This window comes from Mesocricetus auratus, unplaced genomic scaffold (genome assembly GCF_017639785.1).
Source record: "Mesocricetus auratus isolate SY011 unplaced genomic scaffold, BCM_Maur_2.0 Super-Scaffold_100004, whole genome shotgun sequence".
Taxonomy (NCBI): domain Eukaryota; kingdom Metazoa; phylum Chordata; class Mammalia; order Rodentia; family Cricetidae; genus Mesocricetus; species Mesocricetus auratus.
This window is the reverse complement of record NW_024429189.1, coordinates 27,577,226-27,719,519: the sequence shown is the minus strand read 5'-3', so window position 1 is coordinate 27,719,519 and position 142,294 is coordinate 27,577,226. Positions and strand designations below refer to the sequence as shown.

The 142,294-nt window shown below is 42.9% G+C and overlaps 1 protein-coding gene across 2 annotated transcripts; it reads right to left on the bottom strand.

Moving 5' to 3' along the window:
• Positions 1-24,559: 24,559 nt before the first annotated feature.
• On the bottom strand, positions 24,560-139,460 carry Upp2 (uridine phosphorylase 2). 2 transcript variants are annotated; one of them, XM_040745375.1, is made up of 10 exons: positions 139,035-139,460; positions 133,102-133,167; positions 117,902-117,987; positions 60,308-60,372; positions 53,098-53,215; positions 44,983-45,141; positions 42,320-42,434; positions 38,418-38,627; positions 35,877-36,023; positions 24,560-25,767 (listed from the first exon to the last, which is right to left on the bottom strand). In XM_040745375.1, exons 4-10 carry the CDS (start codon positions 60,367-60,369, stop codon positions 25,616-25,618), a joined length of 963 nt encoding a protein of 320 aa, XP_040601309.1. In that variant the 5' UTR covers positions 60,370-60,372; positions 117,902-117,987; positions 133,102-133,167; positions 139,035-139,460; the 3' UTR covers positions 24,560-25,615. The 2 variants fall into 2 exon arrangements, with proteins under 2 accessions (XP_040601309.1, XP_040601310.1); XM_040745376.1 differs by lacking the exon at positions 60,308-60,372 and having other exon boundaries at positions 139,035-139,459.
• Positions 139,461-142,294: the final 2,834 nt, after the last annotated feature.

Below are 142,294 nucleotides of genomic sequence, written 5' to 3'. Positions count from 1 at the left end.
CTCTCCTTCCCTCTCTACCTCACTCCCTTCCTTTTGTGTTGCCTGTGATATTTGTGTCACATATAAGAAACTATTACCAAAGTCAATGCCACAATGGTGTCTCCCTATTTTCTTGTAATGGTTCTATGGTTTCAGCACATTTATATCTTTAGTTTAGAGTTGGTTTTTCATGTATATAGTAAGATAAGAGAGCATTATTTTACAGGTGCTGTCTAGTTTTCCCAGTGTTGAGAACACTGTACTTATTCCATTGATTTGTCTCAGCTCCCTTGTCAAAATTCATCTGTGCTTATATGTGAGGATAATTTTATTCTAGGCTAATTACATATTCTTTTTTCACTTGTTTCATGGACCTATCTGTATACAGGCATCATATTGTTGGATTATTCTCTCTTTGTGCTGTTTTGGCATCAGGAAATGTGAGACTTCCAACGTTGTTCATTTTTAAGGTTGTTTTGACTATTAGTGGTGAGTTTTTCACATATAGCATTTATTATATTATAAAAGTTTCCTTATAATATTACTTTGTTGATTTTTTCTTTTTATTTAAATTAGAAACAAGCTTGCTTCACATGTCAATCCCAGTTCCCTCTCCCTCCCCTTCTCCCCTCCATGGGGGATCTCCAGAGTCTGTTATTTCATCCAGGGCAGGGCCTAGGCCCTCCCTCATGTGTCCAGGCTGAGATAGCATCCCTTGATATGGAATGGGCTCCCAAAGTCCATTTGAATGCCACGGATAAATAATGATCTACTAACCAAAGCCCCATAGATTGCCGAGGCCTCCTGGCTGACACCCAAATTTAGGGGGTCTAGATCAGTCCTGTGCTGGCCTCTCAGCCCTCAGTCTAGGGTCTAAGAGCTCCCATTGTTCAAGAAAGATGTCTCTGTGGATTTCATCAACTTGCTGTTGACCACTTTGCTCATCAGTTCTCCCTGTCTGTAACTGGGTTCCAGAAGTTCAGTTCAGGGTTTAGTTGTGGGTGTCTGCCTCTGCTCCCAATCAGCTACTGGATGAAGGCTCTAGGATGGCATATAAGGTAGTAATCAAACTCCTTATCAGGGAAGGGCATTTAAGGTTGCTGCTCCACTATTGCTTAGTTTGCCAGTTGGTGTCATCCTTGTAGATCTCTGGAAATCTCACTAGTGCCAGGCCTCTCTTCAAACCTATAATGACTCTGTCTATTCTGGTATCTCTCATCCTGTTCTCTTCTATTCTTCCCCCAACTCAACATTCCTGCTCCTCCATGTCCTCCTCTCCCCTCCGCTTCTCCCCCTCTCTTTTTCCCAACACCCTGTTCCCTCTTTCCATGCTCCCAATCCCCTCATGAGATCCTGTCCCATTCCCCTTCTGTGGGGTACCATGCATATCTCTTAGGGTCCTCCCTGTTTCCCAGACTCTCTGGCAGTGGGATTGTACATTGGCAATTCAAGTCTAAAATTCATATATGAGTGAGTACATATCATGTTTGTCTTTTTGTGACTGGGTTACCTCACTCAGGATGGTTTCTTCTAGTGCCATCCATTTGCCTGCAAATTTCAAGATTCCATTGATTTTTCCCCACTGAGTAATACTCCATTGTGTAAATGTATCACATTTTCTCAATCTTCAGTTGAGGGGAACTCTTCAGTTGAGGGGTATCTAGGTTGCTTTCAGGTTCTGGCTATTACACGTAATGCTGCTATGGACATAGTGGAATAGATATCCTTGTTGTATGAATGCGATTTTTGGGGGGTATATGCCTAAGAGTGGAATTGCTGGATCTTGTGGTAGACTGATACCCATTTTCCTGAGGAATCTCTATACTTATTTTCAAAGTGGCTGTATGAGTTTGCACTCCCACCATCAGTGGATGAGTGTTCCCCTTTCTCCACATCCTCTCCAGCATAAACTGTCATTGGTGTTTTTGATTTTGGACATTCTGACAGTAGTAAGACAGTATCTCAGAGTTGTTTTGATTTGCAATTCCCTGATGGTTAGGGATGTTAAGTAATTTCTCAAGTGCCTCTCAGCCATTTTAGACTCCTCTATTGAGAATTCTCTATTAGTTTTGTACCCCCACTTTTTTTTTCTTTTTTTTTAATTTTTCAGTTTAAATTTAGATAAGAAACAAGGTTGCTTCACAAGTCAGTTCCAGGACCCTCTCCCTTTCCCTCCCCTCCTCCTGTGCCCTCCCCCCCAAGCCCCCCACTATCCCCTCATTTCCCCAGGGAGGGTGAGGCCCTCTGTGGGGGTGTCCATTGTTTGTCATTTCATATAGGGCAGGGCCTAGACCCTTCCCCAAGAGTTCAGGGTGAGATTGCACCTCACATTGTTGGATGGGAGTTCAAAGTCCGTGTGTATACTCAGGATGGGTACTGATCTGCTGCCCAAGGCTCAATAGATTACCTAGGCCTCCTCACTGACACCCACATTCAGGGGGTCTTGATCAGTCCCATGCTGGATTCCCAGGCTGATGCCTGGGATTCAAGAGTTAACCTTTGTCAGGTAGACTGTTTCTGGGGGTTAAGTACCCCACTTTTTAATTGGATCCTTTGGTGTTTTGGAGACTTGCTTCTTGAGTTCTTGTCACGTCTGCTGCGCGGCCTGTGTCCGAGAACGTGCGGAGGGTGTCGGGTATTGAAAACACAGAGATTCGTTCAATGATATAAAGAGAACTTTAAACAGGCTCCAAAAAGGTTCAAGAAAAACTTCCTAAGAAAGGCTCCCACCAGAGAAGCTTCTGCTCTCTCCTCTACCCTGGCTGGTTCTGCTCTGACACCAGAGGTGGATATGTGTGGGTTTTTGAAGGTGCAGTTAGTCTCTGGACAAGGTCGAGGTCAGGGCGGTTTCCGTGGGAAGGCCTTTCCCAGGAACTTATTGTATCATTTTTAGTAAACATATTTTTACTAAACATTGTCTTACAGCTGCCTACTCCCAGGCAGAAGGGGAAGTGGGTCTCTGCTCAAGGTCTGGTGTTCCCACAAGTTCTTTGTAAATTTTGGAGATCAGCCCTTTGTCAGATGCGAGGTTGGTGAATATCTTTTCCCTTTTTGTGGGCTGCTGTTTTGTCTTGTTGACTGTGTCCTTTGCCTTACAGAAGCTTCGCAGTTTCAGGAGGTCCCACTTATTAATTGTGGATCTCAGTGTCTGTGCTACTGGTGTTATGTTCAAGAAGCGATATCCTTAATCCCAGCACTCGGGAGGCAGAGGCAGGCGGATCTCTGTGAGTTTGAGGCCAGGCTGGACTGACAGCCTCCAAAACAATACAAAGAAACCCTGTCTCATAAAACAAACAAACAAACAAACAAAAAACAAAAAAAAAAAGAAGCGATATCCTGTACCAATTTCTTCAAGGGTACCTCCCACTTTCTATTCTAAGAGGTTCAGTGTGGCTGGATTTATGTTGAGGTCTTTGATCCATTTGTACTTAAATTTTGTGCGTGGTGATAGACATGTATCGATCCACATTCTTCTACATGCCAGCATCCAGTTATGCCAGCACCATTTGCTGAAGATGCTTTCTTTTTCCCACTGTGTAATTTTAGCTTCTTTGTCAAAAATCCGGTGTTGGTACATTTGTGGGTTTCTATCAGGGTGTTCAATTCGATTCATTGGTCTACCTGCCTATTTTTGTGCCAGAGCTTGAAGTCAGGGAGGGTGATGCTTCTGGACTTTCCTTTTTTGGATAGGGTTGTTTTGACTATCATGGATCTTTTATTTTTCCATGTAAAGTTGACTATTGTTGTTTCAAGGTCTGTCAAGAATTGTGCTGGGATTTTGATTGGGATTGCATTGAGCCTGTAGATTGCTTTTGGCAATATTGCCATTTTTATGACATTAATCCTACCTGTCCTACCTACCTTTCCATTTTCTGGTATCTTCTTTAAAGATTCAAAGTTCTTGCTATACAGGTCTTTCACTTGTTTGGTTAGCATTACCCCGAGGTATTTTATGTTGTTTGTGGCAATTGTAAAGGGTGATGGTTCTCTGATTTCTTTCTCAGCCCTTTTATCGTCTGAATATAGTATGGCTACTGATTTTTTTTTAGTTTATCTTGTATCCTGCCATTTTGTTGAAGGTGTTTATCAACTGTAGGAGTTCCCTGGTAGAGTTTTTCCAGTCACTTATGTAAACTATCACATCATCTGCAAATAGTGAAAGTTTGACCTCTTCCTTTACAATTTCTATCCCCTTGATCTCCTTTTTTGTTTTATTGCTCTAGATAGAACTTCAAGTTCAATATTGAAGAGGTATGGAGAGAGTGGACAGCCTTGTCTTTTTCCTGATTTTAGAGGTATCGTGTTGAGTTTCTCTCCATTTAGTTTGATGTTGGTTGTTGGTTTGCTGTATATAGCTTTTATTATGTTTAGGTATGTTCCTGTTATGCCAGATCTCTCCAAGACCTTTATCATAAAGGGGTGTTGGATCTTGTCAAAGGCTTTTTCAGCATCTAGTGAGATGATCACATGATTTTAATTTCTCAGTATGTTTATGTGGTGGATTACATTGATGGATTTTCATAGGATCAAGTAGGATGAAGCCTACTTGAACATGGTAGATGATTTTTCTGATGTGTTCTTGGATTCAATTTGCCAGTAGTTTATTCAGTATTTTTGCATCAATGATCATAAGGGATATTGGTCTGAAGTTCTGTTTCTTATTTGTGTCTTTGTGTGGCTTGGATATCAAGTTCATTGAAGCCTCGTAAAAAGAGTTTGGCAATGACCCTTCTGCTTCTATTGCATGACATACTTTGAGAACTGGGCTTTGCTGTTCTTTGAATTTCTGGTAGAATTCTGCACTAAGCCCATCTGGCCCTGGGCTCTTTTTTGGGTTGGGAGAGTTTTGATGATTTCTTTTACTTCCTTAGGGGTTATAGGTCTATTTAAATTGCTTATCTGTTCTTGATTTAATTTTGGAAAGTTATATCTATCCAGAAAATTGTCCATTTATTTTGCATTTTCAAATTTTGTGGAGTTCAAAGTATGACCTGATAATTCTCTGGATTTCCTCATTATCCATTGTTATGCCCCCCTTTTCATTCCTGATTTTGTTAATTTGCCTGTTCACACTCGTTTGGTAAGTATGGATAAAGGTTTGTCCATCTTGTTGATTTTCTCAAAGAACCAACTGTTTGTTACATTGATTCTTTATATTGTTTTCCTAGTTTCTGCTTTATTGATTTCCGCCCTCAATTTGATTATTTCCTAGCGTCTACTCCTCCGGGGTGAGTTTGCTTCTTTGTGTTCTAGAGCTTTCTGCTGTGTTAATTCTCTAGTGTGACTGTTCTCCAGTTTCTTTGTGTGGGCACTTACTGCTATGAACTTTCCTCTTAGCACTGCTTTCAAAGTGTCCCATAAATTTGGGTATGTTGTGTCTTCATATTCATTGAATTCTATGATTGTTTTTTTTATTTCTTCTTTGACCCAGGAATGGTGCAGTTGCCCATTATTCAATTTCCATGAGTTTGTAGGGTTTCTGCAGTTTGTGCAATTGTTGAATTCTAACTTTAAAGCATGGTGGTCTGATAAGATACATGGCGTTATTCCAATTTTTTGTACATGTTGATATTTGCTATGTTGTCAAGTATGGTCAATTTTTGAGAAGGTTCCATGTGTCACTGAGAAGAATGGATATTCTTTTGTGTTTGGATGGGATGTTCTATAGATGTCTGTTAAACACAATTGGGCATAACTCCTATTAGTTTCTTTGTTAAATTTCTGTCTGGTAGTCCTGTCTAGTGGTGACAGTGGAGTGTTGAAATCTCCCACTATAAGTGTATGAGGTCTTATTTGTTACTTGAGTTTTAGTAACTTTTCTTTTATGAACGTGGATGCCTTTGTATTTGGGGCATAGATGTTCAGAATTGAGACTTCATCATGGTGAATTTCATGAGTATTAAATGATCTCCTTCATTTCTTGTGACTGATATTATTTTAAAGTCTAACTTGTTAGATAATAGGATTGCTGCCCCTACTTGTTTCTTGAGTCCATTTGATTGGAAAATGTTTTCCCAACCCTTAACTCTGTGATAACGTTTATCTTTGAAGTTGAGATGTGTTTCTTGTATGCAGCAGAAAGATGGGTTCTGTTTTCAAATTCATTATGTTAGCCTGTGTCTTTTTTATGGGTGAATTAAGACCAGTAATATTGAGGGGTATTAATGACCATTGATTGCTCATTCTTGTTTGTTTTGGAATGGTTGTTGTTGGTGAAGCTGTATGTGGATTTCCACCACTTTTTCTTTTGGCTGTTGGGAAAGTGGGATTATTTATTGCCTATGCTTTTCTGGTTGTAGTTAACTACCTTGGATTAGAGTTTTCCTTCCAGAACTTTCTGTAGGGCTGGATTAGTGAATATGTATTGTTTAAACCTGGTTTTGTCATGGAATATCTTGTTTTCTCTATCTATAGTGATTGAAAGCTTTGCTGGGTATAGTCTTCTGGACTGGCATCCGTGGTCACTTAGTGGGTAGAATATCTATCCAGGACCTTCTGACTTTTAGATTTTCCATGGAGAAGTTAGGTGTAATTCTGATAGATTTGCCTTTATATGTTACTGGACCTTTTTCCTTTGCTGCTCTTAATATTCTTTCTTTATTCTGTATGTTTGGTGTCTATGTGATGATGGGACCCTTTTTTGTGTTCTGTAAGCTTCTTGTACCTTCATTGGCATGTCTTTCTTTAGCTTGGGAAAGTTTTCTTCTATGATTTTGTTGAGTATGTTTTCTGTCCCTTTGAGACGGGTTTCTTCACCTTCTTCTATCCCTATTATTCTTAGGTTTGACCTTTTCACAGTGTCCCATATTTCTTGGATATTTTGTGTTATGGATTTGTTGAACTTAAGAGTTTCTTTGGTCAATGAATCTATTTCTCCTCATGTATCTTCAACACCTGAGAGTCTCTCTTCCATCTCTTCTATTCTGTTGGTTATGTTTGCATCTGCAGTACCTGACCATTTGCCCAGGTTTTCTATTTCCAGCCTTCCCTAAGACTGTGGGTTTTTTGTCTCCATTTAACATTTCAACCCTTGCACTGTTTGAATTGTTTCTTGCAATTTTTGGTTTGTCTTTTCCTCCAATTCTTGCATTTTTTGTTTGTTTTTTCTTCCATTTCTTTAAGGGATTTTCTCATATCTTGTTTGAGGGCCTCTATCATTTTCATGAAGTTGTTTTTAAGGTCATTTTCTTCTGCTTCATCTGCATTGGGATGTTCAGGTCTTGCTGGTGGAATGTCTACAGACTCTGGTAACGTCCTATTGATTTTTCTGTTGCTGAGTGTGTTTTTATATTGTCTCCTTCCCATCCCTTCTCCCAGTGGGTACAGAAGGAGTCTCTTTCCTGGTGAGTACAAGACCAGGGTTCCCTTCCAGTGGGTGCAAGCAGGTTCAATACTCTGGTGGCTCTTCTCTTCCCATGGATGGAGGCAGTCCTAATACCAGGGCCTTGGCAGTCTCAGGGTGGACTGGGCCCTGTTGGGATGGGATCTGCATTGCACAGTCCCCATGCCTCAGCTTGTTATGCACAGGGCACAAGAAAGTGGGCTGGAAACAGGCCCGACTTCCTAGTCCCATGGTAAGAGAAAGAAACTAGGATGCTGGCAGCCTCTGGGTAGGTTGGCTCCCACCAGAATGGGAACCACAGTGTCAGTCCCTAGGCCTTCGCTGGTTACCACTTTGGTGATTTTTTAAAATTAATAAACAATGCTGACCTTGTCAGATGCCATTTATGCATCAATTTAGTTATGTATTTTCTCCTTTGTTCTAAAATATGATATATTACATTGATTGTTTTTCATATCCATAAAAATCCTACTTTTTATGCCTTACAATACTTTTGATATATTAATGAATTCAGTTTGCTGTTTTTTTTAAACAAGAAATATCAGTTTTAAAATGTCCTTTTGGTTGTGGGTGGGATCTTCAATTTTTTTTTGAAATTTTTAATTTCTGCCCTACCACTATTACCTAGACACTCTGCCAGAACCTTGTCTCTGGTCCAGCTTCCCTCCTTCCTGAAGACAGTCTCAGCTCTCCCTTCTAGTCCACCCCATTCCTTTGTGTTAGCCCCATATCTAGAAATTCCACCTACCTGGGATCCCCACTGGCCATACTGGCTGGGGTTTTCACTCAGGTAGGTGACTTTCTCTCTTATTCCTGTCCTCCATCACTATCTCACCTGTCTTCCCCTAAGCCCTGTAGCTACTGTTTGCAGGTGGCTTCCCCCGACTCTACGTCCTTTCATGGGGATTCTGCCAGAACTTATTATTTGTTGCATTTCTTTTTCATTTAGCTGTTACTTCTTGCTTAGTCTTCTTTTCAGAAATCTATCCCTTTGTTTATAATAGCCCCCAGGTTATTTCACTAATTTCTTAATTCTGATTAATGTGCACTCATATCAACTGTAATTTTGCTTAATACTTTTAAAACTATAGCTATTTGGGGATTTTTGTTTCTGTTATCATTTTAATTCTTGTAATATCTTTCTGGTGCACACTCATATTAAAGTCAGTATTCTGCATCTGGATTTGTTTCCTAGTATTAACGTTAAGATTTGATCCTTTCCTTGCCTTGCCTGTCTTGGAGTTGACTTTCTTTATTTTCTTGATGTAGTTATGGCTTAATATAGTTCTAATGGCACTGCTCCCGAACTCTCTATTTGGGTAAAACCTTCGGCAGGTTTTGAATGTGTGCATGGATGTGTGCTCCCTACTTTCACTCAGCTCATCTTTCCTGTCTTTTTCCTGTCTTGCCCAGTTGGCAGTTTTCTCAGTTCTCCTTGTTTGGGACTTTGTTCTTGAGAAGTTCCAAGGGTTTAGTTTTGGCTCATAGGAACCAGATGTCTACAGTTCCTCTAGGCTTTACTGCAAGGGCAAGGCAGAGACTGTGGAACTCCTCTTACCTGCATAAGTGTCCAGTTCCTTTGGCTAGTTATGGTTCTCCAATCCCTCTAATGAGCTTTGTGTCTTCCTCTGGAGTCACAGAGGTATTGACACAGCTAAAGGTGCCAATGGTTTCTTCACCTCATTCATATTCTGTTATCAGTGATAAGTCAAGGTCACTTAATTTTCAAGATCACTCTCACAGGACTGACATTTTTTGCCTTCTTTTCTTTGTTCTAGTGTTGAGTATTTTTTTATCATTTTTTATTTTAATTTTAAATATCTTGTTTTACATGTCAATCCCAGTTCCTTCTCCCTCCCCTCCTCCCGCACTGCCCTTTCCCCCACCCTCCCACCCTATTGCCAAATCCTTCCACATAGGGGATATCTAGAGTCTGTCATTTTACTCTGGGTAGGGTCCAGGCACTCCCCTAAGAGTCCAGGCTGAGAGAGCATCCCTCTTTGTGCTATAGGCACATGAAGACTGTTTGTATTCCAGGGATAGACACTGATCCACAGCTCAGGGCCCCATAGGTTGCCCAGGCCTTCTCGCTGACACTCACATTTGGGGGGTCCAGATCAGTCCCATGCTGGCCTCCCCACTGTCGCTCTGGGGTCCAAGAGCTCTCCCCTGTTCAGATCAGCTGTCTCTGCTGGTTTTGCCAGCCCATTCTTTGCCAATTTGCTCATCACTCCTCTCTCTCTGTCACTGGGTTCCTTGGGTTCAGTTCAGTGATTAATTGTGTGTTTGCCTCTGCTTTCATCAGTCACAGGATGAAGGCTCCCGGATGGTTATAGACATCAAGTTCATTATCAGGAATGGGCATTCGAGGTGTTCTCTCCAATATTGCTTAGCTTGCCAATTGGTGTTATCCCTTTAGATCACTCGAGGTCACTCTGGTGCCTGATCTGTCTTCTATCCTATGATTCCCTCTTCCCCCTATTCTACCCCCACCCACTCAATTTCCTGTTCCCCCATGACCAACTCTCTTCCTCTTCACCCCCTCTCTTCTTCCCAGCTCCCACTTCCCCCCCACCCCTCGCCGTGTTCCCCATCCATTCAGAGGATCTTGTCTCAATCCTCTTCTCTTGGGTACTATGCATATATGCATATCTTTTAGGTTCTTTCCTGTTTCCCAGACTCTCTGTCAGTGGAAGTGCAGACTAGCACTATCCTGATCCATGTCTAACATCCATATATGAGTGAGTACATACCATGTTTGTCTTTTTGCAACTGGGTTACCTCACTCAGGATGGTTTCTTCCAGTGCTATGCATTTCCCTGCGAATTTCAAGATTCCATTGTTTTTTTCTGCTGAGTAATACTCCATTGTGTAAATGTACCACATTTTCTCTATCCACTCTTCAGTTGAGGGACATCTAGGTTGCTTCCAGGTTCTGGCTATTACAAATAATGCTGCTATGAACATAGTGGAGCAGATGCCCTTGTTGTATGAATTTGCCTCATTTGGATATATGCATAAGAGTGGAATTGCTGGGTCTAGTGGAAGATTAATTCCCATTTTCCTGAGGAATCTCCATACTGATTACCAAAGAGGCTGTATGAGTCGGCACTCCCACCAGCAGTGGAGGAGTGTTCCCCTCTCTCCACATCCTCTCCAGCATAAATTGTCTTCGGTGTTTTTGATTTTAGCCATTCTGACAGGAATAAGATGGTATCTCAGAGTTGTTTTGATTTGCATTTCCCTGATGGCTAAGGATGTTGAGCACTTTATTAAGTGTCTCTTGGCCAGTTTAGCCTCCTCTATTGAGAATTCACTATTTAGTTCTGTACCCCACCTTTTAATTGGGTCCTTTGGTGTTTTGGAGACTTGTTTCTTGAGTTCTTTGTAAATTTTGGAGATTAGCCCTCTGTCAGATGTAGGGTTAGTGAATATCTTTTCCCATTCTGTGGGCTGCCTTTTTGTCTTTTTGACTGTGTCCTTTGCCTTACAGAGCTTTTTAGTTTCAGAAGGTCCCATTTATTAATTGTCGATCTCAGTGCCTGTGCCCCTGGTGTTATGTTTAGGAAGTGGTCTCCTGTACCAACTCGTTGAAGAGTATCTCCCACTTTCTCTTCTAAAAGTTTCAGTGTGGCTGGATTTATGTTGAGATCTTTGATCCATTTGGACTTAAGTTTTGTACAAGGCGATAAACATGGATCTATCTGCAGTCTTCTGCATACCAGTGCCCAGTTATGCCAGCACCATTTGTTGAAGATGCTTTCTTTTTTCCATTGTACAGTTTTAGCTTCTTTGTCAAAAATCAAGTGTTCATAGGTGTGTGGGTTAAAATTAGGGCTTTTGATTCGGTTCCATTGGTCTACCTGCCTATTTTTGTGCCAATACCAAGCTGTTTTCAGGACTATAGCTCTATAATAGAGCTTGAAGTCAGGTATGGTGATGCCTCCTGAAGTTCCTTTATTGTATAGGGTTGTTTTGGCTATCCTGGGCCTTTTGTTTTTCCATATAAAGTTGATTAATGTTATTTCCAGGTCCTTGAAGAATTGTGATGGAATTTTGATAGGGATTGCATTGAATCTGTAGACTGCTTTTGGCAAGATTGCCATTTTTATTATGTTGATCCTACCAATCCAAGAGCATGGGAGATCTTTCCATTTTCTGGTATCTTCTTTGATTTCTTTCTTTAAAGACACAAAGTTCTTGATATACAGGTCTGTCACTTCCTTGGCTAACATTATCCCCAGATATTTGATGCTGTTTTTGGCTATTGTAAAGGGTGATGTTTCTCTGATTTCTTTCTCAGTCACTTCATCATCTGTATATAATAGGGCCACTGAATTTTTGAGTTTACCTTGTATCCTGCCACATTGCTGAAGGTGTTTATCAGCTCTAGGAGTAACCTTGCGGAGTTTTTTGGGTCACTTATGTAAACTATCATATCATCTGCAAATAGTGAAAGTTTGACTTCTTCTTTTCCTATTTGTATCCCCTTTATCTCCTTTTGTTGTCTTATTGCTGTAGCTAGAACTTCAAGTACAATATTGAAGAGACATGGAGAGAGTGAACAGCCTTGTCTTGTTCCTGATTTTAGAGGAATTGCTTTGAGTTTCTCTCCATTTAGTTTGATGTTAGCTGTTGGTTTACTGTATATTGCTTTTATTATATTCAGGTACGTTCCTGTTATCCCTAATCTCTCTAGGACCTTTATCATGAAGGGATGCTGGATTTTGTCACAGGCTTTTTCAGCATCTAGTGAGATGATCATGTGGTTTTTCTTTCGCAGTTTGTTAATTTGGTGGATTACAATGATAGATTTTCTAATGTTGAACCACCCCTGCATTCCTGGGATGAAGCCCACTTGATCATGGTGGATGATTTTTCTGATGTGTTCTTGAATCCGGTTTGCGAGTATTTTATTGAGTATTTTTGCATCGATGTTCATGAGGGAAATTGGTCTATAGTTCTCTTTCTTAGTTGTGTCTTTGTGTGGCCAAGACCCCAACCCCAGCGAGTCCAGCTTCAGGTGAGATTGGGTCTCTGGCAGGGACCGCCAGCCCAACACCCATCCCCTTGATCTTCCGGGCCGCTCCTGGCATCCAGAAGACCCGCCCACACAGGAAAGACTTCAGCCCTTCCAATACCCAACCCCAGGCGAGTCCAGCTTCAGGTGAGATTGGGTCTCCAGCGTTGAGTATTTTTTAAAATCCTCTTTTGCTGCCATCTTCCTATAATCTGCTCAAAGCTAACTCTTAGATAAAAATGGCTTTCTTACACAAAAGCTTCTTCATCTCAGTGACAGCACCATTGTCTGCTGCATTATGTTAACCTGAAATCTAGTAGTCTACCGTATTGCCTCCTCTCTCTCACAGCATGGCATGCAGGCCATCAGAACTTTCTAGGGCCCACATGGGAATCATAACCCTAAGAGATGGTATTTGTCTGCCTAGCCAAACCATTCTCACATTCAATAACTATCTCACATCACACATCCATGTGTCAGGATGAGAGGCTCAGTTTCCACAGCAGCTTCTGACTTAGTGTCTGATTTTCAGAAACACTAATTGGGACTTCATAAAAAGACCTACTTGACAAAGTAAGGGTGTCCCTTTGATAGGCTTAGAGATGGAGGCCTTCAGCTTTGGAGGGTAGTAATTCTCCTGTCTATGCTACCCAATACTCAGATCAGTGTGTGTGTGCAAAGGTTCATAGGGCTAACAGGGGAACAGTGGGGGTCTTCACTGATGCGGTACCCTGATGCAGGCTGAGCATCTTTCTTGGTGGGAAAGCCCTAAACACTGACTCTGTGACCTCCACAGAAATTCTAGAAACTTTCACACCTTTAAAGATTGCCTTCCTCCTCACCGGAGCTCAAGTGGGTTTCACTGTTTCCTGCCATTGGTGCAATGAGCTTAGTGTCTTTTTCCAGCTTTTCTAATGTATCAACCACAGCCTGTGACCTCATAGATAATCCTTCCATCTTGATAGCTCATCTACTCAATTGCCAATCCCACTCTCTGTATAAAACAGAAGAAGGGAACATTCCAGTTTTTCTGAGCATCACCAGAGCTGCTAAATACTGATATTCATAGCAGTAATTTCTACTGCAAGAAGAACTAACTATAGGATTTCTTTTACTCTCTACTAAATGTGGGGAGCCGCCCCCACATTTTCCGTTACAAGATGGCGCTGACACCCGTTGTCAGTTGGAGTAAACAACCTTGGTGCGCATGTGCCTGCTACTTTTCTATCCCTTACTCTCTGCCTCTCCTGTGGCATCATATGGGCTGACGAGCAGGAGCCAGTCAGGAGATGACACGGAGGCGGGGACTGCTGAGCTATATAAGGGTTGGGCTTTTCGCTCCCCGGGTCTCCACTCTGTAAGCTTATGCTCTCCCTCTCAAGACGCATTAAAGCTGTTCTGCAGAAGGATCCTAAGTGTGCCGCGTCGTTCTTGCTGGCGAGACGGTAGCTCGGGACATCTGGTGCCGAAACCCCGGGAACTCAGACCTCATCATAGTCAGCACCATCGGAGACCCCTTGGATTCAAGGAGGATTCAGAACTGCAGGTAACTACTCTCGGAGAGGTATGCTATTCTGGGACTTTGGATTGGAGCCTGTGTTACAATCGTTACATCGTTACTTTTGTTTCATTCGAGCCGCAGGTGTTTATTTTTATCATGGCTCCTCTCAATCCCTCTAGCATGTCAGAAACCAAGCGTAGTGTAGTGAGAGGTTAGGTGCACGTAAAAAGAAACCGGTTGTAACTAAGAAAGATAACCCCCCCGGTAAATTTAAGGATAAGGGGGAGCCCTTACAGTCCTCAAGAGGGACATTAGAAGATAAACAAAAATGGGAGAAAGATTATACCCTTTTCAGGAACTGGAAGCTTGCACAAATGCAAGTCACACATACTACAGGCCTGCCCTACAATCCTCAGGGACAAGGCATCGTGGAGCGAGCACATCGCACACTTAAGTCTTACCTAATAAAACAAAAAGGGGGAATTATGAAGGAGTTGCCCCCAACACCAAGAGTGGCTATTGCCATGGCATTGTTTACTATGAATTTTTAAAAATCTGGATGATAAGGGTCAAAATGCAGCAACAAGGCATTGCTCGGATCCACAAAGACCCAAAGAATTTGTAAAATGGAAAGATGTGCTAACTAATGAATGGAAAGGCCCGGATCCTATTCTAATAAGATCCAGGGGAGCTGTTTGTGTTTTTCCACAGAATGAAGAAAATCCCTTTTGGGTCCCAGAACGACTCACCAGAACCATTATGGAGCAAAAGGATGGCGAGACATATTCCCGTGACAAAGAGGAACAACTTGACATTGATGGCACTAATTGCAATGAATTGGACCTATGAATTTGAGCAGATGCTTCGCGAATTGAGGGTCGCCATTGTTCAGATTAATTCTACCCGCCTTGACCTGTCCTTCATGGAGGGATTGTCTTCGTGGATTTCTTCAGCTGTTTAATATTTCAAAGAATGGGTGGGGGTGGGATTGTTTGGAGCAGTCCTATGCTGCGGAATAGTGTTTATTCTCTGGCTGGTCTGCAAGCTCAGAACCCAAAACAAAAGAGATAAGGTGGTCATAGCACAAGCACTGGCTGCGCTCGAGCAAGGGGCGTCAACCGATATCTGGTTGACTATGCTTAAGCAATAGGCTGCCGACTGAACAGCTCCTGCACACCCGGAACTTAGGTTCATTGCACAGGGTAGAGTGTTTAGTCTGGCCTCCCAAGAGGGGTGTTGAGCAAAGGCATCGCACAGAGAGTCATTTTCCTCTGAGAGACATGTTGTCCTGCATAAGGGTTACCTGCTGTATTTTTTCCCTTTTCCCAGAAAAAGGCAGAGGACAGGTCGGAAGCATCCCGGATTTTGATGAATCTAGGGATAGGTTTCGTACACGTCTCACTAATTTTGTTCTTTGGGAAGTTCAACCACTGTCTCTACCCTCTAATGTCCTGGGAGAGCCTGTTTGCTATTAAAACAAAAAGGGGGAGATGTGGGGAGCCGCCCCCACATTTTCCGTTACAAGATGGCGCTGACACCCGTTGTCAGTTGGAGTAAACAACCTTGGTGCGCATGTGCCTGCTACTTTTCTATCCCTTACTCTCTGCCTCTCCCGTGGCGTCATATGGGCTGACGAGCAGGAGCCAGTCAGGAGATGACACGTCCGAGGCGGGGACTGCTGAGCTATATAAGGGTTGGGCTTTTCGCTCCCCGGGTCTCCACTCTGTAAGCTTATGCTCTTCCTCTCAAGACGCATTAAAGCTGTTCTGCAGAAGGATCCTAAGTGTGCCGCGTCGTTCTTGCTGGCGAGACGGTAGCGCGGGACAACTAAAGAGCACAGCTCCCTTTCCAGCATCAAAAGTTCTATTATTGTCATATAGTCCTGATGTGCTGAAAATCATAGAACCAGTGCAACTTCTTTCTAGTGTGTACTTGGATAGCTCTCTCTCCTGGGTTCATACTTCCTTGGGTTTTATGTCAGTCTCTCTAAAACAGCTCTGTCATATCTTTTACTCGCAAGCAAAACATAAAAAACAATGAAAATAAAGAAACTTTTAAGGAAATTTCAGAAAAGCTAGAAAAAATTTTGCCAAGTAAGTGATGGAAGAAATTTCAGGAAACAGACATTTGGGAAAAACCCAAGTCAAACTCTAGAAATAATAATATTTGATCAACCAAGAGCAAAGACATGGAATTCTGGTGTTTCTGACCTCTGGTGTGTTGTGTGGAAGATGACTGCCAAGTTGTGGGTGCATTTAAGGAAGAACACTGAATGGATGACTGCCAAACACTGCAGAGGTCCCCAGGGAGCAATTCACAGGGACCACGACCGTAGGTGCTGAGTGATTAGCCCACTTTGAACTCAACTCAGGATGACTGTGTATCCACATGCTGCAGGACTCTGTCGACTCAAGGGCATCCTTCCGTCCTTAGGGGAAACAGAACATCAGTACTACTGCTGTTACATGTTTTTTAGTCTCCAGGAAGATGATTTGAGACTTTCACATCAATTCTTCCAGAACTAATAAATACCCACGTTTACCTTCAACAGTATTTATGACCGAGCTGATTCATAACTCCATTTAAATGTTTCTATTTTAACCATTTTGTTTATAGTTTGTTGAAGGTAGGCACTATTTATTTCTGTTTAAATTTTAATGCATTTTTTCAGATATTTGTCACTATCTGGTTTTGTTGATTATAAGTTCTGATTTTATGTTACTTTGTGGGCATTATTTCTTGCTGAATCCTTGAACATTTGCTACTGTCAGTTGTGCGCATGTGTCAAGGGCATGCCAGTTGGCGCTTGTGGCCTCTTGTAACCCCCAGAGCTCATGCTGGGGTTGAGTCTGTCAAGGGTCTAATGTCCAACAGCGCTACCTGTACTTCATGTTTCTCTTCTCTGAGTACCAGGACCTCTGGCCATTCCTACCTTTGCAGCCTGTGTGCTTGGCAATTTCTCTTACCCTTACATGCTCCCCAGATTGTACCTTCTAGACTGTGTAGTGTCGTATCTGTGAGTCCTCCCAATTGTATTGTGACTGCGGAAAGCAACCAGAGCACTGCCATCTATCTCCACGGAAGAGGGCTGGGTGTGCACCAACGGAGTAACTTTTACCAGCGTACTCTAGTTCCTGGAACAAACCATCTGTCACCTGCACTTCTTGGGCTTGTTAGCATCCGTGGACCTGCCCACTCTTCACAACTGTCTTCTAGGACTTCTCTTGCAGCCTGGAGCTTTGGAAAATTAAATCCAGGATTACAGTTTTGTGATTGCGCCCTGTTCTTAGGTTCCCAGGGTAGTTCAGTTTCAAACAACAACTTGTCTTTCAAGGTGGCACCCAGCCTCTGCATATCAAGTCAGAGAGCTACAGAAGGGGATTGCTCTCTGCTGCTGTTGGACAAGGCTGCTGCAGGAAGTGCTGTTCTGGCAAGACCTGCCAGTCGACTTTAAGGCTGCAGAGGCTGGTGGCTTGTCCTGCGGGTAGGACTACCGGTCTCTTGGTACAGTCTCCTGGCTTACTTTCTTGGGGGAATCTTTGTTTTCCTTCCCCAGTGGAGTGCTACACGGTGGGAACTGCGTTCACCTTAGCTTCCTGAGCATGCTTTTCCGGTCTGTTGCTCCCCAGTTTTCTGTTAGCATCACCATTGTAAATTTCTGAAACTCCTCCTCTCACCTTGATTTTGTGAAAGAGTCCGTTTCATCTTGTTATGTCTCTCCAGTTCTACCGCATCACACAGAGACAGCCGCTAGGCTGTCAGCTTCCAGAAAGTCCCCCAATGCGGTTTTTCTTGAAGATTAGATTTCTCAGGGAATTCTTTTTTCAGTAGCCATTTTTCCCTATATGCAGTAGTTTGGCTGTATGTCTGTGAATCTGTGTGTGTGTGCTGTACTGTGTGTACATGTTCATGTGTGTGTGCAGGTATGTATGGGCAAGTGTGCATTTGTTTGTGGAGGCCAGAGGTTAGTGTCAGGTGTCTTCCACAATCACTCTTAGTTTTTGAGACAGGATCTCTCACTGAATCTGGGCTTGGGGATTTGACTAGCCAGTATAACCGGTGACTCTGACTCCCAAGAATTGGGATTAAGTGCATGTCACTATGGCTGGGGACAGGGGACCTGAACTCACTTCCTTAGGCTTACACAACGAGCACTTCACCCACTGAGCCATATCCCAGTCCCCTGTTATTTTTATAATGACCAATATTGTAGTTCTCTGTGGCCACCATCATGTGATGTTCAAATTAGGGTAAGGATTGCTATGTCCTCAGGCACAATCAACTTGGTCATGAAAACATTAAAAGTGCTTTTTTCTTTCTTGTGTCTTTATAATACACAGTCCACAGTCATGGTCTCAAGTCACCCCACTGTGATAAATGCATGTTTCTAATGATGCCATCGTCCTTGCTAATTTTATCAAATATCTTTTTTCGCAGAGAATTTATGATTTTTATGCAATAAAGTTTAGTTGTCTTATTCCCCTTCTATTTTACACATTTCCTCTGATATGCCAATATTGCTTAGCACCACATATGCTTAAAATTCTTAATATTTATAAACAATTTCAGAGACAATTTGCATTCACTTCTTTGACATTTTATAAATACTGTGTTCATCTGAAATGCTAACCTTCACAGCACATTTAAAGCAAAGCATTGCCCAGACTGCCTTGTTATTGAACTATTCCACACTTAGTTTGGAAAGACAATTTTAAAGTCACTCTCCTTTTGTGGCTTACTAAAATGGAATAACACTTTAGTGAAAATGAATGGCTGTCATAGAGACACCCAGCCGCATCTGAACCTCCTCTCTGTTTCAGGAGCTGCTGACCCTTGTAGTTCCATCCTGGTTCTCACGACTTGCTTTCGCCATGTTCACTTCTCTCTGTACCTCAGATTTTTCCAGCCCTCTTATAACCTTAACCAATTCTTGTTTTGGTTGTGCCTAGTCTGGTTTTTTAATTTACTTGCCAACTAGTCTTTAAGATTGCATTTTTTTTAAATAATTTTGATATTTCATTTAGAAGTGAAGTTTGGCCCTTGGATTGGTGTAATACTTCAGACCCTCTATGACAGGTTAAAAACAAACAAACAAAAACCCACCCTGTGTCAGTGACAATTCTGTGAGTGGAGGTTAAGTTTCCTGACCTCTCTGGTCCGGTTTCTTCATCTACGCGTGGCAATACTGTCTCGTGTACACAAGGAAATCACGTGCTTGTGAGGATTAGATGTGTGTCCTCCGTTCAGTGTGTGAGGAAGGCTCTCCAGCCGGTGCTGGGCTGTGGGGACCCGCACGGTCGTGGGTGACAGCCCTGAGCTTCCCCACCTCCCATTCGGCGCTTCTGTTGCTTTAGCCATATGAAAGCTTTTCTCTGCCAGTCACTTTCTGGGTCCCATTTTAGAAGCCCAGGCCTGCTGTCTCTCCTTCAGTGTGACCTCTGCTATTGTGGGAATCCCCTTACACTCCAGTGTGCCTGCTCCCCGACACGCGTTTGCGTTCATCGTGCCAGGAAAGCAAGCCATGGCCTCTTCCGCCTTAGAACTGCGTTTCCGGTCTATATTTTACAGTGGAATCCCCTGAAGGAATGAAAATGAATGTATTTGTTCATCAAGAATTCCCCCTTCCTCTTTTCCCTAGGCCCTGCCTCCCTTTTCTCTGAATTTGATTGCTCTAGAAATTTCATGTTATCAGTGGGATCAAAACGTTTTCATCCTTTTGTGGCTGGCTTATTTCATTTAGCACAATGTTCTAGAGATGCAGCCATGTTACAGTACACGTCAGAATTTCACTGAGATTCCACTTTCTAATGAGCACACGCATCTTTTGGAGATCTAATTCTGTGTGAGCCAAACCACCCTCAGACTTTTCACCACATCGGTGCTGATGTCATCCCTGGCATCTCTCAATCGACCATTAGCCCTTTCAAGCCATTTCCCCTCCCCCACAACTGCCGTCAGCTCTGTCACCTACGAACCCTCCTGAGCCTTTCACCAAAGAAGACTTGGGGAATGAATAATCTTCAAGTGAAAAAGAAATTTTTGTTCTGATATATAGAACCTGATTAGGTTTTTTAAGACTTTAAAAAATATATTTATTATGAATATAGTGGTCTGCCTGCATATCTGCTTGCATGTCAGAAGAGGGCACTAGACCTCATTACAGATGGTTGTTGAGCCACCATGGGATTGCTGGGAATTGAACTCAGGACTTCTGTAAGAGCTGCCAGCTCTCTTAATCGCTGAGCCGTCTCTCCAGCCCCAGAAACTGACTGATAAAGTGAAAATTTGACTTATAAAGTGAAAACTTGAAAGCATTTGCTCTCTCTCTCTCTCTCTCTCTCTCTGTGTGTGTGTGTGTGTGTGTGTGTGTGTGTGCATGTGTGTAATGCAATAACAGCAACACTAATGAATTTGGAGGTCTCATCTATTCTTTTCTCCCTTTGGGTGGCCCAGTGTTAGTCCCCTGAACTCGGGCATATTTTCTTGCTGCAGGTTCCTATCTTACTTTCATTCTCCTTCCTCCTACCTACTCTCAACAGACATCTGACTGCTCCGACGATACATGTCAGTGACCTCCCTACCCTCGACAGACATCTGACTGCTCTGATGATACATGTCAGTGACCTCCCTTTGCCTATGCAGTAAGTCCAATCTCCTTATCTTGGATTATAGAGCATATAACACAAATTACCTTCCAGATCCAGTCAGGAAGGACTCTTTGTTACATTAGGCAAAGACTTTTTCCTGTTTCATGCTTGACATCTGTTCACAGCATCTTGCATAGAGCTGTCACCAAAATGCAGCCTTAAGTAAACCTCAGATGCCCACTTTACCCAAGAAGCCCCCTCAAATCTCCTATTGTACATGGTGACCCCTTTTGTTGACTCCTCAAAACATGTTTGTTTCTATTTCTCCTTTGGAGTCTATGGTATTTCCCTCTGAACTGCAGTGGCTCATATGTCTGTCTTGGTACTTCAAGTATACAAGGCTGTGAATTGCTTAAGGAAGAGATTGTCTTGTCTCATGACACCTAACCTTGTGACTTACATGAAGTTGGCTCTTTATAAATGTGTTTGCTTGTTCTGCCCTTTTGCTTGCTTGCAGTCCATGCCCTTGAAACCTTAGAACAATCATAGAAACCATTCTCTTTGCCATGAGCTGTCTGGGATCTCAAGGAAAGAAAGAAGGCAAGTAGCTAGCACTAGCGCAGACCCATCTGTGAGATGTAGGGAACAGGGCTGGGCAGGTGGGCGGGGCTCACTGCTGACCATTTACTGGAAGTGAGACCTGCCTAACAGTCTTCTTCCTTTTATTTTTATCATTGTTTTGTGGGAGTGTGGTAGGGGTGAACTACAACTCCAAAGAGGCTTTTCTCTTGGGTGAAAAGTAATTTTTGAAATACAAAGTGTAACATATATACATATACATATTGGTTTTTTGAGACAGGGCTTTCTTTGGAGGCTGTCCTGGAACTAGCTCTTGTAGACCAGGCTGGCCTCGAACTCACAGAGATCTGCCTGCCTCTGCCTCCGGAGTGCTAGGATTAAAGGTGTGTGCCACTACCGCCCTGCCTGTAACTTATATTTTATTTATTTATTTATTTATTTATTTATCTTGGTTTTTCAAGACAGGGTTTCTCTGTATTGTTTTGGAGGCTGTCCTGGAACTTGCTCTGTAGACCAGGCTGGCCTTGAACTCATAGAGATCCACCTTCCTCTGCCTCCCGGGTACTGGTATTAAAGGCGTACGCCACCAATGCCCAGCTGTAACTTATATTTTTAAAGATCTGTTCTTTATGGTCTAATGGGAGATAGGGCAAAATTGGAGGACTTAAATAATTTTTATAACTCTGAAATAGCCACAGTGCTTCAACTGTTGACAATTAGGCTCCTATAGAAGACAACATGCTTTCCTGGATAATTTAAATTCTGGAAAAAAAAAACCAGGCAAAACCCTAAATTACTACCTTTTGGCAGTGTAATTCTAGGCCAATTCTCCACAAAATATATGATCGTGGTTTCAAGGTTGTTCATCTAATGAGTTTTAAAGCTACTTTATGCTACAAGGTATTATTAATACCACATTTAATGTTTCAGAAGGAAAAGCAGTTAAATGGTGGGTTTTGTTCTCAAGGGAAAATTGCTATGCTCGGTTTGTAGAAAAATAAATGTTAAATTGATTCTGTATTGAATGACACCTATTGGGAGGAGTATATCAGGAATGAGGAAAGCACTAGGGAGTGAATAATGAAGCAGATTGCAAATTATTAATTTTTCCAAATATTCATTTTTAAGAGACATTTTGATGAGAACCCTGTTATTATTTTAGAATTCTTAAAAGATGGAGAAAGTTCTAAAGGACTGAAGGGTGTGTGTGTGTGTGTGTGTGTGTGTGTGTGTGTGCGTGCGTGTACATACATATGTATATATAATTTTTAAAGGGAACCTGGTCAGCAAGATTAATTTGTTTAGCTCTAAATCTGATGTACAGATTACAAACCAGATATTCACACTACTTACGGTATGTCCAGAGGCATTCTGGATCCTGCAGAGGAACAGTGTGGCTCTTTGGAACTCAGTATGTGTTGAACAATTTTAATCTCCTTCCATGACAAAAGACATGGCCTATGGCTTGGAAGCAAGCAATACATTTCATTTATTTTTCACTCAAGTTTTTATTTCTACCGACATGCCATGCCTGTTAGCAAATTAAGTTCAGCACCATGTTTCTAAAGCTGCAGTCCTTGTAGAGATCATGAGACTTATTAAATGTAGGCATACATTCTTATAAAAAGGGCTATGTCTTCAGGTAGCGGAGTTATTTAAAACCATTAACTTAAACTTGTGTATAATTTTTATATTATGAGTATATGATGCATAGACAACAGCACACATATATGCTTAATCCATCCAGCCTTCCTGTGCACCCATCAATGGCTAGAATAGAGAATGATTAAGATACTACTCATGGCATTGGGGAGTTGCTCTTCTGGCAACTACTCCAGTGGAGAATGGTTGAAGGGTGTAAATAATTCCTTTGGAGGGGCCCCTGCAGGACACATTCTTCTAAATCAGTAGAAGTCTTCTCAGGCTGCACTTTACCATAGACCTGCCTAGTCCTGCTCTCAATGAGTCCTGTTGAGCTGCTCTGAAGTGAGGCCTCAGGCAGTGCTTTTGAAGGATTTTCCTGGAAACACTAGTATGCCCCAGTGTTGAGAACCACAATACAGTGTCCTGGAGCAAATCAACTGATGCCCATACCCTGCTCAGTACAGTGGGAGTTTTTAAAGGTAGTGCTCTGGCGCAAAAACGGTCCTCATTTGACAAACATGCATTCGTGCACCCAGCATTGGAGACAGACAGAACAGAAGTAAATAGAGTAGATGTGGATAGACTTTGCTCTCAAGAGTCTTACTGTCTAGACATGAGGTATTCAATAAAGTAACCCAAATCACAACAAAATTTCAAGCTATAATGAGTACTTGGTAGTGGAAGAGGGGTGCTGTGGGAAGCAATGCTGCATGGATTTGTCTGGAGGCTCGGGAGGAAGGGACCATTGAATTCTGATTTAAACCAGGAGCAGGAGTTGAAGTAGGGCCTATCTGCTGTAAGAACTCAGCTGAACTTCCAGGATAGAGGTGTGGCAGAGGTCTACAAGGCAGAAAGTGGTATCCGGACTTGAGGTAAAGCAGGAAGAGCTGGAGGGGGGTGGAGGGCAGATTGAGGAATGGTGCAAGAGAGTCCATCCATCTGACTCCTTGACTGTTTGAACAGCAGAATAAGGAAGGGAGACTCCTCAGTGTAGTTTTGCAGGTTTCTGGCCACACACTATTTGCTGACATAGGGAGTACTGGAGAGGAGAGCATGTGCACACTCTGTGGTCAGGAAGTGACAGGAAGATTAGGTGGTAACTATTGCATTCATCTCTTTCTCAGAACCTCCCCTTCTTGCATCAAGGCAGAAAGCAAACAAGATTTTCAAGGGCAGCCAGATAAAAATTCAAACTAAGAGCTCATTGAACTGCCTTGAAGTGGTTTCCACTTAACGAAATGGAAGTAAAGAGTAAAGAAAAATGTGGCCAGCGAGTAGATGCTCTCCTGCCTCGCCTTCCCTTTCATAGTTCAGATATTTGTGTTTGATGATCAATTATTGGGATGCCTGGAAAGTTGTACTCCCAGCATTTCTGCTTCCAAAAGAAGTTCACAACCAAAGCTCCTTTGAGGAGGCCCTTTACTGCTGCAGAAAAGAGAAATTCATTCTCGTCACAGGTCAGTTCAGACTCGGCTAGTCTGGAGCCTGCTGATTCTAGCAGAGTATCCTTCCTTGTGTGGTCCAGGATCCAAATACTCTGCAGCATGATGGGAGTTTGATGGGAAAGTCCTGTGTATATGTCAATAAAGCACTGTTGGCCAACAGGGAAGCAAAATAGGTGGGACTAGGAGTTGAGGAGGATTCTGGGAAAGAGAAACACGGCAGAGACAATGTAGACTCCCAGAGAACTAAGATGTCCGGACCCTTTTCTCCGGTAAGAGAAATACTTAGATTAATAATTATGGAGTAAGTACTTAAGTCAGAGATAGCCAGTAAGAAACAAGCGAACGGCCAACAGCTTTATAACTAATATAGCCTCCTGTGTGTTATTTGGGGACTGCAACTGTGGCAGAGCCCAAGCGGCTGGCAGGAAAAAACCAAAGCAGCTGGTGGAGGAAAACTACATGTTACAGGAGTTAAATTTTATTTGTTCCACAACCATATAAATATATACACACAACGTTACATACTATACACATTTTCAAGGCATCCTCCACTGTTAGCCCATCCGGCTTCTCCAGTTCCTAAATGTTCAGAGGAACCTTGAGGTGGGATCAATTCATGGAGTCTTTGTTGCATGCTGTCTCTCAGGGTCAACCAGGAGTGGCGTATGTGTAGACTTGGAACAAAACCTTCCTCAAAGTTACACAGAGGGATTTGTTCGCCATCTTGATTTCAAGTTTAAATTTGGTCAACTAGTTCTTCAGTTATCCAGTTCTTATTGAAGCAACAACAACAATAAATATAGCTTTCTCATGACATATTTCCTTATAGGGAAAAAATTGCTAGAAGGCAATTTAGTCACTTCTTATTTCTTAAGAGAAAAAGTCTTTGCATTACCAAGGGTTTCATTTGAAAAAAAAGTGTGATCTCAAACCATTACATTCTGTGAAAATCACAAATGGATACATTTGAAAATGTCTAATTTCATTCTGTGTGCACTGATAGTGTGTAGGGATAGAAAAAAAGCATGGCCATATTTCCCTGAGGATAATTTTTCCATACAGACCAATATTACAATGACACATTTTTGTAAATATTTTGAATGTGCCTGATCGGTTTTTGTCACTTATCCAACACCTAGAAGTGCTGACAACGTCTTAACACACACTTCTAGATCTGCTTCAGCAAGCAACTGGTAACCATCTACAAATGGCTCCTCTATTTTGATGTATGCTTAATTAATGCTACATATGACACTTCAAATGTCACAATTCATGAGTTTAAAATATTAATTCTTAGACAGCTTTGGTTAACCGGTTCTAAAGTGGAATTTGAACTTAATTTCACATGGGTATTAGATTCTCCTACAATAAGTTCAACTTTAAGATAAAGGATTTCATAAAATCTTTTATGATTTTAGCCCAAGGGTGAAAATTACATAAGAATGTTATAGACATTACATGGCTTCTCAGCATTTCAACTCTACCTACAAACCCACAGGAGACAGGTAGGATTCTGAGTTATGACATCTGGCCACAAAGTCCAAGCTGCTTTTTGATGAAATTGGAGATTAGGAGCTGTGGTCGTTGCTGGTACTCCACCAGGACATCATGTGACAAATTGATTTGGTCACTCTCAAGTCTGTCAAGAAGTGTCACACAGACAACGGCAGCTAGGAAAGCAAGTCATATGGTTAGTGACGCAAACAGGCTTATCTGTTCTACAGGTCATTAGCCTAAAGTGCTAACATTCACCACATGTGCATTTTAAATTGTTCCCCATAACACAGATGTAATCTCCTGAATCCTCCAGTTTTCCCTATCCTTCCTAGCTCCCTCCCTCCTTCCCTCCCTCCCTCCCTCTCTCCTTCCTTCCTTCCTTCCTTCCTTCCTTCCTTCCTTCCTTCCTTCCTTCCTTCCAAAAGTCATCTAAAATAGTCAATTGAAAATATTAAAATCCTTCCTTCCTCTGGAGTGTACTTGACTAAGGAAAGCATTGGGCTCAGAACAAGAAAAAGAAAAAAACCCCTTTGTATCCAAGGCACAGGAACCTCTGGACTTTCAATCGCTCTGCCGGTGCCAGGAGGAGGCTTCCCCCTCTGGAATGACATTTGAGTGCTGGGTGCAGTATATGAATGTGCTTGAGGCAAGCTCAGTGAGCTAACTAGGAGATGCTGGCCAGAAAATACCCATGGAGGTGAACACAGATTTTGATGAAATTTAAGACCTCAAGTCAAATGCTTGAACATTAGACTTAAGAGCATGAAAGAGCAAACATATTAGCATTTAATTTCCAAAGCATTAGGGAGATCATGTGTTGGAAAACAAAATAGCAACTATGTCTGGGAAAAATGCAATAAGTTTTAGAAAGCAAAATGTGCATTTTTTGACCCAAGGGAAGTATCTTTGATTTGTCCTGTTAGGAAAATCCAAACAGAAAAAAAATGGATACTTTATTATCAGTTTCATATTAAGTCTCTGATTCCAAGGAATGTGATGACTTATATTGGAATCACTGTTGAGCATTTAGAATTGACAACAGGGCACTAAGTCTCTGTCAGCATCTAAAAGTGCATAACTGCAAAGGGGGTCAACTCCTCGGACATTGACAACCTGTGGAGCACAAAAATAGAGTTGGATAATATATGTTTATTGAATCCCTACTTCAGGCTTCATTGGGAGATATGGATTTAGGAAGAAGTATTCTATAGTCACAAGAATTTGAGCTATCTTTTAAATATTTACTTTTCATTGATAAATGATAATTAGATATATTTAGGGGCACAGTAAATATCTCAATAGGTATATGCATTATAAAAACAGTCTAACATATGCACCTTCTCACACACTCATAATAACAATCAAAATTGACTACTTTGGATATTTAGACATACACATTATTATCAACAATACTCATTAGGACATTAAAATTTATTCCTCATCTAACTACAACCTTGTGCCCTTTGGCCAACATGTCTGCACCTCCCATCCCACCAACCCTCCATTCCCCAGCCTCTTATAGCCATGACTATAATCTCTATTCCTATGACTTTTTTTAGATTCCATACATGAATGGGATTGTACAGGATCTCTTTCCACGCCTGGCTTATTTCACTTAGCATGATGTCTGCGGTGTTTATCTGTGCTGTCACAACTCCCCAACTCTCCTTTATAAGACAAAAGTGTTCCATTTTATGTGCACTTATGTGTGTTTTGTTCATCCAGTCATGCATCCAGTCATCACTGGTGACCACTTTGGTTGCTTTTATGATGGTGGCTGTTGTGAGTGATGCTGTAATGAATACCAGTGATGGCATCTCTTCCACATACTGGTTTCAGTTCTTTAATTTATATATTCAGAGGTGAGATTTTCAGACACCATGGTAGTTCTGTTTTCAGTCTGAGACACCTTTATCCAGTTTCCCAGGATGGCGGTGCTAATTCATATTTCCATCGCTAGCATACTAGGTTTCCTTTATTTCTTTTAACCTCCTCACTAGCACTTGTAACTGTTTGCCTTTTCTAGTCATTGGAATGGGTGATCAATGATTACTGGGCTACTTGTTTCCCTGCTACTAAATTATATGAATTTCTCATGCATTTTTGGTATAAACATCTTATTATTCAACTTGCAAATATTTTCCAATTCACGTATCTTTTTCTTTGGTTCAGTTCTTGTTGCATGCCAGGCATTATGATGTCGTAATTCAGGTAATATTTTGTTGCCTTAGACAGATGATGAAATGAAGGCTTAGAAAGGATAAACAAATGGCTCACTATGATGTAGCTGCTAAGTAAGTAACCAGTTAATCCCCCACTTCCTAAACAGCTGCATCCACTCCTAACCTGGTACATGATGAATTGTTCCGACTTGCCTTGGCCTGGCCATCAAAATGAGGCTTACAATCAAGTAAAAAGCAATGACAATATTCAACTGGGGAAGAGTTGAATGTTTCATCACGTAGGACCTTATTTACTCAAAAGTCACTTACTTTGGTTGTAAAGCAACTTGCCCGAGCAGATAAACAAAGTGAGAGAGCTAAAGACTGCCCAGGCTTTGCAAGTTAATGAGCAGCAGGTCTGTGAGGTGCGATGTAGCTGGCAGAAGCAGGGAGCCTTGCAAGCCTAGCTCCCATCCCCTCACTTGGCAGGATAAAAGGGAACTGGTGCTCTCTGCTCTTCACAGAGCAGGCACCGAGCAGACTGTTTCCCTTGGATTTCAAGGGTAAGGTTAAATCCAGAGAGAACAAGTAACAGCAATTTTGGCTTTGCTTTCTCCACCCTGGAGAGCTCTAACAAGCATCATCTAATGATCTTGTCACCTAACTATTTCCATGAACAAATGAAAGGAACTAATTACCCAGAACAACCTGTCAAAATGAAGCCTGTAGCTTTGCTGCTGTAATTCTCAGATTAGGCATGAAGGGGAGTTCCTGGGGCCAGAGGGACACTTAGTGACCTACCTGTCACCAAGAACATTGCCAGATATCTGACCCAGGCAGAATGTAACAGGAACACACAGGTCTTACTGTGTTCAGAGCCTTGTCATAAGGCCTAGCAATTCTCAGCCCTTTGGCATCATTTATGCTGATGAAAGTCACCACTGTGTCTTTTTGCATAAAAAAGATGTGTATTTCTATGCACACAAAATATCTTTGGATAATTTTAGGGAGCTAGGGCCTCTAGAGTTCATACACCAAATCCTTTAGATCCCACATGGCTCTCTGGTCTGCTGTGTTCACAGCCTGTCTCTGATTCAGATCAAACCTCCAGCAAGATTTTTGCATTAATGGGGGAGGGGGCGTAAAGCTAACGGAGCTGGGAACCAACATCCATGTACACAGAAGAAACCAAATGAGCCTGAGCTGGCTGTTGGGAAACAGCAAAGGTTTTGTTGCAGCTCCCTGCCTGGCTTATCTGTCTGGTCCTCTTATCCATCCCGCCTTCCCCACTGCCTACTTCTGCCACTTGGATCTTCTGTTATTCTCAATGTTTAAGTTTATAAAAGCCAACACTCTTTTGTCCTGGCCTGCCTGCTGTGGAAGGCTCTGGAATCATGTCACAGTCAGCCTAAGCCTTTCACTTCCTGTGTCTTCTTTGAGACCTTGACCTCGGGTCTCAGTGGCCTATCACAAAGCAAGTGGGGAAACTCACACTCAGAGGGGCCAGCAGGACTGGAGACATACAAATCACCAATTCCTGTAGGCTCATGCTTCTCAAAACTTGGTCTGCTGGCCACCTGTATCTAGACACCAATAGTTCAGATTCTCATGCTACATCCCGGATCCCCCGGGTACCAGAGTTGAGGGGGCCGAGAAGACACAGTAAATACTTGTAGAAAGCAGATCTTTTGCATTGAACTCTCTGAAAAGTACTTTAAAGACTTTCAACTCCATTCCAGAATCAAACCAAGTTACCGTGAACACGCATACCTGGACCCTACTTTAGGTCAATAAAAGCATGCTGGATTAACTGGACGACAGCTTTCACATTACATCTTCTGAATGTCCGGTGCCTCTTATAAAAAGTGTTACTAAAGATGCTTCCTGTTGCAGCAGAGCTGACGATTTCACTTATTTAGTATTTGGATAAAGTTTAGCATTTGAATGAAGTTTTGCCAAAACAAACCAAAAAAAGAAAACACCTCAGAATGCTTTCATTATATAATGAGAGTAGACTTGTTTTCATTTTCACCCAAGAAGCCCAGAGCTCAGTCCAGGTGTTTGCATTTCCTGAGTTGTGTCTTTGAAACTGAGGCCCCTAGGAATATGTCCACTCACTTACATAAGCACCTCTTATTCTTTTCCTCTTGTTTTAAATACTATTTAAGCATCCCCCACCCCACCCCCACCTCCATTGAAAGCTGTTACTAGTGTTTTCTCCAATACTGGTGTGCACACATCATTTTGCAGCGGTAATTGCACTTCGTGACCCCATATGAAGAAAGCAACAGCCAGGAGGCAGTGGTGTCTGCTCTATTCCACCATTGTTCTTGCTTAGCTGTGCTGCCTTGAGCTGCTCAGCTATTCCCTCTAGACCTGGCTTCATGCTCCCAGAAAAGGATGTCTTTCAGGGCCTCCCAGGCCTTCTAGTTTCCACCTCTGGCCTCACATCATCTTGTCAGTAGGAAGACCATGTTGCCATCCCTGAGGAGGCCTAGCAGCTGGGGCTTTCATCTGCTGGTTGCTGGGCCACAAAACAAGATGACTTGGAAAGACAGACAATGGAGTTAGTCCTGGTCCCTGGTCCTGAGGTCATAGCAGAGAGAGGCCAGTATAGGCTGTGTCGGCCACACTTAGGGTGTGTTGGCCGTGGCAAGAGAAGGTTAGGATTAGAATTAAATTCAGTCAACCAAAAGTATACTGGCTTAAATTCAAAGATGAAGTGTTTCAAAGTGAGTTAATTTTTCTTAATCTTGTCTTTGTCAAATTTACAAGACCAACAATAGCTAAATGTTAGAATTTTAAATGTTTCATCTCAAAGAAAAGAAAAATGTTTGAGATGATGGATCTACTAATTAGCCCAAGTTGATCATTATACAGACTATACACATATTGAAACTTGCACAGCTATTATTCAGCAAAAAAAAGCATGTTGTGGTGACGTACATCTGTAACCACAGAATTCTGGAGGTTGAGGCAAGTGACCAAGACCAATCATATGACAACACCTCACCAACACTCCAAGCAAGTAAAGTAATAAGTTAACTACTTATATACACCCACATTTTCAGATTTGAACGCTGAATTGTCATGGTAAAATTAAGGTGATGTACTACTACTCAGTGTCTGCTTAACTTTTTATTTGACCCCAGCACTAACTCTTGGGACCACCTGTTCCTTATGGTTTGTTGCCTGAGGAAAGACAATTATATGCTCATAGTCTTTACGGCACAAAGCTGGCCCCTGATTTTGAATAGTGCACATTTGGCTGCTTTGGTCCAGAGCCTCCTGGCCTTGTGTCTCCATGGAAAGGCTGCTGGCAGAAACAACCATGTTCCTAGAGCAAATCCTGAGGTGAGGTTCCAGAGACGGTGGGAAAGCCACTATTTCTCTTGTGAAGGTATGGAGAGCTGTAAGTGGTTGCCAGATATCCTTATGGAACAATTTTTCAAAAACCTGATTTACTTCCATTCAGGGATTAAGAAATACTCCAGCTACAAACCTAAAATAACCATTTATTTTGTGGTAACATCTTTTGTGCCTTATCGATGGTCACCATGCAGGTCCCAGACACCCAACGAAGAATTAAAAATATTGAATGAAGTACAGTTTCTGTTTCCTTTTATTGGACAGTTTCAAAATAATTCTCCAAAGAATGAATGCCTCCCTAAGTTACAAGTAGCTGTCAAAAGAAATAACATGAAATTATTTCTTTACTTTTAAGAAAAGCCACTGTGAGTTGCAGACAACTAAAGGCATTGAGAAGAACTTGAGCTGGGCCTAATCTTAGACAAATATTGGGCTTTATATATTGCTCTTCAAGTTTGTGTCAAAGGCAGCTTTGTCTTAAAAAAAACTAGATGCAGGCTGAATATATTTATAGCAAGTTCACAGCTCAAGAGGGCTATCGTCTTTAATCAGAAGTAAATTTTACTTTAAGACAGGGACAGATATGTCACAGATGCATTTATTCAGCATTTTGTGACTTTCCTGTTGTCCCATTTTGCATTATTCTGAAGGTACAGTTTGCTAATAATAGGTGACTTGATGTTTACTATCTCCATCCCTGAATCTTGGTTAAGGTGGCACTGGATCCCTATTATGTTTCTCTAGGACAATGAGCAAAAGAGCAGCAGTGGCAGATGGGTGTTGGTGGCCTCATTCCAGGCAGTTTGTCCACCTACAAATAACAGCAGACTCTGGGACTGCAGGTTTGCATAAATCTAACAGCAAAGGGAAGTCTTGGCTCCCATCCTTCAAACAACTCTACACCACTAATGTGACCCGAGAATGGAGGATCTGGTTTTCTATGACCATTTTCCAGGGTCAAGTAGAGTCTCCTTGTCATTTTTTATATTCATTCACTCAACAAATGTTTATTTAGTTTCCATATGGCAGACATTATTCTAGGTGTTGGGCATGGAGCAATGACAAAGTCCCTGTTCTTTTGGTGCTACATCACGATAGAGAGAGAATGAATGTCAGCTTTATGCACTGCGCTGGTTTGTTTTAGAGTCAGCTGGGAAGAGGGACCCTCTGTTACGTCGTCTCCATCACACAGGCCTGTGGTATGCTTGTGGGACCTTGACTGACTGTTGATGCGGGAGGATCCAGCTCACTGTGAACAGCACCATCCATAAGCAGGTGGACCCGGGTTGTCTAAGAAAGTAGGCTGAGCAAGTCATGAGGAGCCAGCCAGTAAGCATCACAGGGCCTGACTTCCCTCAGTGATGAACTGTGGTGTGGAAGGGTAAAACAAGTAAACCTTTCCCTCCCCAAGTTGCTTTTCATCAGAGTGTGCATCACAGCAACAGAAAGAGCGTGCATTCATCTAAAGCAACGCCTAAGTTAATACAGAAGCAAACAGGAAACATAGCTAATAGTGTTGAATATGCAGCAGAGAGGCAGAGTGAGCGATATAAATATGAGTGATTGGGCTTGGGCACTCATACAATGGTCCCCTGAGAGGTCAAGTCTCACATTAATCGTGAAGATAAGTGGCGAGCTACATGGACGCAAGCCCTCCCTGGGTCTGACAGATGCAGAAATGATCTGTTTCTGCCAGGGTTCCAACTCTGCGAGAGTCCTCTGAGTTCGAACTGTGCTTCCTAAAAGAGCCGCGTTAATGCACAGTGTTGTCCGAAGGCAGAAACTCTCTCATCCGTTCCCACGTGGCTGTGAATTCATGTTGGTTCTCCAGCTGTCTTGTTGTATAAAAAGACAGAAAGGGCCGTATAAAAAGACAGAGAAGGCAGCAAGGAGAGTAGGGTGGGATGGGCTGGTGGTAACTGTGGAGTCAGTGTCTTGAGAACAGAAAGGTCAAGGGTCCTGAGCTCTGGGGTCAGCTGAGACTCCTCCACACTGCTTGCCATTCATGTTCTTTGTGATTTTTTTGCTAGAACAACATGTGAGTGCACCTTCCCCAAGGCTTTCCTGGCTCACAGAGTAGGTTGGTAAATGGGCTGGAGTCAAAAAGGGCTGTGCGGCCATATTCAAGCTTTACCACTGGGAAGGGGTGAGGGAGAAATTGGTATGAGGTGACAATGAAACATGGGGGCATGACAGCAACCTGTGCATGGGTCTTTTGTCTGGCCCTTGGTAGCTGATCTTCCAAATCCAACACACAAGAAATCTACCTTTAAAAACAATGATGTCTTGGGGGAGAGAAACAGCCCCTGGGACTGTGACGAAATTTGGATAAACTACAGAGTTGAAAAGCTGCAGAGCTGTGGACGGAGTGTGTTGGCAGCCGAAAGAGGTCTGCATGATGGAAAGGAGACTGCAGCAGCAGCTAGGAAGAGGGAGACTTGCGGGGATGCTGAAAGCAGAAGCCAGAAGCTGCAGCAGCAGCAGCAGCAGAGAATGGAATGACGCAGGCAGATGGAGGAAGGCAAGTGATGAAGGAGGGATATCCACAGGCGGAGGTGAGAACGGGGTCATGAATCTCCTGCAAGGACAAAGAGCTCTCCTAAAAAAGCTTCCCTAGGTCTCTGTAGGCTTCTCAAAAGACAAAGACGGATACCCAGGATTCACAAGACTACAGTGTTCCCTGAGGGCCAATAGATGCCTTTTGCAAAATGAACTCATGGTCTTCACCACACTTTACACCTGGCAGCCTGTTAGCTCAGCGTTTCACACTCAACTGTATTCATGACCCAAATCTGCTCATTTGTGTTTGCAGAGATATGCGTTTAGTAGTCACTTGTTTCCATAATAAAGAAAGCCAGAAGGTCTTTCCTGGAGCAGAGATATTCTGCAACGCTGCTCAAGTGAGGTCAAGCTGCCCCACGCTCGCTGACTTGCTTAGGGGGAAGCAGCGTCTGTGGTTTCTCTGAAAGTGAGCATTCAAGATAAGCTTGTATATGGAGTGGGGTCGAGTCTGGGAAGATGGCTCCAGTTAAAACGCTTGATGTGCAAACCTAACTAAATGTCTGGTAAATGTGGAGATCTGCCTGTAATTGTAGCCTCAGAAAGCAGAGAAAATGCTTTTCCTGGAGCGGTCTGTCAACAGAACTAGCCATGTCAATGACCTCAGGGTTTGACTGAAGTAGAGTGGCAACTGAGGATGATTCCTGATCTCCGGCTTCCACATGACATGCACACTCCTACACATGTGCCCACACATATGCTAACATGCGTACATACATGCACACCACACACATACATATGAAAGGGGATCAATTAAACAGCACGAGGAAGAACTTGTAGTTGTTCACCTGTGTAGTACAGGGATTGTCGTGTACGTGTACCTTGAGTAAGAATAGTTAAGGAGAATGTCTTTCAATTAATCTCCTTATAGAATCTCTTTATTCCAAAGTCCATTCTCAGCAATGTCCCCACATATGCAGTGTTTATAACATACTAAAATCTATTGGCTATAAGGACAAATGTTAGAATTTAAGGTTCTTTTGTGGAGTCCCGTCTCGTTCCCACCCCCCCCCCCACCCCAGCCCGGGCATTGGAGAATACTCTCCTGGTGTTCTGCCAACATTACTGATCACACCTCTTTGGAGTCTTCCCTAGCTTTTAACTTTGGTCTCATCCTGTCTATGTCTCTGCTCATCACACGTCATTTACTGTATTCCCTTTCAATGCCATCTTTACACCATCAACTTATAAGGTAACTCTTACAATCCAGACCCTCCATCTGAGTCAAAAGTCCACCTGCTTACTGACCTCCATTTGCATGTCACTGCCACCACCGAATCCTCACCTGAACATATGCTGTCCTTGTTGTGACAAGCTCACTCTTCCCGGTACCCTTAGTGCCCGCCTCTCTCCTAAAACTCACACTGAATTGCCAGCACTTCTTGCTGGGTTTCTCTTTTGACCACATCTACCCTCTGCTATCACCTTGGCCCTTCACGCTTTGCTAGAAGCTGTCCTGGCCTTTTTTTTTTTAAATTCCTCTTCTTGCTTCTGCTCTGACCCCATTAGCTTCTTCACAACTCAGAATCCAGAGAAAGTCCATTGAAACTTCTCTGTTCAGGGCCCCCTGGTGCCTCCGTGTTTCCAGACAGAAAGCCAAAGTGTTAGCAGCGCTGCACACCACCTGCCCCCCTCCCTGACACCTCACGCCTCTCACTGCTCCTCCCAGCTCTCGCCTCCACCTGCTTCTCAGCACACCTGCGTGCTCCTGGTATATTTAGCTTTACATTTACACTTTCCGGAACGTGCTTCCCAGGTTCCCATGTGGCCTTTCCCAAACGGCACCTTCTCCTCCTACCTTTTCCTGACCACGCTAATTAAAATTATGACTGATTGACTATTTTAGGAGTCTCTCATTTGCATCCTGTCTCAACAAATGCAATTGTGGTAGAAACAGCAGCCACTACCAAGATAGAGAACAATGAACTTGTAGTTGAGTCCTAGCTGCGTCATCAACCAGCGCGTACCCTTGGATTTTTGATCCTTGAGCTGTTTCCTCATATCCATGATGGGAGGGAACAATGTCCTACCTGCTCACAAAACACTATAGATAATGTATACCATGGATACTTTTAAGTCACGCATTCAACACAAAGCAAATTTTATCTGGGCCCCCTTTCCTTCTCCCGGAGAACGAGCTTAAGATGCCTCTGTGAAAGAGGGGCGACCCTTGGCAATCACAAGAAGTTTACCTCTCAGGCCACACAGTCCACACATGGCAGCGAACACCGTGGACTCCATCTCGATGTTCCTGACTCCAGCTTTGTATGCTCTCTTCAAGTAGTCTAGCTTTTTTTCTCTCGAAAAGGAACATAAGGCTCCATCTAGGCGGCCCTGACCTGAAAGAAGATGGAGTGATTTAGTGGCTGGTGTCTCACCTCAGCGGCCTCATCAGAAGACTGTCCAGTGGTGCGCTGCTGAGCACATCCCTACCTCTTAAGTGAACCTCCTCTGGGTTAATTCCCCAGACTGCTGAATCTTTCTTCCAAAGGACGGTAGAGCATGGCTGCCCCTGGCTCAAATCTCATATAAAGAGTAGATAGAATGTCTGTATGGGAAGGTGTGCCCTAGTTCTAAAGGGCAGTAGGGAATTCAGGAATAGGGTGAGGCGGTCACAGATACAGTTGTCCTTTGAGGAGAAACTCAGATTGCCACAGTAATAGGCGGGACAGACCAGGTGGAGACAGGGGGTGGGGAAGGGCTTCATATTTCAGTGATGCTCCTGAGGCAAATGGTTTGGACACTGCCACTCTCCAGAGGACCACCACGGCCAGACATAGGCAACCTCTCAGATTTCATGTTAACCTTCCATTCAAGTTTTCCCTTCCAGATTGTTCCTATTATTTCCGGTCTATTTTATTTCACCGGGTTGACCGGTGGTGACAGGAGGTGGAGCACAGTCTGAGGTTACCTCCTCATCCCCCCACCCCTGCCCTGCCTGCATCCCAACTTTTCCCACTCAGCAGTCCCCGGATGGAAGCCAGTTACCATCTATTACTTGCACTTACTTCCTGAAGTCTTTCCCCTCCTGGGCCCTGTTGTCTGTGGCTTCTGTCCCGGCAGTCAGCCTTTCCCTGTTCCTTCTCTCCTCCTTGCTGCTGCCCGCCAACACTTCTACCGGCGTTATTTAGGCTGAGTCAAACCCACAAGACCCAGTGGGTACCGTGAGTGTGAGGGTCAGCCCAGGCAGGTCTCTGTTGCCTCCCTTCACCTACCATAAGTAGCCCCAGATGTGGGCCAGGGCTTTCCAGGGCTGTTGCGAATATAGCGTTTTTTCTTTTTTCCTTTTTTTCCTTTGACTTGTGAGTTTAAGGGTTTTATTATCAAAGTCCTCTCCCTCCAGGTGTGGGCAGAGGTCTGGTGGTAGCTGGTGAGGCGGCCCTAATGGTTCAAATTTTTACTTTTTAACCCTACTTTATGTCATGTCAAGAAGCCAGAAATCTGAATTCTCATATGAAAAGCTCCAGAAATTATAAATGTTGGCAAAATAATTCACAGTTGAAACAGTATCTCAGGGGTCAATGGAAATGCGGGCTCTGTCAGGCTTCTGTTTTTTGAGCTGCGACTCGAAGGCATGGGTGGGTAGCCCTCTAAATGAAGGGCCCGAGAGTCCACATCCTAGAGCGGTCTCCTTGTGTCCGCCTACCACCTGCCTATTGCATCAACACCTCAGACACCTTTTCTAACCTGAACACACGCAAACAGAATGCAACCTATCTCAGTGTGTCTTTTAGCTTCTTAAAGCAATACATAGACTTTGACCAAGAGAAAAGTAAAAGAAATTGTGCCCATTCCACATGGAGGGATGCTCTCTCAGCCTTGACACATCGGGAGGTCCTAGGCCCTGTCCCGGATGATATGACAGACTTTGGAGATCCCCCATGGAGGGCCTCACCCTCCCAGGGGAGCAGAGTGGTGATTGGGTGGAGGGTTTGGGGGGTTGGTGTAGGTGGGGGAGGAGGGGAGGGAGAGGGAGCGGGGATTGACAAGTGAAGCAAGCTTATTTCTAATTTAAATAAAAGAAAGAAATTGCTAGTGAAATCTTAAGATTAACTATGATTATTCTATGTACACAACTACAGAGCAAGGCTTGCTGGAAGCCAGGAGTACTATGATACCAGGGCAGTGTAGATTCTTCGGTAATGAACAGAGTCTGTCCTTGGGACTTGTTTCATCTTGTTTTTCTTTTGCCTTTGCCCCTCATCCCTTGGAACAAGAGCTGCTGCGTGGCAATGACCTTCAGCTTAACTCTGCACTAGGTGTGGAGATTCTATACTCTTGGCTGTGGGATAAAGGCTCCACCCAGAGACTGTCACCTCCCCACAGGATCTGTTTAATTGAACTCTTCTCCCCATTTCCTGGTCTTACTTCCTGCCTGGGGTTCGGGTGAATGACAGAAACACAGAACCAGCATATTCCTCTGTCTTAGAGTCAGCAATCTAAGTAAAAGTCACTAGCAGAGAGTAGACGCTGTCAATGCCACTAACTGCATTTTAGTATTCAAACTGATAGAGGATTAAACCCATTCTTGATATCAACTCATTCTGTGTGTTTCTCAGCTGCTTATTAAGCCCTCATGTTGCTACGCTTTAATAAGCAAAAAGGCTATTTGCTTCCCCCTGAAAATCTGCGCTATTAATTTGCTGGTGTGCAGTTTTAATATAAATTGTGGGTTTGTATCACAAACTTCTGGTGTTTTTCTACTGCCTTTGTGGTGTATAAAGGATTCTCACCTTCATAAAAATCATAGGTACACATCGTGTGTCCAATGAGCGTTGGGAAGCCAGGGGTTTCTCTGCTGCAGTTGAGCAAATCAGTAGCCAGTTCCTTGTCAAGTTCAGTGCTTCGGGTGACTACGTTGTCCAAAATGATCTGCTCAAACCGAGGCTTGAAGAAGGAGTCTACAGCTGTATCTGTTATTACAACAGACCCTGGGGCAATTCCTGCAATATGCAATAAATAATTGAGCCAGAAGATTGCTCAGAGTTGACTTCTGTAACATGTAGCATGCAACCTATTCTGTCAACATTAATTAATGCTGTTTGATGTTAATGTTTCCCCTGCTCTCATCTTTAAGAAGATTTTTTTTTCTGAGTGTAATCAAATAACCTTTAGAGCAGGCATTTTCATTGGCTGTCTGTCCAGATTCCCATTTACAATGTGGTGGGGTTTAGATTTCAAGACAAACAAGACTCTTGGACATGCAAATTAGTGCCAGCCTTCAGGCTCAAATTTGAATAAATTAGGTCAGTAATAAACTAAATGAGCCTGCCAGCAAGCGGCTTTCATAAAGTGATGTGACTACTTGATATTTAATCTTCCTGCAGACTCCTCGATTACTACAATTTCTTGGCAGCTCTCTCCACTCTTCCTTCAGACTCTCATCACATGCCCTCCTTTTTCTCCCTGACTCCATGCAAATTAGGTCTCTTGGCTGACCTTCCATTGCTACAAAGTCTGCTTTGCTCAAGGGGCCTGGGCCCGCTGAGATGCCATTTTCTGTCAACTCCTCCTCTCCCTGCCTGGATGTGTTCTTGTTCTCCCGGTTCCCTTTCATTACACGGATGCCAGCAGTCCTCAGCTGTCATCTGGAGTCACTCCCTTCCGAAAGTCTAAGCGATAGAGGGAGAACCAATGAAACCAGCATAACCAAGTAAAAGGTAATAGAGAGCTTCCTGGAGTGTTCCAGGACCCACCTTTTGATTTGCCCTCATTGCTGCTGAAAACCAGAGAAAGGAGGTGTGTCTAGATGGTACCCTGGGCAGCCTGTCTCTGAACACTCATCACATGTTTCACAGTCATTTGTTTGTCTCTAATGGAATACTAGCTGTATCAGGCTAAGAGCAGTGTCAGTTCATCGCTCTCTCTCCAGGTCTGGTGCTGTACCCATCACATCATGAGGATTCAGTAGATGTGTGGTCAATGAGTACATTGAATACATGGTTCTGTAAAGATGCTGCACAACACAGGCCTGCAAACTCTGGTCCACAAGCCAGCTGTCTGAGCAAATGAAGCTTTGTTGCAATGTGGTCACACGTTCATTCACATACTGTCCTTGCTGTATCTAAGCTATGATGTGGCATTAAGAAATAGCAACAGAAAGTGCACAGTTTGCAAAGCCCAGAACTTTTATTATCTGGAACTTTACAGAAAATGTTTTAATAGCCCTGGACTCATCCTGTTTAGTATAAATTCCAATATGCCAAACTAGAGTTAGCTACAGAACACTTTAAATTTTTAGCTAGAGACCCCAGGTGGCTGTTCTAGTTTAATTTCTGTTGTTGCAATAAAACACAGGCAGAAGCAGGGAGACCAGGTTTTTGGGGTTTACAATAGCAGGTTATAATACATCATTATGGGGAAGTTAAGGCAGGAAGTAGAAGCAGCCAGTCTCATCCACAGTGGAGAAGAGAGAAAAAAATGAATGTACATGTACTTAATTGCTTGCTTGTGCTCAACTCCATCTCCCTACTCTTGCACAATTCAGGACCCCCTGCCTATGGTCACACCACACCAATGAATTTAATCAAGATATTCTCCAAACAGATACACCCACAGGCCAACCCAACACAGGTAACCCCTCTCTGAGACTATCGTCCAAGGATGCCAGACTGTGTCAAGTTGACAATTGAAGCTAAACATCACAGTAGCCTCTGAAGATACTGCTCTGGTTGGTCAGAGGCATCTTAAGGAAACCAAACAAGGGACTTATCTTGTTCAGAGTGTCCCGAGACACTGAGAAGGAAGTTGAAAATGTGTTTTCCTTGCACTGTCTTAACATGTGGATACATCCAAGAAGAATTTATAGAATGTTTGTCCAAAAATGCTTCTTAACTGTGTATCTTTCCCTTACCAAGGTGTTTTCTCAGTTAAGGAATGATCATGTCAGCAAAAGAACAAGGAATATCTGCATTTCCCATCTTCAAATACAGTGTTGCTTCAAACGAAGCAAATGAACCTGTCTTAGGTACAGCATTAGTAACAAAGTTGCACCTCTGAAATGAAGCTGTTTGCATCAACACAGTGGTTAATTTGCCTCTTTTTATAGGCCTCCATCATGCTGTTGGTACTATCTTGTTGTTGTCCTCACCATGTTATCATGAAACACAAGACCATGATCATTTGGATGGTCACCAGAGCGACTTGCAAGAGACTGGTTTCTTATCAAGTGACAATTGCAGCAGTCAGAAGGACAGAATATGTAGCTGTGAGCTCAGAAGGCAAATCACTGTATCCCACAAACCAAGGATTACAAGCAGCCTTAATTACGGTATCTATATCTTTCCCAGGCATGCTGTTCCCTGAAACTGATTATTTGGAATGCCGTTAGATAAACCACAGTCTAGAAGGATGTCTGATCAACACTGATTGTATATATTCTCCATTTCCATTTGGAAGAACATTCACATTTTTTTTGTCCACATGTGAAGGGCTATGACTGACTTTGTTCTTGGATTATAGCTCTAGAGAGCCTGAGGTCCTTTTTAACTTGCTTGATCTTAGTGAGAGCCATCTGTGACACAGGCCACCTCCCCTAGTCCTTTGAGGATTTTTGAGATCTCCTCTCACTCCAAAATGATGTCAAGGGATTGTCTTTTAAAAGTTCACTCCCTATTATGTAACCATGTAGTCCTGCCACTCTGCCAAACTTCCCCTTAGAATGGTGTGTCTGCGTTTACCTTTACTGTCACGGTAAAAAGACGCTCTGACAAGATCTGATCCTTGAGGAATGATAGAAGTGGGCAGGAGTCTTTTGGATGAACTTAGGTAGCCCCAGACCTTCCCTAAAAGCCCGCAGTCCTTTTTGCTACACAGTTGAGTAAAGACACAAAGAAGAAAAGGGCGGTGGAAACCACTAAGAAGAGTCACAGGCAACATTTTGCTAGTTGCTATAAGGTTTGATACTTAGTAGATAAGACAGAAAAAATTCTTTTAATTTTCTTTTCTTGAGCACACTCATTCCTGTCACATAAAATTTCTCAGGCTCAAAACCTGCTCTTACCATGTGCTGGTAAGTTTTTGTCAACTTGATTCAAAGTAAAGTCACCTGGGAAGAGGGATCCTCAACTGAGGAACGGCCTCCATGAGAATGGCCTATTATCATTCTGCCTTGACCTTGGCTTCAGTTCTTGCCTCCAGGTTCCTGCTTGAGTTTTTGACTTGGATTTTCTCAGTGATGAGCTGTGAACTGTAAGCCATGCATAAGCCCTCTCCTGCCCATATTGATTTTGGTCAGTCTTTTATCAAAACAACAAAGAAACAAGCTAGAACATACCATAAAACCATACTTTCTAATAATTCTTCTTTATGTGAACAAAAATAGAGACACACACACACACACACACACACACACACACACGAGAGAGAGAGAGAGAGAGAGAGAGAGAGAGAGAGAGGGAGAGAGAGAGGGAGAGAGAGAGAGAGAGAGAGAGAGAGAGAGAGAGAGAGAGAGAGAGAGAAGGAGGGAGGGAGGGAGGGAGGGAGAGAGAGGAGTTAAATCCTTAAGTCCCACCTCCCAGTACTCTGTGGCCCATCTGAATTCTGTTGGGCTCTATATATGTTGGTGTGCTGTGGATTAACACTGGGATGTGTAAATAATCACTCAGCTTTAATGGTAGAAAACAATCCATCTCACCAATTCCCCCTGACGTTCCGATTCTGATGATGGTAACGTCACAGCAGCGTGCATGGTGGAGTAATTTGATGAGTTCGTGGAGCATAATTGAAATGGAAGGGATGCCCATCCCATGCTGTTGAGAGAGGAGAGAGTCATTACACATCTCGCACATGCATAAGTGAGCACGACGCATTTTTTCTTCTTTACAAGTTAACAGCCCTTGTATGAATTTACATAATCATTAAGACTGTGCCCATGCTTGGGAAAACGTAAGTCATCTCTAAGTGATGCTTGCATTGCATGCTGATGGATGCGTCCATCTGTGAGGACTAGAGAGAGGCACCCTACCGCCAGTTAAGCTGAGCCCCTCACTGGCAAGAACAGAGGGTTGGCAGAGCACAGGTGTGGCACCAGCTCTCGTCTCCCTGTGAGGCTCTTTTCAATGAGCTTATGTGAGGAGGCTGCCCCCCTATACACAACTGACATACAACTGAAGAAACATAATTTTGGCTGCCATTTCATTAGTATTATTCACCCTAGTGAGTGAAATAGAGACAAGCTTTGTTGTTCAAATGTAGCCTCAATTGTTTGCTGCTACTACCATGTGATTTAAGAAGAACTCTAAGGGAGAAATGTGGCTTCAATTCCCACTCAAGAGTTTAAAACGTATGCTGAATATGTGAATTGCCATAGACCATGAACACAGACTGGTTTAATTCAGCATTCATGCCAAAACAGTCACAGTCACCAGACCAAGGGTCAATCAACACAGGTCAGAGGATGTAGCCATTTCTGGTGTTTCTGTTAAGCCTATCACAGCTTCAAAAAGATCTTCCATGCTGTAACTTGTAGGAACCGGAGCTGAGTTTTAGCCGTAGCTACTTCACTTCTAACATGTGGGAGAGTATTGATTCACGATCACAGAGACATTGGAAAACCACTAGAGCTTTGGTCACGATGTCAACCTGAGCTCCCTCTCCTTCCCACTATCAAGAATATTAACTGGGGAAACTGAGGGCCTCTGGGCTCACCATTTCCCCCCATTCAATAAGCCCTGGTTTCTGAAAGCTTTGTAAACCTCCTGGATCCAGGGATCAAATCTGTATTGATTTGTGTGTTCAAGATTAACAAGTTTGGGGACTTGGCGCTGGCTCTGCAATGAATTAATAAACTAGTATTTGCTTCAGTTGTAAATTAGAGGATGAGCTATTATTTCATCTCTTAGGTTCCTTCTAAATGGGTATTTGTTAACTTTAGTATGAAGATAAAATTATAAATAGACTCTTGTTTCTCTTAAAATTCTCTCTGTCTCTGTCTGTCTGTCTCTCTGTCTCCCTTTGTCTCTCTGTGTCAATCTCTATCTCTATCTGTCTCTGTCTCTCTGTCTCTATCTCTCTCTGTCTCTCTGTCTCTGTCTCTGTCTCTCTGTCTCTCTCTCTCTCTCTCTCTCCAGTACCTACTGGAGATTTGCAAAGTGATCTCTACTAGGAACCCCATGCGTATCCAGTACTGTAAGTGGCTAGCCTTAACCATTTGGGCCATGTTCCCTGATAGGACACCAGGTTACTCCTGGCTCTGCCTTATGATGAAGCTTTTCTAACCATTTAAAGTAGTTTCATTTTTTAAATAAATTTTACTATTTTCATTCTCCATTTACTGTGCAAAATGGAGCAAATAATTATAGTTCAAAGGATTTTAACTGAAAAATTAATAGGACAACATCAGGGAATATTTAGCTTCTTCTAAGGCAGATAGTCTATAATTTTTTATTGAATGAACAAATTAATAAATGAATGGATTCTGCCATTAGAAGCCAAAGCAGGTTTCAGGTACTCTTGGCCTAGAGGGAAGATCAACTTCACCACCACAGTGGTATTATATATGTTTTATCTTGTTACCCAACGTTCCCAGATCACATTACATTCCACCACTGAGCAATCTGAGTAATCTGAGGGATCAATGAGTCAAGACTGTCCCCTGAGATAGAGGACATTTACAGCTGAGGTCTTCGGAATTGCCTCATCTATGCAGGTCTTACTGTCCCCAGCGGAGTACCATATCCCTTAAGCCGACTACCATAGCCAAACACACGGCAGACTCGGAGTTTTGCTTCAGGACACAGCCGTGTGTGGAGGGCTGAGCCGGGCAGAGTGGGTGACTGTGGACAGACACCTTCTGATTCCTTGGCACTGGTGGGAGCTGCTTAGAGAAGCGTTCTGCTTTCAATTAGTCTTTTAAACAGACTGTGTCCAGAGCATCTATTGGGCTCTAAAGAGACGCTAGCATGTCACAAGAGCTCAATCGAAAGACACTTGAAGCTTTAAGCAAACTTACTCATGTTAAATTCTAACGATACCAAGAATTGGCCTTTACGAAAAGCTTAATGTTACTAAAGCTGGCTAGAGGACAGAGAAAGACAATGGCTGGAAAGGGAAGCATGTTAATCAGTTAAGAACAGAAAGAAAGTGTTGTCCTTCTTCAAATAGGTAAGTGTAAGTGTAAAGGTGGGTGGTGAATGCTCTGTCCTGCCCTGAAAACCTGCTCCAGTTGTGTCAACCTCTTCACTTGCATGCCTTGTGTAAGAAAGTAAGGCAGAGGTGGGGGGGAAACTGTGTTCAGATGGTCTGGGTTTGGGGTCCAGCCTGCAAAAGGTAACTGGCCTGCAGCTTTCCCATACTTACGCTGATGGAGAGCACAGGGCCTGTTTTGAACATGCAATATCTGTCTGTCCCAGCACAGATGTCTTCAATGTCTTCTCCATCTCCCTCCAACTGGAGTTCCTTGTGCATGAACTGTGCAAAGGCTTTCATTCTGTTGGGGCTTCCACCGACACAGACAAACTGTCAGTAAGAAGAAAGAGGTGCCTCACTATTATAAGAGCAAGGGTCAGCATTCAAATTCTATTGCCGTTATTTTTGTTGTACAGTTAATTTACTTCTGAGCATGTGTAGATGTCCTGGCTGGGGTCAGAATGTGGTTCATTTATATCATTAATCTTAAACAATGCAACTAAGTACAACGAGTTATGTACTAACCTAGTGAAGAAAATCCTAAGTGTTGACATTGTTCAAGGAGGTATTTCCTGGTGATTTTGCTTACTGGTAGCATCAGCCAGCATCATCATCGACATAATCCCCCTAGTGGTGGGCACTCATAGGACAGATGTTTAGTGTCAAGTCCAGAGGATGTGGAATGGAAGCGAGGAGAAAGCAAAGGGACAGCTATCAGTCTTACTGTGTTTTCTGTTTATCCACCCTAACAATAAGTTTTTACTTTAACTGTGCTGGGATAACTTCAAGCTTGACAGGATTCATCTCAAGACTTTTCTTCTCTTTACTGAGAAAAACTCATCATGGAGCAGGGCTTCTTATTGTAAGTTCAGGACTTGAATGTAGTTTCTCAGTTTGTTTTTGTATTTATCATATTATCTGACTTTAAGGTAGGTATTTCTGTAAAAGGTTGTCATAGCTAATAAAATATGGTGGTCTTGGCAGTTAGGCATGGTAATACATGCCTACAACCAGCATTCTGAGGTTAGAGAATGGTGAGTTTGAGAACATCCTTGACTGCATAGTGCATTTGGACTGCACCACACAGTAAGAACCTGTCTTAAAAGAAAATTATAATTGCTGATGTCACAACTTGTTAGGGATACATCAACCCCAAAGATAAGAGAATGTGCCAGAGAGAGGGGAACAGAGTGGCCTGTTGCTGGCCTACATGGGTGAGTATCAGGCAGGGGTCAGAAACAGAGGACAAGCAACACGTTTGAAGCCAAGAGCATGGAGAAGGTGGTTGGGCAGACAGCTTCTCAGAAACAAAAGCCACATTGTGTGGGGCAAGTGTGCTGCAATGTAGTATAAGAGATGTGGTATGTGTGGTGTGGTGTATGTAGTGTGGTGTATGTGGTATGGTGTATGTGGTGTGGTGTATGGAGTGAAGCCCAGAAAGGAAATGCCAAGGAATACTGGAAAGCCTCCATTTGAATGTAGTAGGCAAACCTGGCTCATCACTGATTAAGTTACTTGTTCAGTGATACATGAAACCTGCATATTCCCCAGACCATCATCTTCAGAGCTCTCAGGTTTAATCAGGATGAAGTGAGATTGAATATGAAAAAGGAGCATGCATGGATGCAGGCACCTTCTCAGTGATCACAAATGCAGACTTTTCACATCAGGTAACACTGTCTGGCCTGCCTTTTGAGCTCACATCTCTCTGTTGCAGAATTCAGTGGAAATGAAGCTGAATCAAGTTTCCTATTTAGTGGTGCCTGGCCAATGTGGACAGCACTGGGCAGAGGATCCAAAGAAGGCTAGCAAGGACCTTCACAGGGATGTCTGAAGAGTTTCTGAGGCTGTAGAGTGGGTCCCCCCGGTGCAAAAGATAACAGAAGTGGTGGGTGGTCTGATCGCATGATGTATCCTGTTTCCACTTAACAATAATTCCAGGGTAGCAGACAGTCATTCTCAATCACAAGGCATAATTATTCCTTTTGTCTGGGCACCCTGGGTATCATCTACCCTCACTGTTGTCTTTTCTGGAATATCCTAGGAATTTTTCTGACAGGGCTTTAAGGTAGTAATGAACCATGGGAGTCAACCACCGAGACTAGGGCCAAGAGAGCCAGGCTAGGACCATTGTTTAAGGCAAACTTAGGTTACTATTGATTATTCATGGACTTTCCTCCTTGGTTGCTATGAGTAGTTAAGTACTTTCTTGCTATGATTAAGTCAAATCTAAGTACAAAGCAGACCCCTTTTAAGTACAAAATACAGTAGTTTGAAAATAACTTCAGTGTGTGGTGCCAGTACATCAAACTACAACAATTTGGATTGACCATAAAACCAAAACAGATGTGAGAATAGTTTGTGGTCTATGCTCTGCTTGGAACTGTAGATATTGCCATAATCAACAGGAACTTCTGCATATTTCTGGAGGCATGAAGATGATGGACGTGGACAGAGCAGGCTGGTTTCTGAAACTTACTCCTAAATCAGACTCACCAAGTATCACCTGCAGACACAATTGCCAGTCTGGCTGCTTTAATGAGAGTAACATCCTGCTGAAGACCACCAGCCAACGCCGGCCTCCAGTGCCACTGACTGTGATTTACGTTCCAAACAAAATGATCTTTGTTCAGGATTTATCAAAGGAGGTAGAAATCCATTGGGCAGGAAGAAGAAGCATTATGAAAGTATGTTCAGGACTTTGCCTGATGATTTCCAGAACAAACTCATTTTCCAATGTCTCCAGTAGCTTAAATGATTTTGCTATGTTTCATTAATTTATAGCATAAATGCAGTTTATGTGTATTGTGCATTAATAAGGACTATAGACATTTTGAATGCATACTATGAAGTCAGATGAAGCAATGTTTTTCCACGTAACTTAAAATGTATGGTCCGAAGACACCATACATTTCAGAAGCATGGCCCAGAGTCTCCTGAGCTGGGACTGATCTGCATGGCCCCTACCTGAAGATGAGCTTTCATGGTACCAGAAGACACCATGCAAACTTCTAAAGGAGGGGGCAGCTCACAGTCCTAACTAGCTATGATGCCTGTCAATCACAGCAATGACCGCTATGGCATGGTGACCGTAAGGATGCAGTAGTGACACACACGCCTTGGCGGTGACCAATAGCTCCTTAATTGGACTTAAGACCCACTCAACAAAACTGAAAACATTTGTACTGGAAACCTAGGTAACTACTCAGAGCTAGGACAGTCATGGTTATTGGAGGAGAATCTACAACCACTAATTTACTAAACCAGCATAATCTCTGACAACAATCTGCAAACATTTGTTCTTATAGCCACAGATAAATGTAGATTTTACTCATCTTCAAAAAAATTCTCTTTGCCCCCAGTGGTGGCAGCACATGCCTTTAATCCCAGCACTCGGGAGGCAGAGGCAGGCAGATCTCTGTGAGTTCAAGACCAGCTGGGCTACAAAAGCTAGTTCCAGGACAGACTCCAAAGCCACAGAGAAACCCTGTCTCGAAAAACCAAAAGAAAATTCTCTTTGCAACATATGGGGGGCATTACAGAAAAATACAACCAGTCAAAATGCAGCTATGGGGCCCAGTCCCAGTGGATACATCTAAAAACGTCCTACTCCTAAGGGAAGATTGTGGAATTGATGGAAACATGCAAGAGCCGATGGACAAAGGGAGTTTGCTGGGAGAGTGTGTCTCCTAGCAACATCAGAAGCTGTACTCATAAAGTCTCACTGACGTGACTATCCAAACGTGAAGAGGACAAGGTCAACACCAAAGGGCATGGAAAAGTCGATGGAGAAAAGCCCACGAGGCCTCAATCCAATACAAAGAACAACAGGCAGCAGAGGGAAGCTGGGAGCCAGAGTGGTGTTTTTCCCCAGGGAAGATTACCAAATGATTTGCCAGTGCCTAATAGTCAACCCTGAAAATATACAGACAAGCCACATTCTAAGAACTGAACGGGATAGTGTTTAGGAATGTATATGTATTTGCATACGCATATATGAATGCAATATCAATTAATGAAAAAAGGGGGGACATTGATTTGAAGGGGCATGGGGATGGTATATGGAAGGGTTTGGAGTGAGGAAAAGAAAGGGGGAAATAGGATTACACTATAATCTCAAAACTAAAAATAAATTTAAAAGGCTTGGATAAATTAGAGGATACCAGTTAGTGATTTTATAAAAGATAACTTTTGAAGACATGATAAGTATATATTTGGAGACTGAATTTGAAAAGCATCTTTCTGGCACCTCTACCATATTTTTCAGTTGTTTCTACTTCCAATGACTGTGGCAGAGACTGATGAGTTGCAGGCCAGGACTCTTGCCTCTTTCTGGGTTCATAGTCAATGTTGATTTCCCAGGTGGAAGGGCCATATGCCTGAGTCCCAGCCACTAGACTATGAGGGGAAGTGAAGAGCTCAACTTCAAGCGTAGTGCACAGGTGCACTCCACCCCCATCGGCAAGGAGGACGGATATTTTGTACCTAACTTCTGCTGTCTGCTGGATGGAGGTCGACACCCAGTGATCAGGTCTTGGGACCTCCACTCCACCTGACCAGTCATCAGCCAAGTGCACCTGCTTTATGCTTGTTATGAATTAAAGATCAACTTACATTGTATTAGGCCTCTGAGACTATGTAGTACCAGGTAGGAAAATCCTTCAAAATATAGGAAAGATACAAAGGAATAAGGGTGACTGTCAGAGTTGTTTAGATTTTTTTTCTGCCCATTTATTGGTTTGTTTAAGACAAGATCCTATTTAATCCAGGTTGGTTTTGGACTCACTGTGTAGGCAAGGCTAGGCTTGAATTCTTGATCCTCATGCCTACATCTCCCATGGGCTTTGATTGAGAGTATGCACCACCACACCAAGCTCCTTCATATTTAAATGGTATGCCCTACTATCTTCTCTCCCTTTGAAGTTAGTATTGATAATAATTATCACCATCTTTTGTGGAGTAAGGTTGAATTTTTAGGTATTGGTGAGTTATGTCCTTGCTTTGTAATCAGAATTGCTGACCTGAGACTTAAGGGAGTCAAGAAAATCAAACTTACAATGTTCTCACTCTGGGACAAGAGAGTGCTGGATGAAGGTACATTTCTGAGGACCGAATCTATAACAAGACAGGGAATTTTATCTTTTGCTCCCAAAATTCTGGTTCCGTTCTGATCCTAAATCTAAACACACTTTTGCCTCCTATCCATCAAAATGGGGTTGTGACTGGGGCTGCTCTCTAAGAGACAAAACTATTCTAATGGAACATGACTGTTACCCAACTGACTGTATTGGTGGGTGGGGGCAGCTAAGCGGTTCTGAGAAAGAGTGCCGGTGGCAAAAGCGTTGATGGAATCCAGTCAGGTGGAGAAGTAGAAACACGACGTTCCAATTTCAGGTGATGAGACCAACAGAGAGGAGACCATATGCATTCATGTGTTTATGAACATATCATATGTGATTCTCATCTCTAAAACAAAGCCATTGATCCCATGATTTGCCAATAGCTAGGGGAGTAACAAACGTAGTATTAAACATGTTTTGGAAGAACCAGAAACTGTTTCATCAGGGAAACCTGGGTTTCACTTCAGGTTTTTCACTTGCTGGCTGTGTTGTGCCTCCCACAAAAAGATAAATACAACTGGTGGTTCTTTATTTTTATTTATTTGTTTGTTTGTTTGTTTATTGTTGCTTGTTGTCTGAACTTGATCTGTAGACCAGGCTGGTCTCGAATGCACAGAGATAACAGATGTGTTTTAACACTTTATATTCATTGGGCCATAGTGTCCTCATTTGTATACAGAAGATATCTAGTTTCTAATGTAATCAGAGCCAGACTTCAACTCCTGACCCTTCTGCCCACACATCTTATGTGCTTTACAGGCATGTAGGTAGAAGAAAGGAAGGAAGGATCTCTGTTGTGAGGACTGGGTAGGATCACAAAGAATGCAGTCCATGGACAGTATGGGAGACACACACACACGCACACACACACACATACACACACACATAAATATAGTCATTGTGTATCAAAACATCTCCTATCTTTTTAATGTACTAAATACAGTACACCTTCATTTGTTAGTATGGCAATCCTCTGTTCCAAACAGCCATCCTTAAATAAAGTTCTTGGGAGAAATCATTGTGAGGCATGAACCTCATATCTAACATTTGAACTCAGTACAATCCAGTTAATGAGCACCAAAGTTGGCTTGTTCAAAGATTCCTAGAGCCTCAGTATCAGACTCAGAAGAAGTGACCGGGTTACATAAAAAAAGATAAAGCAGAAAAAGTAGCTGGTGTGCAAGGGCAGGGAGCTGCAGTCTGGAGAGCAGTGGGGACACAGGCTGTGCCGCTGCCCGGAAACCGGCCCACACTCATGTGCTCCTTCAGAGACGGAGGGAGGAGGCTGCAGAGCACAGACACGGGCATCCCAGATGCACTCGCTTCCGTCCTTCTTCTTCCACCTAACCCCATCCTCTTTAGCCTCTTTTTCACGTCCCTCCCCATTTAATTTTGGGGGACTTCTGATTTCCTGCAACTCAGAATCCACCCAGTACAAAGAATAAAATCCCTGGGAACCCGGGAACTGGGCTTTGAAGAACCTGGTCTGGTACCAGCGCTGCCACACAGGAGTGACTTTTACTCCTTCTAACTACTGTGAGTTCATTCCCTTCCATCGTGTCTGTGAATCAGGCTAAACTAACACATCTACATGTGAAAAATCCTTACAAGAAATGCTATCCACTTGGGTCCTGTTTCTAATGGGAAACATTTACTATAAAAGTTAGAAATAGTACATATAATTTATGAAATTATTGACCCCATAAACAATGGATTTCAAATGAAATGGAATAAATGGGAAAATAGTAGCAGCATAATGTTAAACAAAAGGATATAGGATGGCAAGTTATACATAAAAACTTTTTTTTAAGGTGGCTTATCCCACGCTGACGCTGAACTTGCTATGTAAGTAAAGATGACCTTGAGTGTAAAATTCTGATCTTCCTGCCTCAACCTCCAAAATTCTGGGAATACAGGCTTTCCCCACTACACCAGGCTATGCCCTCAGTCTCATAAACATTTTAATATTTTTTTCATTAAAAAGGAATGGAAGAGTCAGTGTAAAGTTGATATGCTCAAAGCACATTATGTGTTTGTAAGAAAGTATCCTTATTGTACATGTCTTTTCCATGTAGAATAAAAATATGCCAATAGAAAAAAGCAAAGGAACGAATAAATGAAATGGAAGAAAAGAAAGTGGGCAGATGGTGTCCGGGTCTAAGAAGTAGGACTATAAGGTATATTTATAAAAGCAGAGTGTTCTTTTTTATGTTTTCCTGGTTTTAAGTAAGGAGTAAGAATTGCTTTTACAATTTATGCACAAGATAAAATAAGTAACAAAGTAACACGATTCTCCCATTATTATTCTATAAACAATTTTCTCATGAAATATTTCTTATAAGATAATAAAAATCTTAACAATACAAAGTATGGACAATGGACATTTTTTAAAAGAGAATAATAGAGCTCTGTTAGTCTTGAATTCTTTCACTATTTAATAAGATAAGAACTAGTGAAGTTCAGCAGTAAATGTGGATGTTAAGTTGTGACCCGAATATGTTAAGACATAATGAATTCTGAATACCCAACGGCTTTGTCAATACAATTATATTTATCTCTAGGGAACACAGTGGCCAACTAATCATGTTTGCCTTGGATTTAGTTAGGAAATCTCTCTGTCTTGTTGGGGAGAAAAATGATTGTTTATGATGCTCTGATGGGGAAGTCCTTCTGTGTACATGTTGTCTTATTGGTTTATTAAATAAAGCACTGTTGGCCAATAGGGAAGCAAGATAGGTGGAACTAGGAGTCGAGGAGGATTCTGGGAAGCAGAGGCATAGTCAGTCACGATGAAGGACGCATGGAGAAGAGGTCCAGACCCTTTTCTCTGGTAAGAGACGACCACGTGGAAATACTCAGATTAGCAGTTATGGGATAATAATTAAGTCAGAGCTAGTTGATAAGAAACCAAGCAAACAGCTAACAGCTTTATAATTAATATAGTGTTTTGTGTGTTATTTGGGGACTGAGACAGCTCGGGATCCAGGCAGCAGGCAGAAAGACTACATATTACAATGCACCCATTCTAAATTAGACTGGCTTCCCATGCTCTTGGGACCTCTGACATGTCTCTAAGCAAGGTTGTGAAGTTTGTTTTGGGGAAAATGAGAAGGAAAAAATAGCAAAGGAAATACAGTCATTTTCCTGACATTCAAAGTATTTTTACCTTTACATCCCCAAACATTGCTGGAAGGTTGTGCGTTTTGGTTCCTAAATCCAAGTGGTAGAGAATGTCTTCATCCATAGCATCCAGGTAAGGATTTTTAACATACACAGACCTTTTTCTGGGGAAAAAACACATACATACACAAAGAGGATGTCAAGACATTTGGAGAGAAAGCACACCTGAGACATGATAACAGGCTACACCTATGATCATCAGTAACACAAGGGTCTACGGCCATACCACCCTGAAGGCGCCCGATCTCATCTGATCTCGATCTCGTCTGATAAATAACACAAGTACTACACAGGAATCTCTCAATTAAATATGGTATACTATGACTAATATTTGTTTCACAGTTACTCTGTATCACACCAAGAACTAAGCCTAAAAACTATACTATACCACAATACTGATGAAATAAATACATTAACTCACTTAATCCTATAACCACCCCCATTAGATATGTTGTGGAATAATCTTTTTGTTCACTGTGAAGATTTGTCACTATGAATGGTTTAATAAAAAGCTGAGTGGCCAATAGATAGGCAGGATTTTTCAGACACACAGGACACTGGGAAGAAGAAAGAGAGTCGCCAGACAAGAAAGAGAGGGAGCAAGACCTGCAGGAGGACAGGTAAATGCCACAAGTCACAATGCAACACACAGAGAATAGAAAGGGGCTGACTTAAGTTATAAGAGCTAGTTTAAAAAAAGTCTAAGCTGTCAGCTGAGTTTTCATAATTTATAATAAGAAGTCTCTGTGTCATGATTTGGGAGCTGGCTGGCAGGACAGAAAAATCTACTTACAAGATGAGTAACATTAATAACCCAACTTACAAATGAAGATACTGAGGCTCTTAGAAGTTGAGCACTCCCATGTAACCAGAAGATATACCGGCATCTCTACTCAGTTCTCTATGTCCCTAATCGTCATCCTCTTGACTATGAGGCTGCCCTTCCCTCACTGTGTCCTGTACTGGCAGCAAGGTATGCTTCCATAGGAGTTTCCCACGTGTTCCAATGAGGAGACATCTCTCAGCATCGCATCTCCATCTCTGCTCACTTGTTAGCTTCCTTCTCAACTTTTCTGGTGTGTATGTGTGTGTTTGGATGTACTTAGGTGAACAACTTAGGAATCCTGTGGTCTCTTTCATATGCCACCATTTCATGCAAGCAACCACAAAGAATTGCCTGGATGAATCTTCTTTCAAAACTCCAGGTTTAGTTCTCTTTCTCTCCTCTCCCTCCCACCCCTATCTCTCCCCGTGTATGCACACATTTTTTATGACACTGGTCTATGAGAACACTTTGAGTATCTTTGCTTTTGAGAACCCCATCAGCCATGCTCAGCATATATGACTTCCTTTCTACCTAAGGCCACTGACCCAGCCCCCATCACTAGTTGGGGTAACAGTCCTTCCTTTCTCATTCAGTAAATTGATGTAACACAAGGTAGTGAGCTGCCCCTGCAGGTGGGAGATTAATTCAGTCTAACCCTATACTTACAAAGCACACTCCTTGCGGCCTTCATTTACTTTATCATAATATACCCCTTCGGTGATAACAAAGGGCCACAGTGGATCAAGTCGTCTTACCAAGAATCCTCCCACTTTAAACCATCTCTATAAGCCTCGTGACCTCACACATCTCCAGAGACTCTTTTTCCAATCCGAACTGGGCTTTAAAAACCACCAAGGGGGAAACACTGGTGACTTGGACTGAAATTAATTGGATGCTCAGAAAGTGTTTCTTTTTTAATTTTGCCAACTAATGCGCTGCCAATGGTGAGAGCTCCTACTGGAAGCCTTTGCTCAGGAACTGCTCTTTCTCCTTTCTGTTCAGTTATCAAATTTCTATTCATTCCTTCAGGCCAGCTGGAACGCATCTTCCAGGAGAGTTTTCTAAGCAGTTTTTATCCCTAATCGATGCCTTTCCCCTCGCTGTGTTCCTAACACATCTATTTTGTGTTAATGCTGTTAAAATGGAGTTAATTTGCTTTCTCCTCAGAAAGATCATAAATTCCTTGATGCAAACTGTCTAGTGCAACTTTCTTTAATTTCTAAGACTTAACAAATCCTATGTGTTAAACTGAATTTAAATATTCAGAAAGTGGAACAAAATACTATTGTTTTTTTTTCTCCTTAAAGACATTAGAAGTCATAGTTCTCCATTAGTTTGTGAGTCATACCTCATTTGGAAAAGAGAGAGAGAGAGAGAGAGAACTTTCTCCATGGTGTTGCTGTAATGTCACTTCAGAACAAGCTCCTGCATCAGAAGCAGGGCAGATAGATAACCTGGCTACAGCCAGGAGGAGCAAGTCTGCCTCCCTTCTCCACTCCCCCTGCCCCACGCAGAGTGTGGGGGTGGGCATCACAGCCTGGCTCAGAAAGCTGGTTAGAAAGGCAAACCATTGACTCAAAGCCTGCATTTTAATAACCCCTAGTAATTCATATGCACACTAGAGTTCGAAAAACACTGCCGCTTACTTTCTCTTCCAAATTCAATTTTACTTTTTCTTTCATCCTGCCAAAGCTGATTTCATGACCATGAAATTTTCCTTTGGATTTCCTACCATGTCAACAAACCATAGCACTAAGAAACATTCTCATTCATCTCCAGCGACTCTTTAAGTGCTTATCAGAAACCGCTGGGGGAATTTAAAGCCTCCTGGAGTCTAATATTGGCAGATTCTTGTCTCCTGGGCCATGGAAAAGAACTTGGAAGACAACCAAAGAAGGTGTTTTGGTCATTTGAATCTTTTCTGGTTCCGTGCAAATTTTAGGGTTGTTCTATTTCTCTGAAGAAGGCTTTAGAACCTTGATTGGAATTAGATTGAACCTGTAGAGCACTTTGTGTTAGCATGGACATTTCACCAGTATCAAGTCTCCCTGTCCACAAACATGAGATACCCATTTACATCTTCTATGTTGTCTTGAATTTCTTTCACCTATGTTTTATGGTTTTTAGTATACAGATCTTTCCAGTATACAGTATTTTATTCTGTTTAGTTGGGATTATTTTATTAAGCTCATTTCCAGGTAGTTTCTTGTTAGTATATAGAAACAATATTAATCTTCAATTGCTGGGTTTATAACATACAAGTTCACCAAATTTATCAGTTCTAGTAGGTGTTTGGGTTTTTAGCGGTGATGGTGGTGTGTGTGTATGTGTGTGTGTGTGTGTGTGTGTGCATCTTAATGTCTTTAAAATAACAAAGCTAGAAATATCACAGTCCTTGAGACAGATTTTAAAGAGTACTGATACCTTGGTCCCTTCTCAGCATTTCTGATTCAAGTGGTAAAGGACACCTGACCTTGGAGCTTCTAAAACTACTTTTCTGTGTTTAAGAAGAAAACCTCAAACAAGCATAGTCATAAATTGCATTCTCTTGTATGATATTTGTTATAATAATCCCTTTACCAGTGGTTCTCAACTTATGGGTCACAACCCCCATGGGTTGCATATCAAATATTTACATTATGATTCATAACAGTGACAAAATTATAGTTCTGAAGTAGCAATAAAATGATTTTATGATTGGGGGTCACCACAACATGAGGAACTGTATTAAAGGGTCACAGCATTAGGAAGGCTGAGGACCACTGCCGTTAACACACTTTGTAGATACCCTTCAATTTCTTTGATGTCTGATTGCTCATTAGAGAAGCTGAGATGGAATGATTCTAAGTTAAAGGCCAGTTTAGGCTATACAGAAGGTTTCAAGCCAGCAAGTGCCAAACAGGGGACAAATGTCTAAAAATAAAGATGCAAACTAAAACCCAGAAGTGATCGCAATCAAAACAGTGTGACACTGACACATCAATGAAGGAAATAAAATGGTAGATCCAGAAATAGACCCGTTATTAATGGACAGTTGGTGTTTGACAAAGCTGCCAAGCACACACAATGAAGAAAAGAATAGGTTCTCAATAAATGGTGTTGAAAAAACTTGATCTCCACCTATAAAAGAATGAAATTGAACCTGCTCTTGCATCATGTCCAAACATCAACCCTGCAGCAGTGTCAAGAGAAAACCACAGGGGGAAAGTTCACTGCATTTGTTTGGAAAGTGGCTACAATTAAAAGCAAGCAAACACACAAATGGGATTGTACCTAACTAGAAAACCTCCTGCATAGCAGAGGAAACAGCCATAGAGTGAAGAGACACCCACGGGCTTGGAGAAAGTATTTGCAAAGTATACCTCTGACAGGAGCCTATAATCCAAGGTTAATGACTCAATAGCAAAGATGTAATAGCATAACCTGAAGATTTGGACAGACATTCTCTGTTGTGAAATATTATTTTAAGGTGTGTTACATTTTTATGCTGTGGAATATTTGTTTAATGCTGAAAAGATACATTGCATTCCTTTAACTCTGTAAAGTTATGTTTCTTTGCCTGTCTGAAACACCTGATTGGTCTAATAAAAAGCCGAATGGCCAATAGGTAGACAGAGGAAAGGATAGGCAGGGATGGCATACAGAAAGAATAAATAGAAAGAGAAAATTGGGAAGAAAAACATCAATGATCAAGAAAAGCAGGGGCCAGCCACACAGTCAGACACAGAATAAGAAGGAAAGAAAAGGTATACAGAAATAGAGAAGACAAAAGCCCAGAGGCAAAAGATAGAAGAGATAATTTAAGAAAAGCTGGCTAGAAACATACATAGCTAAAGCTGGGCATTTATAAGTAAGAATAAGCCTCTGTGTGTGTGATTTATTAATTTGAGCTGGGTAGTGGACACCCTTCATCCCCCCCCACGCCCCCAACACCCCTACACTCCCACACACCCCTGCCAAAAGAGCAAAGAGCCAAACAAGTAAAGAGTAAAAGGCAGCCAACAATAATTCTCAAAGGATTCAAATGGCCGACAAGTATATTTAAATTTTTTCCTAATTATTAAGGTAATGAAAATAAAAAACAATTCAGTATCTCTTCACACCCATTAGAATTATTATCAAAGCCCACTAATAACAGATGCTGACAAGGTCTAGAGGCAAGAGAAACTTTGTATTCTACTGGTGAACGTGTAAATTAATATGGCTTGTCTAGGAAAATATTATGGGGGGGCAAAAAACTAAAATAGAATTATCACATAATACAGAATTTTTACTTTTTGTTATGTATGCAAAATAACTGAGATTGGTGTGTCAGAATGATATCTGTAACTCCCATGTTTATTAAAGCACTATTTCTAATAGTGACATATATAGTTACTTAAATATATATATATATATACATATATATACTATGAATATATTATAAATGTATTTGTATTTGTATAAATATATTCAATATTGAATACTGTTTAAACTTTATTGCAATTATTTATTTGTGGGTATGAGTGTGATTGTGCACACACAATAGAGTATGTATGCAGGAAATCCAAGGACAACTTGTGGAGTCGTTTCTCTCTTCCCATGATGTGGGACCTTGGTACACAACTCAGGTCATCAGGCTTGGTGTCAAGTGCTTATTTACTCACTGAGCTATCTCACTGACCTCCCAGCTTTTATACAGAAGAGCATCCTGTCATTTGTGGCATGGCTAGAACTGGAAGCATGCTAAACATAGCACCAGCCCAGAAAGACAAACACTTTGCCACCTTTCTCTTATGTGGACTCTAAAACTGTTAATCTCACTAAAACAGAGAGAAGAGTGGTGGATATCAAAGACTAGGGACTAGGGAGGTATGGAAAGAGATGGTAACGGGGAACACAGAACATTCTTACTACCAAACAATGGGAAATTGGTGAGGCGATGGATATATTAGCTAGATCAATAGAATTTTCTACAGCACATGCATAGGTCAAATCCTCTCTCTGGGCTGAGGATATAGGACAGTGACAGAGTACTTATTTAGTAGGCATAAGGCCTTGAGGGTCAGCCCCCAACACTGCAAGCCAACTGAACAAACAAACACACACACAAACAAAGGCCCACCAACACACTGTACCCATAAATATATCAATTATCACTTTCAACTAAAAACAGATAAATGAATGTCTTTAAAAGAATTGAGGAAAAGCTTGCCTGACACTTCACACCAAATTGAAATCCATATGAAGCTGGCTCTTCCAATACTTTGCTCTTTCTAAAAACTGTAACTAATACCAAATAGACTCCCACGTAATGTTTCCTCCTCAAATCTTATTTTAAAAACCTAACTTCACTCTTTATTCCTAACTCATGCTCTAAATATTGGTCACCAAATAAAAGTGCTAACTGGGAGGCTCTCTGTTTTCCTTTGTGCTCATTTTCATGTTTATCTCTCTTTGGATTTCCTGAAGGAATGAAGATGGCAAGAGACGTCTCTTTGAGCCTGGAAATGGTGTGTTGTCTGTACGCTGACATAACGACAAGGCATTTCCCACTATTCTCGGCAAATCAGAGGGAGCTTGCAAAAATTCCTTAAGCGTCATGAGGACTAATGCTCTATTGTGTCCTGTTAACCTGAGGCAGAAATTAGAGTTTAATTTGCAGGCAGCTTGAGAAGATTTATGCCTACCTATGAGATGAATAGCATCCATGGTATTTCAGAAGTCGATTCTATGTTGTCTGTCTATCACAAAGCATATGAAATTATCCGATGACACAGTCAACACAGTTAAAAATGCCATAGGCACTACAGGGCCCTTTCATTATTTCTCAGGTGTAGCCTTTGGTCCTGGAAGTAAATTCTAAATTCAGGGTACAGTAAATTCCAAGCTGTACTTTGAATTTGTCTGCTCCTGTGGGTTAGTTAAACTTCTCATGGTTTTTGTATGTTCTTTTGACCTACCTACTTTCTTTTCTATATGTGTATTACTTATGTGTTTTTAATAAAATTATGTGGCTATGGACATGCTAGGAGGCACATGAGGCGGTCAGAGGACAAGTTTGTGGAGCCGTTTCTCTTCTTCCACTATTTTTCGGGTTCTGGGGGTGAACTCAGGTAGCCAGGCTTACTGAACAGACACCTTTATCCACTAAGCCGACCCACCAGCCTCTACTCTATGTCCTCATGAGCCAACTTGCCAACTCCACAAGAATCAAAGAAGAAAAATTTGCAGTGCTTTTATGTGGATTTGTATTGTGGACAGTATTCCAATTATTTAATGTCCAGTGTGAAAGAAATATAAAACTCTGAGGGTATATCCTATACGCACTGAAAATAAAACCCAAGGGACACTCACCTGACCGAAACAAGAAAAAATCAAAATTACTCACCCCTCATATGTATTCTTGTCCGGTCTCATGGATCTATTAGAAGCAGGTAAAATGGAAGCCATACTCTGCAGTGCACAGATATCAGGGAAAAGCACTATTAGGGCCTGCTGTTAAATTACCGATCCAATCACAGCCACACAGCTCCAAGCTAGACTAGCACCTTCAAACTTAGGTTTCCTTCTGAAGTTTTCTTCTAAAATCTTCTCTTTGCATTCTAAGCCACTCTATCAATTTCGAAACACTATCCCAGGAAGGTCTTTTATATGACAGTCAAGCTCTGGAAGCATCATTCCCCCAAGAAGATAGGTTCCTTTGGAAGGTGTGGCATCCTTTCTCTTTGACCAGGTTGGTTAGCTTGTCAGATTTGATCACTGCACCTTTCCCTGGCATCTAACCTCGGTTCCAATGTAGGGCTGGCTTGACACACCTACTTATTTGCTCTGAATCAGCTGTATATGAACACAAGCCTGCTTTTGGCTTCCATGCCAACCTCATCAAAAATGTGTCCAGTACATGTGAGAACTTTCAGTTCTCAAATACTTCGTTTTCCAATCCTTTCCCACTACTTGCCAACTTGTTTTTGTTCTGTGTGATTACTAGTTAGGAAAACATCCAAAGTCAGGACCTTAGAAATTCTCTTTGTTGGAACTTTGCCCTCTCAGTTCATGCAGAAGGTCTGGTGATTAAACAAAGTTGTTTTCCTGGGGTCTCTTCATTTAACTAAACACTAAGTAAGTTGACTCTACTGTCCACTAAACTATGTCTCTGGGTGTCAATGCAGGTAGAATGAAGAATTATAGCTTAAAATTTTCAGAAAAGAGAGCGAGTTTGTTTAAAGGAATTTATTAATTGGTAGCCTGCTGTGATTGTGAAGACCTGTAACCCCAGCATTTAGGAGTCAGGACAGGACAATTGCTGGATGCCTGAGGGCAGCCTGGTCTACAAAGTTCCACAACATATATGGGTATAAAGCAATCCCTGCTTCAGAAAGAAAGAAGGGATGAGGAGAAGGGAGAGAGGGAAGGAAAAAGAGAAGGAGAGAGAGAGAGAAGGAGAGAAGGAAGAAATGGGAGAAATAGGAATACGCTGTTTGCTGGTGCATTTCATTCAGGAGTGAGGAAATCTGCTTCGTCATGACTCTTTCTCTCATGGTTCTGACGGGATTCTGTATGGAGCACAGGTTCAAGAACATTAGTGCCATAGGTTTTAAACAAATCAGAACTTAAAATATTTGCAAATGTGGAGCTCGGAGTGGAGGTTGAGTGGGGGACTGGAGGGGCCTAGTGGGGAGGAAGGGGGAGAAGGGGAGGGAGAGGGAGCTGGGATTGACATGTGAAACAAGCTTGCTTCTAACTTAAATTTTAAAAAAAGTAAGAGAAAAATTTTTTGCAAATGCCAAATAGAAGATATGTGGCATTTCCTGATGTGTGTGAATTTCTCTTTAAGAATGTACATTATAGATAAGAAACAAGTACCATGGATCTTAATTTAAGGTGTAAGTCACCCCACTTACTGATGAAGACCATTTTTTTCAAGACTCAAAGTTTTTCTTTTTTTCTCCTTTCTTCCTTCTTTCCTTTCTTTCTGTCTTTCTTCCTTCCTTTCTTTCCTTCTTTCTTTGGCTTCTTTTGGTTTATGGTAGACCCCCAGCAAAGTTTTCAGAATGAGAAGGCAAATGCATGTTGGGGAATAACAAAGGTAACCTGAGCTCTGGCATGGCCACTGCCCACCAGGCAGTTATAATTTTACCCAAATTATCTAAGAACCGTTATGAAACTTATCTTAGAAAAGGCAATGATAACTATGAGACAGAATAACCCTGTTGGGTGTTGCCTTGGAACTTGGGACCTTGGCTCCTTCCTGTAGCTCATAATTATTTGTTCTTCTCAAACCTCTTGCCACTGCCAGCTGCTCTTTCTCAACAGTCACTGACAACATCGAGATTCTAATGCCCATGACTGTCACCTTGCTCTTCATTTGGCTTTACATATGCCACATCTGTCCATTTATCTTCAGGGGATAATGAGGAAGACCACCAAATTATGTATGGCATTAACCACTGCTTCTGACAGGTGAAAGTGTTAGCTAATTAGGCGTTATGTAATTAATTACCTCTGTGAACAAATTAGGCAAATTAACATGGCTGTCTCCAGTGTAGACTCTGCCAAACAGTGACCCTGGTCACTAATAATGTCAGATAAAGCAAGCTAAAACATATGCACTCCGTTGTAATAACTCTCCCCTGCCCCTGGTCATCGAGATCAGTAGTCGTGAATCACGTAAGGGAAGTTTAGAATAGGCTTGGAGAGTCTATGAGCGGACAGTGCCAACTGGTGTCTTTTGACAAATCTGAAGTTATTCTCTCCAGATTTCTGCCTTCTATAGACCAATTCATACATTTATAGTGGGCTGTCACCTAAAAGTCTGTCAGTCTAACAGGAACGGGGTGGGGGGTAGTTATTTTTTTGGAAAACATGCCACAGGTCAACTCGGGCTGTGTTCCAGCAAAGCCCTGTGACTCCCTGTGACTCCTTACAGCATGGATCAGGAAGGTCCTGCATTAGTGCCACCAGAGTCCCGCTCTGTGGTGCCGGAGCTGCCATGAACACTTCTTTCCACCTTCCTCCACAGTGCCATTCCTCCGCTGGACACCCTCCGTCCCACGCTGTTTGCTCGCAGGCTCAGTTCGGCCTCCCAAACCCTGATATTCATCTGGCTGACTGTAGGTCTCTCCTCAGGGGCTGCAGCTTCTACTGAGTCCAGGAGATTTACACATGTGGAGTTGAAATCCTGCCTACCCTTCTCCTAAGGCAGTGTTCTGTCACTCTGGAGAGGAGTTTGCTTTTCAAACTCTGGTAACACAAGTAGTGCTTTTATGCCTCAGTATTTGCAACCGAACAGTTCTAGTGGCCCTTTTAGTGTGTGTGGGGGGGAGAGTTCTGGTATTTTAAAAATCAAATGCCAAAACAAAGTTTCACTATAATACACTTTCAATATCCACACCTAATAATCGTGGCCTTAACCCCTTTACTACTAGGTTTTTGTTGTTGTTGTTGTTTAAATTCTTTTTTAAATTTACTTTTTATTTTATGCACATTGGTATTTTGCCATGGGTGTTGGGTCCCCTGGAACCCTGAATAGGAACAGGAATTATAGACAGTTGTGAGCTGTCATGGGGGCACTGGGAATTGAACCAGGATCCTCTGGAAGAGCAGTCAGTGCTCTTATCCACTGAGCCATCTCTCCAGCCCCTTACTAATGGGTTTTAACTGCTCTGTGAGTTACTACTGTCAGGTTGCTTCTCCTCAAGGTGCCCAGCCTGGTTATGCAGGTAGGTAGTAGGCTTAGCCAGTTGCCCCCGTCCTAGAGACAGCATCCCTGATAGGTACCCATGACCTTGCATGCTTGCCTTCATAGTGGCAATGTGCATGCCCCAATCCTGCTCTCCTTTTAGGACAAATGATTAAGGGCAGGCATGGAACGACAATGGGAAATTGCCATTTCAAACCAGACTCCCCTCCTGTCCTCTGAGGGGTTAAAGGAGGTTTAAAAATGTCTTAGTCTATCCACTCAGGTGCTGCACAGTCTTCTTATATCTCCCCCCCTTCATTCAGCAGTATTAACTGAGCACATACTGTGCCTAAGATGTCCAGGAAATGCTTCAGGTATAGGCAAGAGTAAGGCAGTTCTTTTTTATTTAAATTAAAACAATTTCATTTTACATACCAATCCCAGTTCCCTCTCTCTCCCATCCTCCCACTCCCCCAACATCTCCTCATCCCACCTCCCATCCACTCCTCACGGAAGGTGAGGCCTTCCATGGGGGATCGTCAAAGTCTGTCACATCATTTGTGGAAGGACCAGGGCCTTCCCCCAGGGTCCTCCCCACCCCTGTATCCAGGTTGAGAGACTATCCCTCCATAGGGAATGGGCTCCAAAAAGCCAATTCAAGCACTAGGGATAAATACTGGTTCCACTGTCAGCAGCCCCATAGACTGCCCAAACCCCCAACTGACACCATATTTAGGGGGCCTGGTTAGGTCTTATGCTGGTTCCCCAGCTGTCAGTCTGGAGTCTGTGAGATCCCACTTGCTCAGATTATCTGTCTCTGTGGGTTTGCCCAGCACAGTCTTAACCCCTTTGCTCATCACTCCTCCCTCTCTACTGTTCTCCAGGAGTTTGGCTCAGTGCTTAACTGTGGATCTCTGTTTCTTTTTCCACCAGCTACTGGATGAAGGCTCTAGGATGGCATTTAAGGTAGTCATCAATCTCATTATAGGGGAAGGACATTTAAGGTAGCCTCTCCACTATTGCTTAGATTCTTAGTTGGGGTCATTCTTGTAGGCTGCACACTCATATCACAAGGACATCTGTTCAATCATTTTCATAGCAGCATTATTTGTAATAGCCAGAACCTGGAAACAACCTAAATACCCTTCAACTGAAGAATGGATAAAGACAGTGTGGTACATCTATACAATGGAGTACTACTCAACGGTAAAAAACAGTGACAACTTGAAATTCTCAGGCAAAAGGATGGAGCTAGAAGAAACTAACCTGAGTGAGGTAACCCAGACACAGAAAGACAAACATGGTATGTGCTCACTCATAAGTGGATACTAGACATAGAGCAAAGGATTCTACAATCTACACCTCTTGAGAAACTAGGACAAGATCTCCTGAGTAAATAAGGAGCATGGGGGAAGGGGGAGGGAGGCAGGAGGAAGAGGAGAGGAGAAGAAGAAGAGGGAGGAGAACATGAGAGATCAGAAAGGTTGAGTTGTGGGAAGGACAGAGAAGGAGAGCAAGGAAAGAGATATCTTGATAGAGGGAGCAGTTATGGGTTTAATGAGAAAATTGGGACTAGGGAAATTCCCAGGAGTCCACAGTAAGGCAGTTCTTACTCCTCTGTTTTTGAAAATAAGATTGCAATCTACAAACTGAGAAGAAAGGTGTTTCTGCCCTTCTTGGGCTGGTCTTCTAGATGTCAAAACATTGATGGTGACAGTGTCTGCAGCAGCTCCTCTGTCAAGCAGTAACACTTTCTTAAGCTTTTCATCTTCCTTTCTCTCCTGTATATTGTAGATGAATTGCAGCTGAATGTTATGTTTTTAAAATTCCAGAAACCCCATTAGTAGTGCTACGTGGTTTTCGTGCCCAAGTATTTGCAACAGAACAGCATTGGTGACCTTTTTTTTTAACTCAAATTTCAAAACTTAAATGCCAAAACAAGATTTCACTGATTATGATACACTTGCAATTGTCACACTTAATGAGCAGACACCTTAACTCCTTTAATAATGCATTTTATTAGTGCTACCTGCAAAGCCTCCCAAAGATCCTTATCTTCTATTACCCATTTAGTCTTTCTCGCTCTTTCCCATCCTCCTGGGAGTAGAGCAGTGGTTTCCAGCTTCCTGCTCTCTTCCTTTAAGAGAAATATTTGTCTTCCTTCCTTCCTTCTTTCCTTCTGACACTACTCCATTATTAATACCACTTCAAGGTGACAATAATTAAGAGATGTGGGTATGAAGGAGTGTATATGTGAGCCCACAACGCTGTCCATGCCCAAATGGGCAGAGACAGGTAGATGAGCTCACCCCTACAATATTAGAAGCACATGTGAACCATGTGGATCCAAAATTGGACTGCCTTCTGGTTATTTTACCATCTAGAGAATACCCCTCAGGAATTTTAATGCAGAGGGAAGACATCATACTAGGATGGGTATTTCTGTCACATAAACAGAATAAAAAACTAAAAATGTATATAGAAAAGATCTCTGATTTGATATTAAAGGGTAAGTTAAGGCTTCGTCAACTAACTGGGAAGGACCCAGCAGAGATTGTTGTACCCTTGACGAATGAGGAAATTTCCTCCTTATGGAAGGATAATAAATATTGGCAAAGGGCTTGCAGTGACTTTTTGGGGACAATCAGTAACAATTATCCCAAAACAGAGAGAATCAAATTCATAAAGAAAACAATTTGGATTCTTCCATGTACTGTAAGAAAACTGCCTATTTCTGGAGTTCTTACATTCTACACTGATGCAAACAAATCAGGTAAGGCAGGTTATAAATCAGGAAATATAAGTACAGTAGTTCAAAGCCCTTACAACCCTGTACAAAAGGCAGAGTTGTATGCTATTCTCATGGTACTTAAAGACTTTACAGAGCCTCACAATATAGTTATGGATTCTCAGTATGCAGAAAGAGTCGTTTTATACATTGAGACTGCATATTTGGTCCTGATGATACAGAATTAACCTCATTCATTGTTTTTACAATTACAGGAAACCATCAGAAATAGAACTCATCATATATATATATATGTATATATATATATATATATATATATATATATATATCTCACACATCAGATCCCATACAGGTCTGCCAGGTCCTGTAGCACAACACAATGATGAGATTGATTGTTTACTAATAGGAAATGTGCTGGAAGTTTCAGAATTTCATAAGAAACACCATGCCAACAGCAAAGGTTTAAAGAAGAATGTTTCTATCACTTGGCAACAAGGCAAGGAAATAGTAAGAAACTGCCCCACCTGTTCATTCTATAATCAGACTCCCAAAGGTATTCACAGAAATGAAATTTGGCAGATGGACGTTTTTCCATTTTCCAGAAATTTGGCAGTTTGAAATATGTACACTATACCATAGACACATCCTCAGGCTTCCAATGGGCTACTGCCCTCCACTCTGAAAAGACTGATTCTGTTATCACAAACCTCTTAGAGGTGATGGCTGTTATGGGTTTACCTGCACAAATAAAACTGGTGATGCTCCAGCATATGTCTCCAGCAAATTAGAACAGTTTTTCAAATATTATAATATAAAGCATGTAACTGGTATACCTCACAATCCTACAGGACAAGCAGTGGTTGAGAGATCTAACCACACCTTAAAAGAAATGCTTCATAAGCAGCCAGGGGGAACAAAGACCCCCAAACACAGATTACATAATGCTTTACTAACATTGAATTTTCTTAATGCTAATGAAAAAGGATAAACAGCTGCAAAAAGACACTGGACTACAGAGAAAACTTCTGAGCTGAACCAACCAGTATATTTCAAGGATAATATGACCTCAGTCTGGAAACCAGGGTATGTGTTACCCTGGGGAAGGGGTTTTGCCTTTGTTTCCACAGGAGAAGAAAAACTTTGGATTGCATCAAAATTAATCAAGATTCGATCTGAACAGAAGAAACCTCATGAGGAGGAAAGATGACAGCTCATCTACAAGGTCATACACTATTATGTGTAAGGAGACCTCAGAAAAGGAAAGAGAAGTGTTTTGGTTTTGTCTTCATAGGAAAACTCAGCTCCAAACAGCAAAAAAATACTGGACATATGGGTACCTGAAGAAGAAAGGATAGCTACCCAGAGGACCATCAAACATACAATAATACAATGTGTAGTATCAATGACTGAATCTCTCTATGTTGTTATTATAATATCCATTACTCTTTGCTTTTTAATATGCTTTAGTCCCAATTCATTTAACTGAAGCTGGCTTTGGAGTTGGATTGGCTCTCCTACTTCAAATCCAAGTGTATTGTTAAAATAAAATTCAGAATTTCGGTATTATATCAAAGAGCTATTGATATAAGACAGAAAAAAAACAAACTTAGGGACTGTTATCTATGTATATTCAGTTACTTTTCTGAAAGTCTAATCTCCTTCATGTTTACTATCTTCCTGATTGTTGCCTTTCTCAGTATACATATAAAAGTTGAAAATTTCTTGGTTAACGTTAATGTTTGAATTTTCCAGAGAACAAGAAGTTTCCTGACAGCAATCTTCAAACACTTCAGAAAGAAAATGGGGCCCCACTTCATCGACTCCACCTGATTCGACTCTATGCATCTGAACTGCCCCACATTATCGACTCCACCTGACAAGTACCGATTTCGAACTACATCACTCGACACAACTCCAAAACAAGGAACTGATACAGTGAACCTTCTACAATCTGACCAGAGCTTCAGACGAGAGCTTCAGTCAGCATTAGAACTTCAGTCAAGAACTTCAATCAAGCATCTCCTGCCAAACAGAGACTAATTAACCTACTTAAGACTCTTGTTACACCAACATTTTCTTCCCACAGGTCCCCATGAGATAGTCATTGTCCCATTTCAGCAGGAAGTATTTTTGAGAATTCCACGCCCCTTCTCCATACTGTTAATATTACAGAATAGTTTACACCTGTTAATGTTAGTTTTCAATTATTTTAAGGCTGGGATTGGAAGGAGGTGTTCAGACTTGGGCACCCCTTTCAGATAGGTTTAGGATTCAGATGGGATAGATATGTTTATCTTAGGATACAAGTAGATCATAACTTTCGTATCACCTTCTATGTATATATGTTTGAGTTTAAATCTTCTATTTAGACTAAAAGGGGAATTGCAGGGGTGAGCCCCCTCCTTCAGGCTTCCCCAGCTGAAGTATGCCTGCCTAGATGTGTAGTTGTTCCCTATCCCTTGATGTTCATGCCCTAGAGTGAGCTTCTCCTGTTTGCTCCCTCTCAAGCTAGAAAGTGAATTCTCAAGCCTTTAATCCCAGCACTTGAGAGGCAAAGGCAGGCAGATCTCTGTGAGTTCGAGTCCAGCCTGGTCTACAGAGTGAGTTCCAGGACAGTCTCCAAAACAATGCAGAGAAGCCCTGTCTCAAAAAACCAAAAAAAAAGTGAATTCTCCCTTGACCCCTTTTTTCCTGTCTGTGTGAGTCTCCACTGTCATATGTTGAATTCTCTCTTGTTTCTAGTTAGTAATCTCCAGTTTCAAGTCCACCAGACATAGGTTCTTATGTGCTGATAAAGCATAACGGTGCCTCAAACCCTTGCTTTCTCTTACAGCACCCCACTAGAGGCTCAAAAGTCCCACTCAAAGAATCCCAGTTCTCTCCCGTAACTCCCATAGATGGAAATACTGACAGGAAAGGGAGCATTACTATGGTTTGAGCAGAAAATGCCTTCTCTAAGAGCTTTATGTTTTTGGTGCATGTTTTGGGAGGGTCTGAACACAGGGAGATGGGCTTCACGGGTGGAAGTGAACCAAACTCAAACTCTGATTTTTGCCTCAACCTCTAGATTTGCTGGGACATAAACAGGTCTCTACTACAAATTATGGATGCTCACAATGTCTTCCAGGAACATGGACTCAAACTCTCTGAAACTCTAAGTCAAAATGAATCACTCCTCCTCTACACTGTTTCTATGCTATTATAGTCACAACCACATAAAGTAATTAATACAGCCATGCACACAGAAAGAAAAACAAAATCTTAGTAATGTTTCAAGTTAATGACATACATCATAGTTACTGTTAGACAAAGAATTACACACCAGATAAACAAAAGCACCTTGTGATCATGCCTCAAGGTGCTCCTCTCTACTGTTTTGCGACTTCCTTGCAGGGCCTTGCAGGGTGGTGGTAGCTGAAGCTTTTACCATGAGAAAGTTACTGTGAGGGTGGTCCTGTGGAGGCTGACTCATGTGAGGCCATGGGGGAAATGCCAGCACCCCTCATGCCTCACACAAGATTTCAACCTTCTGTTCTCAGGTCAATGATACCAGACTCGTGGTTGTGTTGAAACGTTGTTCATGATTCTGTATGTGATTAAGAAATATAAAGCAATGATGGGGCTGGATGGTGGTGGCACATACCCTTAATCCCAGCACTTGAGAGTCAGAGACAGGTGGATCTCTGTGAGTTCAAGGCCAGCCTGATCTACAGAACTTGTTCCAGGACAGCCAGGGCTACACAGAGAAACCCTGTCTCTGAAAAACAAGCTAACAAACCAAAACAGCAATAAATTTTTCCCCCAGGACTCATAGAACACTGACATTTGGAATCGTTATGAAGTTATAAAGTGCAGATTTCTTTTAGGACATAACTATTCTTGATTTATAAAATTTCATTTTTCTAGAATTATATTATATATAATATATGATATATAACATATATGTATGTATATACATATGATCTTCCTTAGGACAATGGTTTAAACTAGTAAATAATTGAACAAAAGGCTGGAGAGATGGCTCAGTGATTGAGATCACTGGCAGCTCTTGCAGAGGACCCAAGTTCAGTTCCCAATGTCTACATGGTAGCTCACAATCATTTGTAACTCCAGTTTCAGGAGATCCAATGTCCTTGTCTGACCTTTTAGGCACAAGCCAAACATGGTGCACATACATACATATGCACAGGCAAACAGTCACACATAAACAAATCTAAAGCATTTTTTTAAAGTAACAAGTTTCAAGTCATGTGAACACTGATTTATAAGAATGTTTTGACTGCTGTTAACCATTCCGCAGAAGTTATTTCTAGGTACATGGAGACTCCACATGCAAGGTGTCATACCTGTCACCTGGCAGAAGCACCTGTGTGTGTGTTATGACATAAAAAATATCATCTACAAGTTCATGTTCTAACTCGGTTCCCAGCTAGTGGCACTATTTTGGGAAGAGTACTGAACATTTAGGAGGTGTATTCTCACTGATACAAGGAAGCCTTTAGAGGGGTGATTTGCTGGATCCTGCTCTGTAATGATGGGAAAAGCTTTCCAGAACTCTCTTCCACTACCATGAACTAAGTTGGTGTTCCATACTTTTCCTGCCATGATACACTGGAACTCTTTGAAACCACGAACCTACTAAAATCTTTGTCCCTTTAGTTATTTCAGTCTGGCATTGTGATCACAGTGACACAAAAGAGACAAATATAGAAATTTGGGACCAAAGAAGTGGTTGTTATTGTTGTGAGTAAGCTTGACTATGTGATTCTTAGACCTTTAGAACTAATTTATGAGAATTTGAAGTTTGGAGATGCAAACCAGGGAACCCTTCGAATGCTATAAGCAAAGATTAATGAGCAGTTATTGGAGCTCAGACTACCAGAATGCTGACCAAGAGACGTGGGTAGTGAGGGCCAGGTTCAAGAGACTTCAGGTGCAAAGCACTCTATTGAGAACTTGACTAGTGGACATTTGCATTCCATTCTGGGAACTGTTTATCTATATTGTGTTCATGTTCTAATATTTTAAGTGAGGCTGAACACAAAAGTAAATATTTTGGTGAAGGTAATCTCAACGCAGCACAGAGTTTGGTCTATGACCTGGGTGTTTGTGACTGCTTTTAAGTAAATTTCCAGTGAAACTTAGGAACAAAATGTGGAGGAAAAATATTTTTTAAAAATTTGAGATGTTGGATTAACATCATTAAGTAATCCAGATGATTTGTACTGAAACAGTAGCAAACATTCTTTCATAACATTTAAGGAAAAGAAAAGGCTATACTCTTTGGGGACTCCAGGCCGCATAAAACTCTGTTGGTCATTTCAAATATTTTTCTTTAAAGAGAATGTTCCCAGGGCACCCTGATGGCAAAACCTGCCTATGACCAAGTGTCCCTAGATTCAGCCACCTAGACATTCAGTGACCCACTATTGCTGCTATTGTTCTGGCTGGTAGTGATTTACTGTTGGCCACATGAGACTGTTTTCTTTTTATTGTTGTTGTTGTTTTTATTTGACATTTAAAATTGAGAATTTCTTGGTCAGGGAGGCTTGCACCAAGACCTTTAAGGAAAGTCTAATCCAGACAATGCACATAGGCTCAGAGTCCCCCCAACCAAGAGTCTGGGAGGCTGCTTCTGCCCAAGGATGTGAGGCTGAGGGTCAGGTTGCAATGGAGACACCAGGAAGTTGGAGGTGCCAGGAGGGTAAAACATCTACTAAAGAACACTCCATAAACTGAGTGGTGTCAGCCCACCAGACAGGCCGTGTAGACTACAAGCAGCTGGGCCACAAGTCCATGAGCCTATAGAAGCTCTCATCTAATGGCATATTCCCAGGATAATAGTCAGGAAGTTGCAAGGATGTAATGTGTGCTCTTTCAGATTTTGGTCTTGTGTTGGTTGGTCCAACTTTTCCTTGCTATTTTCCTGTTCCTTCATTTTAGGATAGGAATGTTTACTCCATGCCATTGTATACTGGAAAAATGTGTCTTACCTCTTTCTAGTTTACACAGGATCACAGGTACAGAGTTTGCCTTGAGACCCAGAATAAAATTTGAACTTTGACATTTAAACAGTGTTGAAACTTAAAATCGTGGAGACTCTTAAAGCTCCATTTAAGTGCTTTTTAAAAACTGTAGTTATTATTAGATTTATTCATTTAGTTTACATTCCAACTGCAGTTTCCCATTGCCCCTCTCCTATCATTCCCTCCCCCATCCCTCCTTTGCCCTCCCCCAATCCACTCTTCCTCTGTCTCCATTCAGAAAGGGGTAGGCCTCCCAATGGGTGTCAACAAAGATGGCATATCAAGTTGACGTAGGACTAAGCTCCTCCCCCTGTACTAAGGGGTTGGACAAGTCAATCCAGCATGAGGAATAGGTTCCCAGAAGCCAGCCAAAGCATTAGGGACAGGCCCTGCCTCCACTACAAGTGGATTAAGCTAGACAACTGTCACACATATATAGAGGGCCTAGGCCATTCCCATGCAGGCTCCCCAGCTGTCAGTCTAGAATCTGTGAGCTTCTATGAGCCCAGGTTGTTTCTGAGGATTCCCTTGTGATGACCTTGATGTCCTCTCACTTGTATAACCCTTCCTCCCTCTCTTCAACAGGATTCCTGAACTTGACCCAGTGCTTGGATCTGTTTCCATTCCTTACTAGATGAAGGCCCTCTGATGACAATTGGGTAGCTACCATCTGATTACAGGAGATGGCCAGTTCAGATTATGTATCCACTATTGCTAGGAGTTTTAGCGGGGGTCATCCCTTTTACTATGGGAATCTTTGAGACTAGAAAAGGGATATTTTGGTTTGAACCTAAAATATTCTTTATAGGCCAATGTTTATTAATTAATTAATTATGCATGAATGCTCTGTCTGCAAGTACACCTGCATACCAAAAGAGGGCATCAGATTCCATTATAGATGGTGTGAGCCACCATGTATTTGCTGGGAATTGAACTCAGGACCTTTGGAAAAGCAATCAGTGCTCTTAACCATGGAGCCATCTCACCAGCCCTCACCCCATTCATGTTTTTTGTTGTTGTTGTTTATATTCATTTAAAAAATATATTCATTTTATATACCAACCACAGTTCCCCCTCCCTCCCCTTTTCCCACTCTCTCCCAACCTCCCCCAACCCACCCTCCATCCACTCCTCAGAAAGGATAAGGCCTCCCATGGGGAGTCAACTAAGCCTGACACATTAAGTTGAGGTAGGACCAACCAACACTGCCCCCCTTGCATCAAGGCTAAACAAGGCATCCCACACAGGGAATAGGTTCCAAAAAGCCAGCTCATGCACTAGGTATGGATCCTGGTCCTACTCCTAGGGGCCCTTCAAACAGACTAAGATACAAAGCTGTTGTCCCCATGCAGAGTGCCTAGTTAGGTCCTATGCAGGCTCCCCAGCTGTCGGTCTGGAGTCTGTGAACTTCCATGACCTCGGGTCAGCTGTTTCTGTGGGTGTCCTATCATGATCTTGAGCCTCCCCCTTGTTCGTGTAATCCCTCCTCCCTCTCTTCAGTTGGATTCCTGGAGCTCAGCCTGGTGCTTGGCTGTGGATCTCTGCATCTGCTTCCATTAATTACTGGATGGATGAAGGTTCTATGATGACAGGGTAGTCACCAAACTGAATACAAGGGAAGGTCAGTTCAGATATCCTCTCCACTATTTATAGAAGTCTTAACTGGGGTCATCCTTGTGGATTCCTGGGAATTTCTCTATCACCAGTTTTCTCCCTAATGCAATAATGGCTCTCTCTATCAAGATGTCTCTTTCATTGCTCTCCCCCTTTGTCCCTCTCCTGATTCCATCTTCTTGATCCTTCATGTTCCCATCCCCTATTTCCTCCCCTCTATACCCCACCTCCGGTTTATTTAGGAGATCTCATCTATATCCCCTTCCCAGGGCAATCCAAGCATTTCTCTTAGGGTCCTCCTTGTTACCTAGCTTTTCTGGAGCTTTGGGTTGTAGTCTAGTTATCCTTTGCTTTATAACTAGTATCCACTTATGAGTGAGTACATACTGTTTTGTCTTTCTAGGTCTGGGTTATCTCAATCAGGATGATTCAACATAAATCCAGTTACACTGAACCTGATAGAAGAGAAAGTGGGAAATAGCCTTGACTGCACTGCACTTCCCAAATATAGCACAGACACTGAGAGCAACAATTAATAAATGGGAACTCCTGAAGATGAAAAGCCTCTGTAAGGCAAAGAACAAGATAAATAAGACAAAAATGGCATCCTACAGAATGAGAAAAGATCTTCACGAACCCTACATCTGACAGAGGGCTGATTTCCAAAATATAAAGAACTCAAGAAACTAGACAACAAAATACTAAATAATCCAATACAAAATGGGGTACAGATCTAAACAGAGAATTCTTAACAAAAGAATCTCAAATAGTGGAAAGACACTTAAGGAAATTCTCAACATCCTTAGTCATCAGAGAAATGCAAATCAAAACAACTCTGTCACAATGGCTAAGATCAAAAACATTGATGACAGCTTATGCTGGAGAGGATGTGGAATAAGGGGAACACTCCTCGACGCTGGTGGGAGTGCAAACTTGTACAGCCACTTTGGAAATCAGAATGGTGATTTCTCAGAAAACTGGGAATCAATCTACCTCAAGACCCAGCTATACCAATCGTGGGCATGTAGCCAAAGGATGCTTAATCATACCACTAGGATACTTGTTCAGGTATGTTCATAGTAGCATTATTAGTAATAGCCAGAACCTGGAAATAACCAAAATTTCCCTAAATCAAAGAATGGATAAAAGAAATGTGGTGCATTTATACAATGGAGTATTACTCATCTGTAAAAACCAAAGATATCAGGAAATTGTCAGGAAAACGGAAGGAACTAGAAAAAAATAAGGCTCATGTTCTAAATGCTTGATCTCCAACTGCTGCTGCCTTTTTTTGTGTGGGGTGGAGTATGGAACTTTGAGTTGGGGAGGCCTAACTGGTAGAAGGAGATGACTCAGGATGGACCTTTAAAGGTAACATATCCTGGATCCCAGTTCGAGCTTTGCTTTCTACCTCATGGAACCTGGGCAATATGCTTTCATCATCATTAATAGAGCTGATGTCATTGCTTTTCCTACAATGATTCACAGGCACTATGAGCAAAATAAACACTTCCTTTCTTAAGTTGTTTATCGGGTACTGTGGTCAGAGCGATGAAACTACAGTGATGATGCTTAGAGCCTAGAAGGGAGAGGAAAAGCTCGTTCTCCTGGCAGCATCCAAATGAACACAGTGTGATTCACCACTACCCTGGCTCCTCTGGTGGCTTTCCTTACTAGAAATATGAGTACAAAATGTGGTCAAACTAGAAACACCCTGTGCTCAGGGTTGGAGAGATAGCTTAGCAGTTAAGAGCACTTGTTATGTTTGAAGAAGACCCAAATCCAGTTCCCAGCATCCACATGGTAGCTCCGAACCATCTGTAATTCTGGTTCCAGAAGACCTGATGCATTCAGGCAAACACTCATGCATAGAATATAAAAGATATTTTTTTAAATCCCTGTGCTCTAAAGGATCACATTAATGCAAACACAGAAGCACAGAAAGTCAGCAGACACCTCAAAAGTTGTCTAGCATGGTCAACAGAGTGATATTGAAAGACTGAAAATGCTGGCCTTCAGCGTATTCTGGGCTTTCCCACTTAGAATTGTTCTGTTCTCACATTCTGAGGAAGGAAATATGAGGCACCAGGCATGAAAGATTTTAAAAAAATTAATCTGCCTGAAACAAGCATGGTATTTGAAATCAATAGCAGTAGGGAATCAAATTTTAAAGCTCTTTACTAAGCTCAAAATAACCACTTTCAAAAATAATAACGCATTCAATCTAGAACAGGAATCTGAAGGATGGGGGAGCATGCCTGCATCAGATCCCCCTGGGCTGGGCTGGCTGGACTGGACTGGGCTGGGCTGGGGTCTGGGCAGTTTCCATGTGGCATCTCATTTAATCCTCATAACGAGCCTATGAAATGACCATTATTATTTCTTCAACACAGAGGTGCTGAATGAGGTGATGGGCACTAACACAGGCTAACAGAAGGCCCGGCCACTTAACCAGAAACACCGTACAATCTGCAAATGACAGGAATTTGTTTACTCATGGTCTTCAAGGTGAAGTAAGATCGGAATGTTGGGTTAATCGCTGCAACATTTTACCCTGGGAGTCACAAGACCTTATTCAAATCATTTACAGAAAAAGAAGCCATGGATGGGCCACGGTGGGTATGTGTATTCCCGGGCACTGACCAAGCAAAACGGTCCCATTAAAGGGAGGGCCTTGTGGGAAAGCTGACTTCACAATCAGCTTATTGCCGGATTTCAAATCAACCTTCGATTTAAAATGCAGGCACCTGGTGTTTAACTCGCGTCAGGAGAGACATCTCCCTAAGATTTTATGTCAAAAGCAGGGCCCGGTTCAATACACCACCCACAGCTTGTTCTGTTCTCCGTGGGACAAAGGTGAGTTACAGACACACAGCCAAAGGCTGTTTCTGTGACCTTCTCGCCAGTTTGCTGGCTGTCCTCACCTTTCCAGTGACCTGAGCCCGTGTTTGCTTTCAGCGGTGCAAGCAGGAACATTCGGTGTCCTGGGCAGTCAGCCTTGGCTGGGAAGGAACCTGGGAGTCCAGATGGCTGGTAACTGAACTCAGCAAGGAGAGGAGGCGAATCTTCTTCGGGTTGGTAGTAACCACAAACATACAACTCAGATTTGTGCTGCTACTGCCCAGTGCAGCTAACACTGTGGGGTTATGGCATTCCAAAGTCAATGGATTCTAATTGGTGTTTTATGGCATTCCCTCACCACTAGTGAGGGCAACATGTTGGCTAAACATTAATTCTTTTCTAAAGTGGGAGAGTCCTTCGTTGCACAATCATGGCGGCTCTCCCATTTCTCCTGGGAATCTGCCTAAGTAATGTCACAACCTTTCACAGCTGACGTTTTTAGCACTTCACCAGGGTTTACCTTTTACTTTCTGTTCTTCCAATAGTTATCAGTGCTCCTATTGTAGCTTCCCACATTGAAAATGAAACGTCCAGCTATGACAAATTTAAAATACAAAGAAATATATATGGTTGTCTGTATAGTTAACACACAAAGTATATCTTACCATTCTGCCATATGTAATGAAAGATGTATTTTTTTTAAAGATTCTGTTGCAGCTCTCACCACATTCCCTACTTAAGATGAACTTTACACATTCCCTGAGAAGATGCCTGTTCTGTAGGGGGGAAGTTGGTAGTTTCTGTAAGAGAGGAGACTGGAAATTACCTGCCAGTATTTACTTACAGTTTTAGGAAGAGGTTGAAGATATATGTGTACATGCTACATATTAACTATAACATCCAAACAGCATTACAGATGCTAGTATATACTATATATTGTATGTAACATTTATATCAAACTATAGAATGAGTACCTTTTATCCCAAGGTCTAGAAAGCAGAAATGCTTCAGAACTTGAACTTCTTTCATATTTTAATGTCTTTATATATGAATAATGAGGTATCTTGTGTATAGGACCCAAATACAAATACAAATTTGACTGATACTTCAGATACACCTAGTCAGAATACACCTTTAGGCAACATTGTCAGTAATTTACCCATGAAACAGACCATTGAGCCATCAGAGGTCAGCTATTCAACTCAGCATCTGGGGACTGACATGTTAACAGGCAAAAGGTTATAGACTTTGGAACATTTCAGACTTAGTGTGTTTGAGCTAGAGATGCATATATGTGTGTGTACATATGTGAGTATATGTGGGTGTGAATGTGTATATACATGTATTCTACTATTTGCTCTTTTTTGCTGCATTAACTTTTCTTCCAAACATCTGTATTTATACATAAGTGCATGAATAAATATATATACATATATATCATTGCATACACATGAGTTTCTCTATTACATATGATAATAGATTGATACTTAATCAGTTAGAATTATATATTATGACACTACCCTACATTACATTTGTACCAATCATGCATGATTTTCTACTTTCCAATATGCTTGCCACTAAATCTGGTGTTATTTGCCACATAATTTGCCTTGCCAATGTGGCTGTTGTAAATGTTTTCTATTTCCTTGACTATTACTGAGGTTAAACATTTTTATAAATTTCTAGTATATAGTTGAGTTCCTTCGGTGATTTACATATTCACCTGTTTATATTTTGGATTTTCATCTTTGGCATAATCATTTGTAATTCTTGGTGTAAGCTGGATACTAATTATTTGTAAGGTGTATATTTTGTTCTTTACATTCAATTCTTTCCTATCACTATGTCTTAGGAACTTATGCAATGAGCAATATAGAAGTTGACTTTCAAAATACTACATTTGTGCTAGGTGTGGTGACACACACCCTTAATCCTAACACTAGGGAGGCAGAAGGAAGTGAATCTATGAGTTTGAGGCTACCTTGATCCCCAAAGTGAATTCCAGGATAGCAAGGGCTAGGCTACATAGTAAGGCCCTATCACATAAAGACAAAAATTCTTTTTAATCTGCATTTAATAAATTAAAAAATAATATGATGCACAAGCCATCACAAATTCAAGACCAGCCTTTGACATCAATATGTCTGTCTATCTACCCATCTATCTATCTATCTATCTATCTATCTATCTATCTATCTCGCATATGAATATCATATATATTGATAGAGAGAGGGGGGAGGGAAGAAGGCAGGGAGAGAGAGAGACTTAGGGTATGGAAATAGTAAATACATGATATACAGAAACGAGTCAAGGAAGGGGGATTTTAAAAATTAAAAAATATGACTAAGTAGAAGGAGAAAGAAGAAGGAGAGTGAAGAATAGTCTTTGAAGGGGAAGAAAAAAGAGAAAGACTTTTTTAAAGAGGAAAATTTTCACAGTAGTGAAAAAGTTCAAGAATAAAATTAGTAAATTCTACCAGGGAACTCATACAACTGATAAACACCTTCAGCAAAGTGGCAGACTACAAGATTAACTAAAAAAAATCAATAGGCCTACTATAGTACAGATGATAAATGGGCTGAGAAAGAAATCAGAGAAACATCACCCTTTACAATTGCCACAAACAACATAAAATATCTTGGGGTAACACTAACTAAATAAGTGAAAGACCAGTATTGCAAGAACTTTGAGTCTTTAAAGAAAGAAGTTAAAGAAGGTTCCAGAAAATGGAAAAAATCTCCCATGCTCTTGGAGATAAACCTTGAAAGAACAATTCTCAACTTTATATGGAAAAGCAAAAAACCCAGGATAGCCAAAGCAATCTGTACAATAAAGGAACTTCCGGAAGCATCACCATCCTCGACTTCAAGTTCTAATATAATCCTGAAAAACAGCTTGGTATTGGCACAAAAATAGACAGGTAGACCAATGGACTCGAACTGAAAAACCTGATGTTAACCCACACACCTACGAACACCTGAATTTTGACAGAGAAGCTAAAATTATACAATGGAAAAAAGAAAGCATCTTCAACAAATGGTGCTGGCATAACTGGATGCTGGTAGAAGACTGCAGATAGATCCATGTCTATCACTACGCACGAAACTTAAGTCCAAATGAATCAATGACCTCAACATAAATCCAGACAGAAACACTGAACCTCTTAGAAGAGAAAGTGGGAGGCACCCTTGAATGAACTGGTACAGGAGACTGCTTCCTGAACATATCACCAGTAGCACAGACACTGAGATCGACAATTAATAAATGGGACCTCCTGAAACTAAGAAGCTTCTGTAAGGCAAAGGACACAGTCAACAAGACAAAATGGCAGCCCACAGAACGGGAAAACATCTTCACCAACCCCACATCTAGTAGAGGTTTGATTTCCAAAATATACAAATAACTCAAGAAGCTAGTCACCAAAACTCCAAATCCAATTAAAAATGGAGTACAGAACTAAATAAAGAATTCTCAATAGAGAAATCTAAAATGGCTAAAAGACACATAAGAAAGTACTCAGCATCCTTAGCCATCAGGGAAATGCAAATCAAAACAACTCTTAGATACCATCTCACTCCTGTCAGAATGGCTAAAATCAAAACATCAATGACAGTTATGCTGGAGAGGACATAGAGAAAGGGGAACACTCCTCCACTACTGGTGGGAGTGCCAACTTGTACAGTCACTTTGGAAATCAGTATGGTGGTTCCTCAGGAAAATGGGAATCAGTCTAACTCAAGATCCAGCAATTCCACTGTTAGGCATATACCCAAAAGATGCATATTCATACAACAAGATGTCTGTTCCACTATGTTCTTATGAGCATTATTTGTAATAACCGCAACCTGGAAGCAACTTAGATGCCCCTCAATGGATGAATGGATAAAGAAAATGTGGTACAGTTATACAGTGGAAAAAAAACAACGGAATCTTGAAATTGGCAGGCAAATGGATGGAACTAGAAGAAACCATTCTGAGTCAAGTAATTCAGTCACAAAAAGACAAATATGGTGTGTACTCACTCATATATAGATTTTAGACTTACTGCAGAGGATTACCAGCCTACAACCCACACCTCCAGAGAAGTTAGGAAACAAGAAGGACCCTGAGATAGACATACATGGTCCCCCGGAGAAGGAGAAAGTGACAAGATCACCTGAGCAAATTGGGAGCATGGGGGGAGGGGAGAGGGAGTTAGCAGAAAGAGAAGGGGAAAAAAGGAGGGGGGAGGAAGACATGAGGGACTAGGAAGATTGAGTCAGGGGAAGAATAGAGGAGAGCAAGAAAAGACATACCTTAATAGAGGGAGCCACTATAGGTTTAAAGAGAAAACTGGCACTAGGGAAATGTCCAGAGATCTACAAGGATGACCCCAATGAAGATTCTAAGCAATAGTAAAGAGGCTATCCTAAATGCCCTTACCATATAATGAGATTGATGACTACCTTATATGTCAACCTAGAGCCTTCATTCAGTAGCTGATGGAAGCAAAAGCATACACACACAGCTAACCACTGAGCTGAACTCCTGGAATTCAGTTGCAGAGAGGGAGGAATGATGAGCAAAGGGGTCAAGAACAGGGTGACCTGAACAAGGGGAAGCTCATGGACCCCAAACTGACAACTCAGAAACCAGCATAGGATAGAACCAGGCTTCCTGAATGTGGGTGTCAACTAGGACACCTAGGCAGTCTATGGGGCCTCTGGTAGTGAAAGAGTGTTTATCTCTAGTGTATGAATGAACTTTGGTGGCCCAATCCACATAGAGGGATACTCTCTCAACCTAGATACATGGGGGAGGGCCTAGACCCTGCCCCAAATGATGTGACACACTCTGATGATCCCCCATGGTAGGCCTCACTCTTTCTATGAAGCAGAAGAGGGATAGGATAGAGGTTGATGGGGGGCATGGGAGGATGGGAGAGAGAGGGAACTGGGATTGACATATAAGATAAGATTGTTTCTAATTTAAATTAAAAAATCAAAAATATAAATAGGGTAGGACAATTTACAAAAGCTCTTCCATGCTTTGTGACCATGTCAGCTGAAATAAATCTATTTTCTTCATTAAAAAAAAGAACAAAATTAGCAAATGTCAGGAGTAAAATGAAAATGCGAATTTTTTTAAAACCAATAAGATCAGATCAAAATATTACTAAATTTATAGGAGGCAAAAAGAAAACATATGGACAAAAAGAAAAAAGAAACGAATGAAAAGACAACACATTGCCTAAAACATATAAGGAAATGTATAAACAGATTCAATGAACATATGACGGTGAACTACAAAATCATAAAAATTGCAAAAATCAACTCAGTACAAACCTAGCTAAATATTTAGGGGGAAAAAAGCTGAAATGGCAGAGCAGCTTCTTTCTTTGTGCTCTAGAACTGGAGGCCAGCAGCTATGTGCGTGGAATTAAGGGCCAGCAGCTATGTGCATGGAGTTGAGGGCCAGCTGAACTTGAGGACCGGTCTCTCCTGTGGTTTTTGTTGTTGATGAGTCTGTGTCTGCCACTGCTGTCTTCACAGCTGCACTTTTCCCTCTTTGTGTATCCAGGCGTCTTCTGGCCACACACAGCTTTGCCATCTGCAGCTGGACAGATTCTCTTACGTTCCCGACACTGTCCATTCTCCTGGCTGATGTTTAGCTGAGGGATGTCTCCCAGTGTGATGGGAATGGGGGGATGTGAGGAGCCGCCCTCGCTATCGCTATTGCCGTTAGAAGATGGCGCTGACATCCACTGTCAGTTGGAGTTAACTGTCGCTGTCAGTTGGGGTTAACTGTCGCTGTCAGTTGGAGTTAACTGTCGCTGTCAGTTGGAGTTAACTGTCGCTGTCAGTTGGAGTTAACTGTCGCTGTCAGTTGGAGTTAACTGTCGCTGTCAGTTAGAGTTAACTGTCGCTGTCAGTTGGAGTTAACCGTTTAAACTGTGCCTCTCCCGTGACGTCATCTGGGGTGATGTGCAAACCACCAATCCCGGCTCTACACATCTCACTCGGAGCTCCTAGGCTTATATAAGGGGCTGGGTTTCTTAGCTTGGGGTCTCCCTCTAAGAAGCTGATCATCTATCTCTCAAGATGCATTAAAGCTTTACTGCAGAAGGATCCGAGTGTTCTGCGTCGTTCTTGCTGGCGAGACGGTAGCGCGGGACAGGGGGAGCAAGAGTAGCACTAAGAGTAGTAATGCTGGAGGACCTGCCTTCATACTCTCTAGACCTCATGGGTGTTAGTCACTGGCCTGAGGTGGTGACAATGTGGGTATCTCTTCGGAATTCTTGAGCTTAACCGTAGTGAAGGCCAGATAGACTGGAGAAATGATGTGCCTCCTGAGGCCAGGCTCAGAGCTATCAAACTCCAGGTTTGTTCTCAATTTATGAGAGCTATTCCCAGACACCAAGAGCAGGGATAGCACTCCTTATGCACTTCTCAGCCTGACTTGCCAGCTCCTCAATAATCGCATGGAGACTTTTTATTCATTATGAAAGCTTGGCCTTAGCTTAGGCTTGTTCATGACTAGCTCTTAAAACTTAAATTGACCCATTTATATTAACCTATGTTCTGCCACGTGACTCATTACCTCTACTTAATACTGTACATCTGAATTCCTCCACATTTGGCTGGTGAATCTCCCCTGCCTCTGCTTCTTTCCCAGATTTCCTATCTCTCCCCAGAAGTCCCGCCTATCCTCTCCTGCCTAGCTATTGGTGCTCATCTCTTTATTAAGCCAATCAGAAGGTGCCTAAAGCAGGAGACGATGGACAAAGACATCTTCACACAGTGTATAAAAGATTATTCCAACTTCACTTTGAGCTTATCAATATGCAGCCCTCTTTGCTCTCTACATTGCCTCTCCAAGCCTTCACTCACAGCAGGACAGACTGAGGCTCTCAGACTTACGGATGCTCCACGACACCCAGTCCTGGAGTTCCTAGGTTTTTAACAATGGGTTCTTGCTTACTATAGTGCCCAGAAAGGGCTCGCCATGTCATCTTCTGTGACAGAATGAGTTTCTCTCTGCTGCTCACCTGTTTTCCAAGAACTTTGCTCTACCACCCAAACCCACAACTGGATTTAGGGCCAAAAGAGGGCCTGTGGGCTTGTCCAGAGGGTAGGACTGCCTGCCTTTCATCTGCCTTACCTTCTGGAATTAGCTTCCAAATCCCCTTCCCCTATCAAAGAACTGAGGAACTGCAGCTGTGCCCCCAAGACCTCGTTTCTGCTGCTATCCAGTATTGCCTGGCTTCCTTTGTGGATTTCCTTCTAATTTTGTGTTTGGGCTAAAGTCTATATTTTCTCATTCTGACTCTGTCTTCCTTCAGCTGACACAGCAGCAGCCTCTAGTCTGCCCTGTTTCTGGAGGTCTCCTGTCATTTGTAGTAGATGTCTACATGGTCACTTCAGCCTGTCCTTTTAGTGTCATATCTGTTGTGCATTCTATTTGTCTCTTTGATACAAGCTAAGGAAATGCCCCAGATCCTTCATCTTCATTCCATGGTTGTGATTAACCATGTCTCTAACCCAGCTGTACCAAACTGGAGACATGTTCTCAGTGATACGACTCTTCTGTTCATCCACACTTTATTCCAGCTAATTATGCAATGTCCTACAGAGCCTTCTTATAAACGGGTGTCCTGCCCTGACTCTATTGATCATGCCACCAATTTCATAAAAAAAAAATGGGGGAAAATCGGCACTGCCAGGTGTTCCTGCCCTTGCGCTTTGAATTAGGTAGCACCCCATGGCAGTGACAAAACACGTATGATAAGCAGCTTAAAAGAAAATATTTATTTTGGCTCGCAGCTTTGGAGGTTTTAGCGCACAGTCATGTGGCTGTGTTGCTTTGGACCTGTAGGAGGAAGAAATGGTGGGGCTTTACCTTGTGGTAGCTGGGAAGGAAAGAGGGGGGAAGGTTTGTGTCTCCAAGCATTCTGCAAGAGTACTCCCCACTGTTATGGAATAGAATTTGTGTTTGTTTAACTATGTAAAGATGTGTTCCATTTGTTCACAATGCATTTGCTTAGCTATGTAAAGATATGTTGCTTTTGTTTAGGCTGCACCTGTTTAACTATGTAAAGATGGGTTGCTCTTCTTGCCTGTCAAAGGCACCTGATTGGTCTAATAAAAAGCTGGCCAGCCAATAGCCAGGCAAGGGAGAGATAGGCAGGGCTGACAGGCATAGAGAAAAGGGGAGCCAGGCAGTTGGAGCCAGCCAGTGAGACACAGAAGAAGCAGGAAAGCCAGATGGACAGTACATAAATGAGGTAAACAAACCTCAGACAGCACGTAGATTAGTAGAAATGGGTAACTTCAAGTTAGAAAAGAAGGCTAGCTAGAAACAAGCCTTCACTAAGGCTCAGTAGTCATAATCAATAGTAAGTTTCTGTGTCATGTCTTGGGAGCGGGTGGTCCAAGAAAGCCAACTACACCCCACTCTAGCCTACCTGTTGTTGCCACTATCTCCCAATAGAGCCACAGGATAGTGGGGGGGTGGAACTAAAAAAGGAAAAACCTTTAATCTGTAAGAATCTAAAGGATACTCCAGATCAAAAGTACAGTTTGACTTCAGTTTGACTTCAGTTTGTTGTGGCTTGGTTTTGAAGTAGGGCCTTGTTATGTATCCCCAGCTGGAATGCACTATGTAGATCAGGTAGATTATACTCAAGAACAATGCATCCCTGGAATGTACTATGTAGACCAGTTTGGCTGGAATTTACTATGTGGATGGGACTGGCTTAGCTCTCACAACTTTGCCTTTCACTGATGGTTCCCACCGTGTTTGACAGTTCTGTTGCCCTGATTTTGTAGATTTCCTAGCAGGAGTCTTTTATTCCAGTTTGACTGGTGGGGGTGGGAGGAACGCCCCACTGTGGTGGAGGCAGCAACTGGTGGTGTTTATAATCGCAGCAGCAGGTCCAGTCTGATGATGGAGAAAGTCAGTGGGTCCGATGGCAGAAGAGACTTGTTGGGGTGTTGACCAGGTCCATTCATGGATTAGAGAAGAAGCAGATGGAGTGACAAAATATACCTGTTCCCTTTAGTTCTCTGACTGTTACCACCTCACATTGATATGGCTTCTAGCCCACCATTTTACTGGAAGTCCCTGCTTGTAATTTAAGCATAAATATTTTCTAAGTTTTCACAGACTGTTTAATTACCTTGCTCTCAGTTGTGCTTGTTTCTTCTCCACCCCGCCTCTACCCCCTCCACCTCACCCCACCCCCAGGGTTTGCTTCCTGGTTTTAGTTCTAATTCTTGTGTGAGTCTCATCTGGATCTGGTACACACTGGTACACACTGGCTTGTGGAGTGTTCCTAGACACTAGCTTTGCGTTTGCTTTTGCCAAAGGCTGAGAAACTCTCTCCCTTGCAACACCTGTTTTACATTAATGTCATTGTCTGAAAACCTTAGCACCATGCAATACCATCAATTGTCAGATAACCACACAGGGCAACTTATTCCAGGGCCAACCTGCAAACCATTTTTCTACCAATATCTGCTAACAAATTTTCTTTGCACTTCAAGACTTGCTATTGGGATGTTTAAGCCATTCTAGCTAAAATGCCCATAATGTCCAAGAGCCTAGCTTGATAAGGGTTTTCATGATCCATCACCACTTCCTGCTGGTGTGCACATCCTACAACCCCCAGAAACGTGGCATGAAGACTTGACTCAAGTCTACTCAGCTCCCCTGAGTTACAGTAACATCAGCTCATATGACTAATTGGTCTTCATGTCAGATAACATCAGGTGATGTTTTGCATCCCTGCAAGCAGACTCCCATGAGCCTCTCCTCAGTGGCACTCCTTGCACGAGTTAAGACACTTGCCGGAGTGACTCACTTGTGCCATGCATTCTTTGATAAGAAAAAAACAGTACTGCAAAAGAATAGTAAAGTTTTAAACTGCTTTGGTGCCCAGGAAACAAGATTGCTATCCAGAATAAAGAATGTCATTGGGGGTACAAGATTTTCTTCAAAATAGCCTTGACTCTTGTCAAGCATTAACTTGTTCTATCATGTTGGTCACTCAAGAATTGATGTGAGGAGGCTTTGGCATGTGTTAGCATCATATTCCAAAACCAAGCATCTGGCATGTTTCTGCTGTGCTGAAGGATACAGAATTTAACTTAATTTACAGAGTGAACCATTTCTAACTGCCCCGGTCACTCTTGAACCTTCTCTGTAGCTCACGAGGAGGGTGACAGCAATGTAAACAACCTTCCCAACAGGACACAGGCACAGCACTTCATATTTTTTCTTACAAATTTTACTTGACAATGCTTTAAAGTAAATGTCTTTAAGACATTATTTTGAAATGCTACAAATATGTTTATAGCAAATTGGGGAAAACAATTTTAATTCTTTGAGCATCTCTTCCAGAGCCTTCTGTGCTGAGAAGAGGGCCAGGCACACAAAGACTAGAGGTGCTTCTTCTAACCACCTACTTGTTTGCCTCTGTCCCTTCTTCATTCCCACCCAGTCTGACAGATAAAACACAAGACAGCTAGCATTATGGTGAAAGTCATAATTCTGTCTTAAGGCAGAAAAATCATTGCCAAGCTTTAGTCAGCCCAGATTTGAGCTGAGTCAGCTAGGAAAGAGAAGTATAGATTCAATAAACTCAAAGAGAGGAGAGCATCAAGACATAACATTGGGCTGACAATGTAGCAAATGATGCATTGTTCTTGAGTACAATCTGCATGTGAACGAATGGGAGGCAATTGTATTCAGAAGCCTGGGAAACAGCAAGCACAACCCTAACACAAATCTGAATGCTGTGTCATTTCACAATGATAGACAAACCGCAGGTAAAGGAGCAGTGTGGTCAACTGAAAAGACAATGCCTTTTAAGCCAAATGGACCCATGTGTTATTGGGCAATCTCATCACTGCTCCACGCTTTCCTCTAAAGTGAAAATAATAGCAATTGCTACACAATAGAAAATGTAGCCGGGCGTTGGTGGCATATGCCTTTAATCCCAGCACTCGGGAGGCAGAGGAAGGCGGATCTCTGTGAGTTCGAGACCAGCCTGATCTACAAGAGCTAGTTCCAGGACAGCCTCCAAAGTCACCGAGAAACCTTGCCTTGAAAAACAAACAAACAAACAAAAGAACAATTTGCCGGGTGTTGGTGGCACATACCTTTAATCCCAACACTCAGGAGGCAGAGGCAGGCGGATCTCTGTGGGTTCAGGGCCAGCCTGGTCTACAGAGCGAGTGCCAGGACAGACTCCAAAGCTACACAGAGAAACCCTGTCTCAAACAAAACAAACAATACACACACACACACACACACACACACACACACACACACACACACATATATATATATATATATACATATATATATATATATATAGTACCTGGGTTTATAAGAACAAAATAAAGTATATCAGCTTTTACCTCAGTGTCATTTACTATCTTTTATTAAGATTTATTTTTAATTGTATGTGTGTGTACATGCACACGGGTGAGTGCAGATGCCCATGGAGTCTAGAAGATGGAGAAGCATCCCCTGGAGCTCGATTTACAGGTGGTTGTGAGCCTTCTGTTGTGGGTATTGGAAAGTGAACTCAGTCCCTTTGGGAGAGCAGGAAGAGCTCTTAGCCACTACGTCACCAGTCCTTCCCCCATCATTTAGTATCTCAACACAGGTTTTTATTTTAAATGACAGAACATGCAAAAGAAGAAATGTGAGCCTCTCTGTGCTTCTTTGAACCCAAATCTGTTCAATAAGACTTCCTTGCAAGAGGGACTCCCAGACTGTTGAGGGGCTAAGGGGATGTTTGTATGGTTGTGTGGATCTCAGGCCTAAAATCAGACTTCAGTCACAGAAGATGATTGCACAGGACGGCCTGTGAGTCTTTGTGTCAGTGATGCTCTGAAGATACAGAACTCCAGATACAGCTAACTTTCTGTTATCCACAGACCATGCAAAGGAACGTTGAAGGTGGTAGCATGAGGCCCATCTTCTCCAGACTCCTTCAAACACATTTCACACTATGCTGCAAGACACAAACATCAACAGGTCAGGGAGAAACACTAGGAAAGGATTTAAATCCTTCTTTCTTAAAATGAATGCGGAGAAATGTGTGAGAAAACTAACTAAATGACAAGGGATGGGCTTATCGTGGGTCTTCTTCTGCTTTTGAGGAAGGATCCTGGTAGGAGTCCTAAAGTGACCTCAAACTGGACATCTTTTTGCCTCTGTCTCCCAGGTTCTGGGATTGCAGCTGTGTGCTTTCCTGTCCACATGATTTGCTATGATTTAATGATCGTTTTCCTTTACCTTGTTTCCCCATAAGTCTAGTAATAATGACAGGAGCATCATGTAAGTAATACTCCATCCCCTTAATAAATAACCCTATAATGTAGATATTTTAGATTTACAACAATGTCCACTTACCCTCTTGGTCAGGTGGATGGTACATAGTCCATGTCATGACTCTCTGAGCTTGAAGTCCATGATTGCCCAACCTCTGTCCCTCCTAGCCAAGAAGCATACCTGAGACCTAACATGAGTATCTAATGGGGCCCTATGCAAATAACTACTAAAATAATCTTTTCTGAATCAATTCAATGTAGCAGCAAGGAGTGATCATTGAATTAGAGTCAGAATACCAGGCTTCTGGTCCCAGCTCCATAGTTACCTAGCACATAATTAACTTGATCCTCAATTATGAGGGAATCATATACTTCTTTCATGTCCCCAGATGTCTCCTCTATTGAATGAAGGAAGATAATTGATACTTCATTCAAGCCAAGCGGCCTGAACATATATTTTAAATCCTGTCTGATTTCCACGTGGGCACAGGGAGAGGTGTGTTGTTTGACTGGGCATGAAGTCTCTAGATAAATGATATCAATGTAAGTAGTTGCGGCTGCTGGCAGCTCTGGATGGTTCTGTTTGAGTCCTCATGAGCCAGTCATGAACAAGGAGTTTACTGCCCAGACTCAACTGCAAGGAGAGACTGGAGTACCGAGAATTTGGCTAGTGGGAAGTATGGAGCACCCACATGGAAGAAGTAGATTTCTCAGGCCTAGCCCGGGCTTAGAGAGTGCATCTGAAACACGTCTCCTTCCACCTGACCCTGAGATCCAGACTACAGGGGACTGGGTCATAAGGATGGAGCCCTCATGATCAAGATTAATACCCTTGTCAAGCAAGCTCAGAGAGCTTTCTTAGTATGTCTGCCTTTTGAGGGTACAAGAAGTCGGCAGTGTTCCCCCTGGCATTGTGTGAGTCCACTGGAAACCATGTATGCTGGTATACTGATCCCAGGCTTCCAGACCTAAGAGCTTTAAGAAATAAATTACTGTTAATTATAACCCACCCATTCTGTGGCACTTTAGTATAACACCCTGAACTGATGGAGCCATTGCTGAAGGATGCAACTGTGATTAACAAAGTGACAGTGAAGTCATCAGCGACTCACCAGTAGGACTTGCTGGGACGTTCTAGCTTGTCAAGGGAACTATTCAAAGGGAGATATCTCAATAGAGAGATTTTTTTTCCCCAGGAGGTCCTGGGAAAGTACCCAGTCTTGGTGCACTTCAGGAGCTGGGCATAGGAGCCAAATACACTGCAGAAGGGTGTCTTCCTCAAAAGTGACCAATGCTAAGGGAGCATTAGTGAGAAGCCCTGTACCATAGGAGACAAGTGCTGCAAAAGCTGCTTGTGGTGCAGGAGCAATGGGTGTAATCCTTTAATCCCCAGCAAAAAAAAAAAGTAAGTGTGGGCGGGAAAAAGGCAAGAAAGCCCTTCTCTTACAATATCTCTAGCACCCTCTACTGGCAAACTCAGCATGCCAACAAAAACCAAAGGACCCAGCTTCATATTGCAAAGAGTACCAAAAAAGGGGGGGGGGGGGCAATTTGGAATTAAGAGGCATTTAACCAATAACATGTGTAGAAGGACCTTAAGAGCTGTCCCCTAAAAGGAAAGATCTAAGTTCTTAGACTGCATCTATCATTCATCCCAGAGGCAACCACCCAAAAACCTGCTGAACAGCTATGTAAATTGGAATATGATTGGCTTAAGGGAAGCCATGCATGTCCGGTTCACCACAGTCAACAGTAGGCAAGCTTCTCCCACATAGATGTCCGGTCCTTGTAAAGTAAGCTTCCGAGGCTCTGGTCCCTCCATTACTCATCCTAATATTTTAGAAATGACATGCTTAAACTGGCCAATTCTGTCCCTACACCACCTCTGCTAGTCAAATAAAACACAAGGCAGAGGTAACAGTGTTGTCTTTTCTGCTGATTTCTCTCAAATTTTGCTTTTGGATTTGGACTTCTTGTATTGTAGAGGCTCTGCTCGTTTGAATAAAATCAGGAGTTTATTGGAAGAAATATCTTCAGGTAATCCTCCATGACAAGAAACTAACTCAGAGCTTATCAAGTCTCGTTGTCCTCGGGTTAACTACCGTGATGTTTAGTGTGCCCTAAATTAAAATCCCATTCAAAATCTCTTCAACACAACTAGCAGCTCACCATCTGTAATTACTACTGCAAAACCATTTACTTGATTCGGCTTCTCTCCCTCCGTATCTTCAGGGCCATTACTTTCCACGCGACGAGGTTGTAGAGATTTCTATCACTTCCCCAGAATAGGAAATCTATGCTACTGCCATTAAGTAACTGAATGTTAGCCCATTTCCAATTCTTAAATAATTTCATAAAGAAGAGAATTGGATCTCAAAGGCTTTGCAGCATCGCTGATAGTGCTGATAGTAACAATCGATGCTTTGGCAAGGTTAATGGTGGGCATTGACGTGTAGTGCTTCACTTAAAATAAACATTCTGGCATTTTACTCACTATTGCCTCTTTATTTCGAAGAAGGAAGCCAGATTTAAGACACACTGCCATTCAAAGAGGCCACGGTAAAACGTATTTTGAAAACATTGCAATTAATTACAAACATAACTTGATCCCAAGTATTTATTTAAAAACTGAAGAATACAAAATTATAAAAGGCAGAGTAAAAGGAAGGGGGGGTTGTTAGTTTAAGTAGGTAATACAAGCTGATGACAGTGGTATGTGGCTCCACCCAACTGCTTAGGGGGGCTGAATTAGGAAGATGGCTTGGTCTTGGAGTTCAAGAACTTCCGGGACAAAACAGGAAGACGGTAGGGAGCAGAGGAAGTCCTGAATGAGTAAAGCGCAGTCGAGTGTGTATTGTTGACACAGGCGTATAACGATATTTGATACTATATAGGGAAAACAATATATTTATTTACCAAAGAGAGAGAGAGAGAGAGTCGCACAGACCAGGAGTTAGAAGCGTGACTGGCTTCCAGGAGAAAAAGGAAGCCCCTTTACCTTTCACTTCCTTTTATCTCTACCTTGACCACGCCCTGTTGGGTGGATAGCTTTGTGAGGTTCACTCCTACACAGGAGCACCATAGTAAGCGCTCCAAGGCCTCAGCACAGTGATGGCAAGACTTACCTGGGTGAGGGATGGTATAGCTCTCCTAGGAGTCTCTATGAGTGTGTATGAACGATCAGTGTGTGAGAAGAATAGAAACTACAGCTTCTTCCACCTCCTGGATGTTAACAGCCCGAGACTGCTTACCTACAGAAACTAGCTGAACCATCCCCATCCCCCACCTCCCAGCATCCCCAACCAGGCACTACCTAGAAAACACACTGGGGTTTTCGGGTAGCCCCTGTAATCAAGGTTAGGGAATCCCACCAGATCCAGCGTTATTGTGTGCTTCTGTATGTCCGTCCTTTCTTCTTTCCCGCAATGTCCACAGCCAGGGTTCCAGGAGCCAAGTCACACAGACTCAGCAAGAATTTGTCTTTAAAGAACACCCTGGAGTTTAGGGGTCACAGCCCAAGGGCCTGCCATTCACTTCTTACAATTTGGGTTTTTCCATCCATGTTCCTGGCAGGAGGCCCTGTTATTTCATTATCCATCGGGGGGAAACGAGGAGGAGTTCTCCACCTCCTTCTCTCTCTACCCACCTCCCTCTCTTCCGACATCCCTCCCTCCAGGCCCCTAAAGTTGTTTTGCAGATCAAGCTGGCCTCGAGTTCTCAGTCTTCCTGCTTCAGCTTCCTGAGTGCGGGCATAACCCTCAATGAAGAAGACTAGGTAGGTTTTCAAACAACGAAGTTACACTGCAAGGTGTAACCTGGTTCTCTCATCCATTCCAAAACAGCTGAGTACCTGTTTTCTGTCTGGCGTGCAGTGACAAGAGCAGGGAGTCAAGAGAGGAGACGGGACATTAACTGATGAAGTCATCATCGAGTGTGGCTTATGGGAAACATGTCGAGACAGATGGAGCAGCGAAGAGGATATAATGCAGGTGTGGGAGGGTGGGTGATGCTAGTCTACGGGAGGCGATCAGGAAAATGTTCCACCAAACGCGGTTGTAGGGAGAAGATGCAAGTTACTCAAGAGAAAGCTGTACTTCCTTCGCGAGTACTCTGACCTGGGACCTGGGACCTCTGAAAGCAGATTCAAACGCAGGACTGTCAAGCAAGGCTGGTCGACTTGTGGGTGGAGGGGGAGAAAGAGAAGGCACATGGGGGAGGGGCGCTTTCATGCAATGGATTGAGCACCTGAAACATGTCCAGCGCCCGACAAATGTGTGTTGAATCAGAGCATAGTCAAGCTTTTAACCACATATAAATCGAGTTAATGCAGCAATTCTATCAAGAATAGCATTTGAGAATGCCAGTATGATGGACCTCCTTAGAGTTAAGCTGCTTTCTATCTCCGTGTTTCATCCATCTGAGAGTCCTCAGAAGTGAAAGGGATCGATGCTATCCAGGGAAGAGGAAGATGCAGTAGGTTATGAGGGGGAGTCTCGCTGCATGAGGAATGGAGGAGGGGATGCCTGCCCACCCACACCTAATGGCCTGTGAGAAAAAGAAAGCTACAGAATTTGCTTCTTGTATGCTACCCCCGGGTCACATATTGGGTCTGTAAACCCCTGATAGAGACAGAAGAATCTGGATCCGCCTACACCATTGCGTGTTTTCCCCGTCTGCGGCAGAAAAGCTATGGCTCACAGGCCAGAATAGGCTCTCTGTGACAATGCAAACATACCACGAAGTATGAAGCCATTTTTTAGATGAATCAAGAAAGAAGGGAAAGAAACTCAGAAAATCAACCCCAAAGCTGAGGAGTGACACAGGCTTATAATCCCAGTACTCAGGATGCTGAGATGAGTGGCTAGCCATGGGTTACAACCCAGACTGGGCCCCAGTGTTAGACCTTGTCTCAAAACCAATCCCAAACAAACCACCCCCCAGAATAGACTATTTAAACAGAAGAGACAATGACAGCTTTTGGGGACTGTAGGTGACCCCAGCCCTTCTACTCACTATGCTCCCAATACCTCAGTGAGGGAGTAAACCCAGAAGTTCAAACCCGTTGCTTAAAAAAGAAAGTCACAATTCCTTTGTTCCCCTAAAAATGGTGAAAACTAGCAGATGCTGAAGTGCAGTGCTTTCTCATGACCTGAGGGGGGGGGGAGAGATGTTCACACTCTTCCTTTCCAGTTCAGTTGTGGCTAATTCACCTCTACCACCATGCCAGCCAACCCTGTGACTGAAGCTGTGCACTGAGACACTGTAGGCGGAGGACTCAGAGGGAACACTCAGGCTCCAGCTATGTGATTTCTGTTAAGAGAAGTCTTTTCCTTGAGAGAAGCCTTTCTGCCAGCCTGCTTCTAGACCCGCATCAGTCCCAAATAAACACACAGGAGGCTATATTAATTATGAAGCTGTTGGCCTTTGCTTGTTTCTTACTGGCTAGCTCTGACTTAAGTAATTGCCCCATAATTGTTAATCTAAGTATGTTTCTTACCGGAGAATAGTTCCGGGCTTCCTACCGAATGGCGGTTACATCTCGAACTCTCTGTGTTTCTCCTTCCCAGGGTTCTCCTGGACTCCTAGTCCCTCCTATCTTGGTTCCCTATAGGCTCAACAGTACTTTATTGACAAATGCACAGGACTTCCCCCAACAGTTTCTATTAAACCTCTGGTCCCAGTGGCGTCAGCTGCTGCAGGGCAAGATGAATCATGTGACCCTACTTCCTTATCCAGCTCAGAGACAACCACTTCACAACTCGTCTAAAAGACATCTAGTTTGAGCATATCCTGAAAGGATAATTAATATAGTGAACCCAACTGCATGCCAGTAAATTCAGTGTCACCCTGATCAAAAGAACCAGTTAGGACCAGGACAGGAAAAGACAGAATGTGAGCCCCAAGCATTGCATAGTACCAGAAATCAGGACTGCTCCAAAAACATCAATGGTTTGCATTCATTGGCTGAAACCACCAGGACAAATAAAAACATCCAGTTTTCCACAGCTCAGGAGGCTAGAAATCCAAGAACAGATGCCCTCATGGTGATAGCCACCTGCTCGTTTTATGTTCCAACAGGCCTTCCCTCTATGCTCACACACAGACACAAGGGCTGGGGAGAGCCAGGCAGGAGCATGTGCCCTTGTTTCCTCCTGAGGAGGAGATGCCAGTCCTAGTAGATTAAAGTGCGACCCTTACAAGCCCACTTAACTTTTGTAGTCCCACCAGGTTTAAAACTTGAGCACATGACTTTCAGAACATTTATGCCTATAACGTGACTGTAGCAAAGGGACATAAGACTGGACTGAAAGAACTCCCAGTGACAAAGCCAGAATGACTTGCCAACAGCATGAATGAATATAAAGGATAATAACCCAAATATAAAATAAAAACCCTACCAGTTCATACTGATAGGATAATAAGAGACAGATCTTCATGCAAATGAATTCCAAGTAACTTATATCCTAACATATATTTATATAAGAGCACAATTCTCCCAGTCCCCCTCTGCTTCAGTGGGCTGTGTATATTAACTTCCTTCTAACTTGCACCATGTGAAAAGATAGAAAAGTAATAACTTCACAGCATAGAAATGTGACACACACATCATCAGGACCAACATTAAGGTCTACAAAAATAAGTCATTATTATAGCCTAATTATAGCCTAAGATATGCTCTATCTATCACCTTGGTGATCTTCCTTTCAGTGACACATTGCCCTAGATGGATCATGAGTGAAACACCTAGTTGTGGTGTGTTCTCCAAAACAACTGGCCAAAAAGTTTGTGGAGTCATCGAAAAACATAGTCTAAGAAATCACAAAGCCAAGAACAGCCTAAGGACACATGACATCTAAACATGATGCGGCATACTGAGCAAGATCTGTTATGAGTTAAGTCATGTTTCTTTAAGAAAAGATCCATTTAAAAATAGCCCTAACTGTCAAAACTTCAGAATATGATCCTTTATTTAAAAGATTTATTTTATGCATGAATGCTCTATCTGCATATATACCTGCAGGCCAGAAGAGGGCAGCAGATCCCATTATCGATGGTTGTGAGCCACCTTGTGGTTGCTGGGAATAGAACTCAAAACCTCTGGAAGAGCAGCAAGTGCTCTTAACCTCTGAGCTATCTCTCCAGCCCCAGAATTTGATCTTAATAGAAATAAAGTTCCTGTAATGTCATTGATTAATGTGAGATCCCCAGTATACTATGACGGGGTTCCTTACAAGAAGATGACCATGGAAGGTGACTCAGTGGATAAAGTTCTTTCTAAGCTACCCAAGCATGAGAACCCGAGTTCAAATCCCCAGAGCCTGCATGAAAGCTAGTTGTGGTGTCACACATCGGCAACCCCAGTGCTAGTAGAGCCAAGACAGACAGATCAATGTTTCCTAAATAGCAAACTCCAGGTTTAGAGATCATCTCTCAAAAAAATTAATAATAATGAAGAGTCATAAAGGAAGTTTTAACCCCAAAGATGCAAGGAGAAAGGCCACAGACCCAAATCATCATGGATGGTCAAATTAATTAAAGCAAGTAGTTAATTAAAGCAAGCTGTTTTATTTGGGCACACTGTCTGTTTCTTCATCAAAGTAAGGTTCAAGAGATTAGCACTGGTTGTACGGAAGATAAAATTTTCATAGCTCTGGGGCACAGGGTTTCCAAATGGGTGATTTGATGGGCAAAATAGACTGGGTTATAGGAGCAGATCATAAGCATAACAAGGTAGTCATGAAGACCTCCTGAAACAAAGGCATAATTGCAAGGTGGTCATAACAAGGTAGTCATATAACATTTTGAAGTTAAGTCATGGTTGTAGTATGGCTATAATAACAAAGATAAGGTTGTCGTTTCCTGGAACACGCAGTTCAAAACCATTTGTAGTTAATGTTACTGATGGGGCATGGCCCAACCCTTGAAAAACAGGTTTAGTCATAAACAGGAATGAGCCTAATTTGTCTTTACTAAAAGATAGATGTCTTTTAAGCCTAAAGTGGAAGTAGGCTGGTTCATCAAAAAAAAAAAACACCTGATATTGACCCCTAATCTTCACACATGTGTACAACGAACAAGCACACCTGTCCACACACACACACACACACACACACACACACACACACACACACCATACTTAATAAATAGTGGGACAGCAGGATATCCATGAGACATTTCAGTGAGGGTCCAGGTCCAGTGATGATGATGTACCAGAGGCCTTGAACCAAACCAATGGCTCACTGCAATGCACATTTTTTTTGAGTGCGGCTGATTGGACAAAAGGGTATACTGTGTGACACACCACAGCACCCAATGCCACTAGGATGAATGAAGAGGTGTTGGAAACACAGAGGAGCAGAAGAGATGTTATTTTTGTTTATTTTGTTTTGTTTTTAATTAATTTGGGGGAGTTCTTTTGGGGGCAGAGGTGAAGGGCAAATATGGAGGGTCTGGGAGGTGAGCAGGATTTGTGGTGCATGATATGAAATTCCCAAAGAGTCGATGAAGAATTATGTTTAAAAATAAAAATAAATAATAGGTTGGCATCCACTGTCTTTTAGCAGTAAAGGTGAAGGATTTAAGTTGTGCAGTTTGTAAGCTAACTACCAGGAAAACACCAGAAGGGGAGGGAGAGAAAAACAAGGTTTCCCTGCAGGTTTTAGCAGAAGCACCCTCTTAATGAACCTTAGATTTCAGGCCTCTGCTCTCCCACTGTGACGTGAGACATTTCTGATATTTGAAAAGACCTAGTTTATGGGACTTTTTATGGCAGCTGTAGGAAACTAATACATGATCCCGGAGCAGGAGAAAAGCAAAGTCATGCAAAATGAGCAGTGTGGTAATCTGAATAAACTGTGAGCTGTGGATATTCAAATGTGTCACTATTGGTGTGTGAGTTGTAACAAGTGTGTCATAGTATCTAGAGCTGCAAATGGGAAAGTTCAGTGTGACATATGGGAACTTTGCTGTCTTCTTGAGTTTTTAACCATTACAGTGTACCCATATAAAATTATTCCAATGAGCGATGGGCCTGTGGGAAAAGCACTTGCTGCCAAGCCTGTGCATCTGAGTTCAATCCCCAGGACTCATATAGTAGAAGGAGGAAACCATCTCCTGCAAATTGTTCTCTGTCACACATCCTCTAACATGCATACACATGCACACACACAATAAATAAATAAATGTAAAAATTTATAATATGTTATTACTCTTGTTCTAAAAATATTTTAAAGAGAGTGGTTTCACAGCTGAGCAAAGTGGCTCACACCTGCACTTCCAACACTGAGAAGGCTGAGGCAAAAAGATGAAGAGTTCAAGGTTGACCTGAGCTACATAGCAAGGCCTTTTCTCAAAACAAAACAAAAAAAAACCAACCAGACCTTGATGGCCCACACCTTTAATCCCAGCACTTCAGAGGCAGAGGCAAGTGGATATCTGAGTTCAAGGGCAGCCTGATCTAGAGTGAGTTTCAGCCTCAAAAAAGCAAACATACATATAAAACTCAATCTATTCTGGAACTCACTCTGTAGACCAGGTTGGCCTTGAACTCACAGAGATACCCCTGCCTCTGCTTCCAGAGTGCTGGGACAGAAAGGCCTGCACCACCATTCATGGCTTTCCTCCACATTTCACACTCCGTATTTCAGCAACCGTTGAAAGAATTCGCTTAACTTCTCCAAGCTTTGATTTTAATCATCTGCCTTCATACGGTTTATATCAAGTGTACCCCAATTTTAAGAAATCAGGAACCAAACGAAGGAAACAACGATGGCCATGACTGGTGGTGCGGTCGTGGAGTTCTAAGGAGTCTGAGACCCACAGAGGTTCTGAGGAATGATGAGGTGTTGAAAGCTATCTTTGCGGGCTGTTACCCACAGACTACAAGGACAAAGGTTGAGCCTGGGAGCCTCAGGGAGGCAGACATTGACCTCGGCAGGTGTGCAGCAGACAGAAGCTGTCAGAGAACCTGCCTCCCGAAGCCCAGGCAGCCTGCAAAGTTGCATCATCACCCTGACTCTAGGCAACAGCTGGATATCCGAGTCAAGTCTTGGTAATGGCAAAGTACTTACTTCAGAAACCAGAAACCTTGAATCAGACCGATGACTCATTGCAGTGAATATTTGCATGTAAAGCTATTTGGGCAAAAGTATATACTATGCGACATATTGCAGCTTCCAATGCCACTACCAAAAAAAATGAATATGCAAAGGAGAGGTGGCAAAGATGAAGGATTGTGAGGTGGAAAAAGTAAAACTAGAGACACAGTGGTAGTTTGTGGTAATAGGGAACATGTCCTCACTGAGTAGAGACAATAGGTAGTGTGCAGCAACCTGGAACTTGCCCAGATTCACCCCCAGCCACACAATTGCCCTGGTTCTGAGCAGTGGTAAGATGTCTGAGATGAAGAACGGTATATTTTCTGGATTGGGCCTCCTCAAAAGACCTCTCTGGTCCATACTGCTCCTGGAGGCATCATTAATATCCATGGTCCACTGCCCTGGGTCATGTTGAAGCCCAAGTTTCATGTGGATGTCTGTATTCCTGAAGCATCCAAGGGCCATGTTGATCTGAGCCACTTGCTGCTGCCACTTGAGACCATGTTGATGTACTTGGCCTAGTGGAACAGAGGACTGAGCCCAGTGAGTGCTATGATGGTGTCTGTGGCCCATGCTGTAGGGGAGAGGGTGTTGAGGTCTGTGGGATATGCCGTCAGCAGAAACCATCTAGAAGTCCCTGATCTGTGCTTCTGATGGCTGTAAAGGGTAAGGAAGCAGTTGAAAAAGAGGAGCATTGAAGGCTTCTGTGACAACCTGTTATGAGATTCTTCCTGCCAGCCTGGTCCCATAACTGCGTCAGTCCCAAATGAACATGCAGGACGTTATATTAATTATGAAGCTATTGTCCGTTTGCTATGGTTTCTTGTTGTCTAGCTCCAACTTAATTATTAACCCATAACTGCTAATCTGAGTATTTCCCCGTAGTCTTCTCTTATCGGAGAAAGGATCCGGACCTCTTACTCTTCTGGCGCCCTACATGGTAACTGACTGTGCCTCCATTTCCCAAAATCCTACACCTCTCCTAGTCCCACCTATCTTGCTTCCCTATTGGCCAACGGTGCTTTATTTATCAACCAATAAGACAAACATATACACAGAAGGACTTCCCCCATCAACAACCCCTACCCCAACCCCTCCCAAAGGAGGCAGCCTCGACAGAAAACCATCAAACAGAACTCTTTTAAAGTGTGCTAAGGATGTTGACACACACTTTCCAGACTTGATGGCTTCTGGCCAGGGTGTGCAGGAAGGATAGAGTAACAAGATTGTCAGCTCTGAGTTTTTAAAATGTCAGGCTGTTAAGAAGGATGCTGGAGTGGGGTGCTGATGGTTGCTGAACACAATGGGGATGGTGGAGGAGATGGGGACACTTTCAAGGCAAAACTGATGGTCTATGATGATGAATAGTTCATGTGGCTAATGGAAATGAAAGAGAAATGAGTGAAAACTCCTGGATGTTGGACTTGACAAACTGGATGGAGATGCCATTCCCTGAGAAACATGAGAAACTTAAAAGAATGGTTAGGCCAGATGCCTTACCATTTCTGTTTGGTATTTTTGGTTTGTTTCTGGAGGCAGGATCTCAAATACATAGTGCCCCTTTTCCTCCCTCCCTTCAAGTATGGCACACACAGCAGGTCTTACCATTTCTTCAGTACATTGTGGCCTCTCATACCTTGATGTCTTCTGGCATCCTGAAGGAAGCATTTGGGACCTTACCTCTTACAATGTGTTGGGGGGTTGTGTTGTGTTTAATAGCACAATGCCCAGTGCAAGCAGTTAGGGCTACTACAAAGTTAGAGGGTTTGGTTCATAAGGCTGAACTCACATCTAATACCAACTTCAGGTCCAGGAGGTTCCCAGTACAACCCTCTGTTTTCTCTGGTTTGACTTTCATTGGGAGGCACAGGACATGGTAACAGTGGCAGTGCTTATGGTTAGGTTATTGGAGGTGAAGTATACAGACTATGGACAGTAAGAAGTCCATTGTCAGAGTCTAGAAAACCCAGTACACAGCTTCTGTAGTCTTCTCAATGTGGCTTCAGACCATAGAGCTTCACACATCAGGACACACAGGAAATTGCCAAGCAGACATCTCATTTGAGCCTGCATGCTTCATGGGGCCCATTACATGGACCTGGTTAATTGACTTAACATTAATTCAGTCTCTAGGGCCATGGCTATCCTGTGACAAAAACTTTCATTCTAAGGCACATTGTTGGTCTTTCTGGCATGTTCAGGTCTGCTCTGAGCATCTCTGAATATAGCCACCCTTTTTAAATCACATTGTCTGACTACCCAGCATGAGCAAAAGTCCCCAGGCAAACAAAGACACCACCAGTAGTCCAGAGACTACTTATAGAAGGTAGTTTAAAGGCCAAATCTTTAACTTAGTCAAGACCAAAGTCTGTCTCATTCACTGCTGTATAGTTGATTCTCAAAACATCAATAAAGCAGAGTGAAGAAATGAGAGATTGACTGGAATACCACAATTGCTGGCCACGTATAATTCCACTCTAAACTACAAGCTCCTAGAGAGTTGCCTCTGTTTCCTCTATCTGAAGTCCAGCATGGTGTCACATGGCTGTCAAGGGCCAGAGAAAGTTACTGTTTCATGGATACAAAGTTCAGATTGACAAGATACAATGGGTTCAGAAGAAGATGGTGCTGATTGTCCACAGCAGGTACTTAACAATACATTTAAAAGTGGTTAAGAAGGGTTAGGCAAGTTGGCTCTGTGGGTCAAGGCACTTTGCACCAAACCTGCCCACCCAAGTTCCATCCCAGGAGCCTACATGGTTTATGGAGAGGCAACTCCTACAAGTTGCCCTCTGACCTCCATATCTGCGCCATGGTAGGCACACATGCCCCACCATGACTAATCAACCAATAGGATAAATTTAATTTTTATAATCATGGTAAATTTTTATGGTTTTATATTATAGTAGAGTTTAGATGTTGTATTGGAAAACTTTATTGGCTCAACATAACTAATTTACAGTTCTGTGCCCTCATAGACAAGTTATTTACGTGAGGATGAGAACTGATTAAAATACGGGATGTTTGCGGAGAGGAGTGTGAGCACTGCATGAAAGACAGGAACGATTCTGAGCGTTGTGCTGCATGCTACCCAGGGAGCCCATCCCACGCGTTTCTCTCACCAGTCACCACATCTGAGGTGGTACTGCTGTTTTTTATCAGTCAAGCTCTTCCCTGTGGCCCGAGACAGCAATTTCAGCACAATCTTATAATACCAGAGGGAAATGACTTTCAATATACAAAGACTATGATTCTTCAGAATAGAACCAAAAGATACATTATTTCATTCCCAGCAACTCTTGTGATCCAACATAGTGTGAAGACTTCATTTGAAAAGAAGAAAGGAAGTAAGAAAACAAAGAGAGAACAGATCCTTATTGTTGGCAAGCCTGCGTTTTCCATTTTTGCTCCTTTGACAAATATATAGATTTTTTTCACTCATAGAAGTTACAACTATTTTTCTGTCAACAGTGAATTGTAAAAATGTTTGCAACAGTCAGTTATGCTATCCTGCCTGTTAAACAAAACCTTTTCCTTGAAATAATCCTACATTGTTCTGACCTCTGATTAAGAATGTCTAGAATCTGCCAATTATTTCTGTGGTGATTTACATGAGAACTGTCCCGTAGGCACTGATATTTGAATGTTCCGTCCCAGGAAGTGTTTGGGGAGGTTGAAGAGGTAGAGTCTTGCTGAAGGAAGTCGTTCCCTGGAGGTGGGCTCTGAGAGCTGAAAGCCCCACCCTATTTTTCCAGTTTGGTTTCTCTGCTTCGAGCTTGCCCTTAAGCAAGTGAATTTTCAGCTTCCTGCCCTGGCCTCCACACCTTGCTTCTGTGATGAACCCTTGCTCTTTGGAATCATTAGTCCCAATAAACTCCTTCTTCTCTAAGTTGCCTTAGTCCTGACAACAAAAATGTAACAACAAAAATGTAACCAATACATAAGTAATGTGAATGAATGGCTAGGGCAAAATGCTCTGATTTCTGGAAAAGTTGCTTTGAAGCATCTCTGACTGGCTCTTGAATGTGCTGATAGTTTTAGCAAAGGTCAAATACTCACTGTAGGGTGATGTGTTACCAAAACCAAAAACCACATTCATTCATTTATTCATTCATTTATTCATTCATTCATTTGTTTGAATGACTAAGTAAATAGCAAATGGCTGTGGGATTAAACTTGTATTAGTTAAGCTTGTCTAGAGGAACAGAACCAAGGAATGGGATATGTATATATGAATGTATTAAGTCAGTTTACAGTAAAATAATTATGACAACTGAATCACATCTGAGAGGCTGACAACCTGCTGGTTGATCAGTCCTTGAGGCTGGGTCGCTCAGTGGTCAGAGTGGTCCCACAGTGGTTGTCTCTCACTGGGGAGGCTGACAACTCAGTAGTCACACAAGGCTGGCTATCTCAGCAATCCCAATCTGGAAGTTTCTGGGATGCTACTGGTCCTTAATCCATAATGAAAGTCTGGAAACAATGATTCTGTATCCTTAAAGGAATTAGCAGCAACAGCAAGAGGGTAAGTCAGCTCAGTAGCAAGACGGAAGGCTAAGCGAGCAGTGAGGTACCTTCTTTCTGCCATGCTCTGTTTCATCTGGGCTGCTGGAAGAAAGTGTCATCCACAACCTGTGTGGGACATCCCACACCAACTCAGGCAATCAGGACTGTTCCTCAGTTGAAGCTCCCTACACAGATAGTTCTAGTTTGTGGCAAGTTGATACTAAAACTAACCCATAAGCGTACTGGAAAAGGTTCTGCATGCAAGTCTTATGTGAAAATTCAGACTCTTGAATTGAACTCTGGGTACCTGTGACCTTGGTTGTCTCTAAATCTGTTTCTTCACCTATGAAGAAGGGAGAGTCAAATACCAGTTCTTAGAGAATTGGGGCTATACCATGAGATGAACTAATAAAACACTTAGCAAACTGAGCAATACACACAGCATAGCCCTTGCTCTCAGGATGCTGTCAGAGAGTGCATCTTTCTCATACATTCTGAGAATCAGAGACTTTCAAAAGGTCATTGGAAATTGGACCAATGGCTCACCACATAAGAGGACTTGCAGCTCTTCCAGACAATTGGGGTTCCCAGCACCTATGCTGAATGATTCACAATGGCCTATAACTGCAGCTCTAGGGGATCTGATGCCCACTTCAGTCCTCTAAAGGGATGGACACACACCACACACACACACACACACACACACACACACACACACGCACACGCACGCACGTGTGTATGTACACTTGCATGCACATGCACATCATATACACAGACACATGAGACATATACTCACAGACATGTAAATTTAAAATATTTTCCTCCTATTCTAATTTCTCCTTTATATTGTATTTCCCCTTTCTTGGATAATCTAGAGAGGTGAGGGCAAGTTAAAGAGGAAATAGGATAACTAACTCTAAAAGCCTTTTGAAAAACCCTGTGGAAATCTATTGTAGACTCTTCCTAAAACATTTACGTATATATGAATTTAAATGGAGCTATCATATAATGAGGAAGGTAATGCCCCAACTAAACATCCAAGTAAAGCCCCCACCCCTGTACCAGGAATGGATTACATCTTATTGAGTTGAAAACCAAAGGAATCCCATAGACAAGACCCCAAAATTGCAAGCTTTTGCTAATGATAGTGGTTACACTCCACAACCTACAGTAAGGTCCTATCGCTGAAAACTATACTTACTTTGTCATTAAATATGAAGAAGTTGAGCTGATGCCCAACTAGAAGTTTCAACCCTACCGACTAGCATTTATGGTGCTGGAAGGTAATCTGTGTGCTACTGGAGGAAAAATGTAATCATAAATATCATCCACATATAAATCCTGTGATGTACAGCAAGCAACCTGACTAATAGATATGCTGGTATAACAGTAGCATACTTGTTATGGGAGTAATCAACCACTTTTAAAAATTTGGATTAAGGCACACTCCATAAGAATTCATGCTGGGGCACTTCTAAAGTAGCCAAGAATCTGAGAACAGATACATGGCCATAGGGTAGAATTTACTACTATTATTCTTTTAAATGCACACAGTGATAAAATGATTCCATAGATCATGGCATCACTCAGCCCTTAGCAAAAAACTCTTCTTTACAGTAGATGGTAATTAACACAGAGACCACAGCTGGACAAGGCACAGAGGGTGAGAGACTTCGGAGCGCTCAGGCCTAAATAGATGTCTTTATTAAGTCCCTACCCTAAAGACTCAGTGATCTTTGTGGAAGAGGAGGTAGAAAGAGTATAAAAGCTAGAGGTGGTGGATGGCCACAAAGAAATACCATCTTGCAGACACGATATAGCTGATACACATATGAACTCACAGAAACTATGACAACCCTCACAAAATCCTAGCATGGAGAAGGAGAAGTAGGCACAAAGACCCACCCCTAGCCAGGAATCTGCAACTGATACCTGATGGAAGAGGAAAAACTCAGTTCTCTCCAACAGAGTGATACTGGGTATATCAACTACATGCTAAAGCAGCCTCCCATGCCTAGAAGTTGTTGGCCAACACAAGACAGACTCCATGTTTTCCTGTGGATGTTCTTTATTTTGTTTTTTATTTGTCTTTTTATTCATTTATTTTGTTTTTATTTCTGAGGAAAAAAAGAATATGAAGTTGAATGGATGTGGGGGAGGATCTGGGAGAAGTTGGGGAAGAGGAAAGAATGCAATCAGATATATTGCATTTTAAAAGCCAATAAAATGCACAGGAAAAAAACTTCCAGCTTTTGGAATTCTGTCCTTGAATTAGCATGTGTCCTAGTTTGGCTGCTGTGAAAAACATTGACCAAAAGCAACATGGAAAGAAAATGGTTTATTTGGCTTATAGGTTGAGGGGAGTCAAGGCTTGTAGCAGAGACCCAAAGAGTAGTGCTGTCACTGGCTTGCTCCCTCTGACTTGTTCAGTTACCTTTCCTACAAATCCTAAGACCACCTGCCCAGGAAGGACACCACCCACAGTGGGCTGTGCCCTCCTATATCAATTAGCAAATGAGAAAATGTCCCACAGATATGCACACAGACCAATCTATTGGAGGTGATTCCTCAGCTGAGATTATCTCCTCCCAGGTATGTGTAGGTTTTTGTCAAGTTGACAAAAGCTAGTCAGTGTAGCATCCAAGACATCTATCAGCCTCTCCTCTCTCCACCCCATCCATCTTCCTCTGAAGATTCTTGTTTATTCACCATGGTCCTAATTCCCCAGGTAAAGAGTTTGAGGAAGTGCTTTTGGAGCCTGCCTTTCACTCAAGGACCATCATACCACAGTTCTAAGGATGAATATGACCCATTGTTTGTCTTGTGTAGATAAGCTTGTTGGAACAGAGACAAGGCCATTCCTTAGTACATTTTAATGACTGCCTTTATTGACAGTGGCAGAGTTCAGAGTTCAAAGACTTTAAGCCCTGCAAACTTGAAAATATTTACTATTTAGAACTCTCTAGAAAACACCAGTTCTAGATAAGGCTAATATTGATGGCTAAGGGGTTGGGAATATATTATGCACGATGCCCTGGGTTCAGTGCCCTGCAGTGTGAAATAATGACAACAAAATGATGATGAGAATATACCCATCAGCCATTTACTAAGCACAATAATTCTTATAAACAATAGTCAGCACTGTGAAGCATTCAAATGAAAGCATTGAGGTACAAAGATATTAGTGACCTGATGAAAGTAATAGAGCTAATACAGACTCAGAAGCTGTCCCCAGGTGTGTTCTTAAGTACCCACATAGTGAGTGTCCACTGTGAGTATCCAGTACTGTTCATTAAGAACATAAGATCCACCTCCTCTAGGAAGTGGTCAGTACAGATAAGAGTAATTCTCAACACTGCCCCTATTTATTGGAAGTTCCTCACATATATACTTTTCCTGGTTTACTGCCATTCTCTAGACTATCACACTTTGTACTATGATGTCATCCAATAAAAGGAATGAGAAGTTTTATTTCCCTACTAGGAGTCCTCACACTTCATTGGATTCTAGATTTATTGATGGATTCTAACTTTTCCCCCCATTTTAGCATGTGTTCATTACCACTCTCTAGGTTGCTGAATAAAATAGCGAATACTATTTTCTTAGGATACTAGACACACGATGACCATGTTTTAGTATAATTGTGTCCTGTATAATATTTGGGACATATACAGACTGTAGATTTTTTATTCACTAATTCTGAATACCTCACCTCCAGTCTAGTATGTACATGTCTTGATGTATTCTCCACTGTGGAGTAACAAGACATTTACTTAGAAGGCCTCATGGACTAGGGTAAAGGTCACCAGATTTTTCATAAAGGAGTGTATGCCAGGCCATCTATACAGTGTACTACAGTTTATAATCCTTGTTTTGCCTCCATGAAATAGACACAATAGGCTCACCATCTCTGGAGGGGGATTGCTCACTCAATGAAATGTACAAGAGTAACCTTGGATTTGGTATAGTGTAATAGTTTCTTTATATAATAATTCATTTTCTAAATATTTCTTCCAATAGTTTAGACTCAAGGTTGTGTTCCTCAATATGCCTTCAATCCAATAGAGTCAGGTTTTGGTCCCCAACTACTTCATTCCCTACAGTTTGGCTGATAATGTAAATGGTCAGTAAAATTTATTTCATCACAAAGTATGTAAAATCCTTTCAAGATTTGTAATTCCTTAAAGCAAAATCCAACAGATTGCATATAATCCTGGAGTGTCTCTCAGTGGATGCTCTTAATTTGCCATTGGTTATATTGTCTGCTCCTAACTTCCACCTGCTACAAAGTCCACAGTCACTCTTGATAGAAGCAAACAAAGGTTAGTTTTAAAACTACCTTGAATAATATGCCAACTCAGTAAATGCCAGACCCTTTTGTATTCTAAATCTTCTTTTGTAGACAGAAATTTGATTGTTAGAGTTGATGGGAATGTCCATCTCTTGCCATATTATAAAAAAAAACAAAAAACAAGCCAGAGTTGTACATAAGACTCTAAGCCAGATAGCCATCTATTGAGAACTACCAGGCCCTGCTCAGTCTTCAGAGCCTTTGTGTCTGTGCTTTTAATAAATGGTTCCGTGCATCTCATAGTGCCTTAAAAAACACAGAAAGGTAGGAAAAATATGTCTACTATGTCTAGTCAAAAATCTGTGCATAGAAAGCCCCAGTCCATAAAGGTGTTTCTTATTTCTCATGAATATCTTTAACCAGACAACGTGCTAAACATCTGCATCTAGAATGAGGCACAAAACCCTTCCCACTCTACTGTTGCCTGCTATTCTTAATTAAGGGAAAGAGTGAAAGGGAAATAAAACTGAGAAAACCAGCAAGATTGACTATTAGAAATCAAACAATGAATCACTGGGTGACAGAAAAAGCTGAGAAGCAAGGGGACTTTCCTTTCAAATTGCAATAGGCCATGTTAGTTCAAAAAAACAAAATCACATTGAGTCATTTTGTTCAAGCCTTTTCCCAAGGAAAATTGTCAGCAGGAATTGGGCTTTAAACAAATATTGAATTTGAATTCTAACGTGTGATCATAAGAAACTAATGTGAAACATTTACAAAAGTCCTCTCCCTAGGTAATACTCCCCACTCCTCTTAGAATTCCAAATGAGAGCTGACTAACTCTTCTGCTGCAGACTGAGGTCTTTTAAGCGGTCTTTGATCCCAAACCCGTGATGTCATTAAACCGCCTACACTGCTGCCGCCCATGGAGAATATTCGCCTGATTGCTACAGCCTGTTCTCCTCCAGTGTGATGTCCATGCACAGGCTAATGCATTGCGCCCAAAAGGAAGGGAGGCTGAAAGCTCATGTCAGCTGCTAATAAATGCTGATCCACAACAGATAAAGCAAATCAGGAGAAAGCATGTCATAAGACCCGATGTTCTCTGGTTTGCCATGCACCTAAAAGCAACTTGGATTAAAAGAGAGACTGTGGCAAGAACAGGGAAGTTTTTGTTTACTGCTGGGTACTTGGGCTATGAGAATGCCATCCACAGATACTCAAATCCCTAGTCTTTCTGTTTCTGTCCCAGAACCCACCATCAGAGAGATATCCCCTCTCCCTCCCTCCCTCCCTCCCTCCCTCCCTCCCTCCCTCCCTCCCTCCCTCCCTCCCTCCCTTCACTCTGTCTCTGTTTTTGTCTCTCTCTGTCTGTCTCTCTCTCTCTCTCTCTGTGTATTTCTGTCTGTACCTCTCTCTTTCTCTCTGATTCTCTCTCTCTGTCTCTCTCTCTCCTTTCTTCCCTCTCTTGTCTCTTTCTCTGTCTCTGTCTCTGTCTCTCTCTGTCTCTGTCTCTCTCTCTCTCTGTCTCTCTCTCTCTCTCTCTCTCTCTGTGTCTCTCTCTCCATGGGCCCATAATAATTGTCAAACATAGTTCCTATGTAAAAAGCATCTGGTGAGGCCCCAGTAGACTCAAGCAGTTAGGAAACAGTGTTGATGTAGGTGTGTATACTATTCTGAGCTGCACTGGAGGACCCTTAAGTGTCATGGCAAAAAAAGCAGCTGCTTGGAGATATTACAGTGGACAAGGAAGAGAGAGTCAAGGACGAATCCATTCTCTCCTTGCTTAACTGGGAGAGGGGTGTGGTGGGTGTGATATTCACTTTTCTTGGGGAGACTCGAAAAAATAGCTATTCACATGAGAGAGCATCAGCCACACAGGTCAGGGTAACAGTGCCAGTCATTCAGGCTTGGTCTACCAGTGAGTTTAATGGGACTACATGGAGAAGCACCGGCTACTTACAGGTGGCTACACTACCAAAGAAAATTTCTTTCCTTATACGATGTTCCCCACCCACCCTCAGCAAAGGCTAAACACTTGTATGTATTGGAGGGAGTTAAGGCTTAGGGGGTGGCTAGTGAGCTCCTCCCTCGTGCGCCCCCCTCTGTCCTCTATAATAAAATGTTAATCAGCCCAGTTTTGTGTGCCTTTGTGTCGGTACTCAGAGCCGCTGAGTGTTCAAGAGGACAGAGTTCCACACCAGGTTGAGACTGGAACACCGGGCTGTGTGGCTTTTGACTTCCTCCTTTTCAAATGGCAGGCCTCAGAAAAGCAAGACAGTTAAAGACAGAAGCGGTCCCCTTCTAGGGCTAGTGATTTGCAACTCTTTTTGCTGCCGCTGCTGTTGGTTTTTGAGACAGGAATTCTCTGTGTAACAGTCCAGCTGTCCTGTAACTCGAGTTGCAGTGATCTCCTGCCCCTGCCTCTGGAATACTGGGATTAAAGGCACGTGCCACCACCTCCCAGTGACTCTTTAAAACCGTATTCTTTAAGCACTTGCTTCACTCAGAAGGCAGGCTGGGCTGCATGAGGGGGGTGTTGAGAGGAAAGGCCTGTGGGGACTCCCAAACTCTTTTTTTCCTGAGCAACACCCTTCTTCCCATGTCCATGTGTGTCCCACTCAACACATGAGTACTCCCACTAAAAACTCATTGTTCCTAAGGCCTGCCCAATGGTCAGCCTGCCATGGGCCTGCCCCAGCTAACTCCTCAAGCCTGCATATTCCCTCCAGCCCAAGAGAAGGTTGTGTAAACCTACAGTTACTCCATCTTAGACAGCAACAGGGGCTTTAGCCATCCCACATCCTTACCAAATGGTCCCGTTCCTCCCGGCAACTAGTACCCATCGTGTTTTCGTGTTGTATATGTGTGTGTGTGTGTATCATATGTGGCACGTATCATATGTGGAATATGTATGTTTGTATGTATGTATGTATTATGTGAGAGAAAACATGATCTTTTGTCTCTCTTTCCTACCCTATTACTCTCTTTTGTTCCCTCTACTGCATCTTTAGACTGCTTCCCTTTTGCTAATAATCCCTCTTCCACTTTAATATTATGATAAACACATTACTCATGCACGTATGTATATATACATATATAAATGAATATATATATACATACATATATATAATCTAGATTCTGCATGCTAGAGAAAACGCGATTGCTTCACTTGACGATCTTCAGTTCCATCAGTTTTCTTGTGAAACACATCATTTCATTCTTCATCATTGGCTGGAGGCAACTTCGTGCATATGTACCACATTGTGTTTATTCACTCACCTATTGGTGAACAGCGAGGCTAGAACAATATACTGCAACTGTGAATTACATAATAATAAATATGGATGTGAAATTTCTCTCCTGTGTGTTGATTTAGAGTCCTTCGATTATATACTCAGAAATGATGTAGCTGGGTCACTACATCTGCATTCTGATTTTCATAGTAGCTGCACCACTTTACATTGCCACCCACAGTATAAAGGTTCCTTTTTTTCCAACATCCTCCTCAACATCTGTTATCACTTGTTGTTTTTTATGATAATCACTCTGACAGGGTTAAGATGGGATCTCTGATGTGGTTTTAATTTGCATTTATCTGATAGCTGAGGTGTTGGCTAGTTTTTCAAATAATTGTTGACATCTTTATTTCTTCTGTTGAGAACTGTCTGTTCAATTAATCTTACCACTTATCGATTAGCTAATTTGTGGGTTTGATGTTTAATCTCTTTTGCATTCTTTATAGAATTCAGATAGCAATCAGATGTATACTTACCAGAGTTTCTCCCGTTTTTGAAGGCTTTCTTGTCACACAGTTGTTTCCTTTGTTGTGGAGAAGCCTTTTAATTTCATGTAATTCCATTCTTCAATTCTAAGCTCCTGGGGTCCTTTTCAAAAAGCCCTTGCCTGTGCCCATAACTCGAAGTGTTTTGCCTATGTTTCCTCTTGTGCATTCAGAGTTTCAGTTCTTACATAAATGTCTTTGACCCATCAGGTTTTGTACAGAATGAGTTCCCTTAATTTTGTTTTTCTACCTGCAGAATTCCTGTTTTTCTCAGTACCATTTTTGATGGTCTCTTCTCCAATGTATGTGTGTGACAGCTTTGTCAAAGATTAAGGTGACTGTGGCTATGTGAGTTTCTTTCTCGGTCCTCTATTCTATTTCATTGGTGCATGAGTCTGGTTGTACAGCCAATACCATGCTGTTTTTGGTACTAGGGCTCTGTAGTGTAACTTGAGATTGGTGATTGTAATACTTCTAGTATTGGTCTGTTTGGAGATGCTTTGGTTATTCAAGGTCTTTTGCATTTCTATACAAATTTTAGCATTTTTGTTTTTCTACTTTGGGGAAGATGGTCATTCAAATTTTTGATAGTAAGCGCATTGGATTTGTAGGTTGCTTTTGTGTAACAAAGCCATTCTTACAATATTAATTCAGCTAATCTATGAGCATGGGAAGCCTTTCCATCTCCTATGTCTTCTTCATTTCTTTCTTTAGTATCTTAAAGTTTTCATTGTAGAGGGCCTTCACCTATTTGGTTAGGTTTATTTTTAGAATTTGTTTTTTAAGATGTGAATCAGATTTCCCCCTTTTTTTCTTTTATTGAAAACAGATACTTTAAACCGGGTGGTATTGGTGCACACCTTTAATCCCAGCACTTGGGAGGCAGAAGCAGGCAGATGTCAGTGAGTTCAAGGCCAGCCTGGTCTGCAAAGTGAGTTCAGGACAGCCAGGACTATTACACAGAGAAACCCTGTCTTGAAAAACCAATAAAAGAGTAGATACATTTTCATAAATATTCCTTTATTATAGTTCCCCTCCCTCTGTTCCTCCCAGTTCTTTTCCATCTCTCCTCCCTTTCAGATCCACTCCCTTTCTGTCTCTCATTAGAAAAGAATAGGCTAAGAGGTAACAACCAAACATGACAAAATAAAGTATAGTAAGATGAAGCAAAAACTATCATATTGAAGTTGGACATGATAGTTTCCAACAGAAGAGAAAGAGTCCCAAGAGCAGACATAAGAGTCAGAGACCATTTGTTCTCACAGTCAGGAATCCTATAAAAATACTAAGCCACTAGCTGTAACATATACACTGAGGACCTGGTGCAAACCCATGTAGGTCTTGTGCTTGCTGCTTCAGTCTTTGTGAGCTATATGCACCTTGCTTAGTTGGTTCAGAGGGCCTTCTTCTCCTGGTGTCCTCCATCCCCTCTGGCTCCTACAGTCTTTCCACCTTCTCTTCTGCAGGACTCCCATTTGTTGCTGGACAAGGCCTCTCTGATGATGACTGAATAAGGCACTTATCTATGAGTACAGCAGAATGTCACTAAGAATCATTTTGCTATTGTTGCTGTTTGTTTGTTTGTTTTTGTCCAGTCATGTTTGGTCTTTGGGATGTCTAGTCCCTGGTTTTTGGTTCTCCAAGCAGTGTCAGGTATGAGTTCTATCCAGTGGAATAGGTCTTAAAAAATTGTATAGTGATTGGTGACTCCCACATATTCTGTGACACCATTGCCCCAGCATATTTTCAAGCTGGAAAGAGTGTAGGTCAGAAATCCTTGTGGCTGGGGTGGTGTCCACATTTCACTTTCAGTAGCCTGCAGAGTACCTTCCTGCATCAAAGAGACTAGCACATATCGGTAAGGGCTCCATGTAGACACCAGCTCAACTTCTCCATGTTCAACGAGTTGCATGGGAGTTGTCTTTGGCAACAGGACCCTGTTGTCAGTTTGCTGAGAGCAGTCTTTTGCCTTAAAGAGCCTGTGTTATTTTGGGACTTCCATAGGACACCATTCACCAACAAGTCAGTTGAATGCACCCTAGTCCCACCTCTGGAAGCATTACCAGGCTACAAGAGATGTCCAGTTGAGATCCATATCCCCTATTAGTAGGAATCCCCACTAGGATGATCATAGGTTCCCAAGACATTTCCACTGCACTAGATTTCCATGCCACACACTCCCAAAGGCCCCCCAATTCCAGCTGTCTCTCCCCAAACTCTCTTCCTCTATTCCATCTTCTCTGCAACCTGATCTCCCCATGCCACCTGCCTCTAGTCCACCTATAAAATCTATTTTATCCTCCCAGGGAGATCCCTGCATGCCCACTAGACTCCCTCCTCTTTACCTGAATCAAAACTACTTTGAGATTCCATCATACACCCATTAGAATGGCTAAGATCAATAACATGCTTTATAGCTTGTGCTGTCAAGGATGTGGAGCAAGGGGAACACCCCTCCATTGCTGGTGGGAGTGCAACCTTTACAGCCACTAAAAAACCAGTGTGGCAGTTCCTCAGAAAGTTGGGAATCCATGTACCTCAGGAATCTCACTATACCACTCTTGGGCATATACCCAAAGGATGCTCCATTCTACCGCCAGGACACCTGCTCATCCATGTTCACTGAGACTTTATTCATAATAGCCAGAAACCCAGTCTATGGGGCTTCTGGCAGTGGAACCAGTATTTATCCTTAGTGCATGAATGAGCTTTGGGAGGGATACTCTCTCAGACAAGGTTCTCAGCCAAGGTCCTGCCCCAAATGATGTGTCAGATTTTGATGATCCCCCATGGAATGCCTCATCCTCCCTGGGGAGTGGATAGGGGTGGTATGGGGATTTGGTGGGGGGGCATGGGAGGATGGGAGGGAGAGAGAACTGGGATTGGTATGTAAAATAAGATTGTTTTAATTTAAATACAATTTATTTTAAAAAGCAAGAAAATGCAGGTAAATGTATGGAACTAGAGAAAAATCATCCTGAATGAGATAACCCAGACAAAGAAAGATAACTATGGTATGTATTCACTGACAAGTGGATATTAGTCAGTAAATAGATTATAACCAAACTACACTCAGTAGACCCACAGAGATTTTTTCCATGCTTTATTTTTAGCAAGTTCACTATTGATTTATAGGAAAATCATTGATTTTTCTTTGTTGATTTAGTATACTGCTACTTTTGCTTAAAAGTATTTGTCAAAAATACTTTAGAGCTTTTTTAGTTTTATGATCATGTTACCTCCAAATAACAATAATTTGACATAATTTGTATGTGTGTCAGCACACACACACAAATTAATTAAACTATTTTAAATGGCTTCTTTGCCATCTACTAAAATGATCATGTGATTTCTGTCCTTAAGTGTATGTATTAGAGCAAGAGTTTTGGACTGACACAAATCCATTATGTCCATAAGTACCAAGGCAGTGTGCCTCTACATGTTGTTTACAAATAAACAGTGGTCCACACACCATGAGGCAAAAGCATAATTTATTTATCCCAGTAAATAATTATGTAAGAAAATGTATCAAATCCTTCCACATGTAACCCTCTCACTTTAGGGTATAAAAGGAGCTGACCCATGGCCCACTGACTGGTTGTGACTGACAACTGCTCCTGGGCTCAAACTCACACACAATTTCTCAGTATGGAGGCCTGTGGGTCTCAACCACAGTGTGATAACCGGTATGTGCAGGAGGGAAGGAGGAGGCATCCGGGCCCTGGAGACCAAGGTGAACCAATGAGACATAGTATCTGGCTGTAGACCATGGTTCTAGAGGGGCCATGGGAACAAACACTGCATGGGCAGGAGAGTGATGAGGAAAACAAGAGAGATGGGGCTGCTGGGTGAGGGCCAGTGGGTAAAGTGCTTGCTGCCCCTCATGAGGTAGCAGGGAGATGATGTGATCAAAACACGGAGAGCATAAGCATGAAAACATCGTAATAAAGCCATTGCTGTAAGACTATGTAGAAATAATGTATGCCAATGAAAATAAATAGCCTCAAAGTGAATGCTGAGCTTTTCAAAGGGAGGGGCTGGTGTTACTGGTTATACCCTTGAAGATTTTTAAATTATTTTACATCTGCCTAAGCTGAGATTTCTAAGGACCTCATTTCTAATCGTTGACATCTACTGGTTGTGGGTATTTGCCCCAAAAGTCAACAGATTAGGAACACCTACTAAGAGTGGGAGGGCGGATTGTGTGCCTACCTACTTTCACTGGAACTGTCACACCCATGCCATCGGCTTTGAGTAAATAAAAGGGCTGAAGTTAAAATTGATGCCAGAGTCAAATCTGAGCAAGCAAAGCGCTCCTCTTGCTACTGGCATGTATGTGAGAAAAGGCAGGTTTAAACCCACGCCCTGTTAGATGAAAGAACAAGCCAGAAGCTGCCTCTGTCACACAGTGGCTTTGGGTTGACTTGTAGAAACACATAGATAGCCTAGAAAGGACTTTGCTGTTGATTCTTCACAAGGGAAACTCAACACCCACTTGTGATGGTACGGAGCATGGTTTCTAGGGCAGAAGATGCAACAGTGGCATTTGAGTGGGATGTAGCTTGGAATAAGTGTGTCATTGTAAACCAACTTACACAGTCAACCAGAGCTCTCAGAGGCCCACAAGAACAGTGCTCATCACCCAAACAGACCACACAAAATGCTGGAACCATCTTCCGAGTCTTCAGAGGAGAACAAGACTTTCCATTGCCGTGTTTTAATACCTTTGAATTCCTTAGGAAAACAAATTCTACTCCTTTGTAATACACACTGGCAAGATCTTATTAACTGTGATGTCTTAGTGGCTTTATACGTGAAATTATGGTGACTCATCCCTGATTCCTCATACTTCTTGTGTCAGATGGAAGAAAAAAATCACAATTACAGAGTCTACTGGAATGGTTCTAGGCAAGGACCATGTCAAGATAGAATATTTTCAGCCGGGCAGTGGTGGCTCGTGCCTTTAATCCCAGCACTCAGGAGGCAGAGGCAGGCAGATATTTGTGAGTTCAAGACCAGCCTGGTCTACAAGAGTTGGTTCCAGGAAAGGCCCCAAAGCTACACAGAGAAACCCTGTCTCACAGAACAAAAAAAATATTTCAGATATTTACAAGGAGCTTTTCATAGTTCTCATTTGTCTGTGGCTTCATAAAACTGGTAAAGAACTGACTGTTCTGTCAATGTATACACCTCAGAATCTTTCCTAAAAACGCCCTGTCCAGAGCCCTATTCCACTGTAAAGTTAAATTCTAATCCAAACCAGACAGGGGAAGCAAAACAAAACAAATGCAATGGGGGCAGTGGGACTCTGTGTTGTCTCAGACTGGGGAGATCCGGAGCAGACTAACCAAGAGCAAGGCTGATGTTTAACAACGTGGAGTGAAGTTATAGGCGGAGTTTTACAGAACAGTCGGAAAGTTGGCTGGGAGGTCATGCTGGACCCTATCCAAGCATGGTTATTAGAGAGTGGAAACTCTGAGCAAGTACACACTGTGACATTGGGTGATGGGAAAAGTAGTTAAGATGAAATTCCAGCACTCAGAGAAATATAGACTCTTCATTTGACTGACAGTTACCCTCATCTTCATCCTGTCCACTGAGTAACAAACAAAACAAAACAAAACAAAAACCAGCATAAAACAAAATACAGGCCCATTCTTAGTTTAAAGCAATATTTTTTACATTCTTCGGGATATGATTACTCGTGTTTTGGACTTTTTTTTTCTCTGTTACGACATAGCATCTGAGACTTTGGAAAAGCAAATGGAACTGATGTGTCCTTGTGTTTTGAGAGGCAAGAGTTTCAAAACGAAATAGTATCCTGTCTCTTCCACTCTCCACAACCATCTGCCCTTGAAATCCAGGTCGCAGCTGGCCTCATGGACACAGCTGCTACTGGCAGCTGGTATCACTCGATCTGGACAGTGGCTGGTGGCTCTCCTTACTCATGCAGCCCCATGCCAATTGGCTGATTAAATAGATGTCTCCCGAGGGTCTGGGACCTTCATTTTCCTCAGCATCAGAATCCCCATGTCCCCAAGACTTTGAGGTGCCTTCATTCTGAATACTCACCACTGGAGAACCAGAAGCAGGATGGAAGAACTAAGTCACCAGGAGGACTGTCTCCACACGGCACCAGGCTGCCAGGGTAAGGAGAACTGCAAAGACCAAGATGAGAGATGACCACTTTCTGAGTCAGTCCTGTGTTTCTGAGTCCTCACTGTAAAATACAGAACATCTCTGCGCTCCTTAAGAATCCAAACCACCTGAATGCTACTAAAGCTCCCTGTTGCCCTTGAAGTGTGATGTTGGGATGGCATGGGGAAGCACAGTGTGGACTGCCTCTCTTCTACAGGTCATTCTGTGTGAAAGGGGGACTTTCCCTCCTTTCCCCTGAAATATAGCACTAGCTCAATCATGTGACTTTACCATGCTAGAAATGTCACCCCTGCTCCTCACGAACCTGCCATCTGACCCATCCACGTTAGTTTCTGCAAACCTAAGATGCATTTATAAATCTCTCTCACTCAAGCCTGTATTCCATGCTAATTATTTTCCCACAGGACAAGGTGTAAAAAGGCCCCCAGACCTGCGTAGGCCCCCAGACCTTAGCACAACCAATACCATAATAGAAGCACCATTCTATCAGGCCTTGAAACCTAGTATATAGACAGCAATGCTTGCCAAATTCTGGGAAAACCCCTACGTGTACTAACCTTGCTTTTTGGCTTCTGTAGTTCTGTTTCTGGCTAAGTGTTCTTATCAACTGAGGTGTGTCGACCCAGGATGTGCCTGAGAAAGGTCCAGAACTGTACTGGGGTCCTAAACACCAGGTGTAGTCACTGCCAAGTTAATAAAGACTTTCTATTGGCTTGAACCAGGTCTAAGGAGTCTTCTCACAACAAAGGTATTTCATGGCTTAGCCTCAGAGGTAAAGGCTTCAGAGAGTATTCTTTGAGAGGGGAACAAAACACATTAGTGTAATATTTACAAAATATCCTCATTATACTCTAGAAAATAGAAAGTATATTTGCAAAGGGGCACAGGGCATCAGCAGGAGAGGACAGGATGTGGACACAGGTTGCACAATGAAAGCTGTGATTGATGGGACACCAAACGCAGCACACACGCCTAGGCCTCCACTTGGTAGTTTCTTTGGCTTGTTCTCAATTCCCAGGCTTCTGTGCAATCTTTAATTACTGGATTATCTTAAGTACATTTCTTTTCTCTTAAAGCCAAATTATGAGAGTGAACAGACACACTCAGTTAAAACATCCCACAATGAACTCTTTGTGCACATGCGCGTAACTAATGCTTATTTCCTGTTCCTGTAATCCCACTCTAAACAACCTTTCACTCTTCCTGTAGTTCCCAGTTGCCACACCCCAGACCACCAGTGTCTTTAGTCTTCCCAAAAGCCTGTCCACTGAATTCTCTCCTGCTCGGATACCCATTCCTCCCTCGCCTGTCAGTTTGGACTGTTGTCAGTGCATTTTCTGAGCCTGCCTGCTCAAAGAAATCTAATTTCTCTGCTTTACGAAGCAGGCCTCTTCTCCAGGGAAGCTGCCATCCAAGCTGGCCTCTAGGCAGCCCCACAGCCCACACCCACTCTTCCATTTTCTGCCTGCCGTGGGGTGATTTGTGTTGTATCTACTCGCCACTGGTGGTCTTAACCAAACGCACTTTTCCAGACGCACCTCAAATCCTACTGATTTTATTTTCTTCTGAATCACTTGTGACTCAAGGCCACACCACACTACTTCAGAACTTCCAAATCCTCCAGCTTTGAAAAAAAAAAAGGTAGCCTCAGTGCTGATTTTTATTGAAATCATCCCGGTTCCCCAGTGCTTGACTGGGATAGCTCATTTATCTCCATTCTGTCCCTGCAAAGCAGGCTCCATGAAGTGCACACTGGACATGAAGACTGTGAACTTCCAAGCCACTGGCAACTCTGCTCAGAATTCAGGCTGAGAAGCAAAACATGCAGTAAATGTGGTTCACAGCTTCTTGTAATGCAGTGGTTCTCAGCCTTGCTAATGCTGCGACTCTTTAATACAGCTTCTCACGCTGTAGTGACCCCAACCATAAAATTCTTTTCATTGCTATAATTTTGTAATAAACGGTAATGAAGAAGTAATATAAATATTTTTGGCGATAGAGGTTTGTCAAAGGGTCATGCCCCACAGGTTGAGAACCAGTGTTCTAGTGGCAAGGTTCATCACCTTACCTCCTGCCTGCAGGGCAAATCTAGACAGGGCCAGGGTTGAGACCTTCATGTTCTCTGCACTCACCTAAGCAAGCACACAACCCTTGAATGATGCTTCCCTGCCCCAAATGGCCTTTCCCATGGAACATTCTTTTGTCAGATGTCCAGCATCATGGGTCTTGCATTCATGCTTACTCACTCAGCAACCATAGCTGCACTTGTCTCTCCTCTAAGGCAGGAGGCATGGGGAAGCCTTCAGGGCAACCTGATATCTCTGTCACACTGCCCATCTGCAGGACTTGATTGGGATGTCCCACCTCCTGACACCCTGATGCAAGACCAGGGGTGCACAACATTCCTAAATTCACCATTCAGGAAGCAACAGAGGATTATGGTCTGTTGAAGGCATTCTCTGGACCAGTTCTTGGAAAGCTGGTTTTTTTGGCAGTGTGGAAAAGAGAACCCTAAGATCTCTCACTAAATGCTCCTCAGCCCTGTGATTTATTCAGAGAGAAGCCAGTTGTCCCGGCTAGAACAGAGAAATGTGTACTTTGGAAGCAGATGTTAAACATCAGAGCTTATGTGTTCAAAGAGGGTGTGCCCAAGGGGATCTCTCTGCCGGGTCCTAAATGAGAAGCCATGAGCATTTAGCACTGCCTTAAGAAGTGGTGAGAAGCTTTGTGGAGGATGTCTGGGGGCTTTGTAGGCACAGGCCTTGCAGGGAAGGTTCTGTATGGTTGCATTGCTGTGAGAAGACTTCAGCTGGAAGCAACTCATTTCCTTCAAAGGTCTTCTGTCTACAAACAACGTGACACCCGTCTTCCCCACGTGTCAGCACAGCAGACACTCCAGCACACACACACACACACACACACACACACACACACACACACACACACACACATACACACGCACGCACGCACGCATGCATGCACACAGAGGCATGCATGCACAAGCTGTTTCTCATTTTGCTTTCCTTCCCTTTCCTCTATTTTTTAGGTAAGAAGAAAAGGACAGAGTACCTTCAGAGTGTCCCCTGCATTTCTCACAGCTCAAGCTTCCTGTCATAGCACAGTCAGCTTGAGGCAATGGAGTCATTTGAGGATCCCCTGGAAAGCCCTGCTGGTTCCCCTGCTTCTTTGTGCACGGTGCTGGTAAAGGAAACCTAACAGAAACACTGTGAAGCCCCCTTGATCCTACCTCTCCTTCACTGGTAAGTGGAGCTTGTTCAAGCTGGGAGAAGGCGGCTTCTGTGATGGTGACAAATAACACACACTTCCTGTTCCAGACATGTTAAGGCATACTGTGGGTTGTGATTAGCAATCAGGAAGAGAATGGTCACCGTGTCCTAGCTTGCTTATGCCTTTACACACTGATCATGAGCCTCTCCTGCCTGTGTCAGGCTGGGAGATCTGCACACTTCTGCAGCTGTCATCAGGAGAGGGCATTCCACACACAGCAGCTAACTTCTCCTGCAAGAGGGGAACCTACGCCCATGACTGACCCGTGAGCCGATTTCAAAGGGACGCTGGACCTGGGCTGTTGTATGAGAGGAGTGGGAAGGGAGGCTGTGTCACTCTGCTCGAAGAAAGTGTGGCTCCTGGAAATTCAGATAGAAAGTCAGATTAAATCGGGATTAACTGGGCTTTTCATCTTACTTGAGAAAAAAAGCAAAGGATGCCTTTAAAATGATATCTCCTCTCCAAGGGCAGGTAAAAGGTGGCCGGATTCATGAGGACTTCATTCCTATTAACTTCTTGGGAATCAGATAATAACCAGCTTCAACAGAAACAGTGGAGAAGGCCCTTTTACGTGTCTATACTGTTCCAGGATGATCCACTGGATATGCCGTAATTCTCGGGACAGAAAAAGACTCACTGAGTGCCATTCCTGTAATTAGTTCCCATTCAGTCATAAGTTCTTAAATATTGGCAGCAAGATCTTCACGGGATACTCCCATTAGGTGACTAACACAATGCAAATGAAATGCAGATCGCTGGAAACCCGAGCAAAATTGCCTGCCCTGCAGTAGATGCAGCCTTTCATCTGAATGGGATATGACATAACTTGAGTCTTGCAAAAGAGTTCTTTAAATATCAGAGAGCTAAAAGAGATCAATGGAGAAATGAACAACAGTATTTTTATGTCATCCCCCCCCCAAATAACCCTCTCAATACCTACAGGTCAAAGGTAAAGAGGTCTTTGCTAAGGTCACCTGTTCCCTCCTCTAAGTTACTCCACATTGTGTAAAATGGTGGCTTTTCTAGGCCATGAGACACTCCGTTTTACAACCATCTTCGACTCCATTTTGAGTGCAGACTCGGAGGCAGGAGGACTATGCACCTTGGTTGGCGTAAACAACGGCACCGCCCACAAGGACTGGACCGGCATATAAATGATTTCTAAAGGTTAAAATGGATACTGCCATGTAGGGAGAGGGTGAGGTCCCGAGTAAACGTGTATTATTGGCAAGAGTCAAAGACCCTGATGCCAAAGACCCATGGGACTAGCAAGACCCACCCCAGGCTAGGCTCTGAGGAATACAAAAGCCTTCCCCTGGATGAAGAGATGGACTTTAGCTAATACAAGTATGTGCTGAAGATACCCACTGCAGCCGTCTCCTCCAGGGTAACAGCCATCTCGATACTTCCCAGCTAATCGGCCTCCTCCCAACCTTATCTGTGTTTATGCGATGAACTTGCTGCGTTTCTCGGCGGCTGTTAGTGTATCTGGATCAGAGCCCAGCTTTATCTATCGGTCTGTCTGTCTGTCTGTCTATCATTTCATTTTCTCATTCCCCACTGCCCCAGTTGTTCCCCATACCCTGAGCCACGCAGGTCACAGCACCATAAATTTAACAAAATCTCCTGGAACTGTTGGAACACAGAGCGTAATGAAATCATGGAGACTCTAGGCCCCAGAGCACTTCGATCACATCAGCTTGAAGGAAGGATGCAACACCCTCGCCTAGACCCCACAAAGAGGAAGACACCTAACATTTGTGACGGTGACAGCCCTTCTCACCTGCCGTCTAACCCTGTGCGTCAGGGAACACAGGCAGAGCGCCCCTAGCCATCAGAGGCTTCAGTGCAGCCCACTCTGGATACACCTCGCCATCCCTCTTCTTCTAACTGGACTGGCTTCCTGCTTCCGCTGTGCACAGCTGCCGCCTTCACAGCCCCAAACCTGGCTGCTGCAGCTCAGCTGCACCCGAGGCTTGACTCTTCAGCGCCTCCGGCAGGCTTCCTTACCTCATTGCCACACAGGCTCTGTCCTAGCAGCCTTCCTGCCTGCCTCCCAGGCCTCTGTGCAGCTTCTTGAACTCTATCCTGGCCTCACTAACCTCTGTTACCATTCCGTAGACTACACAGATACGCATGCAGATAAATGCATTTACTCTGGTCTGAGAGTTAATATATTAGTAATTAAACAGGAATAAAATAACCTGTGTTTGCCTGAGCCAGGTCTTGGGACGAATTGCTGCCAGCGAAACTCATCTTATGAATAAGAAATTATGTTGCTAAGTAATTTAGTGACTAACCCCTGGCTATATGTCTAAGTATGTTAATTATGCTTCAACACAGGCTATGTAACTTCCACCCCCAACCCCACACTAAGGTTTATCCTACTGCATGGACCAAGTTTCTTCATAGATAAACATAGTAAAGCATGATATAGCCAACGTTCCCAGCACTAAAAATGTCTAAGGGGATTTCAGGAGTCAGGCTCTGTGGCACCTTCCTTGGGAAGAGCGAAGGATAGTGCCTGATAGATTAAAGAATATGTTTAATGGGTGCTTGGGGTGCTGAGAGAGCATGGAGGTATGCTTATAGTCACCACAGTTAGCCATTTGTCCCGAGTTTCTTTTGGACCTGACAAATAAAATTATGGACGATTTGGGGAGAAAAATAATATGTTTAATTCATTCTAGACTGAGTGTCATTGGCCCTTCACCTCTGAATACAGCAGGACATGTATTTGCCTTCAGCGACCCATTTAGCAAAGTTTCACAGTGATTTAATGCGAAACGAAGGCAGACACAGGTAAGACAGAAGTAGCTCTCAGATGTGAGAAGCCTAGACATACCCACAGTGAAGCCATGCAGAGCACCCAGCCCTGTATGCTGTCTATTTTTATCAGCCTATGTCTATTTCTGGCTTCCTTTTTTCCCTCCTTGCCTTGGCAATGCTAGATGTATGCACAAAAATGTAGATATTTATCCAGAAATTGGTACTTTACTACTGATGAGTTGATACAAACAATATAACTAGGACCATTATAATGTTAAGTGAGTTTTGAACAAATAGAGTTAGAAATCCAATTATCTTTCCATAGAAAGCTTTTGTGTGCAGCCATTGTTAAATAAAGAAGGGAAGCCAGAGGGAGAGTTAGAACAGCAATTTCTCCTGCCTGTAAAAGGACATCAGAGAGTTTTACCCTGCACATACATTAATCTGCTCATAATGGCCACCCCCCTGCTGTCAGCCAACAAAGATCATTTTTAACTCCTGCTATACTTTGGTTACTGGAGGCTTCCTCTTGGGAGAAGAGCTGAAAGCCAGGAGCATGTGATATGAGTGAAACATGAAACATCAAATACAGAGGCCTGGATACAAAACTAGTTTCCAGAAACAAGCTCCAGCAGCCCTCCCTTGGGACCCTGGGTTAGGACCCTCAGGGTTTACTAGTGATGAGAAAAACCAGGAATTATTGCACTCATCCCAATTTGACTGACATTTAATTGGCCTTAGACCAGTGTTTCTCAAAGTTTTAGAGGGGCCTGGAATACACTGGGTTTTGGTTTAAAACGTCAAATGCTCGTGCATAGATTGGTAGTGGGGTCTGAGGGTCTGCCTCTCCTAAGACACAGCAGGAGATGGCCTTGCTGTGAGTCCATGCACTTGGAGTGGCAAGGGGTCTCAACCTGAACACTGGTGAGTTAAAGTTCTACTGCTTGGTTTCCAAGGGCAACCGTTAAAAATCCAAACAGGAGGAAGTTTAGAAATCCCCTGCCCTTTGAATACCAAACACTAGCTGTGTGACCTTGGGGGAAAGGAACTGGTTTTCCTTTAAAAGCTGGTTATGGGGGCTAACTATGTTTACTTTGGTGCTATGTAGTCATCATTTGCTCCATCAACACCAGCTAAACTCATCTGGCTTCCTGCTTTCATTTTCCAAATGTGAAGTCACTATGAGGTGAAGAATCCGACTCAGTGTGGTACAGCTTGGCCACCGCCCACACTTAACCAGAAATATGATCTCCCGAGAACCTGTAGGCCACTTGGCTTGGTTACATCATGGCCCATTACTAACTGGGAAGCTGACCCCAGCATTCACCCAGCCCCCTTCCCTGCCTAAGTCTCTGGAACCCACAGAGCACCAGTGGCTTAAACTATATACCCAAGCATTTTTGTTACAGCTGGTCCTGACAGGTCAGGCCTTCTGTTAATTATGACTATTGCACACATAATTGATATAATTGGGGACACAGAGTATCTGAGTAAAACCTGCAAGAATGGATTAGATCTCCCTGGTACAGCATAAGATTCCTGCAGTTTTCAAGAGAAAAAACATCCCTAGGGAAAATTATGGATGGCTCAATGGAACCTTTGATGTGGTCTACGAATAATACTAGTCATGATGACCTAGTCCCCAAGGACAAAACTAAATCTTGTCAAAAGGTTGCACACACACAGCCATCTCTTTTTTTCTGTCATATTTTATAGACACCCTCAATAAAGTTTTTAATGTTCACAGTTGACTGTGATGTCTTTTGGGAGGTCAGAAAGCAAAGCAAATAGAAAATGCTCTCCTGAGGTATTTTGCAAATGGGCTTTAGCTACAGGCTGCTCCAGCTCAAGGGTGAAGAGCGGCACAAACTCCTTCCTTTCTCTGCAGTAGAAGGAATGAAATGACTACTTTCTACAGCAGGCCGAGATATGGATAAATGAACTGGAAAAAAAAATCTGCTGTCTGTCTACTGCCGCTGCATAATACAAAATATATAGCACTCCAGTATCGGTCTAGTGAAAACCTACAAAACACTAGCAGCTGCCTGCAAAGCATCCCTGCTGTGGTGCAGGTGGTCCTTGTTGGTGCAATCAGAAGGGGGCTGTCCATGCAGTTCATTAAAATTGCCAGTGTTAGCATCTACTCATTCTCAAGACACAAGACAGCCCCACATTCTTGTAGCACAAGAGGGGTATTTCTTATGATTCTGCCCGTCCTAGAGCCGTTTTGACTGTCTGGTAGGTAAAAGGCCCAGGAAGCAGAGCTGCCTGAGCCAAGCACAGAAAGCAGGTGGTGTTGATACCAACGTGAAATTACATGTTCTGGGCCGCTTCAGGTTGGGGGATCTGGAGACTGGTGATGGATCACAAAGCCTTTTTCTTTTAAGTGGCATTCTACTCTGAGCTGAGACTGAAAAGGAACAAAGTAAAAACACTTTTATCCCTTGTGGGTACATTCTTGGAAGCCTTAGTTTCACGTGAACGTTAGGTCATGTGAACTTGCAATCCCAAATCAGAGCCATTTAAGGTGTTACCGGACCGTGCTTTGGGTGCATTCGCTGTGTGTTGGGTTCAGATATTTTCTCATCCTTTCTTAAAGATTCAATTATATCCCCAATTCCTCACCAAAATTGAGAGTGTCGTCATCCCAACCCCCCAGTGTTTAGAAACAGGGCCATCCCATGGTAGTCACCCATCCCAGGGGTAATCAACAGCTAAAATGAGGTCATACTGAATATGGTGTGCTCTGCTTCTAATGCAACTGAAGTTCTTATTGAAAAGATGGCCATATGAAGAAACACACACACACACACACACACACAGAGAGAGAGAGAGAGAGAGAGAGAGAGAGAGAGAGAGAGAGAGAGAGACAGAGAGAGAGGCCATCATTTAAAAACATGGGCAGAGACTGAAACGATAGGACTATAAACCAAGGGATTGCTGGCTATCACAGAAGCTAGGAGAGAAACAAGGGATGGTGCTACCTCAAAAGGAAGCCAGCATTGCTCTTCTCATCTTGAGAATGGTAGGAGCACACACTTCTATTTTTGATGCTACCCTGTTTATGGTACCTTATTACCATATCCCTAGCAATGCTATGGCCACCCTATAAAGGGCACCACATTTCTCTTCTTTGTATCAGATCAGAGCCCTCAGACATGGGAATGAATAAGGGATGCAAAGAAATAAATGAGCTTGAAAATGGAAAGCATTTCCAGCTCCAGATAGGCTTTAGACAGAGCCAACGTTTTGCTGGAGATCTGTCAGATTTTTTTAAAGATCATACCGGAGACCTTGGTGTCTCCTTGACTGCCTATCTGGTGCCCGTCAGGCATAATGCAAAGCACATTTGGAAATGGGAAATTTTGACTGTACCTCCTTCAACCACTCACCATTCTTTGATTCGTTCAATGAATATTTATCTTCTGCCCAGGGACAGGACACTGGCATGTTGAGAACTTAAAAATGACTGGTCTTATCTCCCTTTGCCTTCCCACAAGTGTTTATGTTCACAGTATCAGTGTCAAAAATCTATAGCTGATTGATTTTGAAGCTGTGTGTTTCTCTAAGCCTTCCCTAACCCTGCTTATGAACAGAGAAGCCAGCAACACTCCTCCTCAGAGTCTTTACATAGAACTCAACCTTGGTGATAGTTTATGCTGGGATGTAGCTTTCACCTGGCATGGCACATTTGAACAACTGCTTTCACTGTTAAATACCACCTCTGGGCCCACCCATCTCATTCCTGGAGTACCGAAGGGTGGGGCTGAGATGTTTAGCAGATCATGTATCATCAGTAGTGGATTGGTTACACTCTTCTGGTTATAAGACACTCATAATTCCCCTAGTCTGCCCAGGTGCCCACAAGGTGTTAGAGGGACAGCCCATCATGAGTCATGAACAGGGGAAGAGTCCTCTGATTGGAACCGGCACAAAGGGGAAGTGTTGCACACCGATCAACAGCTAAAAATCAATGCTCCATCTAGATCCTGGTCTCCTTAAATTCAGGCCTTCAGTTTTATTATATCTCTGAGTCTTCTAAGGTTACTTTCACAGCCTCTGGAAATAGCAGTCTTCTGATAAATGCTGTTCAAAGAAACATCACTAAACAAACAGCCCTTCTCCAAATCTCCCCATCTCATCTTCCTGATCACCATCGAGGTGAGGCCAGAAGAGGATCCCCTGTGAAAGCGCAGGTGACCCCTAGCTTCCAGTGTGCACGGTATTAACTGGTGGACAACTGCGTCTGCGCAGAATGGAGTTTCCGGGGCTCTCTACAGTGACCTCAGCTTGAAATCCCATCAGGTGGAGGGAAAATCTTAAGGCTGGTTTGAACGAGCTTCTCCTTGACAAGGGCAGAAGCAGACAGTGCCCTGTGGCAAAGGGATAGACTTACCAGCCTCCGTCGCTTCTCCACTCCCCCCCCCCCCCCGTTCTATTCGCCAGTGTGCGCTCTTCAACCCAGGCTTGTAATGAACAATCTCATGATAAGTCTCAGTTTTCTTTAGGAAGAAGACTTTAGTTCAGCTTCCAAATCTCTTCTGTGGCAGCCTCAGCACTCAAGGCCCTTCCTTCCCTGAGACACACACAGGCCCTCAGGCTGTTTACACTAAGCTGCTTTGGGAAGCACACCCAGGACCATCCAGTCAGGCTTCTTGGGATGCACTGACCCCTGCTGGACACCTTACTTCTCTCCTGGAAGCAGCTGAGCGAGCCGAAGCCAGGCTCTCCCTCGAGGTAGGTGGAGGCAGGACTTGGCATCTGCGGTGGGTTGGTCTGCCGGGGAGACAGGTCTCCTCTCCATGGAGAAAAGACTTGCATTCGTGCCAAGTTCAAACACAAAGGCCCTCAAGGTGCAGGCAGGAGTGCCAGACAGAGCAGCTCTGCCCTACAGGCTGGAGCTGGAGACCTTGGTCAAGCTTCTGCATTGCTATGTTGTATTGTTTGTTTTTTTCCCTTCATAAAGGCACAGCAACCTAAGTCTGGACTGGAAAAGCATCCGCTTCGGAGCCTGAAGCTGATCTGGGTCTCCGGTTCCCAGGGCTGGGAGCTGCTGCATGACGGGGTCTGTGTTGGCTTGGACAAATCCTGGAGAAGGAAAGGCAGCCCTTGTATTCATTCTCTGCTTCCTCTGCTTAAGCATCGGTTGCCGCTGGCTGCCTTCCTTCTGCAGCTCCTCCTGCTTTCGGGGTGGTACGCTGCTATCAATAAGTCGGGATGAAGCAGTGGATGGAATTGATTGCATCCTGGAGAAAATGCATTTTGAAAGAGAACCTCGAGGTGAGTTTATGCAAAAATCTAGCGAATTCAACCTAGTAGTATCATTTTTAATCCCGATAACAGGCTCACGAGGAAGTGACTTCAGAAGGGGGCTTCTACGTCCTCTTAGACAATGTACAGAGAATCTGTACCGAGCAAGTTGGTGACTGCCGCCATCTTATCCAAGAATTTGCCCTTTACAGGGAACATCTTCCAGAAGACAGCCCATACGCAGCTTCCTCTCTCTCTTCCTCTCCCCATTTTCAGGAAGGAGGTGCTGTGTGACCACCTGGCTGCTCTGAGGCTCGGTGAAGACCCCATGCACTGAATCTGCTGTTCGGCACTCCATGTCTACCACACATTCCATCGGGAATCATTAAAGGCCTGCATCCCATCCCAGCTTCCCTTCCAGGAAGCCCTGCTAAGGTCAGAGAAAGTGCTCTGGGGGAGGCAGCTGCTGAGGGCAGCCTGCCCTGCGGCTAATGCCCAGTCAAGAAGGCCTGGCTGGGGAGGGTGAGCTGTCCTCCTCCATACAGGCCCTGCCACAGTCTGCCCAGGCTCCCCCTTCACTTCAGGCAAGAACTACCAACCTCACAGACCCATTGTCACCGCCCCTACTTCAGGCCAGAGCTTAGGGAGAGCACTGAGATTTAAGTTCCCATCACCAGATGTTGCCTCCACTTGCTGTTCTAAATGACCTCTGGCCTGCTGGAGGTAATTACACAGTAGACTTTATGGGCTTAGGGGCGGGGAGATTGATACTGGCGAATACCAAAAAGGATGTGCTTAGAAGCCTGCTAGGATAGGAGCCTGCAGCGGGGAGAAACGTCAGGATACTCGCCCCTACTCTACCTCACGGTCTGTCTGCGGCTCTTCACAAAGCGTGTGTGCTGCCTGGCTAACGTGAAACTGGATCAGGCTTTTCTTCACTAACCTAGAGCTGGAAGATTCTGGAATCTGGCCTTCATGTGATCTCTAATCTCCATAAGCCCCTTCTGCATGCACCGCCCCAGCTGCAGCCCAAGAAGCATGCTGTCTGCCAGGCTCGGTCTCATTCCTGCTTGGCCCCAGCCATGCCCCCCCCCCAGAAGGCCTCCCTCCACTGCCACTGCCTCAAGGGCTGCTCCCAGCACCTCTCCTATCCTGTGTCATGTAGTTCCTTAAATTGATGGTTATATTTTTATATCCTTTCTTGAGAAGGAAGCCGTCTTCATCAACCCCAGAACTCTAAATTTAAAGAAGTCAAAAAACAGGACCAGCGACAGAGCTTAGTGGTGGAGCATTTGCTAGAATGCTCAAGGCTCTAGGCTTGATCCCCAGCACCAGAAAACTAAGCTAAAACGGAGCCAGAGAGATGGCCTGGTGGGGAAAGGCACCTGTCATTAAACCTGACTACTTTATTCCCAGGGCCCAAAGAGCAGGAGGAGAGAACCTATTCCAGCAAGCTGTCCTCCGACCGCTGCATGTACACCATCACACTTGTGCACATGTGTACTCATACATACATACATGCATACATACATGCATGCATACATAGAAAACAAAATGATGCACTCTTATGTCTCTTTTCTTCTGGGGGAAGGTAGGACCCTCCAAGGTCAGCATTTGGTGCTGTGCCAATTAGTATCAAAGCCACAGCTGCGTAAGCTTGCATCTGGTGGAGACGCCCAGGTGACCTTCCTGAATGTTCCTCACTGGGACCTTCCATAAACACTCCTGTCACTCCATCCCAGCCAGCTCCAATACCGAATGACTCTATATTGTTTCTCCCTTTATTCCCTCTACTAAGCCAAATAAACAGCTTCTAGCTCTCACATTTTAAATTAGCATTATCTTTTCCAATCCGAAGAGTCTTTCCCCCATCCCGAGTTATTAGCTTATGTGTTGGAACCTTGCCAGCAGGGCCTCTCATGGGTGTTCTGTGGCCTCCAATGTCATTCTTAACAAGTGCTAGTAGAGCCGGGTGATGGTGGCACACACCTTTAACCCCAGCACTCGGGAGGCAGAGGCAGGCGGACCTCTGTGAGTACAAGGCCAGCCTGGTCTACAGAGTGAGTTCCAGGACAGTGAGTTCCAGCACCTTTAGCTGGTACAGCTGGGATTGGAGCAAGTCCTACAAACAAAAGTCCATGTAAAATGACCACTCAGTTTAAAATGCTATCAACCAGAAAGATCACAAGGCCAAGCAGAAGAGGAGGTGTGCCAAAGCCACGGCCTTGAGCCAGCACTGAACACTCCTGCAGGACCCCACCAGGAAAGAGCCAAGGTACTCTGGTCACCCTGGCGGCCTCCGACATCCCCAGCCTGTTCCTAGCGCCTCGGCATCTCTGGCTTGTTGTTGTTGGTTTTATTTTAAAGGACAAACTTAGATGGCAGAGCCCTTACAGTGAAGAGGAAGGCTACCAAAGAGAGATGCCTCCTCTCTGCACCCCTCCACAAGTCTCAAAATGCCTGGCACAGGCTCAGGGCTCTGGAGGCCTGGCTCCTGTGATCCCTGAAGCTTTCCCTGTAGCTGAATGAGTCTAACATGGGTGAATTCCTCTCCCCGGCCTTCAGTAGACTTCTAACTCCCAAATCTAGGAAACTGTAGTCTTCAGAGATGCCCTGGCTTCCTTTGCAAGTGAGTCTAATAAAGTGGGGTCCCCCATCCCTCCAGACTACACCGACCTTTTTTTTTTTTTAGATTTTATTTTATTACTATGTATACAGTGTTTTCTGTCTGCATGCCAGTCTGAGGAGGGCACCAGATTTCATTACAGATGGTTGTGAGCCACCATGTGGTTGCTGGGAATTGAACTCAGGACCTCCAGAAGAGCAGTCAGTACTCTTAACCTCTGAGCCATCTCTCCAGTAGACTACACCGACCTTTTGTTTCCTTTTATTGCTGGGTAAAATAACACTTTTCTGTGTCATTCATTCTGTTCTAAGATTTTACTGTCCCCTTACTTTCGGATTGATAGACAGAAGTCAGTTGTCTTCTCGAAGAAACTCAAACAGCCTCCGGTAAGGTGTGGAGTTGGTTAGCATGTAGATTTTGTTATCCCCCTCAGATGAGGCAGAGTCCCCGAGAGGCTAAGCTAGCACAGTGGTCTGTCTCGATCGCTAAATGATTGCTAAATGACTTCCTTTTAATAGATGCTTTGTCCTGGCTGGATTGTCAACACGACACAAGTTGGAATCATTTGGGAAGAGGGATTCTCAATTGAGAAAATTCTTCCATAAGATTTGCCTGTAGGCAAGTCTGTAGTACATTTTCTTAATCAGTGGTTGATGTGAGAGGGCCCCTGCTCACTGTTGCCATCCCTGAGCTGGTGGTCCTGGGTACTATGAGGAGACAAGTTGAACAAGCCATGGGGAGCAAGCCAGTAAGAAGCATCCCTCCATGGCTTCTGCATCAGTTCCTGGCTCCACTTCCCACCTTGAATTCCTGCCCTGACTTCCCTGGATGGTGGACTATAAGCTGTAAAAAGAAATAAACGGTTTCCTCCCCACACACTTTTGATCATAGTATTGTAACACAACAATAGAAAAGTACCTAAAACATGCCCAAAGTACCCCAACATCAGGTGAGACCAGGTCCTGGGCTTCCTCTGATGGCTTCATGGAGACAAGAGAGAAAGGACCTGATATTTTGTAACTATAAGAGACTTTTGAGTGTGAAGGTCTTAGACTGGCTTGTATTTGTATCCCTTTCTACACATGAGGCATATGTATATGAGACCATACCTGGACTAGTGATAAGGAAGCCCTAAGGCACAGGGTTCTTGCCCTTCTCCATTGCCTGGAGTCCTACTGACCTGTAAGCTCCATCAGAAGTCGGGAGAATACCTTCATCCCCAGAACTCGCCTGGATAAGTCCAAACCTGTAGAGTAATACCAACATATTCTCAGCGTCTTCGTTTGGATGCTTTATCTACATAAAAATTAATATCAAAACGTCATGCTCAATGCATGACATGGAGTCCAGAGAATTCCATCTGAGTCAATGGGGTTGGACATTATTTTGAAATAACTTGATGGGAAATATTTGCCCTTTTGGTCCCAAATGCTCATATGCTCTGGAGGACACAATATTCAAGCAACTGTAAGAACTGAAACCAGGACTTTACTGAACAACTAAAAATGCTAACATATGGAGCTTGTACTTCTGAGTCTCCAAAAATAGAAAAACTAAGTTCCTCTTATTTATAAATGACCCAGATTTGAGTTTTTGTTATAGTAACATAGCTAAAACACCTGAATATGAATGATCCCCCATCAATTGATACAAAGAAAAGGTTTGATCATCTTAGCATATAAACTGTAAGAAGTATGGAACGTATATGCGCTCATAGGACTGAATTTTAATTGATATTTAAATCATGTATTTAACATAACAATGTTTAATAAGAATTTTCTCTAGATTTCCTTTTTCAAGAAATTCTCACTATGTACCCTGGGCTGGCCTCAAACTCACAGATCACCTGCTTCTGCCTCATGAATGTCTCTCATGCTCCACCACACCCAGAATGATTTTGTTCAACCCTTAAAATCATTGTCTCTTTATCACAGTGGCCATATGGTGAATGCAATATGTCAGAAACATAAACAAACATGCTTGTGTCTTTCCGCAATGTCAGCATTCATTGAATAACAATAAAACCACAAGGTTTAGAGGTTTCAATGATAGTGATTTGTCATAAATCCTGGCAACGTGGCTGAGGCACATCCAAATTCTTTATCCCAATCTAAATTACTAATATTAGCTCTCATATCACACATATATATACACATGTATACATATATTTTATCTTATATATCACATATATGTTATTATTATATATATGCATATACATATGTATGGTTTAGAGAATGGATGTAAGTTAAAGAGGCCATTTCAGGGCTCAAGACGTTTCACTGAAGCAGACAAATGCCTGGAGGGAGCTGCTGGTGGATCTGTTGGTAGAGATGCTGGAGTCAGGTTTGAGGGTTAAGTTACAAAATTGACTACAAGGTGAGAGGCCAAATCCAGTCGAGAGATGTATCGGGGCAAATGTATCACGTGTTTCTTTGGATTGCCAGCTCCCAAACGACACTGAGGCTTCTTATTAATTACAAAAGATCAACCTTAGCTTAGGCTTGGTCACCACTAGCACTTTATTATTTATTTATTTATTTGGTTTGGTTTTTTTTTAGACAGATTTGCCTATCTCTGCCTCCCAAGTGCTGGAATTAAAGCCCTGTGCCACCACCACCCGGCCACCACTGTCCGACTTCCTCTGTGTTTGGCTGGTGAATCTCCTGCCTTGGATTTTTTCCCCAGCATTCCTATCTCTCTCTCTGGAATTCCCATCTATCCTCTTCTGTGATGTGTTAACCAAATTATTCTTTATCAATAAGAAAATTAGGAGTCAGATATTGAGGTAAGAACCTGAATGAGCAGAGAAGCAGAGAAGCCACCACTCACCTCCTCTTCTCTTCCATTCCTCAATCCAAAAGAGCCAAGATCCTCTGTACACCCTGCTTTATTACTTCCTCATAAAAACCTCTATGGCTAATTTTGATCAGCTAGTGGCTAGCTCTGCCCTCTGATTCAAAACAAGCTTTATTTCCAGAATGCAATCAAAATATCATACCACATTCCTGCCTATCTATTGGTCATTCAGCTCTTTATAAAACCAATCAGAAGATGCCTTAGGTAGGTGAAGAAGGACAGAAACACATCTTTTCACGGTGTACAAAAAGATTATCCCAACATCTCCCCAGTTTTAGCCTAATAAAAGGGTCTTTCTCTAACATCAATAAACAATGTACAAGAAGAAAAATTGTCAGGTAAGAATTACATTCACAATGTCTAGTTCATTTGTATTTGATAACTTCAGAGAAAGTACTCTATTACCCATCTTCTCTTGGTGAGTCCAAAGTTTTACACTTAAACCACTTTCTATCAGAACTTTCATTACCAGCCAAAAATATCTTTTTAGACCTTAAAGCATTTTCTTACATAGACAACTTAAACTTTTATGTCTCTCAACCTTTACAAATTTTGCATCTCTTTTGTGAGTTTCTTTTCTGAATTTGGTAATAATGAAAACTATAACTATCTCATCTTCAACCTGAGAAGGAGATAATATTACCTGAGTAAACAGAAGTGGAGAGTAATCAATTTCCAAAACAGATGACAGAAGCAGATGAGTGCCTGGACAGTCACTCAAGGTTCCTCTGCAACACTGGAGCATCCTTCTTCAGCCTACAAACCCAGAGTATCTGACAGACTTTTCTGTGAAGCAGGAATTTTGAAGGACTGGCCTACCCTGTCTTAGCGAAGTTCAGCAGTCATCTTCTCTTGTGTCCTGCTTATTCAATTTGTACAGTATAGTGCCAGAAGTTGAGGCAAGGGCAGTTTCTTTCCCAGAGGCTAGCTTTGTCACATTTGAAGAAAGGAAAAAGAAAGAAAGGAAGGAAGGAAGAAATTCCTTCTGCAGTAACACAAGTATGGAATGTGTGGTATGCTTAAGTCAGCTAAAGATGGTTTTCTGTCCTACATTGGAGCAGGTAAAAGGCATTTTTCAACTTTGTAAGTCTGTTTGGACTGTACAACCAAACTATTATGAGGACTCTGTAGCCAACAAGATTTATCATGTCTCATCCAGTCTCAGAGCTGTTCCCATGTAGAACGATCATTGTATATGTCACCTGTCTTGTTACCTTCCTTGGTTTCTTTCTTCACGTCTGTAGCCAAGATTTTTCAGAAGGTCTCCCCCATTAAATTTGATCTTTAATTATGAAGAAATCCACAGTCTTTTGTTTCCTGTGGAAACAAAGGCATAATCTCCGCCCTAATGCAACACATTTTTCTGACTTCTATTCTGAAGTTAAGACAGTCTTAAAATATATAGGATGATTTCATTTAGAAGTTTTTCCCACAATCCAACGTTTCTCAGCAGCTAGGGTTGTTTTGCTCATTAGCATTTAAAGTAATAAAGCACTATACAGGGTTCAAATGCCCTGTGCTATAGCATTTCCCATCCATATGTGACTTATATTACTGTACTCTCTCTGTAAAGACTTCACTTTATGTTGGGGAAGTCCTGTTATTTGCCTGTGCATTTGTCAATAAAGTACTGTCTGGCCAATAGAAAACCTAGATAGGAGGGACTAGGAGTCGAGGAGGATTCTGGGAAGGGGAAACACAAGAGAGAGTCAACATGTGACGCCATGGGGGTAGGACGCCGGGAACTATTCTCCGGTAAGAAACATACTTAGATTAACAATTATGGGGTAATTACTTAAGTCAGAGCTAGCCAGTAAGAGACAAACAAGGCCAACAGCTTCATAATTAATATAGCCTCCTGTGTGTTTATTTGGGACTCATGCGGATCTAGAACCAGGCTGGCGCGGCAGAGCCCAGGCGACTGGCGGGGGATAAACCAAAGCAGCTAGCAAAAGATAAAGCTTCTCTTAACAACTTTATTAATTTCAAACTACTTTTTTCTATGACTCTCTATGCCTACATTCATTTCTTTCTTCAGCACCTAAGCACATTTTGAAGCATACTGTACCCATTCAGAGGTTTTCTTGGTCTGGGCCTGGCTTTCTGCGAGCCTGCACCTGTTTCTCTGCAGCTCTTCTCTGATTGCATGAGCCAAGCATTAGAGGGCCAGGCCACCCAACCAACAGGAAGGGGCAATCGCACTGAGCAAGCATTCACAAGCCTGCCAGAGAGCCTGTGGCTTCTGCCCACTGTGGCTCTGGGAAAATGTCCCTCTTGCTTTTCTGTTCATCTGCAGGCTCCTTGTGCAGCTCCAGTTAGCACAAGGTGCTGATGGCTGGTTCCGCCCCCTTCAGGTTGGTCCAGCAGGCTACCCCACTGATTCTGGGCTGGAGCTGCTTCTTTCTCTTCCGTGAGAGTCTAGCCTCGAGCACAAGGGGACCAGCCAAGAGCTGTGTCTGCCCACCCCAGTTCTGGGAAGTTGCTGGGCCCGCACTGTGGTAGGCCTTTCTACCTAGTCTCCCACCCGGTAGCACACTGGCTGTCCACAGGTCCCACTTAAGTGCTTGGCTGGCTGCACGGCGGAGGCTCTTAAAAGACCCACACCTCCGTACACCGCAAGCACCAGGACTGCCTGAGAGACTGTGGTTGCTAGGAAGCCCCATCTGGCTCCATGTCCAGAACTTTTCTCAGTTTTCTCAGGCCCTGTGCTTGTGTATACGTGGGCATTTATATTAATCTGTGCTCTGCCACTCCAGAAGTCCTGACTAGCCTCTCCTGCCTAGGTATTGGCCATTCAGCTCTTTATTAAACAATCAGGAGATGCTTTAGGCAAGTGAAGAAGGACAGAAACACATCTTCACACAGTGTATAAAAAAGGTTGCTGCTTTTCCAGGACTTGGGCCCAGTTGCCAGCACCCACAGGGCAGCTCGCACCAGTTCCAGGGGATCCAATAGCCTCCTCAGGCGGCGCACACACATGGTGCACAGATACAGGTAGTCAACATACCCATGCACATAAAATAAATACATCTAAAAAACTTAAAAGCGACTAAGATTCTGAAAATTAGGCTGCCTATCAACACAGTGTCTGCTTCAAAGGAAGCCTTACTGTAAAACAATTCACCGTTACTCTGAAGTCTAAATATAAGAAAATTGGTTGTGTTTGATCTGAGAATGGTGGGCTTAGTTTGAATTAAGTATGCAATTTAATGTTACTAAACTTTAGTTATTACTTGTTTAAAGGCTGGACTTGTCTTCTTTAAGGCAGAATTGTAGCTGATGTCTGAAGACAGGATTCCTGGCTCACAGAAAGGGGAGTTTCCTGCTGGAGGGTGGTCCTGGGAGAGTACACATATTTGTGCAAAGAAACAAAGCAACAACAATTTCCTTATTTTATTTCATTTAATCAATTTATTTATTTTGTGAGGTGGGGTCTCGTAGTCCAGGTTGATCTTGGCTCACTACGTAGCTGAGATTGGCCTTAACGTCCAAGTCATCTCATGTCCACCTCTTCAATACTAGGATGTAGGATGCACTGCCATGCTGTCTTAGTTAGGACTTCTATTGCTGTGAAGAGACACCATGACCACAGCAACTCTTATGAGGTCAACATTGAATTGGGGTTGACTTACAGTTTCCGAGATTGAGTCCATTATCATGGCAGGAGCATGATGGCATGCAATCAGAAGGCAACAGGAAGTCCACTCAGACAGTGGGTGGTATCTTGAGCATAGGAGACCTCAAAGCCAGACCCCATAGTGACATGCTTCCTCCAAGAAGACCACACCTACTCCAACAAAGCCATACCTCCTAACAGTGCCATTCCCTATGAGTTTATGAGGACCAATTACATTCAGACTATCACACATGGCAAACTGAGATTATGAAAGGTGCTGCCATGCTGAGCTAAAAAAAAAAAGTTACTTCTTACACACCAACCTGCCTCTGTGTGTTTCTCCATCTCTGGTCCTGAGAGTGTGAGTCAACTGACCTAAGTCAGTGACATACGTCCAGGAAGAGAAGGCTTCTAGCTCACTCAGTGTGAGATACTATTTTAATTTAGGAGTCAGTAAACAAACTCTTGCCTTTACGTGACCTATGCAGTTTACATTAAGCATGACTCAGGGGTGGCCTGGCAGTTGGCAAGGCGTGAAACCTCCGTGTGTCCACATGGATGAAGCCACATCTCCAGAGCTGTGGATGAAACAATGAAAATGTGTTGTCCATGGGCTGCCTATTGAGTATCCCGTTTCTCACCATGCAAGCGCCTCCGCCAATCATCTGGCAGCACAGGGCCCCGGAGAGATCTGTTGCACAGAGATTCCCAGCCTTGTTCATTTTCCGTGTTCTCCTCTGTGTTTCCATGGTGAGGTGGAAAGACAGCTGCCCTCAAAACTGTCAGGACCCCGAGATGGTTCCCAGGCTCCACATTGTTCTGCTTCTCTGTAAAAGTCAAAGGCATTGTCTAGAAAGAGAGTAGCCTTCATGCCAAGGGCAACACCCCAAGAGCATGAGCCCAAATGCTGTTTTGTGGTGGTGATTAAAAAAAAAGCAAAGAAGCTTGTCTGAGGAGCCTCTGTAAACAAAGAAAGAAAGAAGAGTGTCCCAGGGATCTCTGTAAGCTCCCTACATCTTCTAGAGGCAGTTCTCCTGACAGGAGCTGCCCCTCCGACCCTGCACAATTTCCATTTCCAGACAAAGAGCATGATGGGAAATTATGAAAAAGTGATGCAGGCAAATGGATGGCACTAGAGGAAACCATCCTGAGTGAGGTAACCCAGTCACAAAAAGACAAACATGGTATGTACTCACTCATATGTGGATTTTAGACATGAATCAGGGGAGTGCCAGCTTACAATCCCACTGCCAGAGAGTCTGGGAAACAGGGAGGACCCTAAGAGAGATATGCATGGTTCCCCAGAGAAGGAGAATGGGACAGGATCTCCTGAGTGGACTGGGAGCATGGCGGGAGGGGAGAGGGAGCTGGGAAAAAGAGAGGGGAGAAGAGGAAGGGAGGGGAGGACATGGGGGAGCAGGAAGGTTGAGTCTAGGGAAAAATAGAAGAGAGCAGGATGAGACATACCATAGTAGAGGAAGTCATTATAGGATTGAGGAGAGATCTGGCACTAGTGAGATTTCCAGAGATCTACAAGGATGACTCCAACTGGCAAACTAAGCAATAGTGGAGAGGCTACCTTAAATGTCCTTCCCTGATAATGAGATTGAGGACTACCTCATATGCCATTCTAAAGCCTTCATCCAGTGGCTGATGGAAGCAGAGGCAGACATCCACAGCTAAACACTGAACTGAACTCCTGGAACCCAGTTGCAGAGAGGGAGGAGTGATGAGCAATGGGGTCAAGACCAGGCTGGTGAAACCCACAGAAACAGCTGACCTGAACAAGGGGGAGCTCATGGACCACAGACTGATGGCTGAGAGGCCAGCATGGGACTGATCTAGACCCCCTGAAAGTGGGTGTCAGTGAGGAGGCCTAGACAATCTATGGGGCATTGGGTAGTAGATCAGCATTTATCCATGGTATACGAATGGACTTGGGGAGCCCATTCCACATGGAGGGATGCTCTCCTGGATATATGGGGGATGGCCTAGGTCCTGCCTTGGTGACATGGCAGACTTTGAAGATCCCCCATGAAGGGCCTCACTCTCCCTGGAGAGCAGAGAGGGTGGGGAGGAGTTGACAGGAGACCTGGGAGGAGGGGAGGAAGAGGGAGCTGGGACTGACATGTGAAGCAAGCTTATTTCTAATTTAAATTTAAAAAATGATAGAGATGAAGGCTTCAGCCCCAAAGGCCATCTTCACCACTTTCTCCGGCCCCATGACCCTTGCCTCCTTCTGTGAGGCCTTCTTCCCTTCCAGAAGTCTTCCTCCTAGATGGAGCTGAGATGAGAGTGTAGGACAAAGCCATGCTTGTCTGACATCTCCAGCCTTTCCCCGTGTGACAGTGCCTTTGACCTTACTGTCAACCCCCACTGTATTAGTCACTCTTTCTAACACTGTGACAGATATCTTAGAGAAACAGTTTACAACTGGGAAGGGTTATTTCAGCTTACTGTTCCAACGGCTTCCACCCACCATGGAGGGGAGGGCATGGTGGGGAGGAGGGACTCAGCTCTTGGCAGTCAGGAAGCCCTGCGAGGGTGGGCTAAGGCCTGTGAGGTGGGCTTCCTCCTTTTTCAACCAGTCTAAGCCCCAGTCTATGGGTTGATGGTACCCACATTCAGGACTGAGTCACTCTCATTAAAGCCCTCTGGAAACACCTTCACAAGCCACGTAAGAGGTTCGATTTACAAACTGCCTTTTCAAAATCCAATCAGGTTGAGACCTGGCTGATTTCTCAGCCTCCCAGAGGCACAAAGCTGTGCCCCACAGTGAGGACGCCCTATGATGTCCCAACGCTCCCTCTTACCCTGTTCCCAGCCTGTTTGGTCTCTTTTACCTGTCACTGCCCTTCCAGGACAACAGGGTGTATGTGGCCTGCTGTTACTGTGGTCCACCCCAGGGAGCTTTGTCCCCTCTTTTCCCTCTTCATTCTCTGGTCCTGACTACACAACAACAACACCAACAAAAAAAAAAAAAAAAAAAAAAAAAAAGAAAGAAAGAAATTTTACCAGAGGCTGCTGCTTTGTGTGTTAATGACCGGGTACACCTGCTAGTTCTCCAAAAATTCAGAATTTTGGAATGCTTTTAAGACACTTCCTTTGAGTGACATTTTTCATTTTACAGAGACCTTTTCTCAAATTTTTATCTTCTCTCTGAATCTACTGTGGATATCTCACTAAATTCCTCCATCTAGGCTATGACATTTGATGGAACCTTAAATCTGAAGCCTTTCCTAGTAAATAATTTCCTTTCCCCTCCTCTTAAAATTAATGCATACTATTAAACCCAAGGGCATTTATATTGAGCCCCTAAATTGATGGGATCGGCTGTGCTTCAATTTGATGCAGAAGGGCGCCACCTTGTGGGAACTGTGGAAGCTGCCACTAAGACCTCCCCCCCCCCCATGGGTTTTGGGACTCCATCTTATTAAATCAAATGAATTGCAGCAGCATCTTTTCTTCCGGTGTACTTCGCATACCCTCTCTCTCCTCCACAGGTAAACCTGTATAGATTTCCTGGAAGTTTCAGTAAAGGGACCCGAGTGTCCTCAGTGGTTAGTCAAAGCTAGGACCTCGTCGTGTTTCACTCAACCCTATATTCCTTTTCTCCCCTAAAAAAATTTAAGACACGAATCGATAGAATGCTTCCATCAGCATCCCTGAAGAATTGTAAGTTTCTGTGGTTCCCTCCAAGATTTAAGAAATGGAATGTGTGAAGCGAGGCCCCGAAGTTAGCAATTTAAACAAATTCCAAGGTGATTTATTCCTCACATTAGCTTTCTAACAGTGCTGTGTTCCCATCCACCAGTGGGAGAAGTCAAGAGTCCTAACATGTTAAGTGGGTTGGACGCTGAGCAGCTTCCCCCAGATCCTGGGAGAAAAAGTCCGAACTGAA

Coding starts and splice junctions, on each gene's coding strand:
- Upp2 (XM_040745375.1), bottom strand. CDS start 60,369: ATGGCTTCCATTTTACCTGCTTCTAATAGATCCATGAGACCGGACAAG. Junction 38,628..42,319: donor CGGAACGTCAGGGGGAATTG/GTGAGATGGATT, acceptor TGCATATTGCAG/GAATTGCCCCAGGGTCTGTT. Junction 25,768..35,876: donor TGGACTGTGTGGCCTGAGAG/GTAAACTTCTTG, acceptor TTGCTTTCCTAG/CTGCCGTTGTCTGTGTGACA.